This window comes from Pseudoliparis swirei, chromosome 8 (assembly GCF_029220125.1).
Source record: "Pseudoliparis swirei isolate HS2019 ecotype Mariana Trench chromosome 8, NWPU_hadal_v1, whole genome shotgun sequence".
Taxonomy (NCBI): domain Eukaryota; kingdom Metazoa; phylum Chordata; class Actinopteri; order Perciformes; family Liparidae; genus Pseudoliparis; species Pseudoliparis swirei.
This window is the reverse complement of record NC_079395.1, coordinates 7020198-7164376: the sequence shown is the minus strand read 5'-3', so window position 1 is coordinate 7164376 and position 144179 is coordinate 7020198. Positions and strand designations below refer to the sequence as shown.

The 144179-nt window shown below is 41.2% G+C and overlaps 5 protein-coding genes and 1 long non-coding RNA gene across 21 annotated transcripts; 4 read left to right on the top strand and 2 right to left on the bottom strand.

Moving 5' to 3' along the window:
• Window positions 1–11640: 11640 nt before the first annotated feature.
• myo9b (myosin IXb) lies at window positions 11641–42938 on the top strand. Of its 5 annotated transcripts, none has more exons than XM_056420316.1 (41): window positions 11641–11762; window positions 12471–13306; window positions 22996–23090; window positions 23257–23319; window positions 23582–23681; window positions 24311–24411; window positions 26186–26309; window positions 26609–26698; window positions 26859–26975; window positions 27270–27404; window positions 27650–27771; window positions 28750–28891; window positions 29209–29398; window positions 29674–29749; window positions 30292–30384; window positions 30480–30519; window positions 30966–31088; window positions 31785–31865; window positions 31974–32084; window positions 32639–32761; window positions 33187–33336; window positions 33698–33843; window positions 34276–34605; window positions 34820–34901; window positions 35138–35335; window positions 36311–36411; window positions 36532–36611; window positions 37003–37187; window positions 37332–37439; window positions 37560–37733; window positions 37838–37882; window positions 37975–38086; window positions 38195–38268; window positions 38359–38551; window positions 39022–39150; window positions 39412–39517; window positions 39728–39859; window positions 40266–40389; window positions 40687–40787; window positions 40898–41022; window positions 41575–41662. In XM_056420316.1, exons 2-40 carry the CDS (start codon window positions 12530–12532, stop codon window positions 41016–41018), a joined length of 5394 nt encoding a protein of 1797 aa, XP_056276291.1. In that variant the 5' UTR covers window positions 11641–11762; window positions 12471–12529; the 3' UTR covers window positions 41019–41022; window positions 41575–41662. The 5 variants fall into 5 exon arrangements, with proteins under 5 accessions (XP_056276291.1, XP_056276289.1, XP_056276287.1 ...); XM_056420314.1 differs by having other exon boundaries at window positions 11644–11762; window positions 36547–36611; window positions 40898–41010; window positions 41575–42938; XM_056420312.1 differs by having other exon boundaries at window positions 11644–11762; window positions 40898–41010; window positions 41575–42938.
• Window positions 42939–43750: 812 nt separating this feature from the next.
• On the top strand, window positions 43751–57706 carry mfsd14a2 (major facilitator superfamily domain containing 14A2). Its single transcript, XM_056420340.1, has 12 exons — window positions 43751–43968; window positions 46378–46473; window positions 47600–47662; window positions 49146–49273; window positions 49404–49518; window positions 49657–49875; window positions 50424–50537; window positions 51511–51582; window positions 52135–52247; window positions 53744–53841; window positions 54103–54260; window positions 54338–57706. The coding sequence occupies exons 1-12, from the start codon at window positions 43885–43887 to the stop codon at window positions 54548–54550; spliced, it is 1473 nt and encodes a 490-aa protein (XP_056276315.1). The 5' UTR covers window positions 43751–43884; the 3' UTR covers window positions 54551–57706.
• Window positions 57707–66862: 9156 nt separating this feature from the next.
• On the top strand, window positions 66863–112750 carry insra (insulin receptor a). The gene is made up of 21 exons (XM_056420317.1): window positions 66863–68050; window positions 76683–77231; window positions 90435–90771; window positions 94511–94650; window positions 95172–95316; window positions 95672–95886; window positions 97023–97149; window positions 97833–98086; window positions 101474–101641; window positions 102698–102896; window positions 103132–103412; window positions 104385–104524; window positions 104769–104928; window positions 106461–106560; window positions 106665–106732; window positions 107322–107551; window positions 107803–107913; window positions 108474–108633; window positions 108938–109067; window positions 109599–109733; window positions 110541–112750. The coding sequence occupies exons 1-21, from the start codon at window positions 67975–67977 to the stop codon at window positions 110896–110898; spliced, it is 4083 nt and encodes a 1360-aa protein (XP_056276292.1). The 5' UTR covers window positions 66863–67974; the 3' UTR covers window positions 110899–112750.
• Window positions 68205–76673, bottom strand: LOC130197597 (uncharacterized). Its single transcript, XR_008832505.1, has 2 exons — window positions 73522–76673; window positions 68205–68835 (listed from the first exon to the last, which is right to left on the bottom strand). It is a non-coding gene; the product is annotated as an uncharacterized LOC130197597 (long non-coding RNA).
• Window positions 112751–114635: 1885 nt separating the features above from the next.
• On the top strand, window positions 114636–133417 carry arhgef18a (rho/rac guanine nucleotide exchange factor (GEF) 18a). Of its 6 annotated transcripts, none has more exons than XM_056420320.1 (21): window positions 114636–114793; window positions 118693–118785; window positions 120223–120354; window positions 120648–120748; window positions 122525–122665; window positions 123058–123308; window positions 124181–124306; window positions 124621–124738; window positions 124936–125187; window positions 127477–127553; window positions 127767–127948; window positions 128490–128545; window positions 128845–129024; window positions 129243–129374; window positions 129661–129752; window positions 129837–129899; window positions 130011–130058; window positions 130246–130719; window positions 130928–131225; window positions 131530–131631; window positions 132545–133417. In XM_056420320.1, the coding sequence occupies exons 3-21, from the start codon at window positions 120287–120289 to the stop codon at window positions 132691–132693; spliced, it is 2910 nt and encodes a 969-aa protein (XP_056276295.1). In that variant the 5' UTR covers window positions 114636–114793; window positions 118693–118785; window positions 120223–120286; the 3' UTR covers window positions 132694–133417. The 6 variants fall into 6 exon arrangements, with proteins under 6 accessions (XP_056276295.1, XP_056276296.1, XP_056276293.1 ...); XM_056420321.1 differs by having other exon boundaries at window positions 120642–120748; window positions 129661–129737; XM_056420318.1 differs by having other exon boundaries at window positions 120642–120748.
• Window positions 133418–133978: 561 nt separating this feature from the next.
• On the bottom strand, window positions 133979–143362 carry sppl2 (signal peptide peptidase-like 2). Of its 7 annotated transcripts, none has more exons than XM_056420328.1 (15): window positions 143242–143339; window positions 141941–142057; window positions 141268–141450; window positions 141086–141175; window positions 140838–140977; window positions 139817–139959; window positions 139051–139147; window positions 138195–138311; window positions 137570–137651; window positions 137378–137452; window positions 137234–137296; window positions 137050–137149; window positions 136595–136672; window positions 136211–136371; window positions 133979–135493 (listed from the first exon to the last, which is right to left on the bottom strand). In XM_056420328.1, exons 1-15 carry the CDS (start codon window positions 143287–143289, stop codon window positions 135326–135328), a joined length of 1662 nt encoding a protein of 553 aa, XP_056276303.1. In that variant the 5' UTR covers window positions 143290–143339; the 3' UTR covers window positions 133979–135325. The 7 variants fall into 7 exon arrangements, 5 of the variants coding, with proteins under 5 accessions (XP_056276303.1, XP_056276301.1, XP_056276302.1 ...); XM_056420326.1 differs by adding an exon at window positions 142138–142245 and having other exon boundaries at window positions 137050–137296; window positions 143242–143316; XM_056420327.1 differs by adding an exon at window positions 142138–142165 and having other exon boundaries at window positions 137050–137296; window positions 143242–143290.
• Window positions 143363–144179: the final 817 nt, after the last annotated feature.

The window sequence follows — 144179 nt, the reverse complement described above, 5'->3', positions numbered from 1 at the left end:
GTTCTTCAGAGATGTCCTGCAAACTCACAGGAAACTTACTTAAGTATTAGTTTAACAAAAACTTTAATTCAAGAGTGATTTTTTTTAAATTTCATCCGAACAGATCATTTCTGGGTGATTAAAACTCTTCAAACATAACATAATTAGCTCTTTGCATTTCCTATGTGATACTTGTACCACAGCGGCACAGGGTGCAGCCAGCCTGACAGCTTGGTATGCACCAGTGTCCCTGATTCCCATTCACCACTGTGAGGGTCAAAGGTCGCCCAGCCCTTTTCACAGATGCTGTTTTCCTTTTTGGTAAGCAATGTATAGCTACTGAACCCACAGAGAGCCCAGGATATCGGGGTAAATGTGTTACATATCCTGCAGCTGCTCACGAGCAACAATAAAAAAAGATATTGCACGTAGAACATTGTTAAACTCTCTTTTCTTTACTTTTTAACCAAGCAGCCATGACATTGATTTAAATAATCTGTTGCACCTATTAAATAGACTACAATTCTCATTATGATCAACAGGTGGCACTCGTGATCCTGGACACTTTTGAAAGGTCACATGTTCTGAATGACATCCATGAAAAAGCTGAGCAATTATAGATTTGATAAAAGTTAAATTTAATTATTTAAAATACACCATATTGCAACATTTACAAACATATAATTTGCACTGAAGCATGCAAATCCAAAATCCAAAAAACAAGTAAATGAGTTCATTATTGCAGCAATTATTAATTTAATTAAATGAACTCGTTTTTTTAATGGATGTTATTCAGAATGATTTTAAAAAAACACAAACAAAGACATTTGAAAACGTTGGAGCAAAATGGTGCAAGTTTTTGACATTTACACCAAGTTGAAGTAGATTGTGCTCTTTTCCTTTATTGATTTCAGGCATAGTAAAGAAAGGGAATGACCTGCATATCTTTGCATCTGCAAAAATCGGTATGTTTATGAGCTATACCTTGCTATTCTTGGCAAATTACATTTGGGGCAGGGGGTTGTCAATAAAAATCATTAAACCTTTGGTATCTGACCTTTAGTAGTGTTACTGTGCTATGATTGCCGGACTATCTGGCATTAGCGATTTGTTTTCACTGCCTACACTGTGACAAGAGTCGTGGATGAAACATGTAGTTGTTTAACTTTACTTATTTAGCCGGTTTGCTAATTCCCCTTTCATGTGACAATGGTTTTACAATTAAGCTCACATGGGAGAAGTTTTCATCTGCCAGAAATCTCCTTTGGTTATCTTTTCTCATCTAATCTTATCTTATCTTATCTAATCTTATCTTATCTTAAGTGGAGGACAAGATAAGTCTGTGTTAAAATAGCTCAAAAGGCAAAATGAAGTAAACAGTCGAGAAATGTTCACAGCACAGTAAGGATGTTTTTCTTTTTTAAAGATCCAGATATTTAAAACTGATCACGTAACATTTCGAGAGCGAGAGGCTGTGTGTATTGAGGCGAGATATAATAACTGCAAACTTCTTTGCTGTCTTACATATTCAGCAGAAAACTTCATTCAATTCTTGTTTTTTTTCCAAGCCTCCTGGAATTTTAAAGTGTGGTTTCATTAGTACAGAGCAAGCGATGGTCCAAACCGTCAATTTTTGCAATTCCCCTGACCTTCAAGTTCACGGCCGTCCATTTGTTCAGAGAAATCTCTCCTACTCACAAACAACAGCTGAATCATTCCTTCTCGGCCCCTGCCGTGCAACACGACCACTGAAGCCTCCAGCCTTCACATTGTTGCATCTGAGATGAATAGCGGTGCAGTTAAATCAGTGCACCGAGGGAGAACTCAAAGCCGTGCTCGACCTGACAGACACTTATTACACAGTACTGTGTTTAATATCACATCTGTTATGATACAATTCTCCAAGGTACGAAATTAACGTCAAAATCATCATGTTCTTCCCACTGCTTCACATTTGCTTCAAATAATGACTTAAAATCAGCCTCAAACAAAAAGAAGCTCTCAGTGTCTTTTATTGTGGAGATTTGGAAACGTACAGCAGATGGCAAAGGAAACCATCCCCTGATGTTCTCTGGAGATGCTGTTGAGACCATCACGTGGTTCACATCTGATCCCCGATCAGATAGACGGAGGATCATTAAAAAGCGCCTTGTGGTCGTATTTACAGATGCTTTGCAAACTTGTCCTGATGTTGACTTGCCGTGAGAAGAGCCACCGAGGGTCAGTGGAGGTGTTTCTATGCTTTGTGGACATTAATTAAAGAAAGATGGGCATTCATGCAAAACCTTGGTTGAACCACCTCCAGAAACAGCCACATCTGTTGGTGTGGTTTAACACACTGTGCTGACACAATGTTCAATTTTGGCTCAAGCTATGCGACCTCTCTTATTTCCCTAAGAGGCAGTGTCTTGTTTAGTGCCGCAGCTCTTACAGAGACCGTCTGAGGCAACGTCCAGTCTGAGACAGTTATTTATCAAACTTGAGTTGACCCCTGAGTGCATTCTCATGACTAAAAGAACTCTTTGTTCAAAGTAAAGGATAAGACATTTATCTTAGCTTACAGTGAAGTGTAGTTCTCATATAATCACATTATTATGCATGTATGAAGAGGCAGAAATAGCCAGTCAGACAAGAATCTACACACAACTGCCCCATTATTTAAAATAATACCTACATTTCCCTATTGATTTTGTATGTTATTCTGCAACTACCTGGAGGATTTAATTAATAAAAATTAAAAAACTGTGTTGCATCTTACTTGAGTAAATCTTAATTGTAAAAACTGTATACTAAAAAGATTAGTTTATACAATACATTGCAAACAATAATAAGGTGTACAATACATAGTAATTAATTAATTAGTTGATAGACACTAAATTAAATGGGAGCTATTTTGATAATTAATTATTCATCTGAGTATATTTTTAAGCACGAGAGGTTCAAGCTTCAGAAAATAAACGGCCTTTTCTTGTCTTCTACAAACTGAATATCTTTTGAGTTTTGGACCAACAAAACAAGACATTGTCTGACATCACTAGGAAATGATCTTTTTTCACTGTTGTTCTATAAAAACAATCAGCTAATCACTTATTAGATGATTGTTAGTTGCAACCTTAATGGAGTTCGAACACAGCTGTGTAACACAGTATGTATAAGGATATTATTGTTCTTCAGAGATGTCCTGCAAACTCACAGGAAACTTACTTAAGTATTAGTTTAACAAAAACTTTAATTCAAGAGTGATTTTATTTTTATTTCATCCGAACAGATCATTTCTGGGTGATTACAACTCTTAAAACATAACATAATTAGCTCTTTGCATTTCCTATGTGATACTTGTACCACAGCGGCACAGAGTGCAGCCAGCCTGACAGCTTGGTATGCACCAGTGTCCCTGATTCCCATTCACCACTGTGAGGGTCAACGGTCGCCCAGCCCTTTTCACAGATGCTGTTTTCCTTTTTGGTAAGCAATGTATAGCTACTGAACCCACAGAGAGCCCAGGATATCGGGGTAAATGTGTTACATATCCTGCAGCTGCTCACGAGCAACAATAAAAAAAGATATTGCACGTAGAACATTGATAAACTCTCTTTTCTTTACTTTTTAACCAAGCAGCCATGACATTGATTTAAATAATCTGTTGCACCTATTAAATAGACTACAATTCTCATTATGATCAACAGGTGGCACTCGTGATCCTGGACACTTTTGAAAGGTCACATGTTCTGAATGACATCCATGAAAAAGCTGAGCAATTATATATTTGATAAAAGTTACATTTAATTATTTAAAATACACCATATTGCAACATTTACAAACATATAATTTGCACTGAAGCATGCAAATCCAAAAAACAATTAAATGAGTTCATTATTGCAGCAATTATTAATTTAATTAAATGAACTCGTTTTTTTAATGGATGTTATTCAGAATGATTCTGCTGAGTGAAAGAAGCTTTACCACCACAGAAACGCTGCCCATCTCTGTCCTTCATTCTCATTCTTGGCTGATAAAACTCTTATTCAGGCATTTATCGTCTCCACATTTGATTAAAGCAACAGCACCCTCTACTGCACCCTCTCTCTCGCTCTCTTTCTCTCTCTCCCTCTCTCTCTCTCTCTCTCTCTTTCCCTTTCTCTCCAAAAAATGCCTTTGGGCTTTGCATGCAGGAAGGGATGCAGATTAATCAATTTCCTCGACATAAAGAGCTGTTCATCATGTCCTTGTGGCCTTTTTAACTATCTTACACTCTCCCTCTAGAGCTGATGCTAAATGACCTGGAACTCACTGTAAGGACAGAAAACATTCCCCCATTATCCACTTCCATTCAAACCATTAACAGTCACCTTTTCAGTGAAGCACGGATCATTTCGCTCTCACAGGCCATGTTGAGTACGTATTGACTCAAAAGAAATGTATGTGACGGTACTGATACTGTAACTGTATATTGAATAGCTGTAAATAATTCCACACTATAGCTGGAGGCCTGTGTGGTTATAATTTCCTATGAGGTGGATAGACGGATAAATAGATAGGTGGAGAGATGAAAGAAAGAACAAGTGTTTCTAAGTTCAGATGAGGCTGATGGGAATATCATTAGTTTAGCAGGTATTTTGTCATAAAACAAAGTATTGGAAAAACGAAAATGTTGGCACAGGTAAAAGTTCAGGTATCACCAAAGATATTACAATTCATCCCGATGTGATATGAATGTGTCGGAAATTTCATGGTAATCCATCCAATATTTAACTCAAATCCATAAATGTGAACCTCATGGAAGCACAAGTGTATGGATGTCTCTGTGTGTGTGTGTGTGTGTGTGTGTGTGTGTGTGTGTGTGTGTGTGTGTGTGTGTGTGTGTGTGTGTGTGTGTGTGTGTGTGTGTGTGTGTGTGTGTGTGTGTTTTCTTCAAACATTATCCATCAGTATTACATAATAATAATTTGAGAGTTAAGGGGCTTGTTGGACACCAGAGCGGTCGAAAGCAGTTTACCTTCAACTCGTCCAGCCGTAGCCGCACATAAAGGACAGTCAGGCCTCTCGGAGCCAGCTAGCCCATTAGCCTTGGCTAATGCGTCCATCACTCCAGACTGGGTCTGGTTTCACACAGAAGCTTCCTCATCCCTTTGTGCTCGCGGCAACTCTCGCTGCAAAACAACCACGCCTGAGAAACTGTTGCTGAGAAAATCTGTGTTTTCACTCTAAAACTAATCACTAATGTTTGTGTATTCAGGAGCAAATGAAGGTCTAGGAGAGGATATATGTCTCTGGCAAAAATAATAAACATGTCTGATGTTTTTAGAGGCCGATACATTGTGGCTGGTTACAAGTGGGACAGAGATGTCGTATGTGTACAGATTGTAAAGCCCTCTGAGGCAAATTTGTCATTTGTGATAATGGGCTATACAAAATAAACTGAATTGAATTGACAGTGTAGGGGTTACTCTGAAATGAACAGATTCCAAAATGTGTGTGCGGTAACACATATCAGATTGCTGTTGCTCCTCAAAATGTAAAGTGGATATTCGCTCAATCAGAGGGTGAAATTGTTTTTGACCATGCCTGTGATCTTGGGTTTCACAGCTCTGCCTTGCTAAATGGACCGGGCGCATTAGGGGCCAGAGGAGCACGCTGCAGAGTGCTCTTAAAAGGCGAGAGGAGAAAAACAACTGGAGACGGCCTCCCTGTGTTTCTCAGCTCCGCTGCCCTGCTGTAGAGGGACAGGGACATAAACCAACCGTGTATGTAAGCTCCCGTATCGGGTTGCAGCCACCAAATCAAAACAAGCATCCTGATGGAGAGAGGGCACAACGTGCATGGAGGGTATGGTGAATGACATGAGGGCCCTCATGGGATGGAGGGGGGACGTTTGACATGTTATTCTCTGCTTTGTTACAACCGTACAGAGTTTGTAAAAATCTGTACTTTTGGGGATTGGTAACTATTTTCTGAATCACTGAATCGTTCGACAAATACATATCAGGTCTGGTGACACAATGTGGAAGAAACGAGGAATTATATACATTTTATATGTTCTGCCTTTTGAGGAAAAACATGGAACTCACATTTTCAAAAGATATATAAGTTGTGGAACTTTTTCTGTCATTTGGATAAAAAGGCAAAGTCCATGTTTTTCTTTATTTTACTTATTGTCAACGTCGACGCTGCACATGTTTACACTGTGAACATTAATGTTGAGAATTCAAACAAAAACACTTTTTGTTGTTTTGGTTAAAATAAGGACCTAAACTAAGTCAAAAACAATGAACTAAATATCTATAAAAAAACACATAACTTGAAAATAACTCTTCTTTGGGTCACACCGGCTCCCGGTTGAAAGCCCTGTGTTTGTTTGACCTACCCACCTAACGGGGATGACATTACATTGAAAGCCTTGTGTGTCTATCAGATGACGAGGGGTGTTATAAAGTTTTGGTATTTGACTCTCAGGAAATTAGATTTATCAAAATGGTATCTCCTCCAGGATTGGGTGGCAGATTGGTTGGATAACCAGATTACTTCTTGTTTACTTTTATTTGTTTGTTCGGTATATTATGTGCTGATGGCAGAGTGCATGTCAATTCCACAAAGAGTTGTCATCTTAAGCTCTAATCAAATGACAATCAATACAACGATATGTCCTGCAGACAATTAGTTAATGTAAAGTATATTTCAGAAACCCACCATTCCCTCTTACTTCCACCACGAGCCGGGTGACTCATCACGCTGGGGAAAATATGCCAAGTGTGTGCGCCACCAGCAAGGTGTGTAAATTCCACACCTGTCCCATCATCTCTCCCTCCACCCCTCCCTCTGTCTCCCCTCCCTGTTTGTGCCTTCTCTCTTTCCACATATGCTCCCCCTCTCTGCTCACCAACACCTCGCACTGAGCAGCTTGAGGAGCAGAAAGCTGCGCCGTCTTGCTGAGAACATGCAACCGAAAACAGAGAGACCAGCAGAAAGTGATCGTGTTTGACACCACTGAGGGCCTCTCTCCTCTCTCCTCTCCTTACGAACAGGTACGTTGAGATTCCCACTTTATTACAGGCACTCTTATGACCAGATGCATGAAGGCTGGTTTCTCAGCTCTTTGGACGACAGAAGACGCATCCCAGATTGTGTTGGAATTATTCTCTTATGCATTTAAATGCATCTTATCTTATTTGGGAATATTTTGTGCGGCGCTTCTCGAATAGACTAAGCTGTGCTGCTCTTTACTCCTGGTCCCCTATTTATCTTAGTTCTCCTATTACACACACTTTTTCTCATCACAGCTTCTAGAAGAGTCTGTTAACATGAGCAGAAGAGCCGTGGAGAAGTTGAATAAAGTCACGTACGAAGGTGAAGGTGGAGGCTTGTTATCCGGCTTATTTAACATTCGAGATGGATCTTTTCCACAGGAAATAACGAGGTAGCGGGATGACAAAGGCTGCAGCTGCCTTTTCTTCTCCTGAAGCAGGGTGCAAAGTGACATTATGGCATTCGAGCTCAGGTAACTTCACTTTGACACTGATAGCCTTGAAACTATAATCCAACTCTGGGGTTGTGTTTACAAGATGTGTGCCTCTGCGAGAGTGTGAAATCCAAGTCCTTTTGTGAACACAGACAATGCTGGTGACTGATTTGAGGAAATGACATGATGATCTAATTGTGAATATGTTTCATCCTCCCATGTAGAAGTTCTTGTTCTTGTTATAAAGATATAACGAGTGCAAGTCGGTGGAGAGAAGAGTCTAAATATGATCATGTGACGCTTGAAGATTTATCGTAAGTTATTAAATCAAGATCACAATTGATGCCTGCGTGTGCAATATTTTCACACGCAAGGCTCCAGATGGAGCCGGCGTGAACGTGAGAGAGAGTGTTGTTTTCCACCGAGCGGTGATGTCATGACACCGCTGTTTGGTCGGACTAACAGTTTATTCTGAAAACTGAGCCTGCGTCCTGAGGCTCAGACAAACTATCCGAGGACAAACGATGGAGGTAGACTCCTCACAGCCAGGGAGAGAAGGTATATACCCACTGTGTGAAAAGAGAAAGCCGATAGCTGCGTCTAAAGTTTAGCAAACGCCTTGCAGTCATCTACATGAAGTGTACTGAACCTTCTGGCCTTGGTGTGCAGAAAGCTGAGGCCTGCATCGCCTTCTTTGGTAATTATAGGTGGGGAAAGTAGCCAAATACAAATACTGTGCTTAAGTACAACATAGAGATACTTTACATGACTATTTACTCTATTACGTTCATATAAAAGCTATAGTTACAAATTTCTGAACAAATTTAGATTTTAGAAACATTTCTGCAACATTTCAAATGCAGCGTGCATGCATCTTACGAGTTAAAATAATTATATCTTATATAATTATAAGATTCTACCATTCTGTTATATTACTTGAAATTACTTAAATAGTCTAAATAATTCCTCCACAACTGGATATGATGATTGATGTGAGGCAATTCACTTTTTACAAGGTTTATTAGCATGCAGGTTACTGGAGGTAAGAGCTTTGCAGATTGCATTTGGAATGAATAAAACTGAGGTCCAACTCCATCACCTTATGTCTCCTCACCGTTTACTCTTATAATAGTGGTCAGTGTAATATATTAAACTAATACAGTTTGATGTTATAAGCTCATTACTTTTTTTATTTGTATTTAATGGCGTCTTTGCCTGCAGTGGACATGGATTTGTCATTTGGATAAATTACAGCACGAAAGCAGCTGGTGGATTATGCAACATATAATATTAATTTTAGAGGTCTGAGTATGAGTGCAACATGAATGAAATCCATGTTCTCCATTTAAAATCTGTATAATTTTATAAGTTGTTTGAATATATATTTTTTTCTTGCAGAATGAGAGTCACAAAGTTCAGATTTCCTGCTACGAATATTACTATGGGATGACTTTTCTGAAGATGCAGAACTTAGCTCATTAGTGAGCATTGAACCAAACAGGGATTGTTCACAGTGGCTAAGTTCAGTGTCTGACATGAAATAATGAGCTCTCACATGTTGTTCCCGAACAGAAAGGAGAGGGGAGAAGGATGCACTTGAATGGCCACCTGTACTGTAAAAGAGGAATGCTTTAAAAGTCTTGCGTGTCCAGACACACGGTACTCAACAGAGTGAGGAGATGTTCATTTTCAACACTATATTTCTGGAAAATATTTTTCCCAGAAAGCTGCAGATTTTTCCAGATAAAGATGATTTTAGTCAATGAAAGTATCATTAACAACTCAACTATGAGCTTATGTTTCCTTTAAATTAGAACCACTGCTGGTTAAACTCTGTTTTAAATCATTTTGGGATTGTGATAACTTTTCCCCCCCTGAGTTGTGCACTCCTGTGCCTACTGAACTGGATACAGTGTGTCTTTGCAGAACTGGCTCAGTCCAGCAGGAACAAGAGTGGCATCTAATGTGACCCAATCAGAGTGAACCAGGCTGTTACCATGGTCCCGGTTAAATGAGAAGGAGCACATCGCAAATGACAATGTTTCTGAATTTGCGTTTCTGTGTGTGTGTGTGTGTGTGTGTCTGTGTCCTAGTGTGTCTCTGTGTGAATCTGGCTGCCTCTGCAGGTAGTCCTTATGAACAGCAGCTGATTTGTGCTGAGTAATACTTCACGTTGCCTCTCCTCATTGCTCATCCCATAATAAGCTGTCAGTGCGTCAGCGAGCTGCTTCACTAAAGTGGGACACAGCGGCTCAACACCTCTGCAGTCTGAATGGAAAGGTGACGCTGCATTAGCAAAACTGGTGCTATTAATTTTGCACATCTTCCATGGATAAACAATTTTTCATCTTCCTGTGGACTGGTTGATTTACACATATGCACACATGCCAAATGTCATATAGCCAATAAAAAGACGTTTTTCTCACTCTACAATAACATACTGTATCTGTGGCACTATAAATCAGTCCAAAATACAGACTGGACTTTTTATTTCGTCATTATGTGTGTTCATTATTCCTGTCTGACACTTGCATTATCTCACCTGAAGGTGTAGAGTGCCTCTTATTAAATCTGTATGGGTTCTTGAAGATGTCAAAGACTGAGTAAGGATTAAAACACTTCTCTCAATGTGACGTAATCCTGCAGTAAAATATCAACAGCTATCTCTCATTCGGTTTAGTTGTATTTACAATAGCTGTCTTAGTTTTGGTATTCACTTTAAACTTACTTTTTGAACAATATTGTATTTGTTTCAAATGTTATTGTTCCTATCCCTTACATTTGCATGTAAATGGTTTATGCTGCAATTCCTCTTTAACGATTATTTAAAGTGCTTTAAATTATCTTTTTGTTTGAAATGTGATATGAGTAAGTAAATAAAGTTTATTTATATTGCAGTTATCACAGACAAAGTGTCACAAAGTGCAATACGGTAGTCAATTTTAAAAAATTGTCTATAAAAGTGGCCAAAAACCATCGACAGTGTATAGAGCAAAGTACAATACACAGTAAAAGATTAAATAAATAAACAAACAGAGAAGATAGAAAGCAGGCCATATAGAAAAGACTTGCGTTGCCTTTGTGTGTGTGTGTGTGTGTGTGTGTGTGTGTGTGTGTGTGTGTGTGTGTGTGTGTGTGTGTGTGTGTGTGTGTGTGTTTTAAATGACAGAGGGTAGTTTATAAGAACATTGCGGTCACCAGCAAGAAGAGGAGAAAAAAAATGTGTCTGTCCACTTAGATAAAAAAATCAACGCAGCTGCAGTCGGAACAACATTATCTGCTCAAGATTTACTGCACATTTGCATTATATGAATGGGTTTTGATTGGATCCTGCATACATTAAATATAATAGTGTCCTCTGTGAATAAAAGGCCAAAACTCACAGGTTCAACAAGTCTCAGTCCCTGTGGAGTTGTAGCTGCTACTTTCACAAAACAATTTGAGGCCAGAATGTTTATTTACATTGTCAAAAGGATTTGGAGCCTCTGGACCAGTTTTAAGAGGTTAGACCGGGATGCAGGATCCTGCCATTAAAACCAGAATCACCACACCAAACACTTTGTCTATTGTTTGTGCCGCTGACCATCCTCTCCCCTCTGAATGTGCTTTCTGGAGTCTGGACAATATTATATGAAACACGAAAGAAAAATAAGGGGACCGTAACTTGCAACCAAAATAATGAACAAATAGCACCAATATATATATATATATATATATATATATATATATATATTCATATGAATATCTTAATCTGTAAAGTAACAACTTCTGTCAATTAGCTGTTAATTTAACATCGAATCACATTTACTTGTCATATACACAATGATACCACGTATTGTGATATTATTTAGTGCCTAACAAACCGAAACATACAACAGAATATTCTATAATTTAAAAAAAGAACAAGTTAAATAATTTTCATAGAACCAGTACAAAACAATATAACAACCCGTTTGAAAGACTAACATAGTGAGATAAAATATAGTGTAATACAAAGTACAATAGTGAAGCGCAAGTCCGGATAACAATGAGTAAATGTAGGCCTACTGCCTTTAGCTGGTAAAGTGTACTCTTGGTGTGCCATAAACTGGATGTGATGCCTCCGACCGCCACCAGGGGGCGCTCAACCCCCACAACTCACCCGTCATGAGGTTAATTCAATCGCTCCGTGGTGTCGCTCTCTGTCAACTTCTTCTCCTCGGTAATGTGAAAGTGTCACCTCTCTCTCTTTCTCTCTCTCTCTCTGTCTCTCTGTCTGATACAAAGTTCCGTGGTGTTTTTTTCCAGCAGTTTTATCTCCTGTTGGCTAAGGTGTGACATCGCTCAGGTCAGTGAAGGGAGAGACATTTATGTCCACCTCGTCGTCGACGGGTGTGTTCGTGTGTGTTCGTTTGTGGACCAAAATCTAGGAAGTAACGTTCGCCCAACTTTTCGATTCCCGGGGACGACGCGGAGACGTTAATCTCGATTTGCTTAAAGAAACTCTAGTTTGTGAAAGCGTTAAATTTAATCTACCTTTTAGTCATTTAAAAACGAGTAACAACAAGCAGCTTCTCGGCGCACCTTCGTAGGGGAAGCTCAGGTGAATAAACGGTTTACATTTCCTTAAGTTGTGTGGTGGGAGTTCGCTAACGCCAGAGATCTTCCTCTTCTCGTCGCTTCCAGGAGTAGTTCGGCTTTTAAATATGAAACAAGTGTTTATTATTCAAAAGGTAAGACTTATTTTGACATTTTGGTTTAGTTTGACGGATAAAAAAGTGGGAATTTTCATGGGAGAACGGGAAATGCTGGCTATCGTTTATAAAGTAAGTAGCCATATTTACATGTTGATACAGTGGAGGGAAACGAGGCAATTTAATAGACATTTGCTTCTATATGCCTGTTGCACTAGTTTTTGTACCATAAATACATCAATTATACTGTAAAGAATATGAAATGCAAATGAAATCAACCTGTGCTTTTACAGTCATTCCTGCTTGTATTCCCCTTCATGTTGAAACTGCCCTTTGGTCACATGATGTGTTTGTTTCTCCAGAGGAGGCTGGCAGAGGGCACGGGGCAGTGAGTGATGCTGGAGCCCATCTGTAAATCAGGATGAGCGCTACGGAAAGAGCCGGGCCCCCTGAACATGATGGCGAGGCGCGTGTGGTGCAGATCTACACCAGGCTTCCCCAGGACGCCACCTACTGTCCCCTGCAGGTCAGCGCTGGGGACACGGCGAGGTCGGTCATCCACAACACCGTGGTCACTCTGGGCCTGAATGCCGGCCAGACGTACAGCCTGCTGGAGGTCAGGAGACCTGGGAGAGAGGAGAGGTTGCTGGAGGCCGGGGACTGCCCTCTGGAGAGAGTCCTGCTGTGGCCGCCAATAGCACAGAGGTGGCACCCTCAGACCCATGGGTACTACTTCATCCTGCAGGACCAGCAAGCCAACAATGGAGGCAACCGGGTAGAAAACAGCAGTAAGGACTACGATGATCTCTGTGACCTCCAAACTGTGACTGAGGAGGGTATTCTGGAGGTGTTACGCCAGCGCTTCTACAGGCTCAAAATCTACACCTACGCCAGCAACATCCTCATCGCCATCAATCCCAATAAATTCTTACCTCTGTACTACAATCCCAAGTATGTCAAGATGTACGAGAACCAGCCACTGGGCAAACTAAGCCCTCATATATTTGCCATCGCGGACGTGGCGCTCCGTGCAATGCTGAACCGGCAGGTCAACCAGTGTATTGTGTTGTCTGGCGAGAGTGGCTCAGGGAAGACTGAGAGCAGCAGTTATCTCATCCACTGCCTGACTGCCATCAGCAAGAAGACGTACTCCAGCGGACTGGAGCGGACCGTCCTCGGGGCCGGCCCGGTGCTAGAGGTAGGTCACTTTGTGTGAATCTGGCCACCTGTTGAAAAAAAACTAACACCCATCTGTTGCAGCAGGACACTTTTGTGTTGTCTCGATATCAAATGTTCTAAAGGTTCCAGCGGCGCTTTAGTTGCGTTTTGCTTTTTTTTTTCTTTTTTTTTTTTTTCTTTTTTTTTTTCTTTTTTTTTTTTCTTTTTCTTTTGCACTTTTCCCTTTTTTTTACTTCTTTTCTACTTTTTTGTCTAAATTCTTTTCTACTTTTGTTCACTTTGTCGTTTTACGCGTGAGCTACAGCACTTTTGTGAATGACCTCGGCGTGCTCAGCGCTGGGTGGCTCAGCTGATCGCGCTCTGCACTCGCAGCTTCGCTGCCTGCACAAGACAGACCTGTGATCTCGCGGCTAGCGGGCGTGGAGCTCAGGCGCCGCGGAGAGCACGGAGAAGGTGGAAGCGCTGTAGAGATACAAACCCTACGAGGGATCGGAACGAGGAGGGTGAAACAGACGGATGAGCGATTTGCACGGGAATAGGTCGAGATGGCTTGGTGGCGAGGAGGATCTCGGAGCTTCACTGCTTGTGTGCCGCGGGACTATCCGGATCACGAGCGCCCCGGCGGCAGCGGCCAGGACCCGGCGCTGACAGAGACGCTACACAGAGTTGCCCAGAAGAGGGGGGGCGGCTTGGCGAGAAGAAGAGGCGGGGGTGTAAGAATGTCCGGGATGCGGTGTTTATGTGAATGAACTGAGCTGTTGAAGTAACCTGGCCGCGGGATGCGCCCGTACTATTTGCCGAGAGAGTTGACGATTTGCCGTGTGGTGCCCGCGCGCAGCTGCCGCTCAGGAAGCGCGCACACCATCCACGTGCTGTGAACACCTGCCCATGTGTCTGCTTCTGCTGTCATCACCATCACACCTGACACCGCTCACACCACATCACCTAAAGCTCTGCCACCACACACATTATCGCCAACGCACCACACCACAAACCCAAAACTCAACCAACAACTGTATCACTGCTATACTATGACTAATACTACTATGACTATATCACGCAGGCCCCATCTCCTGGTAGGGCAGGTGACCTGTCCGCTGCCTTCCTGTGGTGAAGAGGCTGGTGGCTGCTGCGACTGACTGTGAGGGTGTGTTCTGGGGACTGTGACAGGTCCACAGGAGCTGGTTGGAGGAGGTGGACTGCTCTGGGTGGACGGGGGAGGACATCAACAGTAGTCAACGACTGGACATCACTGATCGATACATGGAGGACATCAAACACCACCATTTCAGGAACCGGAATACACTGCCCTAACACTGACAGCTAACCAACCAACAGACCCTGAAGGCTTCACCAACAGAAAGAAAGCTGCTTCAGGTCTGGAGACAGTTTCAGGTCTGGAGCCCAGCATGAGACTGAGAGGTGAAGCTCAGGGAGGAGAGGTTTTACAGGAGGAAGCTGGAGGCCAACCCAGCTGAAGAGGCCAAACACTGGCTGAACAACACAAGTGGGAGGGACTGGGAGGTGGGAGGGACTGGCTGGGGGCTGGTGGAGACAGCCAGGAGCTGGAGGAGTTTTTTTTCAGCCAAGTTGTTTTTTTCAATAGCCAGCCTCACCTCTCCCACACACTCCTCCACCCTCCACACCTCCCCCTCTCCCCCTGCTCCCCTGCCCTGAGCTGGGCTCCACGAGCCCTCCATCCCTCCCTCTCTCTGTGCTCTCTCCCTCTCGAGAAGAAGACAGCTAGAGACCACGCAAAGAGCGCTGAGCTGAGAACTGATGGAAGGGGCTAATGGCCCCCCAGCCCACCCCAAGACCTGCGCACCCAGCTGTCTGCCTGTGTCCTTCTCAACCCTTGCCCTGGGAGGGGGAGGGTGAGGTGCTGTGTCCCGTGCCGTGTCCCTGCCGCAGTCCCTGTCCCAACACCATCTGGCCGCCTCATCGACCTACCGCGACCACCTCCACTCCCATGTGATGCTGGTGCTGGGGTGGTGGTCTTACGGCCCTCTATCGCCGAAATCATCGTGTCGTTGGACCCTCTTGCTTTGCACTACCAGCCTCATGGGTGGACGACGCCATCATCTACCTGCTGCAACGAGAGCCTTCTCGATGGGATGGAACCGGTGTCTCTGTAGTCACTTTTTTGGACTTCCAGTGCATTTAACTGCTGGAGTGATGGTGGTGCGGGCGGCTGTGTCTCCTGCTCCTGACTGATGACTACTACCTCACAGGCAGGCCACAGTTTGTTGTGTGCTGGGGCCGTGGGTGGTCAGTGATGTGGTGTCTGAACGAAACAGCCCCTGTTGTTTCTGTCTCTTCCTCTTCTCCTGTACACCCTTCACACTGCACAGCACGGAGCATCTGCAGTCTGCTCTGTGATGATTCTGGAGTGGTGCAGTGTAGGGTGGTGAGGGGGGGGAGGGGGGAGGAGGAGCAGGAGTAAGTTTGTTGTGTGAGTGTAAAGTAACCACCACCGGCTGAACGTTGAAGCAAAGGCCAAGACCAGAGATGTGGTGGGGAAGAGCAGAGAAGGGCTCCTACCTGGTGTCCTGTCCTGGGGCGGGGACATGGGTGGAGGAGGAGTATACCTGGCGTCTCCATCGACAGCCGATGGAACAGGTGGTGGAGAGAGAGCGTTGAAGAAACTTGTGTTGTGTCCATGGACGGAACCCCACCACCTCCCACACCACAGGAGAGGGAGGAGTACTTTCTCTCCTCTCCTCACGCGCCCACAAGGAGAGAGAGAGGAGACAGGACAACATTCTGCCTGAGGCTGGCTACAACAAGTTCACTCTTGCCCAGATCACCTAACCCTTCTTATATTTTGTGTTTTTATTTTATTTTTATTTTTTATTCTTGTGTTGCTGCTACTGGCTCGACAAATTTCCCCTTGGGGATTAATAAAGTATATTTCTATTCTATTCTATTCATGCGGCTCGAGCCAAGGGCCAAATGATCAGTCAGTCAACAGAAGGTTAATATGAATTAATATAATATTATTAACCGGGTCATTTGTCAATCAAAACTGACAAACATTGTCTAGTTCCAGATTCTCAACTGATTGACTTATTAAAGGGACAGAATCCAGACGATCTTACCTGTCGTCGTGCTATTCGTCAACATAGATCATATTAATGGGAGTTTCTAGAGAACTCGCACGGCCTGACACTGTCTACACATTTCCAGAGAAGGCAGAATCCGATGGCCCCCGATTTCATATTAGATTAGGGGGAGAGGGCCCGCAAACGTGAATTTCAAGTATGTCTTCTGGTCCTGTGGGCGCCGCGGATTGAGCCCAAGGGAACTCGCACCAAAGCAATTTTCATTACATTACATTACATGTCATTTAGCAGACGCTTCTATCCAAAGCGACTTACAATAAGTGCAAGAGTACAAACTCAGAATAACAATAATCCAGAAAGTAACATTTCTTTCATTTAGATAGATAAATAGAATCACAGGTGAGAGAAATATTGTTAATCCGATTTTTTGATTTTGGGGTGAACTAGAAATACCGCTTTGGGCTATTTTATGGGCATGTTTCACTATTTTATGACACAGGCCAAACAATGAATACAAAACAAACAAACGTATTCAACAAAAACGTATGCTATGTATTTTGAGCACCTGAGAGCGTATTGTTCTGGTCCTCCCTTTTTTTATTGACGTAATTTGTGTCATTTCCAGTGTAACCTCGCCCATCCAAATCTTTTACCACACCAGTCATCAACTTGCATGCACAAGTGATTCAAGAAAGGTCAAATGTTGCTTCACGAGACTCTGACACCTACGGATTTGGTTTTGCTGATCACCAGATTAATGTGCTCAGGCTTCAGCTCACTGAAACTAGTTTAGCATCCTATAAATAACTTACTCTTTTTTAAAGTCCTTCTCTTTAGACCTGTGCCATAAAGAAACCACCTCCCTCAGAGGGGAGATATGTCATATTAGTAACATGGTGTTTTTAATTTTCTGCAATGAAAAAGCGAGAATGGGTGTCATCAACAGTAACCACAAAGAGGCTGTCGGATCTATGATTTATAAAGGGCCACAAACATTTACCAGTTTTAAAATAATCTAGAAAATCCATAAATGTCATGCTGAATTTTGGTGATCAGTAATACAGTATATTTATATATCACTGTTTTTCAATATTTGTATCGTGAAATTTCAGTTAAGACATTTCTTCAAATAAAAAGGCCCCAAAAAGCTAAACTCGGAATTCACACTTTAAAAGAAGTAAAATCTTTCAGTTTCACTCTCACTCATTTAGGTTAAATTATGTGTTTACTTTAGAGCCGTGTGCGACGGTCACTTTTTGTCAATGAGTTACAAAACGGCATATTTCCCCGTGATTGTGATCGAATTACACGATGTAAATGACAACTGCGTGAAAATAGGCCGAATGCTTTTCTTTTCAGGAAGTACTCGCCTCCTTGCTACTTACCAAACCTTTTAGAGACTCAAAGGAACTGAGAACAAATCTCCAAGTGGGAGCAAATGCATTCGTTAGTTTCTGTTCTTTTATGAAACAAAACCTTCTTTTTTTTCATGCTGTTCTCGAAAGTGCTGCTTGTGTCTCTTTGTTTTGCACCAGTTAAATATGTTCCAGTGAACATCAATCGAGCAACTAACCTTTTCACCAAGGATCCTGGCCCGCTTTGTTACTGATCACACACACACACACACACACACACACACACACAATCCCATAATCCCATGGGGGCAGCCTTTGGTTAGAGAGTATATGTATTATATGGATTCTCTCTGAACGAGTCCAACGAGTTTCTAAAGCAACAGCGTAGGTCTTTTTCCTGGTAACTGATCCGACGGTGTGTTCCTTTGGGCTCTTTTCCTGATCGGCGTTCAAAAGAGCCAGAGCGTTGGCTCAAGGAGACGAGGAGAAAACGTAAAGAACGTGCACTTGTGTTGACACCAAAACAGAATATCAATATAGGCCAAGCCAGATTGGCAAAATGCCTCCTGTAGTAATGAGGATCAATTTGTCTGTTAATCCTCTTTCTTTTCTTTTTGTTCTATAGTTTGGCTGCTTTGCAAAACCTCTTCTGCCATCTTGGGATTTCTTTTCTAGGCACGAGTCACACCCGAACATGCTTGTTCCTTTTTTTTATTTATTTGAATATACAAAACCGTGACATTTTTTTCTTTTTTCTAACTTTGAATTCATTATCATCTCACTCGACAGAAACTGCAGGAGATTGTGAAACTGCAGCCTGTCGAGGTTTTAGAAGTATTTGAAATATGGAATAAATCTAAAGTCGGTAGCCAGCAGGTGATTGCACCTGCCTTTATTAAGTACAGGGGGGGGGGGGTTGTTGGTTGTTTGTGTTAGTGGTTGTTTGTATCGGTTGTTGGTGTTCAGTAAGGTGAGCGCCGAGCTCCAGAGAGGGGATCTGAAGGGCGTTGTCTTTGAGTGATAACCAGCGAGAGAAGAGAAGCAGGAACGTGTCAGAACAGGCTCAGTCAGGGCTGTGTGCAAACCTACACTACAACGTATCAACATCTTTTCCTTCAATTTCTCTCTTAATTTTTTCTTTCTTTCTTTCTTTTGCTTTCACGTCATTCTCACAAGTGCACCCTTCCACTCGTTCTTTCTCCTTTTTTGTTCTTCTAAATTTTAAGACGCACCTGATGTATATCCCTTTCAGTATCCTGCAGCTAACGTAGCACCGGTTGCAACAGTTTTCTAATTCAATGTTCAGGTGGAAACTCACAGATTAAGGACCTGTCCCATAATCACGAGGTCGTCACTGATCAGCGGGACTTTTAAAATATGGACTAGACCAGTCTTTCCCAGCCTGGGGATTGTGAGCCATGCAAGGGGTTGCAAGACAAAAAATAAGACTGTCCTCTAATTGCTGCTTTTTATCTTGGGATTTATAGGGTTAAAAATGATGGACTCTTTGGGTTACCTGCGTAAATCCTAAGCGACTAGTGATGATTGCTCAAGTATGAATCTATAGATCATTTGTGTGATTAATGCCAGAATATAGTAAACATTTACATCTTAATTACCAAAACAAGGTGGCATTTTCAAACTGATGTAGTTTTATTAATGTATCAGACTTTTTATTTCTTGTAGTCATTATATCTACATTACTGATTTATCAAAAGATCCAATCATATAAACATGTCAACCCTACAATATTGTCGTAATATTGATATTGTTGTATTTGGTTAAAAAACATTGTGGTATTAGCTTTTCTCCATATCGCCCAGCCCTAATATAAGCAGAATATCCCCACATTTGAGAGGCTAGAACCAGAGATAGTTTGGCCCTTTTGCTCAATAAATCAGCATCAGTTTGTCAATTTTCTAAATAAATAGTGTCCAGCAGCTTTGTTTATTTGTTTATTTATTGGATCCCCATTAGCTGACGCCTTAGCGACCGCTAATCATCCTGGGGTCCACAGAAAGGACAAAATACAATACATACAAAAACATACAAAACATATCGTGAAACCAACAGTTAAAAATAGTACAACAAAGTAAAAAATAGTGCAGTCAGATGCACAGTACAGTCGAAGGATAAGATATCAGAGTATAAGAAAATCAGATGACTAAAAAGCAATAGAATACGTCAAGTGGTGAATGTTCTTAGGTGCACCTTTAATTGTTTTTTGAATGATAAGATTATTACTCATGTGAGTTAAACGAGGAGGTAGTATAGTAAGTTCCAAGCGGTAATTGCACGATAGATAACAGTACGTTTGAGGAGGTTAGTTCTTGGGGTTGGCGGTATCAATTGACCTAAACTAGCATTCCTTGTGTTGTGGTTATGTCTGTTAAATGTGTATTGTAACTGATTGAAGAAATATACCGGTGTCTGATTAAATACGACTTTCCTGAAAAACATGAGAAGACAAAAGTGAAGTTGAGTTTCAACTGAGAACCATGACAGGCGAGAGTGCATATATGCAGTCTTAGTTCTAATTGAACACTGGAGTGCTAATCTGGCAGCTCTGTTTTGAACCATTTGTAGTTTATGTATGTCCTTCTTAGCAGCCACTGCCCATATGAATGGACAGTACATCAGATGACAAAAAGCTTTGGAAGTGAAAGTCAAATCCAATGTCATTGAACCTTTCACAGTGTTCCACTGGTATTCCCCACCTTGCTGGCAGTTTTTCGAGGCCAAATTCCTGGTGATAAACTTGGAATTTGTTTTGCTTTACAAGCGAACCAGATCTACCTGAAAGCAGCTTTTAGTGTTCGAGCCCAAACTAGGACGTGGCAAACATCTGTTGCTCGCCCTCCTCTCGATACCATCTTCTCACCGCGTGTAGTTTTTCGAATTATTTCTATATGTTTGATTGAGCCGGTTGAAAATGAAAACCATGCACTGTATTTACAGAGGTGCACAGAGAAGGAACATTCCAGTCATTCTGGGTTGAGTGCAGTCTGCAGGTCTAACTCACTGTTGGCATAAGCATTGCTCTGCCTGTTGAGACACGACCGTCAGCATATCTCAAACTGGAAAGAGGGAGTACTTCTGACATGGGCTCAGTTTGGATTTAGATTTTCCTTTGAGAACGGTTCAAAGTTGGGAAGTAGAAGCTGATCCAGAATCAGCTGCAGCTCATAATCCTGTGTGTCAGTCGGCGGTGAGTTTTCGCAGGTGGAGTCCGTTTATTTGTTGATGGTGAACCTTAGAGACCGTCTCCAGTCACACAGAATGACGAATGCTCGTCACGATTTTCAGATCCCAAAGTGACTTTTAAATTACTTGCGTTGTTGAAAGGTAGAAATATTTAATTTAGATATGAAACTAAAAAGCGTTTCATTACTGGATAAATTCAGCAATTGTGAGAATTGCTGTCAATGTTGTGGTAATTGATTAATACATTTAAAATAACTAAATGTCATTGAAGTGTAAAAAGAAATACAGAGAATTGGTGTTGCATAAAACACCATCAACTGAAGAAGGAAGTGTGTCTTACTGTAAGTGAGAGTGAAACACCACTCTGTTTATTCAGAAGCTTTATTGAGAAGTGGACAATAACGCTGCTTAATGGAGCTTTTATTTATTTATTTATACTTTTTCTTTTGCATTTTCAACCAAAAGGAGCAATCTGTGACATTTAAATAAATAAACACAACAAAACAAACAGTGAAAACAGTAGTATCAGTATCCATAGTCCCGCCCACAGCGAGTACGAATGCCAATCTCACATACACGAACATCTACATCAACAAATGCCCACACTCACACACAACGTCCATATCCACATACACACCCGCAGATCATTCCCACCCGACCCTTGCCACATGTATATACTTGTACACACACACTCCACGAGGAGGGTTCAATGAGGAGGGAGAGAAGGACTGAATAGTTCAATTGAGTACAATTAAATGAAATAAGCAGTAAATATAAAATGAAATAAAAAATATAACTAAAGTAAGATAAAAAATCATTAAAATGAGAAGAAGAATAAAACTGACATGCATATCAGATATTTACACATTTGTTTACTAGTGGTATTCTAGTGGTCCAGTTTGGTTTTGTTACCTCTACCCCTCTCAGTTGTAGAGTAGTGTATATATAGGTTAAATATTGACACAAGGTATAATGTAACACAAGTCCTTCGTCTTGTTAAGATATCGTTGGTCATTTGTAACTTTGCAGTCATTTTATTCCATTGATTTAATCTCTGTCTCCACTGAGTTATGGTTGCTGGTTATGCATCCTTCCAATTCAGAGTTATCATTTTCCTGGCAATCAGTAAAAGTATCTGCAAAATATACCTCAGATTAGTGTCCACTGGATAGAGAGAGCTTTTATTTGTAATGTTTGTGGCCACTTAATCCTGTGCTTGAGTAGTGTGAGTCTCTTGGTTTAATGGCATTAGTGGCCAACAAACAGTGAGAATGCATTGCAGTCAATGAGTTCAGGCAGTGTACTGAAATATTACACAGAGATGAGTGAATTATTAATGATAATGTTGTGGTACTGAACCTCTTCGCAGCGTTCATTTGAAATCAAATAGCAAATAACACATCAGTTATATTTTCAGTAAAGTTTAATTGTATATAATGCGTTTTATGTTCAATGTTCTTTCTCATATGGAAGATCTGTTGATCCATTTGATCTACATTTTTTTCCCCCCCTGTTTGTGATTTAAGAACATATGGAAAAAGTTTGTATGTAAGATAATTTTTCGAGGTTCATCAAAAAAAATTGTTCAGTGAAAAAAAGAGTTGTTGTTGTAATGCTAATTTCAGCCACAAGAGGCTTTCATTGCAAATTATATAAGATTAAAACCATTAAAATGTTTTAGGTGAGTTTTTAATTTGCATGACTTTTTGGAGTGAATGGAAAAATTAAAACAAACATTTTTAATTTTCGCAGAAATATTGTACTGGCAAAACCTGTTCTTAAATCCAGAAAACAATTTAGATCAGATTTAGAAAATGGATCACGAGATTAATTCATCAAGAATGAATGAAAATATCGTCAAATTGCAGCTCTAGTTCAGTGGTCGACCAACTAGATCTTCACTGTTTCATAATGTTGAAACAGAAACGGCCTCCTGCCACCCAAACACCAAGCTGATTTATTGGATCGCTGCTCTGCGCTGTAAACATTTCCAGTGTTTAGCACTGAGGTGCCAGTGTCCATGATAACATGCCTACAAATGTGTCTGCTTATTTAGTGAAAACTTATGTTCCCTATGTTTTCAACAGGCCTTCGGCAACGCTAAAACGGCAGAGAACAACAACTCCAGTCGCTTTGGGAAGTTCATCCAGCTCCACTATCTGCAGAGCGGCGTCATCAGAGGGTAAGGCTTCGTGGTTTAATGTTCTACCCAACCTTCTCTTCTTATTTAGTAAATAATCAAGGCTTCTGCGGCAGACTGAACAGTTGTCATGGTTGTTTTGTTTAACAGTTTCTTCCTATGTCATAAAGCTTCATAGGTTTTGTTGACGTTCTCTTGTCTCTCGCAGGGCAGTTATTGAGAAGTACCTCCTGGAAAAGTCCCGCCTTGCGTCCAGAGATCCAGGGGAACGGTATGTTGAAGACACTCCTCATTCACATTTCTTTTTTTAACTGTACATTCATAACCCGGGCAATGAAATGTATATTTAACTGGTATCAACCTTGCTCACGTTGTCATCAAATTGTACGTGAACTCTGACCTCTAATCTAAGCCAGTAAAAACATACGGCACTGCTGTGTGCAGTTAAATGTCGAGTAATTTACAGAGTTTAAAATGAAATTTACATGAGCCTGGATTGACTGTATCGGCGCTGTGTGACCTCTGACCTGCAGGAACTACCACGTGTTTTACTATCTGCTGGTGGGCGCGTCCAAAGACGAGCAGGAGGAGTTTCATCTGTTGAAGCCGCAAGATTATCTCTACCTCAAGCAGGTACCTTTGATCCACACACCTCACAACAGCAGAGACGGGAAAGGACCGGCTCCAGACATGGGGTGTCAAACAGGGACCCCACCTGACAAGTTTGGCTTCTGTCTGGTTTCAAGGTATCTGGGGAATTCTGTATCTATTGACAATGCAACATGGACCAACCACCAGCAACTTCCCATATTCTATCTTTTTTAATGTTTTTATCAGCTCATACTAGCTGCAGTTTCTACTAATTATCATAACTAACTTATGTAAAGCTCTTGTTATTGCTTTGCTCAGACATTAGAATATTAATTGGTAAAGCCTTTTTAGCTCAGTCAGGTGCGGCATAATTTGCAGTAACTCACTGAATTTACCTGGCAAATGTTTACAGCCAAGAGGGAACTTACATATAACAAATGTTGACCAAAGTACATTATAAAGAATCAGATGAAAGCTCAAATATTTGCAAGAAAATCAATGAATTGGTAAAAGTGAGAGGGTCGATCATTTTGGATTTAATTATAAAAACACAATAAGAAAAGAGACACTGAGGTTGTGTGTGAACCTCATATTGTTGTGGTCTGTTCCATGCATACACCTCTGTGGCTAAGCACATCTTTCTCTCCGTATCGCGTCCGATTGTTCTGCAGGAAGACCTCCATCTGGATGATGAGGAGAAACTGGTGCACGAGTACAAGAGGCTCCATCAAGCTATGGAGATGGTTGGCTTCCTGGCTTCCACCAAGAAACAGTATGTATGAATTTGATAATATACAATGCAACTGGAAAGCCGGAGACAGGGGTCAAACTAACACCTGTAGCGTTACTGACCATTTTAGGACAAGTCAAAAGAAGAGGTAATTGTCCAAAGTAAATTGTGCCCATAAAATACTTTGTTTAAAAAGAATAAGTAGGTTATTTTGCTGTTAGACATGTGAGATTTGTCATCGAGAAAACAACAGCACATGCCAGAAGACCAGAAATGTGTATATTAGCATTATCAAGACCACTCACTTGGAGAATGAAGAAATTTAGGATTAACAGAAATATTTCAAGGACAAATATTAGCTGTACACAGCCCGACATCACTCCCTATTAGACAATGTTTACAACGCTTATACACAGCTCATAGTTGGCTGTACCATTAGAAAAAATTGTCAGGAGGCAAAGTCGTTTTTTCCTCCTTCCTACACCGGCGTCTGTAGCAGGTCAGAGCTTGTCAAGTCAAACAGGGAAAAAGCAGCAAGCAGGTCGTCCAGCGCCCGACAGCCTCGGGACACCTGGTTCACTTTAAAGGGTTCGCAGCATAGTTTGTAACCTGCTCAGGTCGATCCTCCTGCTGGATAACCACTCTGAACACATGCAAACTGTTTGAATGAATAAATCAACAGAGCAACAATGTATGGACAAAGTCAAATTATATGTTTTTCTTAAATAACAGTCTTCATACATTCTTTAGCAACACCTCCAGTAGAGACCCAGAGATCCAGTGATAACGTTGCTATATTCTTTGTTACATTTACAGGATGTTCAACTAACTCTGAGTCTGTTGACCTGCGTGTACAGATGGTTGTTTAGCATCCAGCTGATGAGACATAAATATAAAATAAGACTAGGTGGACTCCTCTTAGGCTGCACCGTGTGAACCACATTGTGACAGAAAAAGAAAAGGGGAATTCCTCGATATGAATTGTTCTTCCTGAAAAATCATAAGACACGGTTATGAAACTATGTTTGAGTCAAATGCATGAAGACTGCTTACATTTCATAAATTCATCTAATCAGGCTAAAAAAAAATTTCCTTTTGGATTACTCATCTAAAGTGTCATTGTTATGTCACTTTGTTAAAACAGATCAGATGTTGGTTACATCGCATGGCAAAAATAATAATCCCCAGAGCCTCAGATGTTGGTAGGATCAAAATATTTTTCCCGCTTCAGCTTCCAGGCCGTAGCGGTAATAACAAACGTGTGTTTTGAGAAAGTGGATCAGATGATTTATGGCATGGACAAAGGCGTCATCAGCGGTAACTCTGTCCAGCCGCTTCATTTTGAAAGAACAATGGCCGGTGGTGTAACTTCATGACGTCACCTATATAAATCTATCCACTACTCTTATCTTCTACAGTACTAGGTGTGCTTGGAAGAAAACACTGTTATGTCATATCAACAGAGCAATGTTAATCTGCTACACATGCACACCAGTTTTAGGTTATTAGTGACATACTGACGAACTAGCAGCGAGGTTGAAATGAATAGAAAATATACATATGTCAGTCCAGAGTGTGAAAAATAAATAAAGTCAGACAAAGTGTGTCTGTGTTGCACTGAAGTGGTTTTAAGGTTGAACTGAATATGAAGCTGTGTTGTTTAAATAGCTACTGAGACTCAAACCTTTCACGGAATATAAAGTAACACACTCGGTTCGCAGTGCAACTGAAAATACACAGCGAGTAGAAATTAAGTTTATGCTTTTCAGCCATAAATAAGCCATCTGCTTGTGTGTCTCTTATTTCTACCGTGCAGTATATGTTGCATCCTCTCTGCCATCCTGCACCTGGGCAATGTGACGTACACACAGTCCGAGGACACACACGTCCTGGATGTTGGACCTGCGGAAGTCTTGTCCACACTGTCTGACCTGCTCAAAGTACGTTCCTGAAGAGAAACGGTTGATTATGGATGCTAACTGCTAAAGTTACTCTTCTGGAGTTATTATCTACAGACTCCATTGTATTTCTGTTGATCAATAAAAAGCTTGTACTTGGGGGGAAATTACAGAGATTTCTGATGATGAATTGTGTCACCGCTACACCTGAAATAGGTCTGTTGTGTTAAGAACAAACCTGTTTCAACCTGTTCTGTTTGTTAACTACAGTCACTCTTGAGTTTTCTCATGATAAATCATGTGTTCCAGTATTGTGAAACTCTCTGTAACTGTTTTTCTAGGTGAAAAAGGAGCTACTGGTTAAGACTTTGACCAACAGGAGAGTGGTGACCGCCGACGCCACCGTAGTTTCACAGTACACGCTACAAGAGGTATAAAGTCACATTTAGTATTACAGCTTCCTCTTTTTGAAGTTGAATTATTAAATCATTAAATGTGAAATACATTTGTTAAATATGTGTTGAGGTCTGCAAAAGCTTTATATTTCACTAGATTTTTAATTTGCTTTGTTTGATGTTTCTGTGTGTTTAGGCCCCTGCAGTGCGAGACTCCATGGCCAAGTGTTTATACAGCGCTCTGTTTGACTGGATCGTCCTTCACATCAACCATGCAATGTTCAACAGGCGGGACATGGAGGACTCGGTCCCCGTGAGTCTCACCGCCATAAACGGCCACATTGACTGCAGGAGGTCTACATTTTTAGGGACAAATATTTCCAATGGTTCCCCTCAAAATAAACTACTTGCATGATTTTCACTTTAAAGTTGATTTGCCCACTTGAAAATAAAAAAATGTGTTCCAAGATAATACAGTATCATCAAATGCAATACTGAAAAGGGAATTATATGACACTTAATGTCACTAATTCGTAACATTACCATGTTTCCAGTGTGCTGCTGTTCTTGTATGTTGGTTCTAAATTGTACTGTTTTCCGTCGTCAGTATTTGTCCATCGGTGTTCTGGATATGTTTGGGTTCGAGAACCTCCAGACGAACAGCTTTGAGCAGCTGTGCATCAACTACACAAATGAGAAACTGCAGTATTACATCAACCAGCACGTCTTCAAGCTTGAGCAAGTCAGTGTTTTTTTGTTTTTGTTTTAGACATTCAGCGGTGGTTAGTATTCATTCTATATTTGTACTCTGCATAGCCGGCACTTATTGTGAATTGTCCAACTGTCTTTGTAGCCTGTGCCGTGAGACATTGTGCTGGCAAAAATCGTTTAATATCTGAAATTATAATAAATTTCTTTGCGGGTGCCACAGACGTATTAATTTACCTCGGAGTAGCCTATTCATATATTTATTTAAATCTATCACAGGAAGATTATGTGGCAGAGGGCATCACCTGGCAAACCATCGGCTACACTGACAACAGCGGCTGCATTGAGCTGGTCAGCCAGAAGTCGACTGGACTCTTGGCCCTGCTGGACGAGGAGAGCAAGTAGGTGAACACGTTTGCCCCCGCTGGGATTTCCCTCACTCGACACATGATGGGATGAGCAGAGGAAATTAGCACGAGAAAAACTCTGATACACTGCTATGGATAATTGCTTTGCAATTCTTGATGTATTCATTACGTTCTTTATGCATTTGTCCCTACCAAATGAACATGAAAGCACATGGCATGATGGTGATGTCATATGGGGCAAAGAAATCAAAATGCATGCAACCACTTTCTTCAGAAAATTAGCTAAAAGTAAACGGTCTGTCCTGTTTTTCCTCAACACCTCATGACACAAAATACTGATTTAATTATTTAATTAACGGGAACTGTAGGATGCAGATTAATTGCAATAATTATGCACATAACACGTCGGTGCTAGGCTATCAGAACAGCATCATAAAGAAAAAGGACACTGCTCCATCCCAAAATATATTTTAAACTGCCAGTTCAAAATGATACGGATGGTATGAAAGTAATTTTTTTACATTATCAATATGACTTAGTAAGTAAAACTGCCTGCATTCTACATTTTATTTTTTTATTTTCATATTATATAGTTTTTTCAGTAAAATGTTCTCGAAGCCAAACAGTATTGTGTTTCAGGAAATCATTATCTCAGCAAGTCCATCAGTTGACCAAAATAATGTATGTTGCTGTTGATATGCAGATTTTTTTTATTTGCTCTAATTTTCTTTACCATTTGTACACTGGACATCTCGTTGCTGTGTCCGCTATTTTCGTAGATACCTCTTTGGTGCGTGCTCACGATCCGGCACCTGATCCTGAAGTTTTTATGCAGATCGATGCACAGAAAAATTCAGAATTACACAAAATAAGAAAAGTCTCTGCAGATACTGACGCAGCTGCACAAATCTAGTGGATCATAACTGATGATTCAGAGGGATCACGTTTGTATGAGTCTAAACATTGTTTTTAAACTAATAATATTGATATCCTTTCCTTCTGTATCTTCAGCATCCCTGAGGCCACAGATGAAACCCTGTTGGACAAGTTGAAGAAGCAACATGGGGACAACCATCTCGTTGTTCCCTCCTCACATGCAGAGCCTACTTTTGTCATTCAACACTTTTCTGGAAGGGTTGAATATCACATCAAGGTGGGATATATTTCCCACACTGCAAACATCTTTATTCTGCAAAGGAAATACTAAACATTTGAAACTCGGTAAACGTACACTGTAACACAGTGATGGGTCTGCAGTAGTCTTGTTAGATAAGCCAGTGTGGGAAAAACACGGAAAATCTTTGAGCTAAGTGAATGATTAACGCTGCTCCCTCCCTCAAGAAGACTGTTGTTGCACTGTGAAGTTGAAGGTTGCGAATATACGAGTAGTGCATGTGGAGCTCCCTTGTGCAACTGTAACAAGAAGAAACGGAACGCACCATGATAATCGTGATTCTTCTTGTTCTTCAGGATTTCCGTCAGAAAAACACGGAGTACATGCGTCCTGAAGTCGTATCACTTCTCCGGAGCAGTGAGCGGGCGTTTGTTCATCACTTGGTTGCATCCAGTCCAGAAGCCCTGTTCAGATGGGGAGTTCTCCGAGCCACCATCCGCATCCTCACAGTGTTCAAGAGACTGGGACGCCAACGGGCCGAATCCAGTAAGTCGCTCGAGTTGCTAATCGAGCTCATTTTCAGCAGCTAAAAGAATTCACTTTGTTTACATTTTTTTGAATTACTTTAGATGTGTCTTTGCAGGAATGACATGTGAAGTAACATGTCATTACTCTGTCTCTAACAGGCATTTTCTAACTAAATGTCTCTAACTGGCATTTTCTAAATGACTCAGTCATCCTCCACATTATCGACTTTTTGTATTCTTACGAGAAATGTTTTGATCATTACATAGGATTGATTTGTGGTTTTGTCATCACAGTATCTGCTCGACAAAGCTCCCGCAAAACCTTCAAAGAGATGAAACAGAGCACCAGTGCTGTGGAGAGCCTGTCCAGGTACGTTTACTACCCTAATGCAATTATCAGGGAATTTACTGCCACCGACATGTCTCTGTTCCAAATCAATATTCATTATGATACAACTAAATGTTTTCAAAATGACGGGGTTTTGATTTAGGCAGGCATTTTCTGTTTTAGAGAATTAACAATTGATTGATATCTGTAGCCATCGACTATCCAGATTTCATCCCAGACATCGGCACAAATACTATATTAATTACTTTTTCATTCATTTTCTTATTTATTTATTCTTAGTTAATTAGTTAAGCTTTATTTATGAAGGACATCTCATTGAGATCTCTTATGAAAGAGAAGCCTGAGACTATATTCCTTTAACACAAGATCACAACAAGAAAATGTATCCTCACAAGACGGACATCACTCTCATGCAAACATTTGACAAAATAGTTACCCAGAGGGATCCATGCATGTGCCTTAACATTAATGAACAGCTGTTACGGTATGCTTGTGCAAATTAAAATATACCTTAGTTTTACAATAAATAATAAATATTAAAGTACCTCCCTTGACATTTACAGCAACAGCCTGACTCTGGATTTCTCCTTTGATCGCTCTGATGAACAACCTCTTGATGTGTTTGAAGACATCTTTGTGAATTATGAAAAGAGAAAGTAAGTGGGCCTCATGGCTTTAGTTTAAACAATCATTTTAAATCTTTTCGAGCTATATGTTGAATGCAGCTTCATCGTGTCTGTTTTCTCTGCAGGAAAAATCGAGGCAGTCGACAAAAGCAGCTCATTCCAAAGGTAAATGATTAATGACTAAATAAAGTGTTTGGTTATTTAGTAGTAAAGATGTTGAAATGCTCCATTAGTTAAGCTACTGATTACGCCATAGTCAATAGCTCTGTTAAGGTTAAGTAAGTCTGCGTCTTTTTGTTGAATAAACTATAACCCATAAAAACAGAGTTACCGTACTTCCTCTGAGGATTCAATTAGCGAGAAAGTTATTGACAATACACAGACGACAACAGTAACCGTGGTGATGTGGGTTACCCGACAGAGAGGAGACTCGTGCTACAGATGGTTGCGGTGTCTGTGAAGCTCAGAGCTTTTTACATCATTTCAAAACCAGCACTTCTTTCTGTTTGTTGGTTCTTCAGGTCATCCATTCATCCATGTGTCCATCCAAATATCTTATTGTTGTGTGGTAGTCTATAAGCTCACTGACTTTATTATGTCTTCTCAAACAGAACCTCATGGATTTGCAGTCGCTCAGGCATATTGTTGGTCTCGCCGCGCATGACCGAACCAGCAAATTCATCTTCCACCCTCATCGGAGGACAAAGCCCCCGACGGTTGCCACTCAGTTCCAGGTTTGTTCTCTCTGCACCTCTGCTGACCATTATTGCTCTGTTTTCATAAAGGACAACTTCAATCATGACTATATGTGGTTGGGAAAAGTTTAATTCAAGTCTCAAAATGAGATTTATTCATTTGAAGGTGATACTCCATTTTATTACTTCGATTTAAAGTAAGGCACTATTCTACACAACAGTACATTGTATCTGAACTATAGACTTCACATATTTCTGTTTTTCCCCCCAATACATAATAAAGAGTATAACAATTCAAAATGACACCTTTCTGAAGTTTCTCAGTGACTTATTGGGAGATTGTTTAGGATTTTTGAAGCCTGCCCTCATCTAAACACTCACTGCCCATTTCAGACTCCAAGACTTTGACCTGTTTGATTCAGAAATTCACGATTATTTTACAATGAATCAAAACATATGAGCGATAGCTATAGTCTCCACGTTTTTGTTCAGTAAATTACAAAATGTGTGAAGTTTTTAATTATGAGACAATAATGCAAAACATCAGTGCATGGTTGTCTCTCACTGTTAACCCTTTAACGGGGTTCTATCAAAGTTAACTGAGCTCACACCGTCTCGTGTACTGTCCTACAAGAGTAGGAAATGTATAGCTTTCAAAAAACTCCAAACTCCTTCATATACTGTCATAATAACAAGACACTTAACCATCTCTCACTGCACTTCTGTGTCTCACAGACGTCTCTAGGAAAGCTGATGGAGGCCATTGAAAAAGCCGAGCCATTCTTTATTTTCTGTGTTCGCTCCAACGCTGAAAAGGTAACGTCATCTGTAATTCTGTTGCATCATCCTTATTATGAATGTAATCCTACATGTTTGACCGTGATACACAGCTCATCACTTGGGGAAAATGTTTTGTTTTTGCAGAAGGAGATGCTCTTTGATGATGAACTTGTGCTTCAGCAAATCAAGTACCATGGCATAAAGCAGATGGTTCACATCCAGAAGTCCGGCTACAGCGCCAAATACACATTCAAGGTGGGCATTCATGAACTACGTGGTGTGTGTACATATTTATTTGTTTTTTTACACATGGTTTAGGTGAAAAAGTTATATCGTTAAAAGCCAAAGGCAACTCAGTTTAATGGAAACAGACTTTGCAAATATATGATGAAGTACATGAAGCTTGACTTCAACTTCCACTGAAGCTTCTGGTCTGCCGAAGAGATGAAAGATGGCAGCAGATTAAGAGTTCTTCACCCCCCCGATCTGATCTGACCTTCCTCACATTATTACATGCAACTAACGGATATGTCATTTTTGTTTCAAGTATTTCTTCGTTTGTGGTCAACTGGCACTCTTTTAAGTACATCATATTGCTGCTTAATGGGTTTTCGACTGTAGAATTGGTGCCACCTACTGCTTATCTGGATGAACTAACTCCTAATAATTGCATAACTATAGTGGACGAAATCAAGCATTGATTCATGTGTAGTTTGGCTCAAAATTGTATGAAAGTTTGCGATAAAGTTTGCAATACATTTAGAAGAAATTTAATGTTCACTTCTGATAACGTTTTCTTTTGATGACAGGAATTTGTTGAAAAGTTCAGAATGTTGCTTCCAAAAGGAGCGACTGGAACGTCGGAGCACATAACTGACCTGTTTGACAAGATGGAGCTGGATAAGAACAATTATCAAATAGGAAAAACCAAGGTAAATATTCTTGATCATATCAGTAATTTGTTCTGAACTGAACTCACCTGTGGTCCTGTGTATCACCAGAGGAGGAAAGCAATGTTGCCATGCCTGGGAAATGACGTCATACTTAGTTCACCCATGGGTACTGCACGTATCCCTGTTTCTGTTGATTTGAATTCAAAGCATCCAACAAATGACGAGACAAGCAGGAATGTTACAAACATTAAGATGTCCCCATTAAGTTAATTGTCATGAATCACTTCCTGAAAAGACATTTAATTTGTAATAATAATACATTTTTATTTCATCCTTGAATTAAAGTCATAAAAACACATAAAAATCCACATAATGTAAGTAATGCATGTATGAAAGTGTCGCACAGATTTCACAGTATAAACGTTCCCAGTGGTTTCATCACTGCGCCTCTTTCATCTGCTCAGGTGTTCCTCAAGGAGAAGGAGAGGCAACTGCTCCGAGACACTCGCAACAAAGAAGTCATGCGTCGGATCGTCGTGCTGCAGCGCTGGTTCCGAGCCTGTCTATTAAGGTTGCACTTCCGGCAAAAAAAAGATGCCACACTGATTATACAGGTAACATTCACAGTTTACAATACTGTAAAAAAAAAAGGGGGGCATGTAAATGTCATCATGGAGACTACCAGACGATAAAAACATCTCATCACAGGTTTTCTAGAATGTCGTAGATAAAATACGATAGAGCTTTATTTATGCAAAGGAAATTATTTAAAATATTTTCTATTTTAGATTTATAATTTCTTTTAATTATATTTAGGTCGCGAGGATCTTATTGAAACTGTCATATTTCTTATTATTACCTTATTGTCATCGCTATACTATTTTTGTATAAGTTGTAGTACAACGGAGCCAAAACTAAAATAGAAAAGTATGACAACAGATTAAAGACAGAGGATTTCTGCTGTTTCTTTTTTAGAGAAACTGGCGTGAGTTTTATGAGAACCAAAACCAAGCTGCTACGGTGATCCAGACAGCGTGGAGGAGTTCGCTGAAGAAGTCAAAGCAGCAACAAGAGACGGAGGTCGAAAAGAACATGTCCGACACCCGGCCTGGACGGAACAGGTACGAACCAAACCTACACAACGCGCATGAGTTTTTGAAAAGAAAAAACACATGTATTTCAGCAGGTTCCCCAAGATACGTGAAAATGAAAAGTGTCAATATTGGGTCCATTTTGTTGACATAACATGACGGGTGTACTGGGAAAATGTGCTGCATGCCATCAACCCAACCTTGACTGAAATACAGAACTTAGAAAAGCAGCATCAATCAACCCACAATTTACTCGTGCACAATTTATGGTGCACTTTCCTTTTCTTTCAAGCAATGTAAACCAAATCAAAAAGCTTGAACAAATATATATTTTCTCTTGTGTTCATTTTACTGTGCAGTAAGTGCATTTTAGGTGGAATTTGATTCAAAACAGAAAATAAAGCATAAGCATTCGTATTGTTTGTGTGATGGCAGTCTGACGTGGTGGTTCTTGCATAACAGCTTGACAAAAAAGGAGTTAACGAGGCAGCACAAAGTGGAGCTGAGCCCGGGCCGGACCCAGCAGAGGTCTGGGAGCAGAGAGAAGCGAGAGGGCAGAGGATCCCCTCCCCCCCTCAACAGGCCCCTCTCCCTCCCACTGGACCCTAAAGGTTGCAGTGAGGACCTCTGCCCCAGCACCTCTAGAATCAGCGTGCTACAGCGCTACACGGATATCGAGGGCTTCAAGGAGAAGGCGGAGAGGTGGAAGGAAAGAAAGAGCGAGGGCGAGCGGACGGATGAATCGAGTCCAGAAATAGGGGGGCGACAAGGCGTTCGGAAGAAAGAGTTTTCGTAAGTCGTCAAATTCTTTCTCCATAAAGGTTGGACATCTGTTAGTATGGCATCATAAACTTCCTTTGTTTCACCAATCAAATCACTTGTGGAGTTTACAGCATATCAAGATGTTTACATGTCAATAATTTTTTTAATGTATATCTTGATGCCGTTGCCAATAATTGCAAAGTCCCACATTAGTCCACGGCTCTGCTCTTACTCCCTTGCGCAGGCTCAAAGGGAAGTCCATGTCTGTTGATGAACTATCAAAGATCAGCTCATCAGGCTCTGACAGCTCACCCTCTGCCAACGAGGTAATCTTTGTCAATAAGTTGATGCATAATACAGAACACTAAAACATTCAATCTATTAAACTTGTTGCTCCTCATACAGTTGTAAGTGTCTTATCCAACAATACATGTTGGCAGTGGCTTTTCAAAGTACTGTAGTTCTGTGTGCCGTAAACTGACAACCACACAAATGGTGGGGGGGGGGGGGATCTAAGAAAGACTTCCAGTCTGTGCCTCTTCACGTTTCCTGGCCCAATCAGGTCAGGGTGCGTTTCCGCAAGCAGCCCAAACGCAAGCGGCGCTTAGCCTACGCCCGCAGCGGTCTAATGATGAACCTCGGGGGCTCCAAAGAGAGCGAGTACTGGAGCTTTCCGCTGCCGCCCATCAGCCCCCATGTGGCCAGCCTGAAGAGCTCGGCCAGTAGCGTGGATGTCCGGGCCGTTAAATCCCAGGTCAAGGTACTGACCAGAGGGAAATGTTGACCGACTGCGACTCTCCTCTGCATGCAAGCCTTGCATGTGTATGTCACAAAAGGTTTGGAGGTTGCATTGCTCTGGCGGGGGAACAAAGCTCTTCTTTCCGAAACGCAAAAGGGAAATCTCCGAGAGAATTTCCAAAGCTCATTTATGAACTTTTTTGTCTTTTTTTTAATTTATTTTTTATCTCAAATGAGCTTTAGGTCAGCAGATACTGTTCAGAGTTACCAGAGTGTAGTATTTCTTCATCACTTTAAAACAAAGACAGTGATCATAACTTTAGTCATTTTAGCTTGTTGCTTAATTTCTGTTAATTTTTTTCATGTTTACAATAAATCCCCAAATACCATACAACAAAATGAATTATGAATCTGATGAAGGCAATTATATGTGAGACTATTTGATTTATTTTCAGTCTAAGTCATGAACACACCTTAATCTACTGTATATAGCATCATAACATACAAACCAATCATTGAATTAACTCATTTTCATGGTAAAAATAGTTATACTTTTATTGACGTAAACATCACTGGAATGGTTTTACTCACAAAAATCATAATTCATGACATATCATACAATTGTTGTTTGGAGCAAATAACATTCAATAATGAACCTACAAACGGGAATAAATTTTTTAAAATCATTGTAAATAACACATTTTTTAACACTAACACAATGTTATTGGTATATGTACTAACTTTGCTCATACTGATTAAATCCAAAAAGTTCAACGTTCATCTGGTGGCAGGAGGCTTTGCATGAGTTACAAATGGTGAAGGACTACCGTACAGTGCTAATATTGTATCAGGTTTGGGGCTGGTACTGATGTGGTGCAGCTGCTGCAGGGTGACATGGTGGGGGCGAGGTGGTTTTCCTACAATAGTTTGTTTTGTTTTTGGCGAGAAAGTTTTATATTTTGGCTTCGGGCGTGTTCATGTTTTGATACTGTTGCAGATGCGAACAGAAACTGATGGGTCAAGGTTCAGTTTTCTAGCCAGGAGCAACAATGAGGACTCGGGACAACAAGGATCTAACCAACTCACAACTCCTGAGAAGTAAAACTCTCTCTTAGTTCAAAGCAAATTGTTCATTGTTTTGAGCTTTATGTTTTTACAATAAGTAATGTAATTGATGTGTTTCTGCATGGAGTTAATACATACTGTCTTTTTGGACAGGATTTGGTTTCTCAGTAAATTCCTGAAAAAGCGGCCGCCTAAAAATGCCGCAGTCAACGAGACTCCATCAAATACAGCAGGTGACCAAAAGCAGCAAACCAGCAATCTTAATATTTTTCTTTGTACAATGCAGAGTGTTAGAAATATCCTCATACACTTTAAATAGGCAGCAACAATGAGCAGCATGTATGTAGCACGAGGTCGAAAAGGAAAGAGGAAACCATCACATTATATGCAGTTGTTCTTATGATGGTGTTTACTGGATCTAACAAGTCAAGGTCACCTTTACCTTCATACATCATTGATTACTTATTCTCTTTACTCCCATCTGTAGGTTATTTGCTCATCATCAAAACATGTAAACAAGGTTATCTTGAAGAAGAATCCTATTCATCAGCAGTAGATGTCTTGTTTACATTTTGAATTGTCATGTCAGACTAATAATGCCACACCTCCCCCGTCTGACTGCAGTCACCTTGGCCAACTACACGCCACAGTCCTACTACAGCCCAAACCAGAGCAATGAGAGGGTCCAGCGAAACCCGACCATTCGAATCAGCCGGGCCACGCGGGCGCTGCAGTGCAACGCGTCTCTGGAGCGTGAGATCACCGACACCAACGAGCTGCGACACCTGGACGAATTCCTCGGCAATCAGGTGAGATCTACGCCTGGGGGGGGGGGGCGAAAGCTTCAGGTACATGCAACTTCACTGTCCTTTGTTGCATGTTATACATACCCCCCATAAAATGTGAAAGACTCTGTGTTCCACCTGTTCATAATTCATCTCTTCTGCCCTCAGGTGAATGATCTGCAAAGTCGAATTAAAGATCTGTCACCAACAGAGAGCATCTTCCTCACTGCCACCATGCAGTTCAGAGATACCATCAAAGGCATGTACTCTATTCAGGTGAGTTCAGCGTCTTCCTCTGCACAACATTGGGTTTGAACGAGTAGGAAGAAAGTATTTTACACCTTTTACCAGCATGTCTCCATCATTTGATGACATGAACACTCTGCGACCAAACAGAAGCCCAGAATCGGCTACAAGGATCTGATGAAGAGCTACCACAACAAAGTGAACACACTAGCAGGGTCCAAGAAGAAGAAGATGGAGGTCACGTTGGTGGTCAACTTGTTCCAGTCTGTGCTGGACGGCTTCATAAGAGGCGAGCTAAAACGAGCGGAGTCTGAACCAGCCAAGGTGAATGGGAGATGTTCAGTCAATCATCAGTTTCCAAACCTCTTGATAAATATAAACTAATCCTGAGACTCGTTCATAAATCTCACGTCTGGCTTCTCTTTAAGGACACCAAGACGAATAAGAAGAAGAGGAGAAAAAAGGACACATGTGTACGTTGAATATCATTGTCTGCCTTGTGAACCGTTTGCATTGAACATCCAGGTAAATCATCTCAGTGCCTATACATCCTCTCTCTCTACAGCCTAATAGTCCTCTGGATCACCTGTTCAGCACCTACCAGGTGAACATTATGCAGTCGTGCGACTTGTGTGGCTCCTACATCTGGGGAATGGAGAAAGCCTACATGTGCAGTGGTGAGTTCAAAGAGCTGCATGAACACAACATGTGACAGCTTTTTATTAATTTCTTTCAGGTTAAAAAGAGAGAAACAATGTTTTGACCTCCCATTATTTTATTTTAAGCTTGCAAGTTGATATGTCACAAGAAATGCCTAAGCAAAATCATCACGGACTGCTCGACACGGTGTGACAGACAGGTAGATTCACATTTTGAAATACTCCTACAAATACCGTAGTATGATTGATTTGAGTTTCTTTTAACCTCCCGTTGTCTTCACTTGTGATAGGATGACAGGTTACCCGGCTCCCTTCACTTTGGGGTGCCGGTGTGCGTCCTCGCCAGTAAAGCCATCCCAGTGCCTAAAGTGGTAGAGTTGCTGCTGATGCACGTGGAGCTGAACGGCCTCTACACGGAGGGTATTTACCGCAAGTCGGGCTCAACCTGCCGAGCGAGGGAGCTCCACCAGATTCTGCAGACGGGTAAGAAATACTCTGCACACCAGCTGAAACTTGTTAATACACAAAATGTTGTTTTAGAGAACCAACAAATCTATTGAGATTAGTCAGTTCATGTAAGACGTCAACGTAACACAAGGTGACTTTTACTGTCAATGTGCACGACTGGTGTGCAGCAAGGACAGCCATATTCTCTCTAGATTCTTTCTTTTTAATCTTTCTTAGACTAAACTCCACTGCTATTGCATACGTTTACTAATTTGTTGTTGAAATTAAGGGAAATAATAACTTCAGAACATATGATAACGTGTTTGCTGTGTTCTCAAAACTATTTTAAGGAACTACAAAACTCTATACTTACTATATTACTATATTATGAGGAAATTCCATTATCGCATCCTTTGCCCCCTGGTTATGAAAAATGTCATATACGAATATAGTTATTAGCTTTGTTTTGGTGTGTTTCATCCATGTGTTCTGTTTTGTGGCATTAGATCCTGAAAGGCCATGTTTAGACAACTACCCCATCCACACCATCACAGGGCTGGTTAAACGTTGGCTCAGAGAGCTGCCGGACCCCCTCTTGACCTTTGCCCTCTACAGTGACTTTCTGCACGCTGTGGGTAAGTAAAAGTAGATGGAATGTAAAACTGAAAACTCAGAAAATCCTCACATTGGAGAAGCTGCAACTAGTAATTTATTTTGTCTTATTTGCTTCACGATGAATCCAATTTCAAAATATTTGCATATCAATAAATCGGAATAATCCTTTCAGCTCTACTTGTTATAAAGTTGTTAAAGTTTATTGATCTCTAGGACTGCTCCCTCTTAGTTGATTAGTCAACTAATCTGCCCTGTTGATCTCCATCTTTGTTTGCCCCCAGAGCTGCCAGAGAAAGCTGAGAGGATACGGGCGGTATACCAAAAGGTTGATGAACTTCCGCAAGCTAATTACAACACTTTAGAGCGACTCATCTTTCACCTCGTGAGGTAGGACGATCTCTTATACCCTTCGTCTGCGTCTACTCAGTAACTCTTCTGCTTCTGTCTTGTGTGTTGCCCAAACAAAAAGATTCACACAATATTCTCAAATGTGTGACCCAAAGAATCCTCCACTCCTCACAGTGATTATTTGACTCTGTTGTTGACTTGTGTGAGATGAAAGCGCCTCGAGATCTTCATGCGAGTGTCTTTGTTCAGGGTTGCAAAGGAGGAAGAGCACAATAAGATGTCACCAAGCTCTCTTGCCATCGTGTTTGCCCCCTGCATCCTGCGTTCACCTGATGTGCATGACCCCTTCCTGGGTATGAAGGATGTGGGCAAGACTACAAGGTGAGTGATTCTGCACACTGCATTAACTCTTTAGGAAGTTTTTACTTAATTTTTTTATTCAAGTATTTCTTTGCCGTTTTTGTAAAAGACAAGATAAAAATAGAATAGGAGTAGAACAGATAGCCATTCAAATCAACATCGAAGGATGGTCAAACATAGTAGACAATGGCAAACAATGTCATGTTCTACTCCTCTTCGATTTAAAATTTAAAAAGATAACAATAAGGTGCAAACCCAAATATATATATATATATGTATATATATATATATGTAAAAAAGAGGAGGGTTCATAAAGATATAGCTTAAAAATACGGTATGTGCTATTATTGTATAGACGGTATGTATTTCTAGAGACGGACATTGTTTTTATGGGGGTTACATTCATCCTTGACCGTTTTGCCTGCAGGTGTGTCGAGGTCCTGATCTCTGAGCAGTTCAGACGCTTCAATGAGAAGATGCAGAATATCCAGGAGCTGGAATTCGCAGAGGCCCTGGCTGTCAATCAACTCAAACTGAGGAGACAAAATACGGTGAGAGAACACTTCAAGACCAAAGAATGACACCAGGATCAAGCAGCCTCTGTCATTGTCATTTAAATGTGAGTGTTTACGTCTGTCAATCTGGCTGGAATAAGATGCATCATACTGAGGAAGGTAGCATTCAAGAAAATCTGGGAAATGGCCACTGTCACCTGATATTTAATGCATATAATGTTTACAACATTCTAAAGAGTAGATTAAAGTCGTAGCAATTTTGGGGGGTAATAATTAATCTGATTTGAAGCCAGTGTCTGAGTTGATCAGCTGAAACACAACCACTCTGTGCAGCTTATTGAAAAGGCTTCACAGCTGGAGGTTCCATACCAAGCACATTCTGATGAAACGGAGAGGACCCTCATTGACAGGATCAAATCCATCAAGGAAGAAAAGTGAGCCGAGATTTCTTTTTTTTTCTTTTTTATTGAAGTTAAATGCGCAGTGGATAATGCATATGAATGACATTAGTTTGAAAAATAATATCTTGTTTTATTATTGTCAGGGTGGAATTGGCCTGCAGGTTACCTGAACTGGAGCAGGAGCAATCTGACAATGACAACCTGGACTCGTCGTCGATGAGCTCAGACAGTCTCGAGGAAAGCCTGGACTCGGAAGGTCAGTAGAGAGGTACATTATGTTCACATTCCTCTGGATTAAAGAAACGACTCACTCGGGGAAGAATTACTTTTTTTCCAGTAGGGGTTTTGCGCTCTAGTCCAATAAAAGTTTTGCCAGGTTTATGTCTTTTGCAGGTCAATCCGTTGTTGTTGTTGGTGGTGGTTTTTGCTGGGGCCCTCTATTTTGTCAACTTCTCTGCGTCGCTGGACTGGCCTCATCCAAATGCATGAGAGGGCACAGGGATAAAGTCTAAACATGGCGAGAGGCGGGACAAAAAACAATTAAAGCTCCCTTTGTGTGACACCACTGCACACTACATATATACTCTTTAACTATATGCCGTTTGTATAGTTAAAAGCCTTGCCCTCAATAGAATAACTGAGTCTGAATCAAATGTTTTGTGGTCATTGTTTCCATTATTAAGCTATAGACCAGCACAAGTACTTGGGATATTTTGTGTGAGTGTGTGTGTGTGTGTGTGTGTGTGTGTTCGTATATGTGTATATATATATATATATATATATACTACAAGCTCATACCAGAAATGTCTGATGTTTCTAGTACCAGAAAAGGTGACCATGCGATTGAAAACCCAGAAACCCAACTGCCCACCTAAACCTGCTGACCTGGCGCAGAGAGTCAGAAGTCTGATGGCTCAGAAACATGATGATGCGCAGACGGAGTTTGCACCAGGACGAAAGACAGATGTTACCAAGTCCATGTGCTCTCTGCCACGCCCAGCCAAGCCCTCCCCCGACAACAAGCCCCAGATCACCAACAACACTTCCAAATGGAACTTTGATGACCTTGATATCCCGTACATCGATGAAGATTTAACCTGCACATAACACCACACGTTGTAATAATTGGAATAATCTCAAGTATGTGTTCAAAGAAGATTTGTGAATGTCAAAAAAATAACTGCACTTTGTTTGATAGAATTTTCCATTTTTTTCAATGCTGCTAGAAACAAAGTGCTTTGAGGTAGTTGATGGTACGGACTGTCCCGTCACGGTTTTTATAACTTATCGAGAAGAACAAATAGCAATTACTACTATGCCTCTTAATATTCTATGCTCTGGATGTGATTTTAAACCAATTTCAGAATTGTACAGTTGACATTTTATGAAAGGTAGGTACTTATGTGAAGCTGTGTGACCAGCTGTGTTTCATCTATAGACAAAAACATGGTGAGCAATTAAGGATACAAGTCCCTCCTTTCCGAGTAAACATTATGTTGAGCTCCACCACTGTGGTAGTAATGGTATTTGATGTTGTTTGTGGGGGGAAATGTTGTGTAAGTGTACCAAAAAGGGCCGTAGGAGAATCAGAGTGCTTCTCCATTATACAGATCAAAGTTGTGTTTTGGGGATCTCACTGATTGCATCGTTGTTCATCTTTTGTGACTGACCACCGATCCAATACATCTGTAAGGGGAAAGGTCATAGTGCTGTCTTTTAGACTGACTGAACATACTCTTGGTACTGTGCAGTTTCACAAAGTAAATGTTTTGAATATTCATATATATTTTTTAAATATGCATACCTGTACATTTTATAAGGAATAATGCATTTTGGGATGAACATCCTTAGGGTTGGAATCTTGTATAATAAACTGACTATTTTCAAATCTCTCATGCTGTATTACAGATGTCTATAACCAAGAATTCATCTTTGACAATGACAAGTCTCTTAACAGTTTATTGCATATTATGTTTAAACGTTAGATAAATAAAATACTGTACATGAAATTGAAATAACATGAAATGTTGTCTAAACAGATGCCTATCAAATAGAAAATAAAGACCAGATTTTATATTATTTTGTTATGCTCGTTGATTGGTTACATTGGTTCCTATGGAGCTTTTTCCTCTGTTTTATTTTTTTGAAAGACCACACTCATGAATAAAGATAGGAAAAAAGCTTGATAGATCCCATGATTTCTTACTACAATGTTATAATTTGCTGGACAACACTAATACAAGAAATGTTATGTACAAAATAATTGTATGATTTATTTGGAATAAGTAAATAGATTAAATACCAAGTTCAAACTCTAATGTAAAGATAGACAACCTAATTATTTTGATATGTTGAATCAATTGTAACAGTAACAATATATATTCTTTCCTGTCTCTAATTTCAAATGGATTTCTAACACTATTTAAGTCAATAAAATGAAGCTGTCATTTTTTGCTTTCAATCAATCAAACTTTTATTCAGACTCAAGGTCCAGATAGTACAACACATTAAATAGATTGCTTTGATGGTGTTTGTTCTTGTATCTACTTTTGAAAAGATTTGCCAACCTCTATTAGTATTTCTTATTTTTTCGATGGTGAATTTTTGTGTTTGTGGAAGTTGCTGACCATCATGTATACTTTCTTCATAAAACTCAGCAACTCACCGTATAGATTACTTATGTTATACCGAACCCGCGGTGTAATGTTTTGTTATTTCATTCGTGGAAGTAGTTGAACATCGTGTACACTTTCTTCATAAACTCAACCAATCACCATATAAGGGATTTCCTATTGTACATCGAACCCGCGATTTGATGTTCACAAATCGCCATTTGAGGATCAGTAGCGCCAACGGTTTTTTTAACCAATCAGAACCGCGGATTGGATCCACTCGCACACCAGGCAACCAATCGTTGAGCGGTGTTTCACTTGAAGGGCGGGTCTACATTTAGAACAGGAAGACGGGTTTGAAGTGAGGTGGAGAAATCATCATTTAGGTAGCTCGCTGCTAGCTGCCCATAGCCGACTTCCGCGGTGTTATGAGCTCAGTAGCCGACATCAGTAGATTGTTTTAGTTTTGATAGTTGCAACGATGACCCTCTAACACCAAGAATGGACATAAGTTAACAATGACGGGGGAGAAAAAGAAGAAAAAGCGGATCAACCGCAGCATTCTCCTTGCAAAGAAAATTATAATAAAAGATGGAGGAAGTGTGAGTTAAATATTTATTTATCTTCGTTAAGTAAGCTTGCGACTGAGCTAAACTAGCTCTTGACTGTCGGAGTTAGTTAGTATCCTTGTTTATTTTACTAAAAACGTATCGGTCGCAGAGCCATGTGTTTATATCTTTCTGTCTGGCGGATAACGTTACCCGTTAGCCTCGTCCGTCTCGCTCACGCAGCGCGCGGTGAACGTTAGCGGCCTACGTTTTCACACACGTCAGCCCTGGTGATGCTAGCTGGCTAACGTCAACGGTGTGTCATTTATTTATCTTCCGGCGGTATTTCAGTTCACCCGAATATTATTGTATCTAACTTTAAATCTGCAAGTACGGTTTCTCGGTGTCTCGCGTTTTGTTAAAATCCTCAAAACGTCGCATGACGATGCTTCACTCGGAGACTGGGGGCTTGGGTCACTCTCGTTAGCTCACGAGCATATGTGTCTAATTGGGGTCATTTTTTAAACCGCTACGACAAACCAATCATTATTTTTATTTGACGACGTAAAGTACGCGTAGTCGACAATGTGTTTCGTAAATGGGAGAAGGCAGTACTTTAAAAAGCAGGGTTTGTTAACGTTGGTTGTTGGGGGGGGGAAGAAAAGCACGACGGTTAACGTTAAGTCAACATTCAAGTAGAAAAGCTAAATATATTGACTGCCATTGTTGATCAACTGCGACGTAACGAACTCTTATAACTATATGGTTAAATACCAGCTTGTTGTTTTGCATGTGCACTTCGCTGGGTCATTCGCACCTGTGGTCCAGGTGCGCTTCAACCACAATGAGAGACTATTCCCTCATCAGGCAGCGTCATCCTTCTTAATACACAGACCAAAGGGACTGCGAACATGGGAGAGGTTCTAGTTATGTCCATACTTTGTATATGATGGTGGTGATTGTCCTAAATTAGGCTTTTGGTCAAAGAGTGAGTATGGTAGGATTCTTATAAATACAGTGAGGCATCATCGAGGGTTATGTAATCTGAGGGTCAGCTATGCCAAACATTCTGGGTATCCATATAAACACATATTTATAATCCTAATGAAGAAAACCTAAGACTGTTTTATCTCAGTATTATTCTGTTAATGGCCTCCTGTCTACATTTGTTAAACACCTGACATTATTTTTGACGTTTGACGAGGCCTTAGTTCGGACTATTGTTATTGCCTCTGACTACTCCGCCATTAAGATTTCACTTGCAACATCCAATCTTTAATCCAGTCAATAACTAGATGTGTCATAACGCATGTAGCTCGTTGTCATTTCCCTGGTAGGGAAGTTGCAACATCCCGAGAATAAAACGTTGACAGAATGTTCCTGTTTTTTCAAGTTCAGCAGGTGGTGTGATCATAAACGTATAACATGGATGGCAGTTTCCTCTCATTTGCCTGTGACCACAACTTTAAATGAACCGGTAGAATTATACAATCCTCCCCAGTCAAGCGAACATTTCCGCTTGTGGCCCACTCAGTCATACTCAGACCTGGCAACAAATCTTTTGTGATTCTTTTTGCCCTCCTCATGAGGAAGTGACAAACTACATGAATGAGTAAACTAGCAGCTAATGTCTGTGTTAAGGAGGCCCCGGCCTACTTTCCAGTCTCCACACTCGATCACACTTTCTCTTCACCATACCGACTTGACCGTCCTTCAAAAAAGTGACTTCCTCTCAGGAGTGGGTTTTACACGTTTAAATGATGCCAATAGGTGTTTTACTCATAGATATAGGTCTATATTTATTGTGACTCTGTAAACTGTAGCACATAACATAGCACATAGCATAACTATTTGGTTATGTTTAACTGTTGGATTAAATACTTCGGCTCGCAGCTGTGAAATTTAAATGATTAAACACTTTACTTCAATTTTTAAGAATTGTCGGTAATTAATTTATATTATTTTTTACAAATTATCGTGCTTTTAAATAAACACAGTTACCGAGAACACTTGGATTAATTTTAAATTAGATTTATCGTATTTGCTCAATTGCATTTACTTGTACTCGATACAATTAATTTGGAATAAGAGTATGGCAATATAGCTGGGATTGCATGTAAACGGCTAAACCTCGTCTCAATCACGTTATTGTTGTAATTAGACTAATTATGAAATGATTAAAAGAGCCACAATACTGCTTTTAAATTAGTCTTGGCATGTATGCACTTTTATGTTCTTGGATCTTCAATGTTGATGGTGTGTGCAGGCACCACAAAGCTCATGTCAAATAGAGAGAAAAATGCAGTAATCACATTATTTGTATCCCACAGGATCGGGTGATGCAACATCTGTTCGATCTGTTATTGTGTTACCGTTTACAGGCACTGTGACAAAAAAAAATTAGTAAATTGCTTCTTTGTTGATCACCTTTGTTTGTATGCGTCTCTCTCTGTCTCCATCCAGCCTCAGGGAATCGGTGAGCCCAGTGTTTACCATGCGGTCGTGGTCATCTTCCTGGAGTTTTTTGCGTGGGGACTTCTCACCACCCCAATGCTCACGGTAAGCCCGGAGACACACGCAATCTCACGGAGACACACTGTTATGCAACAGTTGGTAATATATTTATACGCCTACACCTCTCTCTCATATCGCAGCCAGAGTGTGGCCATTTTCATTGACTGGAATCGTACAAGGCCCATCAGTCTATAAATGATTTAATTCCTAATCAAATCACTCAAGGGGGGGGGGGGCCTGTATGACGCAGTTTTTTTTTTAGTGCGTATGCGATGGCAGATGTTTCGCCAAGCGCTAATAGACTGGCAAATATGAAAAGGACATCAAACTGTTGCGTCGTCTAAGCACCAGGTCTTTATTGAAAAGGCTCATCAGTGGGTCACTGGCTCGTGTTGTCAGGCAGCAGCACAGTTTCCGTTGAGGCAAACCACACGACACATTCACCTCAGTGCACTGCAGAGTCGTGTGGTTTACATGTTTGCTACATGCAACTCGTACAGTGTTCATTTCCAAAATGTTACCAGTGTTTTTGAAAAGTGTTGGCAACAGAAGAACATTAAGCCAAATTAAATAAAAGAAACAGATGGATCAATTCCTCAAAAAACGGGTGTAATTTGTAAGAAAATTATGAGGGAAATCTCTGTGCGCCACAGGATGTGAACCAGACTGGTTTATGCAATGCAGGCTTTCCAGCAGTCTCTTGTTTAAAGAGGTGGTTGTATGTAACTGCATTAATTAATAAATGAATAATGAAGACTGTTTTATGCAACTGCCGTGTTTACATGCTGCAAATATGGGTGCTGATTTTAATATTAATATTTATTTAATATGAATGTTTTGGTGGGTTTAATTTTTTTATTTTATTTATTTTCCTAGTTTTTATTATTATTGTTGTATAGCTAAAATGGCTAGGAGAGATTTTCAACATGTCGGTCATATGCCTTTGGAAGGTCTCCGAAGACGCATATAAAATAATCTGCTTTTCAGTAATTGACGAATATAAAAATCCTGTCATCAGCCTTAATGATTTAATTAATGTTTTATTTTCTGGATTTCACCCCCCCCACCATTTGGTAGATTTTCTTTCCAGTTGTTTTGTTCCCTAGTTATAGTTTAACTCTAGGGAAAAAACCCTGTAGGTCATTGTTTGGAATCTGTGTTTGTTTTTCAGGTTTTACACCAGACATTCCCTCAACACACATTCCTGATGAATGGACTTATCCATGGTGTCAAGGTAAGCTCAGGACACACAAACACAATATTCTGTCTCTTATGATGGCATTTGAGCAGTGACGCGATGCTAGCAAGCTATGTCTTGTTGTTTTATCGTCAATACCGCAATAGCAACCAATGTTTTTTGTGTCATTTATATTATAATGATTTTAAAGGAATGGAAGGAAAACATTTGTTCTATGGACTTGATCAGTTATCAATAAATATGCTGTAATTTAATAGCAACATTTTTTTTCCCAATTTAATACTTGTATATATAATATATATAATCTCTCTGATAAAACAAAGTCCGACAGGAAGGCATGCCAGCAGTCATATACTTTTTGTTTTTTTAGCACTACAACTGCTCCTAACAAACATTGTTCTTCTTCAGCAAGATTGTCTTGCTTTTATTTTCCCATGGAAGATTTGCTGAGCATGTGCACTCTTGTTCAGTGACGCCCAGCTTAACAACAATGCAGTTCCCCAGCTGGCTACAGAATATTTCATAGATGCACGTTGAAGTGCAGCTTCAAGGAGAGTGTCTAAAGATAGTTGGAGCGTACATGCTTCTAATTATTTTAGATTTTCTAAAAAAAAAATCTTGTGTTGAAAAAAACAACAACCTTTGGCCTCATTTAGTAATATGTGGGTAGAAATGTTATTAATTTGCACACACGTGCATCATGATTGATTACTATGCATAAGTGAATATTTTGAAGCTTCATTAATAATGACGTCTGAATTCTAAATCAACATTTGAATGCCTCAACGGTCGTTTTGTTGCTGTAACTTTTTTTCTTGCATGCTGTTAATTATGTTACACTCTATTTCTGCCAAGTGGCAGATAAAGATTAGGCTACAATAATATTGTTCGTAAATTATACTATTTGTGGAATTAGATTCCAGTGGAGGCTGCAAAGAGTGGTTTGACTCGAGTGAGCAGATGTTTGAAGCTTCATTTACAAACCTCTAGCTTTGAAACATAATATATGTTGATTATGACGATAATTAAAGAGGATTAAAGTGTCAATTTCATAGTCATTTAATACATTTGAATAATGCAGTTTTAATATAAGATGCATTTAGTTAAACATGGTTCTTAAATATTTAGCAGTGTTGGAACACATGAAATCGCTCATACGAATGGTTCAAGCTTGTCTGTTCATAAAGCTAATTGTTGTTTGGACCAAGAAATAATTACTAACAAGTGATCACCGACGAACACAGTAGTTTGCTGTCTATATGTCAACGCCAAGGAATGTAAAACAAATATTTTGCGGTCGCACAAAAATAAAACGTCATACCAAATAATTTGCCAGATGAGAATATTTCAAAACTCCTCTGTATTATCTGTCTGTAACCATGTGTCAGTCATAATGTCCCCCCTGGTTTCACTTCAAAACACCTCAAACCTAAACCTGCAGGTTTCTGTGCACCTGAATCACAGTGGCTGTCTACTTGTTGTCGCTTGTGTCCCATCTTGGTCTCTGCATCCCCTCCAGGGCCTGTTATCATTTCTGAGTGCTCCGCTGATTGGAGCGTTGTCGGACGTATGGGGACGCAAATCCTTCTTGCTGCTAACCGTCTTCTTCACGTGTGCACCCATTCCACTGATGAAGATCAGCCCATGGTGAGTACAAAACACCAACAGCTCCATCCGTCTTGTTGTTTTAGGTTGCGTTACACCTTCTTCCTAAAAACAACAGAATAAACTACCCAAAATGACTAATTAACAATATTATGCATTCATATTCTTTCAGGTGGTACTTTGCCGTTATCTCCATGTCCGGCGTCTTTGCCGTCACCTTCTCTGTGGTCTTTGCGTATGTGGCAGATATCACGCAGGAGCATGAGAGGAGCACAGCATACGGTTTGGTAAGGAGTGCTGTTACATTATGTGTCTTTTTAAATGCCTCCAGAATTATTTATGCAGCAATTCTCAGTGAAAAATGATGCCTATATCGCTTTCTGTTTAGTCACTTCCTGTTTTGCTCTGCGTCTCGCTCCCTTCAGGTATCCGCTACCTTTGCAGCCAGCCTGGTTACCAGCCCGGCCATCGGCGCCTACTTATCTGTGACCTACGGCGACACCTTGGTGGTGATCCTGGCCACAGCCATTGCCCTGCTGGACATCTGCTTCATCCTGGTGGCCGTACCAGAATCGCTGCCAGAGAAGATGAGGCCAGCATCATGGGGAGCACCCATCTCCTGGGAACAGGCCGACCCCTTCTCTGTGAGTAACAACATAACACATCTTGTTGTTGACAGTATTATGCACAGCTTTCTTCACAAACGGCAGTTGATTGCAGTGTGCTTCATCACCTCTGTTGTTGTTTGCAAACCTGCCAAACGTACGCATTTAGTGTAGCCTGCTCGCTTTTTAACATCCAATTAGGCTGGTACAGGTTTTGTTTTTACCTCCTTGAACACCTGGGTGTAAATGGATAAAAGATTTCAAAAGCTAAACAAGAGACCTGAGAGAAAAGTCGGTCACTCTGCCTCCATTGCAGCTCGCCAAGAAAAACACTGTCCAGAGAAACTAAACAAAACGAAGGACATTTTGTTCTAAAATAACTATAATTTTAAGATCCTCGCATGACAGTCATAATATCATGGTGATTACGGCAGGGCATTGGGCAGCAGGTGTGTTTTAAAAATGTTCTGTTTGTAAATGAAGGCGTATTTATGTACGAGGCCGTGGTAAATGGTCTCCACTAACATTGCTCATGTCGATGCGGCGCTCAATTAAAAGTGAAATTGTTCTCGCTGTTCTTCTTTCAGTCTCTGCGTCGGGTGGGCCAGGACTCCACGGTGCTCCTCATCTGTATCACAGTGTTTCTCTCCTACCTCCCCGAGGCTGGCCAGTACTCCAGCTTCTTCCTCTATCTCAGACAGGTGACACGCTGCTCTTTTACACTTCAGGAAGAGCATGACGGGATAAAACACGCAATTTATCCAAACATTGTTTGTACACGTCATGTAATGGCACCTACTCATCCAAATGTGACATGGAATTGTTATTTTAAGAATTCAACCCTAAACGGTATTCACGGGAGACACAAACGGCCATTTCGCTGTCGCATTAAATTCATTTTTGTGGCGTGTAAAATGGATAAAGTATTATTGTGGTATTTGGAATCGAAGACACCGGTTTCTTACATGAAGCTGTTGAAGTTATATTTGGTATTAATATAGCAGCGTCATACTTAAGCCATTTGTTTTGCTCACAAAAAGCTGGAATTGCTATAGAAAACTAGGCATAATCTCCTCCACAACAACAAAACAACAGGTGCATTTTAAAAGCCCCACTAGCCTGATTTAGACTCCGTCAGTCGTGTACCAAAGGTACAGGAGCATCGACAGCTCCTGCCAGCCTTGGTGATGTGAACTTTACTTTTCAAACTGCTTGAAGTGAGCTTTGTTCAGTTTGTGTAAACGTTGACGGATGAACCGGTCGGGCAAGTCTGAAAAGCATACCATCTTGAAAAGAGTAGTTTCCCTTCACACCTTCTAGTTCCCTTCATGCAGAAGTTTCTTTATCTCATATATATGTTTATATATATCGCTTCACATTCATTGGCATAAATTAAATGCACCTCGCACCAGCTGCCCGACACCTGAGGCTGCCTGTATGGAAGGAGATGAAGGTCAGCATATTTGACCTACAAAAATACAATGGGAGAAAAGAGCTGCACCCTTGTTCCTAAATGCAGTTGTACACAGCACGTGTTTACAAAAGGCCACAGACAATCCCTTCTTCCTTTTGTGTTTGGTGAAAATTGGGAGGCTGCTTTGAGCATCTTGTTTGTCTGACTGTGCTCGTCTTCGCATGTTCTAACTTGTCATGTGACCGCCATCTGCCCCTCAGATCATAGGCTTCTCCTCAGAGACCGTGGCTGCCTTTATCGCTGTCGTGGGGCTCCTCTCAATAATAGCCCAGGTACTGAAAAACATGTCTTTTTCTTATGTTTGATTATTTATGTTCTCAATTGTTAATTAACAGGGCAGAAGATTGTGAAACTCATCTCATTTTCCAGAGGCCATTTGACGAAATTTTATTTGTCTTGACTCATTTGCATCACAGCGCTTTAGATCCTGTACAACGAACCACACCCTCTCTGTTTGGATTAGGACAAACTCCACAAACATCTTCCAACGGGGATAAAGAACAACAGGACAGACGGACATGTTAGATGTGTGAACATTGAGGACATGAATGATAATGTTGTCTTCAACTTGCGATTCAGTTTACTATTACAGAAGACAAAGAAAAGAAAAGGAGCACATTTTAACATTGGCGTGTGTAGTTTATTGTTGCAGATGACCTTTCTGTCCGTAGATTAATCAAGTGTTTGTTTTAGCGCTACGTAAGAGTCAAGACTCCAGTGAATTGAAAATGATTACAACTTTTTGCTGCGTTACTGTATGCTCCCTGAGAGGTGACTTGTGTGACCTGTGTCACCTTTGTGACCTGTGTGCGGTGCCTCTGCAGACGGTGGTGTTGGGGATCCTGATGCGGTCCATCGGGAATAAGAACACGATCCTGCTCGGCCTCGGCTTCCAGATCCTTCAGCTGGCGTGGTACGGCTTCGGGTCTCAGCCCTGGTCAGTAACATCATACACACATTCATCTTTCCACTGCATTCATTCAAAAAGGAGAGACACACCACGCATTAAGAACCAGAAATTATATGAGAAATATGTTTTTTGATTCCACTTTCTGATTCCTGGAAGCAAAGTCAGATTTTCCCATGCCTCCATCTGCAGCTCAGGTTCATAAGTATGTGATCACACGGAAGTATAATTCAAGCAGGGAAGGAAGGAAGTGTGTCTCGTATGAACAGGCATTTCCTGCAGCATTGTGCAAAACCAGTTATTGGCTTAATGCTTCTGATCAGAATAATCACATAATGGTGGCCCTTTCAACCCCAGTGTATTCAACTTGTGCATGGCAAGATGGAGAGTATTTATTTCATTTTTTTTATTCATACATCCAAGTAAAAAAATCTCAAACTACTTTTACGACGAATGCTTTTGAAAGATCAGATCTGCTGAAATGTTTTAATTTTGCTCTCAATGTTACTAAAATAATATTCCATGAACCTAAAGATACGGTCAGATACCAACCAGAATCAATCAAATCTAAATGATACCCAACTGTCTCAGGCTTTAATCCTCGAATTAATTCTAGTACAGACACTATTGCAATTTGTTTGCATTATCATTTCTTATTCTTTGCTGTTGTAATGCCCTGACACTCCACCAGAGGGCAGCATAGCCTTTCTCAATGGCTCCTGGGACTGTAATCTAATAACTGAGACTATAAAGACTCAATATAGTGTTGGAACTCAAAAGCTTGTGTTTGATAAGTAACATTTTATTTAGCACAGGAATTCACTGTCAAGGAAGTTACAATTTGAGATTCAGTGCCTTTTTATAAGAAATAAATCTAAAAAGCAGTGGTTCAACGATTGTTTCACTTCACATGTGTAAATATGAAGAAACGGTGCTTTTACTCAAAACCACCGTGACACAGGTCACGGATCATAGCACCTGCGTCAGTTTGTTTAGTTGTTTCTGCCTGGAGGGGAGGGCACAGTGACCCATAATATCCATTGATTCTGAATGAAAGCATTCGCAACATGTCGTCTTGTTGCTGCGCTCTGCTTTGGTCAATACCCAGGAAATTGAGTTAAATAAAGGTCAGCTTGTTCCATGTTCCCAAAAAAAGAAAAAAAGTGTCATTACTTCTTGAGTCTCAACATTGGAACTCCAAAGCAGCCACATGATTAAAAACCAAAACAAATCTTTGTCGTGCTTATTTTCATAAATTGAATAGGAAGTACAACTGTATCTCAAATTAGTTTTGACACTTCTGGCTTTGAGGCTCTGCCTCTGATTTAATTGTGGAAAATGTGCTTCTGTAACCAAACTGTCTCTATATACACAAATAAGCAAAGTTCAGTTTAAAGAATGTATATAGTTTAAGCCCTACTCTTTTAACCATAGTCGGATTAACACCTTTCAAGAGATGTATTAATCCTTTTCTTGAAAGTGTTTTGTTGTTGTCCCCTTAACGAAGGCTGTGTTGTTGGTTGTAGGATGATGTGGGCGGCTGGAGCGCTTGCAGCAATGTCCAGCATCACTTTCCCCGCCATCAGCGCCATCGTGTCCCGGAATGCAGAACCCGACCAACAAGGTCAGCCACTCAACTGTTAACATCTCACTTCTTTCTGTTTGATAGAATCAGCATACATCAGTGTTTTGATTTTGCCTTCACACAAACCGCTACATATGAACTTAATGCCCAAATAAAGCACAGTCTTAAATAAGCTCCGCTATTTTTATGTTATTGATTATCTATTCACGAGATCCATTCCCTGCATTCGATGCAACTTTTAGTTAGTTTTATTTGACAGATGTTCCTGACAGTATTGTGTTTGTATCCGTCTGCCTGCAGGTGTTGTCCAGGGGATGATTACTGGAATCCGGGGCCTCTGTAATGGTTTGGGCCCCGCTCTGTATGGTTTTGTCTTCTACTTGTTCCACGTGGAGCTAACCGACACGGACGGCTCGGAGAAAGGAGGCAAACCCAACATGGCCAACCCCACTAATGAGGTAGAACACTGTTGCGCGTACAAATGAGATGCCCATGTGGGAGCTGTGCTTCAACAGAAATGTTTCTCTCTCCTCAGAGTGCCATCATCCCAGGTCCTCCCTTCCTGTTTGGTGCGTGCTCAGTGCTGCTGTCTCTGCTGGTGGCGTTGTTCATCCCGGAGCACACGGGGCCCGGCGCGAGGCCCGGGGCCTATAAGAAGCACAGCAACGGGGCGCAGAGTCACTCCCACAGCCCTCAGGGCAGCGGGGCCGAGGGCAAGGAGCCGCTGCTGGACGACAGCAGTGTATAACCACAGCTAAGGGGGGGGCAGACGGCGCTCTAACCCAACACCCCTGCACACACAGGACAGAAATACACATTTTAACCACATGGACACACTCTCACCTCAGGCACACATCAGACTCTAGTGCCATGAAGAGGTGTTTGTGTTCACGGCACAAAAGTGGGCACTCCTTCCTTAGGCGGCGCCCCTCCCCCCCCACCTTTTCTTTTAAGCAGGGTATTGTGAGGACTCTCTAAAGACCCGGTATGGAGAGAGTGTGTTGAGTATTCTTTTGGCCTGCCGTGGAAATGTGTGTGTGTGTGTGTGTGTGTGTCTTGCTGAGCTGGACTCTAATCTTTGGTTTCTATAAAGCGAAAACAGAACCGGATTGATTTGGTTTAGCTTGTCAGTGGGGTGGATATCAAATGTTACTAAATACCTGTGTGATTCTTCATATTATTCTGTAGCCAGTGGAGTGGCAACTTTGTCCGTTTGTCCAACGGGAGTAACAAACAGTCCGGTCAGCACTTGTCTGCGGGTCTTTCCCCGAGCTCAATTCTGCTCCGATGCTCGTCTTTGCAAATAGCGCCGTGTCAAAGCGCCCGAGAAGGGAACACAGTTGTTCCTCTGAATGCACAGCAGCAACTCTACACCAATCTCTGACAACCGGTGTAGCGAGAGGCGCCTGCCTAATCTAGGTCAGGATGGGTCAACCAGTTCAGATATAAGAAGCTTCGTAAGACCACACTTTGTTTTAAACATCACACTTCCGACAGAGTTGTGTGTGTAAGAGAGACCACTTTATTAGACAATTTCCAATGTTTACTTGACATTATCTAGATTAGTACTACAGTTTTGGTTGTATATTTTTCTCTTAGTCAAACAAATGTTGCCTCGAAGTGACTTAAAATATATATATATCCACGTATATATATATATATATCCACCCCTAACCTGTATGAAGACCGAGATCTGAAAAGGCCCTTATCGTTACACACTTTTTATTCCTTTTTGGTTACATGCCCTTTCTGTCTGTCTGTGTGTTTCCTGACATTTATCACCATCAGGGTTAAGGCTTCCAGAACCACGGTTTTATTTGACACGCCTCTGGACCGTTTTGAGCGAGAGGGTCGCTATCGGCACGTCAGTGTTGGCACTGACGGTTAATACGGAGTCTTTGAGTGAATATCATTAGGTTGAACGGAATACCGCTCGTGCTGCTGCGGTAGATAATTCAAAGGTGAAGTGCGATGTGGCGGAGATACATTTCTACAGTGGCAATACGTCAAATGAAACGGTTTCACAGAACCCCCCCCCGACATTAACGCTTCCGTACAAAGCGGTGATTATCCGGCACTGCACATTTCTCAAACTGTAACAAAGAAATGGCAGAGATGTAGTTGTGAGGCACCTCAAGGAACTGGCTTCAAACTATCAGCCTTCAGATTCTCTTCAAACGGAAGCCATGTGTTCTGTCCACACTATCCTGCGCCACCTAGAGCAAACGCAGCGTGTTGCAACAATACTTTAGACTTGTAGAGGGCGATGTTTGGCGCCCCCTAGAGGCAAGGAAGTAACACGCTCCAATTTTGGCCAACGTTGCAGCGCATTTGTCATAAAGAATGATGTGTGATGAGTGCATTTAGGGTTTTACATTTTTCTACAAACAGCTGGTCCCTGAAATAGAATAACACTATAGCATTAAGTTATAGGCGTTCAAGATTCAGTTAGTTCATAAAAACAACATCCTAAATTCACAATACCATTGACCAAAAGAAACACCTATTAGATAAAACCAACACAAAAATACACTTATTTTGAAAGCTTCCACACAAAAAGCATAAAAACAAACCTACAAAGTGTCCAGGAGGACAGAAGTTACACCGTGACTTTGATGGAATCATGAATGTCCCAACATTTATTAGGAAGTTTGTTCCAACACATTCAATCTAAGGTAGCAACATGTAAAGCCTCAAACCCTTGGTGTCCACTGCACCACGCGTTGCGCTTCTTGGCTGTGGATGGTGTGCGTCCGCATATCTGTGTACAGGTCTGAATGGCTGCTGTTCTCTCTGTTGCCTATAGTTGGCGCTGGTTGAACATTAACTGTCTGGTCTTCAGTGACACTGTGTTCCCTTTGTTCACATACTGTGCTCGCAACTAGTAAATTATCCTAATCCCAGTTTTCAAAAGTTGGAAGGAAAAAAAAAATCCCTCAAGTGCATTTAATTAGCCAAAAACAACTCTGGATTAGTAGCTTCCAGAAGAGAACCTCTATCTGAAGAGAAATGTACGTCATATATTTTGTGCCAATTTTTTTTTCTCGGTTTCATACTGTGTGCGCGTGTGTGTGTGTGTGCTTATTCACTTGAGTGATTTGAGGAAAAAAATGCTTTTTTTGTTTTCTCTTGTCTTAATTTACTTGGCTGAATTGTATTTTTTTATTTAATTTTGTATAGCTTTTTAAAACTTCACCCAGTAATTTTTAGGCTTTTTTTCAACATTATGTCGAGATAGTAAATTATTGACTGTCCACCTATCTTTCAATCTCAGTCGTCATTTAATAACAAGCATTTCACTGTGTTTAGTTCTATTTGATATTTTTCCCAGATTTATGGTATAACAGAAGTCACTGAATGTCCAAAGCCAAGCTGTACATGTTGACCCCGCTATACCCTCAGCATCTTGACGTTTCACAGTTTTTATTATTTCAGAAGGGGCCATCGTTGTCCATTTAATCTCTGAATATCATACTTTTTCTTATTTTATTTCAAATGTATTGGACCAACAACACATTGGTAAATCCATGAGTTCAGATCCTACTAAATTTGGTACGGTTCTGCAACAGCCCCATGTGCACTCGTACAGCTTTCAAGTAAAGTCAAATGTTCTAAATTTGCTCGTACGTACAGCAAGTGTATATATTTATTGCTCAAGGAGACGGTCTTGGTCTATTTGGTTGTATGATGCAACTATTATATATTTCTTAAGATTTACCTGCTGGCCACTCCTGTTTTTAGTACAATGTGGTTTGTGGCCTGAATTCCCTCCCCCCCCTCTATCTCTCTGTGTGCCTAAAATTAGCCAAGAAATGAGTGTGGCAACATAAATAAATGGTGGTTATTATGTAAATATGGGAAACTAATGACAAACTATTTATTAAAGGTTTATTGTACAATGAAATGTTTGAGTTTGCCTCTGTGGGCTCTGGGGTGTTTGCCATACATGTTGCATCATCAGGCGGTTCCTCTGCGAGTAATCAATTCATAAATCCTTTCGGTGTTGTGTTTAAACTGCGGATCCTGAATGTTGTGTTCGCTAAATCCCATTAGAGCCTGTTACAAAACATTTACTTACAATTCAAAGTAGCAGACTTTTTTCCCTCTTTTTTTTTAATGCTCCAACATGTTTTTTTAGTAATCCTTCCCTTCAGAGTAATATTGAGGCTCTAATGCTTTCCTCCACTTAGACAGGGTGTATACTCAACTGTTATTAATGCAGACCTGAGCTTATTGACGCTCTGTGGTCGGAGCATTTCTTCAAGGCCTCGCGGTGGAGTCGGGCAGCAACCCTCAACAAGGCCTCCCGCTGTGGACGAGGGGAGAGCGCTTCAATCCAATGGAGTCACTTCAGGGCCAGTCTAATCTCACTTTTATTAAGAACGGCTACGCTGAGGGGAGAGAAATGCCATGTTATAATTCTTTTTTTCTATCGTTCTCTGTAGTAAATAGATTATTAGAAGCATGCTACAAAATGTAATCAAACATGATTTGTTTATTCAGGTTGTTGATAATATTGAGACTTTGGGCCGGTACCACATTACAACACGGACCACGAATATACATTATAACTACTGTTTCTATAAAGACTAAAATAATCTCGTTAAAAGTTTTGGCTTTATTTAGAAATAGTTGTCTGGTGTATGAAAAGGAGTGTAAATAGATTCATCAAAGGTTCCCTACAGAAAACCAGCAGCATAATAAGAATGTAAAACTAAAGGTGTCAACATGATCCTCTGCCAGACTGATGGTGCTTTCACGTCACTTTCACTCTTGCTTTTGAAAAGGCGAAGAGCGAGATCTCTGCGTGCCTGAGCAGTCTGCCGACCTCATCGCATCCCAGCCGAGAGAAGGAAAACGTCAGCGAGGAAAAGTAGAGCAGCAGGTGCAGCGCGGTCTTATCCTGGGATGGAGAAGATGCGTTTAAGACTCTTAACTGTAATCCGTGCTCCTTGTTTCACGAGAAGCCGTCTTTCAGCACCGAGGGAGGCGGTGGTTTAGTCCCATGGACTCCTCAGCACAGCGGGGGTTCTTATGTTCATATTGGGGCCTTCGTAGATCTAGCAGCTGGTGAAAGAAGGATGACCACCATGCGACAATTTTAGAATCACACTTAGATTTTTTAGATCCCTGGCAGACCCATGTTATTTTCCCCATTTAAAGCCCTCGAGGCACTAAAAGGAAGAGGGTGGGGGCGATGTTGTAATTTGCAGCCTCCAGTGCTTGTAGCTACACAAAACATCAACAAACGGCGGACTCCATCTCTACGGGGATTACCGGCTCTCTGGCGGGGAAAGGATTGGGCATGTTTTAACAAGAGCTGTGTGTGTATGTGCGCGCCCGTGTGTGCGCGCCCGTGCCCGCGCCCCTCTCCAGTCCCCCGTCGTTTCGCTGTGCTCGGGGTTGGGGATGAAAAGAGGCCATGTGACTATTTGGGGGAGCTGATGGAATGTATTGTGATGCAGAGTCGCTGTCGTAGCACATTTACTTTCCCGGCTTCAATCGGGTGCGTGAGAGTGGAAGAGTGCTTGGCTTGCGTGTTTGAAAACTGGCCTCCTGGGCTTGGCCACAGGCCATGCTCGGTCCATTGCACCGTTGCGATAAATGTGAGTGTCCATTAACCTCCGAGAGGCCGAGCATCCATCACGCTCGGCCCTCAAAATTTAAAGTATTGTCTCTGCGAATACTTTGAACGTCAGCAGGAAGAACTCTTTCTTTAGACCCGTGGACGCGTGGGAAGGTGAAGTGGACCCAGTAGTGGATGTCCCATCTCTGCGGTGGAGGAGGAGCCCCGGAATGAATCATGTGTGAACCTCATTGTTCTTCCAGTCCCACAGGTCTGTGTGAACCTGCGTGTGTCACTAACCTCTGCCACGATGTCTGCGTTCCCATGTTCTATATGCAGACCGCCAATGTCTCCTCACATGACTTCCCAGCACACGGAGTTGACGATTAACTCGGGGATAAGCGTGGCTGCCCTCGGGGCAATGGCTGTTAAGACAAAAAGGCCACTCTTTAAAAAAAATTAAAAAAAGTTATCAATTTGAAACTCCTTGTCTGTACCTCCCGGATATCTCCTTCAACTCTTCTAGATACTGTGGCCTTAAAGAAAGGTCACCTGTGCGTCACAGTGTGTTCAGTGAGTCAGCCTTATCGCTCTGAACCCTGGCCCTGGTGGTTCTTTCTGTCACATTCAAACCGACACCGCTCCCTGTTGGAGCTATGGCTACGGTGTGGTCGTCATTCACGTGGCCGCATGCAGCAGACACCGACAGAGTGGCAGACGGTGCCGCTTTAGGCTCTCTTATTTTAGTAGGAGCGTTTTAATCGCTCCCATAGTGAGATGATCACTTTACAGGATGTCATTACTGAGAGAAACAACGTAAACTAATGCACCTGTTGCTGTGAGTGGCAGCTCGAGGTAAACGTTTTAGGCTATTTACCACAAATCTTGTCTACTTTACATTTTAAAGTCAACTATCAGTGGCGGAAGAAGTACTCGGATAATTTACTTGCGTAAAAGTAGCAAAACTCCAATAAAGAAATACTGTAACGTAAAAGTTCTGCATTCAAATTTGACTGAAGACTTAAAACTACAGCTGATTCTAGTTTCTTTATGGGTAGATTGACCTTTGTGTTACTTTTCACCATGGGTTACCATACCTGTGTTACACGGGCCACAAGGTCATTTAAACGACTTCAATTTTTCTTCACATATTTAATTTGTTACCTAATATATATTTAACCATATGTGATGAAATATTTTATACCCAGAATTATTTACTGACTTTTTCTGGAGTTTTAAATGGTTTCCCTCAGCCTCACTTCAGTTAAAAGATATAACTCTGGTTGAAGGACCCAATGGGGGAAATTAAAATGTTTATTGTTTTTATTAGTTAAATTCCTATTTACTATTTAACACATTTAGTTATTGTTTCATTGTCCTACTGTTATCATGTCGGGTTCATTCACATTGTTTTGGCCCTGAAACCACTTAAGAGACCACTGCCAAGGCGCTTTATGATGTTTGTGCCAAATTCAGAGTCCTTTCCAGGAAGTCTGTTTGCTTATTGTTTGTCTTCCGAATATGACTTCCTTACAACATAGCTTGTGAAATCAATGCTTTTTGACAGCCAACATGTAAATATCGGATGTTGAAGCTTCCTTGATGGCACCGCAGAGGAAGAGTTCTTTCTCCAAGCAGCATCACCACATAACTTGGCTGCACGGCAATTTGACAGGAAACCAAATGGCGGGAAATTGTAAAGTTTCAGCTCTCACAAAAATGACTTTCATACTGTAAATTGACCGGAAGTCGATATATTTTGGAATACATTTGTCTAAATACTTGATGTGCTTTGGAAAATGGCAACCAATGAATTAAAGTACTCATTATTTCCTGATGGGTTGATGGTTGTAAGAACATACAGGTGTTATGGTGCCTTCCCTGCAAATCATGTGTACTTTACAGATTTTCTGACCATTCTGTAATGCAAATATGTTGTTTTTGTTTTTGTTTTGTTGTTGTTGTTGTTGTGTTTCCCTATTGGCCATGACAGCCACTGGCGTTCCATTGGGATTTTGTGCTGTATAGAATAGAATAGAATAGAAATATACTTTATTAATCCCCAAGGGGAAATTTGTCGAGTCACGGCAGGAATGTTATTCTTCTCCTTGTGGCAGGCGGAGGTGAGGAGACTCTGGAGAAAGTACTCCTCTGTCCCTGTAGGAGGTGGTGGAGGGGTGTCCGGGTTGTCCAATATGGACACCAGTTCACTGGCAAAGCAGCACACTGGCCACAACCGACTGGTAGAATAACTCCAGCATCTTGCTGCACACGTTGAAGGATCGGCTTTCAGGAAAAGAAGTCGCTCATCCCCTTCTTGTACACAGCGTTGATGTTGGCCTTCCAGTTCAGTCGGCTGTCGATGGAGATATGAAAATGTAATATAAGATTGTTGACACTAGCTCCAGCTTTTTAACCAAGTCTGGACTAAAATGTATAAAATAAATAAAACTAGATAAAAACAACACAAAACTACATTGCACAACTTCTCAATTCAAACAAAAGTATAACTGAATTAAAATTCGATCCCATTTACAGTATAGGTACTGTTTACTTTGTGAGAACCTTAAATCAACGTGTGAAATGTTTCCTACTGAAGGAGAAAGCAACAAGCAGCAGGCTGGTCACATCATTCTCATCATGAATATATGAGTCACTTGTTTTTGGTTTATCTCAGTCTCAATAACACATCAATAGTTCTGAGGCATAATGACCCTAATCTGGTCAAATTAGCAAAGTAGGGCACGTACTTTGCTTTGGCCATGCTGGTTTAAAGAGGACATGTTGTGCTCATTATCACGCTCTTTCCAGAACATGTTTACCTCTTAAAAACAACTTTATTGTTCTCACATTGTCTAAATATACCTGTCCTTTGTCTGAGCGGACGCTTTTTAGTATGATTCAATGGAATTGCGTTCCTAGGCAACAACTTGGGTCCATGTTTACTTCCTGTCAGCTGGTGTCGTTCGCATACAGTGCAACTGGAAATAACCTGCGACACATTGACGGGTGCTATGTAGACCGGGCAGGGGCCTGCGAGCCGCGCGGCGGCGACATAGAGCTAGCTTTTGGGACGCGGAACGCACCGCGCGCGGGAAGGGAGCAGAGCTGGTGCGGGAGGTGGAGCAGTACCTTAAAAATTCTTGGTGGCAGGCGCCGGGGTGGATGATGAGATGCTGGGCGCTGGACATTGTTGGGCTGTCTACCGGGTGGTTCCCATTTTCAAAAAGGGGACCGGAGAGTGTGCTTGAACAAAGTTTACAGGGTACTGGGAGGGAGGCTCCGACCGCTGGTGACCAGCAGTGGATTTCCCCCCGGTCGTGGAACTGCCCTCAAAGGGGGTCGAGGGGGGTCCTGGTTTGCCCAAGAAAGCTTTCCTCGTCCTTGGGGTGGTCCTCGGGGGTGCTGCGGGGTGGGGGTTCGGACCTGACCCGGACGCTATCCGGTATCTCTCTACTTGCAGCAGGGGGCTGTGTGTTCATCCTCGGGCAGTCAGTCAACACGTTCGGTGGGTGTTGGTCTCCGCCAGGGCTGCCCTTCATCTCCGCACTACTCACTGGCGTGTTTTGCTGCTGTGAAGCGGCAGGATGAGAGTCAGCACCGCCAAACCATGGTGCTGCGGAAACGGGTGGATTGCTCCTCCAGTCACGAGAGAGTAAAATGGGCGGGAGATCGACACACAGGCTCGGTGCAGGCGCTGCTGGTCTGTCTCTGGAAGAAGAGAGCTGAGCGAAGGCAAAGCTCTCAATTTGGCTAATTCAGTCGGTCCAATCCTCACTATAGTCCTCATTTGGGTAGTTTGAGACCAAAAGAAACAGAGCCCAACAAGCGAATGAGTTGAGTCTCCGCCGGGGTGGCTCAGCCTTAGAGATATAGGAGGATGGCTCGGACAGGAGGGGGGAACTTGAGAGCCGCTACTTTCTTCGCATCGAAGGAGTCAATGCCTCCTGGGAGGTTTCCCAGGCACGAGGCCGTTGGGAGGACGGAGAGGAGAGGGGAGACACGCTGGAGAGATTACATCTCCCGGCTGGCCTGGGAACGCTGGGATCCCCAGAATGAGCTGGGGAAAGTGTGTTGCGAGAGGAAGTCTGGGTCAACCTGCTGGGTCTGCTGCCCCCGCGACCCGACCCCGGAATAAGCGGATGAGAATGGATGGACATTGACAATGTTTCCGTTTCAAATGGTCTATATATTATAAAGTTGGAACATCAAAACCAGACGGACATGAATATTTCAAGATTAAAGAGATGTCTGACATTGTAAAATGGTTCACAGTTAGTTAATGGATGTCCACTACCACACAACATATACATTTAGAGCTGAACAAGTGGATGTTATAATGAAGCCATGGCCCTGTTGGATGTACCACACATGTAACATATTGAAAATAGTTCTGATGTGTTTATTACCTTCGCATTGAAAATGCGGAAGGTTATGTTTTGATCGCCGTGTATTTATTTATTTATTTGTATGCGTGTTATTCGCATAACACAAAAAGTATTAAACCGAATCGCATGAAATTCGGTGGGATGATTGGTTATTATCCGGGGACTATTTGATTAGATTTTGGGATCAATCTGGTCAAAGGTCAAGGTCATGAAAAGGTCAAAATCTTCTTTTTACCATAGCACGGCAAATTTTTATCCAATTGGCATTCAACTAATGCCAACATGTTCATAATTCAATGCCCAATCTTGTGATATGCGAAGGTATGCGCTCTACCGAGTGCCCATTCTAGTTTTATAGATGTAATCTTCTCTTATTGGATTTTAAAAAGTGTTGAATTGATTTGCTGAGATGTTTCATATTTTCTCCTGTTAAAGCATTTTGTTTAACACTATTATGCAAAACCCAATAACAAACCCCTTTTCTTCTCTAATACAGAATTCCCATCACAAGCGGACAAAACCTGAACTTCGAACTAATATTTAGTTGTGCGAAGCCGGACGCTCCCTGCATTGCATGATGGTCCAATCGGCTCAGTAGCTAATCCCTTCTGGTGATCTTTTTCTGCCCCGTGTTGCTACAAGTTGTTTTGAAGGCGTTGGCGAGCGTCACCTCTTGACCCGCCGGTTGCTTCGGTTTTCCTCCCACCATCTCTGACGCGCTGTTGTGAACGTACGAGAGCCTCTGAGCTTCTCCTTTCTGGGTAAATAACTCTGATTCCTACGAAGTGCTGAGTTACTAATGAGCCGCTCTCCTGTTTTACTTCCCACTGAATCGAAGCCCGCGTCAGCAGCAGAACGTGGTTGGTGTTCACTCACTGCTGCTTCAGAGAAAAATATGTATTTCTTCAACAAAAAAGCGATGATTGACGACAACAACTGACGCAGAAATAAAAAGTGCAGCTTTTTTTCTGTAATCCAGTAAAATGTATTCCAGAACAATAAACAACAGGATATGAATATCTTCCTTTGGTGGCCGTTGTAAACAGGTAGTGAGTCAGCAGTGGGGATGGAGATGGCTTTGTGGCATTATTATTGCAGCTCCCACAGACAAGCCAGTGGGAACAATCTCAGATGTTTTTAACTTCTGAGAGCTCATGTTCAAAATACGTAATCTTGATGTGTTTCCATTAGTCCGTCTGAGAACATCACGGGATCAAAAGGAGAATCAGGTTCGGTTTTTAAACAATGGTTGAATCACGGGAGGATTTCCTTCCTCGACGTTTCCCGTCGGCTTCCTAAAATATCAGAGGATCTTCTTCATTTCTGAACATGTACAGTTGTATGACGTTCGGACTGGAATCCGTCACTCTTAGTTCTTTCCAAGGATTAATTAAGGATGGAAATTGTTTTGGGTCCTTGCAAAAACATTCGTCAAAAGCATGTGATCTTGAATTGAGTTGGAAGAAATAGCCAAATTAATTCATGTATACGTGACAAATGTGACGGGGAAATTTGACGTTTTTTCCATGATGGCCTGGACTGTTTTTTTGTTGCGTTAAAATTAATCAATGCAAACAGGGAAACTTCTTAGTTATATTGTTACCTTCAAATCCAAATCACTGCGCTTATGTGAAGAAGTGCAAAAACTTAAAGTTTTAAAGTTTTTGTATAACTTTTATAATACAGCCAGTTCATAGTGGCACATTAAGTGCTTGTTATTTACTCAGAACATGTTTGCAGACTTGTCTTGATATTGGTCCAAATAGTTGAGGAGCACTTGAACATTATTATTAACCACTTCACTACCACATTAAAGGCCTTTAAACATTTTTAAAAAATGGTTTATGTTTACATATCCTTGCTTTGTATGGTTTGTGTTGAAGAATAATGTTAATTTGTAATCATCACCACAAACAGCCTTTTGGACATTTAACTAGATAAACTGTTGTATTTTAAACACTTGTACTACTTTGCATGTTTCTCGATACTGCATATCGAGTATTCATTAAACCACACTGGATACTAGTACTATAATATTTGTACTTCTTAGAAATCCTGCTTAATGTCTGTGCAACTTGCCATGAAAACCAAACTGGTATTTTCAGGCGAACGTGTTTCCGAGTGAGTCTGAGAAAACATTAAATTTCACAATTCTTTTATAATAAGATAGTTGAATAAGCCACTTAGATCTACTCTTCTTTGTGATGTCGCAATGTGAACAAATCTAACTGGATCTAACAGCTATCTCCATGACAACAATGCAAACTAGCCTCTGAGAAAGACAAGGAGAGGTGGGTGAAAGGTTTGTAAAAAGTCAGCAAGAGGTACTTGAGTTAAGTTTCATGTCCAGAGTGGACAAATTCTGACTAATCTTTTTCTCTGCTACACATGGTTACGTGTCCTGGTGGGAGGGGCCAGGCCAGCCATGCTGTAAACCAATCCCTGTGGTTGTGTATGAATAATCATACTGTTTATAATCAAACCCTTGTCGTCCATCCACTGGGACTAAAGTGGAGAACATTGTATTTGTAGTTGTAGAACATTGTAATTGGTAAAAAAAGTAAAAAAAAGTTTAAAAGGGAGGAAAATATACCTTATTATTATTTTTATTTTTATTTTTAAAAGATTATTATTATTTTCATCATATACTATGGCTGTAGTTAAATGCTGTGTTGTATTTACGGACTAAAACCAAGTTAATTGTCACTATCCATTAGTTTCTTAATTAATCAATTAAACGGTAATAATACTAGTGCCACTGATGACTGTTAAAGAAGAAAATCAGAAAATCCTAAAGTCCAAAATGGTTGCCGAACATATTTCTCCCAATGAAATTGACGATCAATTGTCTCACTTCTGGTGTATTAATATTTATAGTAGGTACTACGGTAATTTAAATGTATATCTCAATAAATCCACAGCAGCCTTTTCTACTTCATATGTCAAGTCCCCGGCACTACAAAGTCCCGGTAGAAGTAAACTAATGGCTTGTTAACGCGTAACCACCTGACAGTGGGATCAGTTTGTTGTGTAATCCAATAAGCTCCAGTCCGTATTTCCCCTGAAGCCCATCTGGCACAGTTTGTTTACTGGCGGAGAGGCTGGGAAGAAGGATCCTGCAGGACCGGGGAGACTGTACAAGCTCCCTCTATCTGCGGGGCGAAATAACGAGAAAACTTTATTTCACCTACTTTGCTCTCCTTCGGACACGCGCGCGAGCCTCAACTGTGACGACGGGAGCGTGACCACAACTTCGGAGCATACAAACATCGTATTTATGACCTGTTCACCAAGCAAAAAAGAAGAAGAAAGAAAGAGAGACAGAGGAGCCGAACGAACGAAGTCCGCCTGTCACCTTTTCAGAGACGGAGAAGAGCTGAAATCTCTGCGCTGGCTGAAGAGGAGTTTGTCTCGGTGGAGTTAACAAATTCAAGCGCCCCGTATTTCACAAGCGAAATAAAAACGACTGTGATGTTTTTGAGCTCGCCGTAGAGTCCGAGTATTGTTGTTTATTTAGTATTTTTTTTTAATCTATTTTTTTTTTAAGACTCGCAAACGTGACGCCACGCAGCCACGACCATCGAGTCAGCAGCCAAGGACTCTTCAACAAAATCCCTCTAAATTAATGTAACGGTCGCTTTTACTGCGGTATTCCCGCATGAGACTTATCTTCTGTTATCAACGAACACGCGCGACAGCTGCGCGTGCGCGCGGCGTTCATGCGAGTTAGAATAAGTGAGATAGTCAAACTTCACTTGTGGCCTTAAATCGGAGAGGTGGAGCGAGGCTGCGCAGCTAGCTTTAGCTTAGCTGTTAGCTTCCGCTGGGAACAACACGTTCTGGGTTTCGCTCTTTGTTTTCTCTCCCGGACTGAAGACGAACCCGACCGGACCAGTTCACCCATTAATGACACAAAAGAGGGCACGTGGTGCGTGTATGTGGGGGGGCGGGGGGTGTTGTTAAAGCTGCTGTTTCCGCATGAGGTGGCTAACTTTAGCCGCAGCAGCGTTAGCTTGTGTTTGACTGAACACGTTGGACTTGTTCCTCCGCCCATCTTCCGGGATGTCTTTTATTTATTGTTGTTTACCTGTTGGCCCACGTCGCAAAACAAAACCGATTTCCTGAAGGTATTTCTCCTCGAGTCCTGCACTGTGCTCGCCCAGGATTATTCTGCATTTGACCCGGAATAGTGGTGGATGGTTTTATTCCGACTCAGTTATGTGGCTCCGGACTTTGTGTTTTGTTTTGACCGCTATCTGCTTTGTGATGAGCTGTCACCGAGCGAGTGGAGAGGGTAAGTAACACTTATTACCACTTTGGATCAAATCTACTGTCAAGCATTTGTGTTGTGTTTAGCTAAATAAACGGCTGATTGATCTGTACAGATGTTTGTGTACATACAGAAGATAATATTAATTATTCCATGTTCAAATAATCCACACATGATAAACTGCAAAAAAACCTGCCCTTTTTAATTAGAAAAATGTGTCCAAATCTGTCAAATGTCAAGCAATTTTCAATCTATTGAGTGTGAGGAGATTAATACCAAATCATCATTACACATTCTTTAATTGTGCCACGATACATGGAACATTGATCAAATTGAATAATTCAATAAGTGTGATATATTATCTATACACTGAATACACATTAAATATTATAAACAGTAGTCGGTGCCAATACATATTGTAGGGGTTAGAAATACTCTAAACAAACTCGTGACACGCTGTAGTCCCCACTGCAATATTGGCATCCAGATTTTATTTTGTTTTGCTTGTGATTGCCACTTGATAAAGGGACGTAGCCGGCAAACAAGCCCTGTTGTAGACAGTCACTGCAATGCAGGGACAAAGGTTAACACTTATCGGCTATTTGCAGGAACTGTGAACAAAACGTTTTGTCCCTAAAAAGTAAAGTAAGTCTGATAATTTATAATTAATTGACTGTTATTTCAAACAAAATATGGGCTGTGTGAAAGGGAGAGCATTGGTTTGTTGCTGTGGTCAGTTCAGGAATGTAACAATAAGCCCTCCTTTACAGCTCCTGACGACCCCTTTATATTCACCAGCCGACAAGCACCTGGGGATAAGAATGAATGCACAACATTTAGGATCACACAGAGACTTTCTCACATTTCTCAAACACCACAGTAATTACACACACTCTGTGTTTCCCACTGTGGGAATCTAGGAAATGAATGTACAGCAAACCTGTGAGACCGCATGCTTGTTTAAACGACTGTACATAAAGTGTGCATTTTAAATGGACCAACAGCTGAGAGCAGTCTGGTAAATGTGACATTACACAGCCCGCTCGTTGTTTCATATACTTGGAAGTGTTATTGTTTTTAGTAAGCAGAGGCTTCAATGGACGTTACTGGTGATTTATTTGTGCAAGGCTTGCTTATCAAACTTTGTCTAAAAACATTTCTTCATACTATTACTCTAATGTCAGACCTGTTGAAGTCGGAAAATAAAGTGTTTTCTTTGACTCTTGACTTTGCATAGTTGGCAGAAACAATGGCTTGTGTTCAGTCCATGTGTTATTACTTTGAGTTGTGAAGTTGACTCAAACTATTGCTAAAATAGATGGCAGCCATGGAAATACAAGGAAAATGTATAACAAATCTAAATACTGCAATTAATACTGATTAAGTTTCCAATTAATGATCTGTTGTGCGTCATGAATACAGAAGACTGATTTTGTCAGGCTCAATATCTTTCCAGAGAATGCATGTCAAAGTACTTTGCACTATTAAAACATATAAGCTTTTTATAGATGCTTCTATTGAGATTGTATTATCCAGTAAATACAACTAAATTCCTCATTTATGTTAAGCCATTTTTTCCCCCTTCTATTTGAGCAAACATTGCTACATGGTTTGTGTTGTCTTACAATAATCTTGACGCAACACACGGTAACGCGTAAATAATCCTCCTTTTGTACAGTGTAAAGTGTCTTTTGATTTGTTTTTTGAAAAGCTGTGAAAGAAAAACACAGCATCTCTCACCTTTCATCAGATTTCAGCAAGGGGCGAATCAAACCAGTTTGAGCAAGAATTTTGAGACGTAAATCAAAAGCAAGTTGTGTTATTGCACTTCGATTCCCCCCTCTCGTGCTCCTCTCAGACTTGAGAGTGAACCACAGAAGAGAAGAGTGAAACCTGGGCTTCACACTGGCTGATTTCATAAGCTGGACTGACCAGTGTCGAAGTCAGGAAACCATCTGAGCTACTTGTTGGTCACAGTCCAACTCAGCTTGATGGAAAAATGCACTTAATAATGGAAGCTTATATTTAGTGGCTGCCTGAATTTATCTAATTTATTTAGCATCAGCTGGCTGTTGACCAGTTTTATGTTAATTTGTCTCTATAACTTCAGATGCATCTTTTATGTTTAGTTACATTTGCATCTTTCATACTTGAAGTTAGTCCCAGTTTGAGTATTTATTTTTCAGAAGAACGGATGCGCAGCTGCGTGACTCAAGAGTTCATGTTACTACATAAGAGGCCCAGTGATCTTTGAAAAACCCAGGAGATTGTTCAATATCGCTTACTGCTTTTTTGAGAGCTCCAAAATCACTGTCCTAACAATATATGGATGAACAAATATTCCATCAGCTGCACAAAGAAAATATGTTTACCCATTTCTGAAGTTGTGCCACTGTTTTCTCATAAAGATTTTAGCTGTAGATAATAACTGCCTGTATCCCCTCAGGCTGTTTGACTATTGAATAGTAATTCATTGGTACTTTAAGGTACATGTCAGTTTATGGTTGTCTTTTTAATGATATTTTGGGTGCCTTAAAATATGTTTAGGGTTATTTGAGTTCTGGTTTTAAAACCTCATAACTCTTAAAAGTATATTGTTTTTAGCATATCCTTTGTACGATGGCACTTTGTGTAGTTTAGTATGTCTTCATGCGTATGACACCTTTATAATGTCTGAATCTTGTCTTGTATGTTGCACTGTGAGCGCACCAAGGTGAAGTCAACTCGATTAGTTTTATTTTCAGTTTAGTTTCTTCTTATTGACGCTATATTGTATTTGAATACAAACGATTTAAGCCTCCCGAATAAGGAGAGCCATTTCAAGGTCATGAAACTGTCACCCCTCCCACCACTTCTCCAAAAACACTCACGAAAACACTCCAAGCTGCTGTCTGAAGAACCTACGTCATGGGTACATTTCACATGCATACAAAGGAATGATCTTTACATTAGTCTGCCTCAACAATGTTGGTTTAATTCTGGTCAACAAGTTCATGTCTGGAACGATATAGCACTTGAAGATGAAGTAAACTAACCGGCACAACTGCACTGTCTCACTCCGACCACACGGGCGTCTGACGAGGAAGCCTTGTAGTGTCACATCTTTACCCGTAACACTGAAGACGAAATGTGCTTGTTATTGTGCTTTTGCACTTCAGAGGTAATAATTACCTTACTGATTGGCAAAGAGAATTATGTGTTTCCGAGTGTAGCTTTTGGCCAACTGAATCACCGAATGATCTTTGGTCCCGAGCCACCCAAACAGGATCCACTTCAAACAACCCCAAGAGGGAACTTTGTGGTTTTATAGGCTTTCCCTCTCACTCTATTTAAAGACCAGGGCCCTGGATTACTTTGGTTAAATTGTATTCCCTGGAGTGTTGTGTTGTGTTTTCAATGTGCTGCACTTGCCGTGTCACCCTTACCTAAGAGCTGGCACATTTGATAACCTGCTCTTCCGTAGGCCCTGCTTCTCAGACTCTATGAGAACCTGTACTCTTGAGAAAGAAGATTGTGGTAATGTCACAGTCAGTCTTAACTGCTGTTCAGTTGAGGAGATGACACAATTAATCTTAAGTAACTTGAATTGAAATAGTCAGAAATGAAGTTTGCTTTTTGATTCTGCTTTAAAGACAGGAGTTTTGTTTTATGTCATGACTGCCCCCGTCTTATTACTTTCGTAATTTGGTCCTTTTGTTCTTCGAAGACCAAGATTTCGTTACTGGGTTAGCCGTGTTTCATTATTATTTCATGCGGAATGACACAATATTTGAAATGTTACATTTTTGTGTTTCTTTGAGGAAAAACTTAGATTTTGATTACATCAACACATTGATTTAGTAGTTTAAATAGTTTGAGTGTTAGTTGACAAAGAATGTTTTTGTGATTGGATTTTTACAACCCTTCTTAAAGTGGATTACGTCACATGTCAGTTTAGAAATAGTGAACATTTATCTCGGTGACCTCTGCGTTTTGTGGATCTGCGGTTAGTTTGAGCCGGGGTTGGAAAACAACAGGGCAGCGAAACCTTGAAACGGGAAGTGTTGCAATCAGTGAGCGCTTGTGTTCATGCCTGCTCATTGAGGCCACGGTTCTCTCTGAGGCCGAACAATTAATTACGCCATCGGTCTAGTTTACTATCGGTAATCCACCTCCTTCTCAAGAACAGAAGCGCCTGTTGATGCTTGCAGCTGTAGGGAAAGGAGTGTGGGTTTTCACTCTGAGTCACAGACTGTGAAGCTCAGACGGCATAGGACTGGCTCCCTTTACTATAGCAATGAACAGTATTTGTGTTCATGCGTCAGTTATAGTTGACATACATTGATGGCCATCTTGTGACCTAGACGCTATTTACATCAGACACTCACGATTGTATTTATCTAGATGTATTACGAGGACGGCATATCATCATTACCACTGTTTGTTAAACTTGGTTTTAATTATCCGATCTTATCTGCAACATCTTGTCTGCATTATTGTGCCGAATTTTCACATGAATTTGCAAAAGCACAGTCACAGAAGTAAGCTCCAAGATTATCAATTAAGACTATGAAAAGTAGCAAATCATTTCATTTAGGAAGTTAAAAAGTTTCATTGAAAAAGCATCCAAACCTTCAAAATTGCTCAAATTAAATGGTTGACGCACATTTTTCAGTCCACAACATTTCAGTTTATTAACTTAACGTTTCAGCTCTAATATATGAATATAAAATATTTTATGGTTCATGTAAATGCAGCCTAAAAGTTAAAGGATAATGTGCGTTATTTCATCTTTTCATGTTTATCAACAAATCACCTGAAGAGTGTAACGTTTGCAAGAGACCAAAAACTAAAAATGAAACTGTATTGGTAATAGCCTGTATTCCTCATAATTAGGGAATCTGTGAGCCAATGGAATGAAAAGACTCCTCCCACAGAGGCGATAATTAACTTTCTTTGCTTCTTTTTTATTTGCTTACTTTTTTAGGCCAATGGAAAAACCCTACAGGCTATTTAAACTGTATCGCTGAGCTGAAACAGTATTGTTTGTCTCCATTTATTTGGTTTAAAAAGCAATTTAATGCAGTTTAAATTGGCATTGGCTAAACAATTCCAACTCGAGGTTTAATTAAATAGCTGTTTCTCAAGCTTTTTTACTTACTCACTATTCACCATATATTAGCAGATTCATTTAGCTGAGATGGATCTGGTGACATGACAGTAGTTGTTTTGATTTAATCCGTAGCACTTGATGAAGGCTGTGTGATGCAGTCAAAAGCAAGTGGACTTTACGTGGGGATTGTTTTGTCAAACTTTTATTCCCAAGATTAAGAATGAACTTTGGTTCTTTGCTTCAATTTACTTTATATTATGGTCTTCATCGTCTTGTTCACGTTACTACAAGGAACTTTTAAGTGGTTATGAAACGGACTCTTAAAGTGTAAAACTGATGCCACGATACCATCTACAAAGACCATAGGTGAGAAGATTGTTGTGATGGTGGATATTTTAAATACCTGTCATCCGGTTGCATTCCCGGCAACGGCAAACAAAACCAGAAATCAGAAACTCCTTCAGCTCAGACTTCGCGTTGGTAGGATGCGTAGAGCTCCGTGCCGGCTACGGGCTGGGTCTGCTGGGGAGGCACTGGAAAACCAGGACTAAGTGTGGAGGACTGTCTGACCTGCAGTAAAAAGAGGTTTTCTAAAGGGAGTCTGGCAGCTGTAGGTCTTTATGATGGAGCTCAGCGATGGTGTCCACTGGGGTCCGCCACAATCAACAATTAAATAATCATCTTTTGTTTCGTAGAGATCCCCACCATAATTATTTTAACGCTTTTATTTTATATTAAAAAAACTGATATCACAGTTCATATTGCGATTGCAATATCAGTCAAAATAATGACAACTCGATGCACCAAAAGCGTCGCGAATATTCGCAAACCTTTTAGTGTGAATGCAGGGAAGGCACTTTGATTATCAAGTGTTTAAAAAGTGTTCTACAAATAGGCTTTGTCTTGTTAGCAGGATGGTTTAATTGTTGCTCTTGATGTTTTATTTGGGTTCATGGGAAACCATCACACGGCTCCTTTTATAATGATCCTTAAACGTTCATCTGTCTTAGAGGTGCAGGCTGCGAAAGACTTGGGTCAATAAAAATCTGGCCCTCTAATGACGCTTAATTGTTGACTCGGAGCACCATGGCTGTGTTTTCAGTCTTGTCTGGCTCAGATTAGGTGATGTGTGGAGTGCAGGCCTCGTCACCATAGTAACCTTTGTGATATCTCCCAGTTCAGCTTTCTCAACGAAACGGGTCACATTTAAATTCTAGGATGGACCCTGTTTGTTTTGCTTGAGTTGTGTTATGTTGTCATGAACCGAAGAACTAAAAAGTACCGTATTTCTTTTTTTAAAAGTTTGTATTTTGGTCAAAGTTTTGTTTGCCTAACTAAGCTTTCACACATAGAGAAGTTCTCTCTCAGCTACCGCTCTAAAATTCCTCACTCGCTCACCAGGGCTGCCATTTTCTTGTTTCCAATGTGAGCCACTATCGGTACGGCTGGAGTGTATTAGATTCTCTATTGGGAATGTGGTGCTAAAAATACTGGCCCGGCTGAAAGTGTACACTGATAGGAGCCTGGCCGTGCCGCCCTGTGATGATTCTCCTTCTCCACAGGGTCACTCGGTACTCTGCTGGTTGACTCTACTGCAGAACCACTGTCCCCTCGTATTGTCCCGTTAATCACTTTAGTTTGAGTGTGTGTGGGTTCTTTTATGAGCCAGATGGAGGCTCTTTGTATTCATACATGTTGTATGTTGATTGTTCTACACTAGGCTACATTTGCTGCAGACTCCTCTGGTAGTTACTGTCAGTTTGCCCTGAAATGTTTCATTTGGAGGTCGATGTGTTGAAATTATAGGCTTGTGGGATGCCATACATGCTTACAATTTGGCTGTACTCCCAAGATCACGAGGAGAGCTGCAGATGTATAAATGCAGCCGCGAAAGGAGAAATATACTATTGAACAGCCACGTTGTTTTTAATATGCAGTTCAAACACATGTTGGGACACTTTGTGTGTATTTCAAACAAGCCCCATGTTTGTTGGCTGAACCTTCGGTAAATGCGGCAGAGTGAACATGCTGGTTAAGGTCACGAGTGAAGAGCTTGTTGTTTGGACTGTGTGTGTGTGTGTGTGTGTGTGTGCCGGTTGTCTTGTACTGTTACGCAACAGAAGATGTAAAATGAGCTGCTGCCATAAAGATGTGCACGCCTAGCTGTTATACCTCTTCCACACGTGGCTGACCAGTTGTCCGGATGCGCCCAACTCAGTGGTGGGTCGGTCAGTAAAATAAATACAGTCCTCTCACCGACCAGCACACCACCGCCAGTTGCAGCCATGATTTGTGAACTGTAAAAATTGTGCCTGGAATGTACCACATTGCACCCACGAAGGAAAACATCTTCATGGCCATCATTACTTGTGTTATGTCACACAAAGCCCGTTAAAGACAGAGGCTGACTTTCAGAACAGTGAAGATATTCTCATTACCGCCTGCTCTCGACATACAGAAGCCGCTTGAATCGTGTTTATTGTATTTTACTGGAGGTCAAAGTTGTTTCAGTTGATATTCATCTAGAGCTAAAACAATAGGTTTGTGAATCAACGAGTTGATTGAAAGAAAAGTATTTTGATTATTGATCAAATCATTTCTTCAAGCAAACAGGCTCTGAGCGTGCTGCATCTGGATGTGCTGTTCTTTCTTTCAAATAATTAAGTTTGATGATTTTAAGTTTTTAGCTGTTAATTAGAAGACAAAGTGGCCTCTATTATCTGATATGCAATAGACTACATGAATTTTTGAAAACAATATTGACGGATCAATAATAGTTATCCGCAACCCGTCATTAATCTCTTGTATCATTGTGATGCAGGATATTTTAAAATGTTTCAGACAGTGGAAATGTAACTTATCTTCGAAAAAGTATAATAAATGAATTTCTCATCAAATAGGATCCTGTGTCTGGGTGCGAACTGACAAAGCCACACATCTACTACTTGTGCAATACGCGACTTTTAGTGCTTTAGTTCCTCTCCCAGACAAATATTTGTAACGCATTAGCTGGTGTTTTTTATGGTCTTGAGTTACAGAAGCAACTCCACAAATCAACTCTGCGTAACCAAGGATGAGCACAGCCTCACTCTGATGACAGCACTCCATATTTGACGGTGGCTCACAGCCAGATATGCGGTTGCTAAACAAAATGTCAGCGGACATCGTCTGGTCTTCGTCACATTTGGAGACATAACCACACATTTTTCACTAAAATATCCACTTTAATTATCAAGAGATCTATTTTCTCTCTCTTTGAGACCATGTCTGACTTCCTCAACCTTGTTTTTCCAGTTTACAGAGCAGACAAGTTGCCTCATGCACCACGTTCAGCAGTTGGAATCTGCCAACAGCACAAGATAAATTGTCATTGGGAAATCTTTTTATTGTTTGTCTGGGAATCGAAAGATTTTATATTGCAATACTCTTAACCCGTAATATTTTACTGTAGGTCTCAGCCTTTCCTCATAATATTGTTTTAGCCTCGTTTTTGTACTTGTTTTGTGTGTCATACGTGTAGGTATTTAAGTTTCTAAAGAACCTGTTTGTTTTATGTCTTTTCAGTCTGTCCAAGCAAGGACATCCGCAACAATGTGACCAACCTACGTACGCTGGAGAACTGCACAGTTATCGAAGGCCACCTGAAGATCTTACTCATGTTCAGGACCAAGCCCGAGGATTTCCGAGGCATCAGTTTCCCCAAACTCACAGTGGTCACCGACTACCTGTTGCTCTTCAGAGTTTACGGCATGGAGACCCTCAGTGATCTCTTCCCCAACCTAACGGTCATCAGAGGCAACAACCTGTTCTTCAACTACGCCCTGGTGATGTTCGAGATGCTCCAGCTGCGAGAGATCGGCCTCCACAGCTTGATGAACATCACCCGAGGAGCCGTGAGAATTGAGAAGAACCCAGATCTCTGCTATCTCGCCACTCTGGACTGGTCCAAGATCCTTGACACGGTGGAGGACAACTACATCATGGCGAACAAGAACGACCGAGAGTGTGGAGACGTGTGTCCGGGGGTGGCCATCGGAAAGACCACCTGCCAGACCACCACCATCAACGGACACTTCAGTGAACGCTGCTGGACTCAGAGCCATTGTCAAAAAAGTAAGCAGTCTTTTGTTATAACTTCTAATAGTTGATCTCTGTGATTTATTTATAGTCATGCAAACAAACAGCACTTCTACTCATCTCTGATCCAGGACCATCAGACCCACATTTAAACATTCGTAACATTCAGGAAGAATGGTGAAAGTAATTACTGGCTGGATGGAAGGCATTCTCCTCAGACATGTATAATGCTATATGAATGAGACTCCTGTTTCATGGTTTGTTTCGACTTTAATCAGTCACCAATGACTACAGTTACTTCCAACTGCTACAACAGTAAAACTACCAGTTTTGATCATTTATTTAAAGTCAAAACCTTTGCAGGTTCAGTGTCGGATGTAAAAAATGTTATGTTGTATATTATTCTATGCTCTGCTGTGTCACCCCGTCACGTCTCTACCGCTGAGCCACCTCTTTGCTCATTTTTGGATTAGTGGGAGTTTATGTGTGTCGTCAGTGCCAGGATGACCTTAATCAATAGATGGAGCGTGCTCAGATTTGTCCCAGTTTAGTATTTACAATATGTGTAGTTGTAATGTCAAAGAAATTACTCCATTTAAAACATTTCCAAAACACTATCTAACGTTTAGGATTAGACAATTTTTTTCTTTTTATTACTTTATTGTCATGCACAAGCAGCAGCTCCAGTTCTTCTCGGCAGCTTTCAGTCAACACATCATTATTTCCACTCCCCATTGCTTTTGCCGCACGTCGAACCGGTCTAACATTTACCGAATTCAACTCTCCACTTGGACCAAATAAAAGAGCATGAGGGTCAGTGTTTGAAACAAAAGGAGTCCTTTTTTTCCATCAGAACGAATTATGACTTGCAGCCTAAAAGTTGTTTTGCCATCAGTGAGTCGTGTCCCTTTTTGAAGTGTCGAAATGTCAGGGCTGTGTCATGTGTTTAAGTTAAGTTCAGTAGGCCAAGTCCTGTGTAAATTCAGCTTGAACTGTACTCTAATATTGCAACACCTCACCAGTTAGTCTTTGCATGTTTACTCTCAGTAGACTGCAGAGTTGTTATCGTTCATGATGTGTGGAGGAGGTGAAGAAGATGTTAGATATCGTGGCACATTTCTCATTGTCCCCAGTAAGCACATCTCCTGTGACATGGGCCGTTCCTTCTCTGCTCTGACTTTTACTGTAAAATGACAAGCCCAACCACTTCACACTGCCAAAGAGTTCGAGTGCTGAGAAGAATTTTGCGCATGGGTGCTGTCTGAACACCTTGGCTCGCACCATTACGCAACACGGCATGCATTAGTTTAACATCTCTTTTGAAGGAGTTTTCCTGTACATGTCTGCATTTTTCAAGCTCTTAGTAATGTTTGTTTGGTGTGGCGGCTACAGTGCCAGTTTCTGTCGAGCTGAGCGAGCTCCATTATTCTGCTATTCAGGCCCTTTACCCCTGAAGAGTTTTTATTTTTTTGTTTGTTAGTTTTTCGACTAATGACTGGGCTTGAGGTGATTGCGCGTCGTCATCACAAATCCTTAAAGACATTTGCAGAACATTGTGGTGAATGTTCAGAGGAAGTGTTTTCTAAAAAAAAAAACTTACAGTGGAGTTGATTTCCTAATTATGGGCCATTATCTGATGATGAATCAAGAAGACTAAACGTTGACTGGTAAGCCCTGATCTCCAGTAATGGGTCTGTCTTCTGCACGGGTAGTGCCTCTGGCCTTGTGGTCTGAGACCTGTGGTTTTTTGCCTACTTTCACTAAAGCATGAAAAGATCTGTTACGCTCTAGCTAGAACCACAGCGGCATTCAGTGTCCTCTTCAGATGTAGTCTGTGACTGCTTTTTATAGACCAACAGTAGTTTAAGCTTCTTTTCCCAAACCTGTTGCAATCGATAGATCTGTCTTCTGGTCTCGCGTCTGCTGATTGTGACTCCGGACAACATGCATGTATGAACTAACATAGATGCTGGTTCTTATTGCAAAGTAGAGAGACAATTACTTACTTTTTTAAATGCAAAATAGATCTCACACAAGTTGAGAATTGTGACTGTCACATCATGTTTGACTTTAAAAAAAAGCCACTTGTCAACATTGGACAACATGTTCTAACTAGTTGGAGCGCGATGTAATTTTGGCCAATAGCCCATATCCTAGGGGACATATCCTTGAAGGTCTTTGCGGACCTTATGAGTAGACTGCTGACTGCACAAGTGGAAGCATGTTCATGAATGTGAAAATATAATGGAGTATAAACGGAAACATGTGCTCAACACGGTCCATCTTCTTGTTCAGGGCCTTATAATGTTAATCCAAAACACATCAATGACTATTGTTGTTATTGGCATCGATAAATAGTTGTGAATCTATCAAGTCTGTTTATGAGATATATTTATTAGGTTTATTATGTTTCAAAACAACACAGGCCTTAATATCCTTATACAAATTGAGTTTTAACTTGAAGGGAATTATTACACGTCTATTTACTTGTAATGAAGTACTATTTGTTGGCAAAATTCATTTGAAGAAAATGGGATATTGATCATGTTTTGGTACTGTGTGTCATGTGGCGCAGCTTGTTTGGCTGAAAGGAGCTGGCAGCTAAAAATATTGGCTGTGACTCAATAAGAAATCAGGGGCTTCCCGTTGGGATATTATCTTTTTCCACTGCTGAGCTGTGCTGACAGACTTTCCATCTGTCCATCAAATTTATCCTTGATTTAGCATAATTTCTCTTCTAATTTGTTGGGCATTTTATGTATTCATTAGAGAGTCTCCAGTAGAGAGATGGCAGTACATGAGGTGAGAAAGAGAGATGGGGATTGAAAATGGTGAACTGGTGGGGTTCATGGTCAGCACAATAAGGCCAGAGGCCTTCGAGGGGGCCCCTAATCTTGCATATCTAACACTTCTTCTTATTCAAATGTGGGGGTAAATGCCATTTGAAGTTTAAAGTAGTTTCTTTTTCGGATTGTACACATAATTTGGATTAGTGAAATTAAATCCAATGCCGTTTTCATATTTACATTCACACAACAACAACACAACATTTCATAGGAGATGTGGTTTTACACACATTTTTCAACTTTGCTGTAAAAGTGTCTAAATTTAATTATTTAGCATGTTTGTGGCCGCTTTTTTGCAGTGCTTTCACTAAGCCCAGAGAGATATAAATGAGCCTGCATTTCCCAGGTGGTCAGTATTTTACACTCGGGATTAAAATTGATCCTAGTTATCAACCCTCTCTCAGAGATCAGACACCCAGGGGGGTGGCGTCCGCCTCCTTGGCCACCGCAGCAGCTTTCGCCAGTGTTTGCAAGATCCCATAAGATGGAGAACAGCAGGAGGAGCCTCCGCTTCTGATTGGTTTGGCACTGTCCACACTTGTAGCATGCTTGTCTCTGCAGCCCGTTGGCAGAGGGAGACCACTGTTGGTTTCATGCATGCTGTCACAAATGGAGTATTCCTATGAATCACATTTCAGGTCAGGTGAGGACTGACTGCCGGACCTTTCTTGATATGGATATTCCAAATTTACTCTCGTCTGTCCACCAATCACAAGATGGACTTGGATATTTGTCAGGGTCAGTGTGTTCGTGTGTGTGTATTTGTAGTGTCAACACAGACATGGTTTATAAATCACACGGGAATAACCCTGCTTGCGCGTGCACGTGCGCGTGCATGTGTGGAGAGAGTAGACGGCTATTATTTAGTCTTGTTGCCAGGAAACGGGAGCGTAACACTGTGGTGTAATCGCAGATAAGAACACATCAGTCATTCACCCAGGCTGTATCGCAAGGAAAAGCGAGGTCACCAGTCTCAATGGGGGTGAGGGAGGTGTGGAGGGGGGGGATGAGTCCCGCCTCACCGGTGACCCTCGGCTCTCCTCTCTGCCGACCTTGTCGCAGCTCCCGCACGAAACGGTCGGCGCTGGCGCCACAAACCTTTTCCATCCTGAACAATGGTGGCCGGAGAAGTTCATGGAGAGTTCTTTCCAATTGTTTCCGGTCTTTGTTGGTCCGCTTCCCCTCCGGGGTTATGAATGGACACAGGGGGCAGAGGGTGTCGCCTCGGTAGCGGCAGACACTTTTATGAGACCAAAATACTGCTGGGTGACCCGTGTGGGTCAGCAAGGCAGGAAAGGGGACAAATTTAGCTGCTCGTAAAACTGTCTCTGGGGAAATAGGAGGATATTGTTACTGAGCTTTATTATTTTGAGATGGAAGTGACCTCTGTTGAGACAAAACATGAAGAAACCATCATTTTATTATATCGTCCTGACTCTTGACTTGCTGTATATCTGCCAACGACGGCAGGCCTCTTCGTTGCCTCTGTGACGTGTTGAGGGTTGGTGGGTTTTCTGTATTCGTAGCCTGCGGCACATCCTTCAAAACATGAACTGTGTTTGAAAGCCAAGCCAGCCTGGTCCCTCTCCCATCACATTAATCATTCCTTCTGTTTCTATTTTTGCCATGGCTCCTCATTCATTCAGTGTCCTCTTATACATCATATTATACCGTAAAGCTTAAATCTGCAGCTTTCTGCACGGTGTTGCTTTTTACCGCAGCAGAAAGTAAATTACATTTTTTTTTTAAACCAAAACAAAGATGATAGAACATCTAGACTCATGTTCTGTCCGTGGTGAGCCGTAACGGCTATCCCACGTAATGAAAGTGTCCTCAAACCACCAGCCAAGACTAACTTACTTTACCTTTCCTCACAATGTGCTAAATATATTTTCACCTCGATACGGACTGCTGTGATTTTATTACAGGACTGCAACCTCCGTTCAGAGATCTCACGTAGAGTTAGTATGAACATCTTCCAAATAGTAATATAATATACTGTACGTGTGCGTATGGCCACTGTGTTCACAAGGTAAAGGCCATAGATTTTCTTATTGGCAAGTGAATTATCTGTCCAAAAGGAGCTATTTGTCTTCCATCTTTTGTTTGCTTGCATCAGATAAATGCTTCTGCCTTAAAAAAAAGAAATTTGCAGAGTTTTAACTACTAGTTATAGCGCAGTGCCACTTTGGAGCCGGCCGATTGGCTCTTGGAAGTGCAGCTGGCAGCGTAAAACATTGGAAGGAAAATGTGACACAAAGACGAGCTAAAATTGTTAAAGAATAATAACACATCATGGCTGAAAAGGTTGAATTACAAAGGTCTTGAGATGACATTTTAAAACGCCCAACGGAGCAAGAAAAGAAAACTGCTCTGCTGATATTTTAATTTGCAAAGTGGCGTAGCTTGAAATACACACCATCTACCCCACTACTCGTGTTATTGTGTGGATTACAATGTGATTGCAAATATATAATATAGAAGTGTATTGAAAATAACAAAACGAATCTTGACAGATCCAGCCTTGATAGTCTGCTCTCTTCATGGTTCAGTATGCAGAGTGCTATTCTTCGACAAGCCTGAATCCAGAACACACACACTCCATGAGTCCTTTCCTTTGAGCTGACTTAACTGCTCTGGCACTCAGTCTTGTGGAGCTGTACCCTGCGAACCCTCTGCGTTCAGCTCCTGGAGCCATTCCCATGGAATCCCAGACATTTCAGGCATTTGTTAAAGCTGGGCCGACAAGCGTTTCTTTGCCGCTGTACGCACTCATCAAACCCACAGGAAAATGTATATTTGTTTAATCTTCTCTCAAAAGTTTTTAAAAGCCTGTAATCCAGATCTTTTATTTATTTGTGTATCTCTCTATTAAATAAGGTGTTTGTTATTTGTGAAAGTAATCTTGTGTTGTCAGGAAAATCTGTTGTACCCAGGCCAAGCCTTTTGTTTTGTATGCTGTGCCTCAAAATATCACCATTGTTTAATATCATAACACCTCACGGCATAACATTTTGGAGAGAAATGAAAACCATTTAATGGTGCTCTTGGAAATGATGTTTTGTAAACGGGACTTAATTCAGGCACTCTTTGATCTCGGCACCTTTAATCCTCAAGGGGTTGTGGGTTAATGAGAAAAAGAAAAAACTGAGTAGATCCAGAATTGAGTTTATTTAGTATATTTTTCAATTTGCATAACTTCTACCGTTCTGCTGCTTTTTAGTTTTTTCCCCCCCCATTTTTTATATTAATCTGCATTATAATTTTTTTTACTTTCCATCCTGAGTCCCACAATGTTATAAGTCGGTGGAGTACTATTTGCTGAGTTCTCCAAGAGGATTAATCTAAGTCTGTATCACTGGTCATGTTTGCTTCAGTTTTCCTTCACAGATCCACATAATCTAATGTCGGCACTGCTGAATACAAAAGAAAGCACAAGCGTCATTAGTAAAACCAAAACTAGAATGTTTTGTATTATCCGCAGAGCAGCAGTACCTGTGCTGTAGTCTCTTGGATTCGATCTAATTCGTCTGTCGCTCTAGACGTGCGTCTGTCAAATAAATGAAAAAAAGACTTCAATAGTTCGACAGCCTAAATTATTTTCTTATAATTTGAATATGGTGTCGTTATTATTTCTTCTTTAATATTTCATATTTAATTATTTTGCTTCCCTCTTGGTAAGGAAATCAATTGTGTTAACATTTTGTTTTGGTAAAAGACAGAGTGTTGTGATGTTACATATATGACGTAAAGGTCACATAGATGCTTTTGATGTTATGACATGTAGTCAAAGTCAACAACGGAGCTCGTGATTATTTCAGCCCGACACTGAGCCCCGGAAGGAAATGAAGTTTCTAGGCTGTAGACGTGCGTCATTTGCCTGTAAAGCAGGTCGTGTAATTGCCCATCAATGAGTGCTCAGTCTTTATCATTTCTATTCCAGTCACGGGCAAACTGGATATCCAGCCCTCAGATGACAGGCAGGGCCCCATTAAAAACAAAAAGTGTTTTTCCATGTTGTTTTTGTGTTTTTGTTCCATTAACGGAGGCCGGGGCCAGTTAATGAAATTGTTTACCTTTCCTGTTGTTACCAGAGTTATCTCTGAACCTGCTGCTGAGTCAGACCGGCTGACAAGTGGTTAGTGCGGGGCTTTTATTTTTTTAACCTTTTCTATGACGTACAACATTTTTGCTTTAATTTAAATAAGTTTGAACAGTTTGTCTTTGATTTTCTGTCAGAGAAGACAAAATCAATTAAAATATTTTTAAAGTATCACTTCTTGTGATCACTATGTTTTATTGTTGTGATTACAAAGAAAAAAGAAGCGAGAATGGCTCAATCTGTGAATCTCAGATCAATTCATCATTAATGCATTTCTACATGATAAATGACAGACAAATTATCAAAATACTTGCCGATTTAATTTTCTGTCAATCACTTATCCATTATTATCCAGCCCAATGATCTAAAACGAGGAGGAGCCCACCTTCACATTTGAGATGCTGGAAACTGTTGATAAATTAATTCATAAAATCATCACTCGAATTTTGTAAGTTTTTTTTTCAGCGAATTGTTTTTATCGCTATTTAACCTTTTTTTAAGAAATGCTTTTTACTGATGAATATTTAACGAAGTAATTACACTCAACTTGTCTAACGCCCAAAAATGAGAAACCTGCGAGACGTTGATCTGGATTGCCTTCAGTCAACAAAGCCGGAGGCTGTTTGAGTCGTTAGTAATTAAAGTATTTAAGTGGCTAATTACTTGCCATTGTGTCAGTGACTTTAATTCATTGATAATTTGTTATCATTGAAGCATTTTCCCAATGACCTTATAGGACTCTTCAAAGTCAACATCGCTACTCAAACCTCATGAGCCCGATAATTGATTAATTGTTGATTGTTCAGAGACATGTTTGAAAGTGGGGACGATATAACATCTGTGCCTCACTCGTCGAGCAGAAACCAGCAGATAGCCCTGTATTAATGATGATATCAGTTTAGAGACCAGTAATCAGACTAAAGCTGAGTGTAAACCCGCAGCAGTGAAGCCAAAGGTGGTCCCGGGCACTTTGTCGCACAGCTCTAGAATTGTGTAACTTTGTGCAATCGGAGCTTTTCAGACATGACTTCCACCATTCGTTCACTGGTCAAAGCACGACTAACATGTCTGAGGATATGACGATGGCAGTGAATAGATTTGTAGGTGCTTAAGAAACGGGCGGTCTTCAAAATCTACATTTGTGTAAATATCTTGCAGCCAAATCCGATTGTTTACAGGATATTTAACCTTTTTTTCTTTATAATGCATGTAATAGTTAACTTGCCAAGCACAAGTACAACCAAAGCTTTGAAGATTTTGATTCTGTTATAGAACGAAAAATGTTAACGATGTGAAATTATGGTATTCATTATATTTAAATTGAACAAAGGCAACGAGGCTCAGATGTCTGATTCATATGAGCATCCTTTGATGTTTAGGACATTTTCTGTTCTGGCACTTTACAGTCATAACTGCTAAGATAACACTATAAACATCCACTGTAAGATGTTTGTACCGTTACCATGGTTATTCACAAACATATACACTTCAAATGTACGTAAACCATCGCTTTTAATGTATCTTCATGGTGCACACATTCAGTTGGTGAACAATTGGTCTACTTTATGCTTCCAAAATCATCAAAAGACGACTTTGGAGTAAAAGTTTGCTTTTGTATTGCAAATTTGAGATGAGCATTTATTTCCCTCTTGTTTGACATTGTATATATATATATATATATATAGTCAGTTACACCCCTATATGCATTTACTATCCTAGTAAATTGGTTAGCTTTTCGTCCATATTTAACGCATGACCTCATCATCACTACGCATCGAGTCAGCTGTTGTGCTGTACCAGCAGTGAGTGCCAAGCAGTGGATATCAAGTTTGAAACATGAAGCAACCAGTCGCTGCTCTTCTATTCTGTTAATTTGCTTTGAGTTATGGACAGTGTGGAAAGTAAGAACGGTCGCTGTTTTCAAGAGCACTCTGTTTGTTCTTGCTCGGATTGTTCCCTTATAGGCGTTCAGCAAAAACCTTCTTTCATAAGAAACTAAATACTACACTCATCATAGCCGTGGAATTTTAATTACCAACCAGCGCACCACCGCATTCTCGTTTGGCATTTTCTGGGGTCTAATATGATCTCAATGCAAAATGCCCGATTATGCTGCTGTTTCATCACTGCCAAAAAAGGAACTTGGAAAAACTCACCACAAAATGATTTTATGGAGGCTCTTGAATTTAGGCATAAATCGGTTTGGATATCCTTGCCTGTATAAATACAATTTCTCTCTCTCTCTCTCATATATATATATAGATACTACATTACAATACTAATCTTGTTGTGCATTTGGTTGTTTGGAGAAAAAAAGAAACTTAGAAATAGATAACACTTCGTACAGTGTGATTGCAGACAAGGAGCTGTCTATGTATTGTATGAGTCATTCATTGCAAGCAATGTGGATTCTTTCTGCCTTTTCCACACCCCACGTTGTTGAAGCTCGCCCGTTGGCCGGCAGTCTGCGAAAAAGCTGTTTCTTCAAATCCAATTTCCAAGTTGGCATCACCCTGACGGGGTGTATTATTCTCTGTCGCACAGGGGCCTTGAGTTGTGTTGGCGTGTGGTTGACGTTTGTTTCAGGCTTGGACGATTGAGCATCTCATTGTGTGGCTGTGCCCTGCCCAGTGAAACCTCTGCTGATGAGATAAAGAGCATTTCTGCAACATTATTTCCCAGCCTTCATGTGATCCTGCTGCACTTTGCACAAAAAAACGCATGACAAGAGATCAGACTGGTCCTGACCAGTGTGCCAGAGGAACCAGAGCAATACGGATAAGGAGTTCAAACAGGTGATGCACGCATTCTGCCACAAGACCTTTTAAGAGGAATATGTAGCTTCGATGTAAACAGACATAAGTCCAACTGCCGACCAAGCACTTGTCTCCCAAAAATCCCATTGATTTATTGTTGTCAGGTGATTTTACGCTGTCCACATGGAAGATAAGTAGCGGAGATGCTGACAAGAGCAAACTTAAGCTGAGCATAACTAATTGACACACTGAGAAAAGACCTCTGCTCTTCGTGAACGGCGCTCGCTGAAGGGTCTAAAATGAACATAAAGAAACTGGGCCTTTATTTAGAGATTTCCATGTTTCCAGGAAAGAACGACCAACTCCACCAAGCTGTCTCCGAAGTGTCTCCTCACTCTGGAGAGATCAAAGGTGGCTTGGGGGGGCCCCACTCTCAAAGGTCCTCTGGGTGTCGACCTTGAAAACATTTTTGACAAGCACACAAGAAGCAAGTCTATCTCCTTCAGTGTGGTCATTGTTGTTGATAGTATAAAGGCCTCTTATGATGTCTGATTTTGAGTAATACCGCTTATTTAGGATCAACTACAAGCATTGATTTCAACTCTGCAGACACGGCCAAGTGAACTGTACACATTATTTGGGCAGCGAGTGATTTGTTTTGGTGCTTTTTGTTCTCGGGTGGAACTTTTTGAAGTCGCTGGAATTAATCGACCCACATTAACCATTTTTTTCTTAATTGCTTGCATCCTCTGGAGCCTGTTTTGAAAACAAATTGATAAATCAGACATGGAACATTTCTATTGTTGCAACTGACAATATATTATTATCTACTCGGATTGAAAAGTACAAAATAAATAATATTGTTGGGAGAGTTATTCTTGTTTGGTCCAGCCACAACCCAAATATATTTCATTTAAAATTATGGAGAAAAAAAGCACTCCTTCAAATTGGGCAAGATCATATTTGAACTATCAACTAATTGTTTCAGCTTTATTGCAACGTGTTATATCTTAACAGCACTGTGTGGTTTCTCGACATTAGAAGTTGACCAAAATATAATCAACACCATTAAAGATTCTTAATGAATGCCCCTTGCAACATTTAATGGATTTTTGCTCAAAGAAATGCACACCATTGGGCAACAAAAAACATAAATCAACTAAGTGTCTGCACTACGTACATTTTATTATAATGACATAGTGTCTATAAGCAGGCATTACTTGTTTACATGTTCAGATCATGCCGTTTAACAGTCTGTAAAAGCTGCTAATGAGTCGTGGACGTGAGGCTTCATGGGGCACCGAGTTGTTGAGAAGTTGTTGCTCAGCTTTCCCTCAACAAGTACCTTTGAATAAAGAGATTTTCCTATGAGCGCCGTCAAGATTTAAGTGTACGAGCAAAACATAAATTACATTTAATCGGAACTACTTGTGATTCGTAGAAGTCTATTCGGAGCGGCTCGCGCATGCGCTGTGCTGCTTGAGGGAAGCGCGCGGGACACAAAGGGTTAATGCGTGCGCCCGTCTTCCTTTGAATGGCTAGCTTCTCCAGCTAGCCAACACATTGGCTCAGGCCGAGGGTGGATCTGAGGCTGGGCCTGTGCTCCGGCACGGAGTCCTGCTGCGGGATCGGGAGTCTGTGTGTGAGCGGGCGGAGCAGCTTTTGTTGGTGCGAGTGCGTACGTGTGCGTATGTGCCTGCATTTGAGGGAGAGAGAAAAAAGAAAAAGAAGGGCAGCTTTTGATATGCACTTTGGAGGGGGAAGAAAAACATCAACAGAATATTTTAGTTTTTCAGTGTGGAAACCACCTAAAGTGGTCTGTGTGTGAGGCCCATCGCCAAAGAGGTGATTTAGACTAGCAGGCTGACGTAGATAAAACAAGGTTGTTATATCATTTGTTTTTTTAGCACAATGCCCCCTTTCGCTAACCCCCTTCCAACCGCCGTTCTCATGTCGCTGCTCTCCGCCTCAAACACACACTCACAGAGCTAAGTTCACGGGGAGCGAGAGGACAGGGGGTGCATGTTGTTTGTTTCGTTTAACGGCTGACCTCATGACACTAATGAAACCAAGCAGCTCAACAATAGGAGAACAGCCTAATGAGAGTAAGTGTCTGCTGTAAAAGGAAGCACGGCACTCAATTATCCCATCTTGTTTTTTGTTTATGTGGCTGGATATTAGCTGAGACCCGTAAAGGACACGCATACTGGCAACTTTACGGTGTGACCAGTGACCTGCCCCTAACGTCAGCGGCGATTATCTCCCCTGCTGTCAACCCGTCTTAATGTGGCTCTCGTGGTTGACCAGCTTATCTCAACAGGCAGGTCACTCTCTGTTTGAGGAGCTCCATCTATCCTTGCAGACTTGTCCTCACAGCTACACAGAGACCACAGCACACCCACAAACTGGGTTCCGTCTACACACGTGCACACGCACACCAATCATAAGAGTTCAATGTTATGTAACAGGTGGATTTACAGGCTGTGTGTGTTACACGGTGTGTGTTTGCGTGAATGTCAGGACACAGTCTTTCTGCCAGGGTTTACATCGGCCTGTTCACAAAGAGCTGGCGGAGGTCGTGTTTCCAGACAGAGTCCCAACAACTGCAGGGCTCCAACTAAGGATCATTTATCAGTTTAGGTCTTTTTTTCATGAAACCATTAATGATTAAATCTATAAATGTCAGAATATAATGAGACCATCCATCACAATTTCCCACAACCCTAAGTGGCAACTTCATCTCCCATGTTTTATTTAACTAAAAGTTTAGTATAACATTTTCAATTCGATAAAACGACAAATATCAATCCATGAGATGACTATTTTCTATTTTTGCTTAATAAAAGATGAATCAATGGCACGGTTATTAATTAATTTTCTCTATCAATTAATCAAATCATAGTTTCAGCTCTAATCTAAAAGACACTTTTCATGTGTGATTGTACATGTTGTGATATATCTATATCTGTCACAGTGGCTCCCAGCGTTGAAACCTGAAGGACGAGCCAAGTGTCCCGCAAGATTTTTCTCTTCTCTTTTTTTGCTTTAAAAAAAAGAAATGACTACATTTTATACTAGTTCAGTCACTCATGAAATAAAGAAGCCAAGCAAAGACGACATGACGGGTGTCACTCGAATGTCATATTTCCCCCTCTGTCTCACTTTCACCGAGCCCTCTGGGTTCGTGTCTGTCCTATTTTAACTATTGGAGGCTCCCCACTGATTGTATTCAGCCAGCTTGTTGGCCAAAGACAGATGGCCCTCTGGGCTGCTGGCTCGTGCCGTGAGGAGTGATCTGACCATATGAGATTTCTGTGGAGGTGGAAATATAAAGATATATATTGTCATTGGAGATTAACATCAGCTGCCTATTTGGGAACTGCAATCCTATGTAGGTGTTTGAAGGCTGATAAGCCTGAGTTTCCAGTCTCTCTTCCTGCAGCTCAAATAATCCTGCATACATGTTTAAATTGTCTACATAACCTTTACTATAACCGTTGCTTCACTGACTCTGGTATCCCTCTCTCACGTGCAGTGTGTCGCGTTCAGTGTAAACATCGCGCCTGCACCAAAGACAACCAGTGCTGCCACGACCAGTGCCTGGGCGGCTGCCTGAAGCCCCACTCGGCCGGTCACTGCGTGGCCTGCCGCGGCCTCCAGCACGGGAACGACTGCGTGGAGCGCTGCCCCGAAAACCACTTCACCTTCAAGGGCTGGCGGTGCGTCTCCTTCGCCTTCTGCCAGGATCTCCACAACAAATGCAAGCGAGAGAAGGAGCTCAGCAAGAACTCCGACTGCCACGAGTACGTCTTCCACAACGGTGCCTGCATCCCCGAGTGTCCCTCCGGCTACACGACCGTCAACTCCTCCTCGTAAGTGAACACTCACGCCGGTCCGATGGGATGGGCTCTGGATGGTCGACTGGAACAATGTGTTAATATTCTGCACGCATACCCACACATTCACTCCTACATATGTTTTAGTTCCCTAGAATCCCGTCTAATTCGGCGACACTCCTAGAAATACCTACACGGGCGTAATTTACTCGTTTGAATAGTTTCATTATCAAAAAGACTCTCGCAGCAATCATTTGATTTGATCAGTAGCACAAAAGGTAAGAAGGGTAAACCGTAATGCAAGAAATATAAAGTAGTCCATCGATAATAGTTTATCTTCGAACGGACCATTATGCACAAATGATGTGATTTAGCAGGCCAGTAAGAACAAATGATACATGTGAACAGTGAATATATCAACTTTAACAACAACAATAACACAAAGAAAGAAGAAATGGGAGAAAGAAAGAATGAATTTAGCTCGTGCCACTGTGTTTGTAGCCCACAGTGCATGAACTGAAGGGCAGCTGATCTCAGAAAACACTCCGATTTGGTGCAAATACAAACGTGGAGAGAAAGAAAAGAGTCGTGTGTGTAAGACCGCAGACAGAAAGGTCAAAGTGCTGCAGCGCATTAGGAGACCGGTCACATCCATGTTTCTGACTTTGACTCCGTGTCCATCAGCTGCATTGTTTTCCGGCTCACGCGCTGCACACATCGTCGGTTGTAAACCAGCCGCTGCTGTCTGCATGGCAGTGGGCAAGCTTTAGGAAGTATTTGTTCCCTTTTCTTTGAATCTATAATTCGTCGTGTGTGTATCTCCGTCGCTGCATCAGAGCAGACTTCTGATTGACTTGCCGGTGACCTTTATCGCATCCCTCTTTGGCGCCGTCATTGACCGTGACAGCGTTGTTGATCAGTGTGGGTGTGCCTCCGCGGCGCTCCAGACAGCCCCAGTCACTCTGCTCGCAGCTGGAGTTTTCAAGCCTTTTCGTCTCTTCGTTTCAGCGATACTGGCTAGTTGACTAGGTGGCATTTAAACACCAGCAGCAGCATAGTCCAGACAGTCCCTGACAACGGGGACGACAAGGAAAAGTAGTGTGTGCTTAACCTTTTCATTTATCAACAGGGGATTGGCCACGGTCGTCATCTCTGTTCGAACAACACGCAGCTTCACATTCACAGAGTTACATCCTGTACATTCACACCGGAGAGCTCTCCAGTGGGACTCTCTGAACAGATCCAGCTCCACTGGAGCAGATGAGGGTGAAGTGCTCAAGTGCAACCCAGCCGTTGTTGGGAAACAAAAGAGTGCTATCGCTTTTCATTCACCGTTTTGAATCCGGAAAATAATTCATACACATCCGAATCATGAATCTCTTAAACTAACAATAATCTGTGCAGCTCTTCATCAGACATCGAAAACACACGGTACACAACATAATTACTAGGTCTGTGATGTTTTTGTTTCATGTTTTTAAGAAACTCCTTATTAATACAAACCGCAGGAGGTTTTGAGATGTGTTTTGTTTTGACCTGGGATCACCTGATCAGTTGGGTGGCCGGACATCTAGTTTATAAAAAGTCTGATTAATATTGTGACATTGCAAACTTTACACACACACAGATAACAATTGTGCCGTACAATTGCATTTAATGATACTCTGTCATAGATAAGTTAGCAGGCATAAGTTGCAACAATATTTGTGGTAGTCATCTTTAGAGTAAAGCTTGAACACATTTCATTGAAGGATCCTCTCCAGGTGCAGATTTGCAGACTTCTTTCCAGGTGATCAACAATCTCACTTGAAGCTTCGGGCTACTGTTGACCTTTGGTGAACCCTGCTTCACTCCTATCTGTGATTCTACTTTGACTCCATTTCTGTTCCCTTTATGGCACATCTCTTCTCTTTGGCACCCCCTGCCCCCTACCCCACCCCCATATCGCTGGTTTTAAGCCGTGGAAATGAAAGTACTTTGTGGATAAGCGGTATACTCTAAGGCGCTACGAGTGTCGAGGCTGAAAGTGCAGATGTGGCACTAAAGCAGTAAAAAGGTCAAGATGCATCGTGAGCGTTGTGAGCCAGATAAAGAAACAATGCCCAACCTCCTTTTATTTGCAAAATGAAGACTCACTTTTTTGTCATTCATCTCGCTAAGTGCCTCTGTATTTATACACGGTAGATTAGATGAACTGTTCCATTGGCACATTAGCTGCCACTAGCGATCATTATTTGGTATTAACAAAAGGAATGCCACATTATTCTATAATTGTCCTGCTGGCTAACTTGACTGTCACTAAACAGGCATTCAGACCTCATAAACCAGGCGGAGGCAAAGAATACTTCAACACAATCGGGATGATGGTCACTGAGCAAATGGCCGATTGTCGTCTAAATCCTCGTCTTCCAAACCTTAAAAAGAAGAAGTTAGAACATGTGGTCTAAGCAGACTCGTGGTATTGATGTCATTCCTGATACGTTTTCAGTTTATTTTTCCCCACAAATATTCTCTCTAAACCACAAAACAACTTATTGGCCTTTTTTTTTTTTTTTATACAAATTTTTATGTGAAAAATTAAATCAGACATTAAATCACACTTCAGGATTTTCTCTTACTAATAATTCAATTCAGTGTCAATAAACAGCTTTGTTAACGGTGTGCCTAAGAAGCCGACAGAAGTAAATCACATCACAAACTCCAGCTCATGTCGCAGTGGGAAATATTTCACTTCCACTTCTCCCTTTCAGAAAATACAAAGGTTCTCACCTATTTTATGGTGTGTTTGACATTCAGCTCGAGATTTATATGGGTACTTATTAAGGTAGGCCTATTCAGTGCTTTGAGTTTAATGTTCAGATTTATTTATTCAGGTATTATTACGTTGACTTATATGTTCAGTTATTCAGTTTGTACAGTCTTTAATAGTCAAAGATTGTTCATTGAGATTGTTTTTTGTATCCACTCTGGGGGCGGGGCCTGTACTCCAAACTATCTCCTTGGCTCACAAACAACTTGGCCTTAAATCGGCTGACCTCCACTGCAGAGGTTGCTGTGTACTTTGGATTTTACCTCATCAAAGGTTACACTCGCCGCATTATGAGTGTGGGGACGGTGCAGACGGCTTTCAGGAAATGGGTTGATATGGTTGACACACAAAGCTACGGCCATATATCTGTAATGAAAGCGTTATGTAAGCCAGTTGTTCAGGTGAAGGGTCAGTCCATTCATCAGTTCATTAAACTTCATTCTCACTGTTTTTGTTATGCGTAAAGTCAAGCCAAGAAATTTAAAGCAGCAATAAATGTTTTGGGAGTAGATCACACCACTACTTGTTTACTAAAGGAGTTGCTCCAAGACTTGGCATCCGACACCAGAGTTCTCCTCAGCTCTACGGAGAGTTTCACGTCTTTCAGTTTATTGTTTAGCTCTCTGGCCACAACTTCACTCTTTTGGTTTAATCTCACCTCTTGCATCGGCACATTCAGCAGCCGTTTCAGCAAAAGAACCTCTAAATTCAGTCTGTACACTTTCTTCCCAGCATTACACGCCAAAAGGAAAGTTATTGTCTAGCGGCTGAACATAATGAAGCATTTAAAAGCTCATGAGACTGATATTTAAGGCTCTTGTATTTCTGGGTTGAGGAGAAATGTAAAAACTATAAAAAAGGAAGTGGAAAATTACGTCAAAATACATCCACAAGTTGTAGTACCGACACACATTGTTATTATTCAAACATTTTCTTGAAAAATTTGATTTTCCTTTTGTTCTATAGGCTCAACTGCAATCCCTGTGCCGGGCTTTGTCCCAAGGTATGTATGGGTCTGAAGACGGTGGACTCGGTCACGGCTGCCCAGGCTTTGAGAGGCTGCACGGTTCTTAACGGGAGCCTGGTCATCAACCTGCGTGGAGGATGTGAGTATCTGCCGTTTGTTGGGTGGAATGAGATTACAGTATACAACAGAACAACTAACGGGCTGGCATTACACAAAACAAGTAATACGCCTACAACATGAATTAAAAAGTTTAAAATGCTAAAACTGTGGGATCCCATAGAAAGTAGATAGTCTCAAGTAGTTTGTGTTTTACAATACATTTAAATAATGTAAACCCCAAAACATCAATATTTATCAAATAAATGCAACACAAACAATTATTAAAGGTTTTCATGATTTACATATTTAGTAAATTTTTAACACACATAACCAATCATTCTGCCTAAAGGAAAATAGAATAGCTGTGCATGATTTTCAGAAAATAAAAGTCTATAATTAACTGTGGAACTGTAAACTCATATTTTTGCTTTTTAATCACTGAAATGTGTAACGGATGAAACTAAAATAAAAACACAGCAGACGAGAGCAGGCAGTTTTTGCACCGATTATTCTGTACAATCTGAAGCCACTTCATGGCTCGTGTCTTTTGGTTTTCTGCAGACAACATAGCAGCTGAACTGGAGGCCAGCCTGGGCCAGCTGGAGGAGATCACTGGCTACCTGTCAGTGCGACGTTCCTACGCCCTTGTATCCCTCTCTTTTTTCCGCAAACTCCGTGTTATTCGTGGAGAGGAACAGGAAATCGGGTGAGACTCTGTCTTTTGAGCCTCATTTCACCCTCGCCATGTCAGAGCCTCCTCCTGTAATTATGAGTTAAAAGCGGAAGGACTGACCTTTTCAAAATGTCTTTCTGCGGTAACTGTTTTTGGTGAGACAAATCATATGTGAGGCTTCATTCGGACGAGGTGGAAGGCGCTTGTAGCACAATGGCCTACTCTTAGACACAGTAGAAATGGCAGAGGATTGGCATATGATGCAAATTGTAGGCTAACCATGCTGAAATACTTTTCTATTGATGTTGTTTTTCAATAATGTCCGTAGCCAAATATCATATGTATCATGAAAAATCAGTTTCATGCAATCTTGTGTGTTCTTTTCCAGAAATTACTCTTTCTATGCCCTGGATAACCAGAACCTGCGGCAGCTCTGGGATTGGTCCAAACACAAGCTCACCATCCTGCAGGGTCGCATGTTTTTCCACTACAACTCCAAACTCTGCATGTCTGAGATCCGCAAGATGGAGGTGGTGACGGGGACCAAGGAGTGGCAAGTCAAGAACGACATTGCCTCCAAGACCAACGGAGACCAGGCCTCATGTAAGAACCTCTGCTCTGACGACATGTCCGCGGCTGCAGGAGTTACGATGACACAAAAAACACAAAAGTATGCCCTGGTACAGACGCAAATATAGGAAATAGTCATTGTTACGGTGGTCATTTATTGTCCCTTTTTATGTTTTCAAGAAGCGTCTTTTGACAAATCTTTTACTGACTCGCTAACTAAGAGCAACTAATGGAGCACAGCGCCGATAAATGTTCGCATGGTAACACACTACGCGATAATATCTCTTTCCAATGTCTTGGACACATTTCCTTGATTAGTTTGAGCACAAAGCAAGTTTATTTGTATAGCACATTTCAACAAGGCAATTCAAAGTGATTCACATAAAACCATGAGAAGAAAACAAGATTTAAGAACAATTAATATTAAAACATTAAAAACAGTCAAAAAGCAAAACCTAGAATACAAGTTGCAGTTAAAGAAATATAATGCAGTCGTGAGATGTAGACATTGATTGATATACTGACAGAAAATTCTTCAAAAGGAGTTGAAGGTCTCAGGAAACCTGCAGCTTTCAGGGACCTTGATCCAGAAATGTGAAGCAGAAAGCTGAACGCTGCTTCTCCATGCAAGGCAGTAAATAGAAGAAGATGGAGGGGGGGAAATACTTCAGTTTGTTGTAACCAAAATCAGGACCAGGGGACCAAGATCTGACGCTGTTATCTTAAATGTGTTTAAACGAGGCAGAGTCAGACTTTATCGTCTTCTCATGATTGAGTAGGTGTAGGTTGGCGGTGCTCCAGGACTTGGGTATGTTTCATACTAAGCGTCAGTTGGCTCCGGGGCTTGGAGCATCAGATGAAACTGCTGAAAACCCTGGCAGCAGACGTTTGTTTTCGAAACAACTAAAACGTACACGGACTACGGGTGTATTATTGACTTTCTTGTATTATTGACTTTCTTGTATTACACGACGGGACGGACGGGTCTCCTCGGTTGACATGCCGTGCTCATTTTAATAGATACTTCTGCCACTCAATATACGTATTTGAAATAATGTCAACACTGTAATTGTTGATGAAATTAGTTTAATTTTTTTATGTTTTTAAAATACAATTATGACCATATATTACACATTGCACCGTTTTAACTAATGTTTGTCTTTTCTCAGGTGAAAACCATGTTCTGAAGTTTACCCAGATTCGAACCATGAGCGATAAAATAATGGTCAAGTGGGAACCCTTCTGGCCTCCAGACTTCAGAGACCTGCTGGGCTTCATGGTGCTCTACAAAGAAGCGTAAGTATATCTTCAGCCATCAGTCACAATCAGACTTGGATCTCTTCCAGAAGAAATATTGCTTTCAGCTGCTTAAGGATTAATAAAGTATATATCTATCTATCTCTATCTATCTTAAGTACTTTATAGATAAGAAAATGATGAATAGAGACATTAGTAAGATGAAGTGTATAGTGGTAATGTAATGGTCTGCATCACTGACACATTTCAAAAACTTCGAGATAAAAATCATATAACATATAATATCATAGATTTACTATTAACAGGTAACATTTACACATCTGAAAATGACATCTTAAAATCATGACCGCTAAATGACGAGAAATAAAATGAGGAATAATTTTGGATTCAACACTATAGCAGCAAATGTATCGAGTCACATGTTGAAATAAACACACATTGTGTTTGAATTAATTTGAAGAGATTATTCGTTAGTTCTTATTTGTTTGAACGTTTTTCTTTTTTGGTGGCAGCTTTATGTTCTAAACATGTAATGTTCTAAACTCGTGAACATGCCCTCCCTTTGAACCAGTCTGTCTGGCCTCAGTGATGTTTTGCAAACTCTTTTCCTTTTCTAAAACATTAAACCTAAAGTCAATATTCACCCTCAACTGAAATACAATTTAGGCCAGCATATAACCATTTTTCTCCCCATGTACTGTTATTGTTCTTCCGCACAATAGACATTTTCAGAACGTAACCGAGTTTGACGGGCAGGACGCCTGCGGCTCCAACAGCTGGGTGATTGCTGACGTGGATCCTCCACGACGGGCCACAGATGGGGACAAAGAGCAGATTGAACCGGGTCATCTCATCCTGCCACTGAAGCCCTGGACGCAGTACGCAATAATGGTGAAAACCCAGCTGTCAGCCTCTGACGAGCACCAGGTCCACGGAGCCAAGAGCGAGATCATCTACGTTCGCACCAACGCCACCAGTAAGACTGACTTGAGATTTGTGTTCCATCTTCTGATTCAGGAGAGACTCGAGCTTCGATTAAGTTTTTTGCTGTAGAGATTTTAAAAGGCATTATATGGAAACACAAAAGAATTCATATTAGCTGCACTCATTCCATTACTATCTGTCCCACAACTGCAGTCTCCTTCCAAATGACGATTTGTCTTTTCAATGGCATATACCAAAAATATTCTTGCTTGTGAAACGCGGTGGAAAGAAAAAGTAGGAACCTCTAAGCAAAGTCTTCCAGGTTATAAAATGTTCAGTGATGGGAAGCTCCAGATTACGAGTTGTTACATCCCTTTGGCGGGAAAGGACTATTTATTCTCCTGTGTTAGAACTATTTTAAGGGTTGTTTTGAATCCCCGTTTCTTGTGGCGTTACTATCATTGATTAGTGGACTCGGTGTTGTGTGTGTCAGTCTGGCACCTGGCAAAATGTCCTTGGCACAAGATCGGGGAAGAGAGAAGACAGATGGCAGGATCCGCCTGGGGTGCCATCGACCAACAGGGTGCTGCTTCGTGCAAGGTGTCTACATCGGTCACGCATCGATCATAACTCTTCCCTCCAGTAGATAATTTGTAAACCTCCACCCACGGGGCGTGCGTCGTTAGATTTCGGCGTCGTCATGATGGCCTGTCGAACCGGCTTCCTTTTACACAACGCGCTCTTCCTTCCTGATAATCTGCATCAAACATGACATCTCTCGCTCGCACGAAGCAGTCGGTCGTGTTAAGGGAGGGGTGTTTTCCATCCGTCTGGATACCTCGTTGTAGTTCCTGGGGTGGGGGCGGCTTCCGTGTCACGTCTAGCTGACATACCTCGTCACAAGGGCAAAGCTGTCATTACAAATAAGCTGCTGCTGTTGAAACTTCGTCTGACAATGCAGTCGGACCAGTGTGTTGCACCGTCAGGGTTCAGTCTGACATCCACACGCACAACTCCATCCTCCCACACTTTACTTATGAATGTCCATATTTCGTTACTTAGCTCAGTGATACCTTTTCTCTTCCCGGTATTCGGCTCCAGGCCATGATACTTTTAAGCTGCGTCTGTCTCTCGGGTTAACCTTCCACTGGTAAACACGGCTTACCAGACAATCAGATAAACGCTGATGCCAGTCATTGTTCTCGCTACATGCAGCTGATGACCTCTTGTTGTACTTTCAGCGTGGAACAACACATTTTTTCAGCTGAACACATTTGATGCAGAGATTAAAAAGATTAGAACAAACATTTAGATGTATAATAGGAAAACAAGAACAATCTGTCTCTCCAGCAAGAATAATATGACTTCTGCATTTAATTCTCACCAACAACACGTACTTAAATCACACACCAAATTGTGTTATTATGCCTCCTGCTAATCTGTGTTCACTAAGTAGAATTTAATTAAGAATATAAAAATATCTGTCACATTGCAGTTTATTATGCAATTTAAAGGTACTTGGTATTCATGTTTTGTCGTCCATGAAATACTGACATTTCACTGATGCTCCACATACCATGAAGGATGCATATCATATGAAATGTGATAACCAAATGTATTACAGTAAACAAGTGTACAAACAAAACAAAAACTGGATGTTAAGTTAACTTCTAATTTAAGAAATATCTGGTGATTTTTAAAGCATGAGTGGATGCAGCTTTACTATTTATAGTTACATTATTTTCTGTAAAACAATGAATCCATTAAAAAAAAAAGTAAGCATTTCAAATACCACACCTGCGAGAATACTGAAAACTAGAACTGAAACTAAACATGTTAACCACAGCTTAACACTAAAGGAATAACTTAAATAAAATGACACACTGGAAACCACAATTACATTGAAATAAAGAAATACACCAATACAATGCAAAAGATAAAGATATCTAAAGTATTTACAAATAATCACAAATAAAGCCTACATTTTTGTTAACTTGGTCCTCATTATTAACTTGTCATAAACAATGCAGTGGGTGTTCTTTTATTCAACACAAGAGTAAGAACATTTTAACAGCTAAATAGTTTGCAACACCCATCAATTAAGTAAAACTCAAGCTTACGAGCAAAGTGTCGTGCCAAAGTTTGGAGATTTGAAAAATCAATATCTAACCGGCCGTATCTGTCGAGCAAGCTCAAAACGAACCTTGGTTGGCAACACCTGCTCATTTACAGTGACCTCTCAATACACATTAATACAATACTTGGTGATAAAGCATGTACAAAAGGCATGACATTGTATGACAGAGTATACTGATTACATACACCACACATAGGTTATATTGTAGAATAAACTCACTATATAGGTCCTTTACTACAAAGTTATTATCTGCTCCTGTTTATACAGTCTGCAGCGTTAAAACACCTTCGTCCTAGGTAGGTTTGATATGAGAAATAGAACGTACATTTTAAAGAGGGATACTGGATAACACAGATAGCTGCTTAAGCCCTGCGGGGTCCTGGGGCGTGTGAGATGCATGTGTGTTTGAGGTCATCGTGAGGACAAAGTCGTAAAACACACAACCAACAAGTTCTTCTTCCTTTGGTCACAATGTACCGAATCCCCCTTTACCTTGAGGCTGAAAGGTTCCCGATTGCATTGATTTGTTTTATCGCCGTGCAGGTCCTGCGGCACTGTTAATACACAACGACGTGTGCTTGTTTATGGTCTATTCATCCCGAGCTTTGCGTCTCATGATCTACACCTAGGAGAAGTGTTAATGCTGGCCTTTTGTCTTAGGATAAATTCACATTAAATTGCAAACCGTCTAACAATATATTTGATAAATCTCAATCATTAATTTCAAGAAATTAGCTAACTGTGACAACAAATACCTTCTTTTTACTGAATGTCATTAAGACTGATTTTCTGTACAGAAATAATGATGAGAATCCTTTTATTGGATGAGAGAACAGAGTCCCTAAAGTGCAGTATCATGATCAGGCAAATCACGTGTATGTATATATATATTAATAAATAATCTTCTGAATTGCTTTGCTATAAAATGATCTCGTGGTTTGATATGCTGGCAGTATTTTGTAACGACATGGCTGAGGCATTTTATGACGAAAACAATCTGCTTGTCAACATTTTCCGGCTGCAGTTTGGACCCATGACCAGTCAATCTTACTTTTGGTCATTTAAATGCCTTCGCTGACCTTTGACATCACAGTGGCTTCATGTGAAATGAATACAAGTATATCTAAAGTCTAAATGGTTCATATTTGTATTCATTATATAGTTTTATTGTGTGGACCCCGTTTCTCACAAATTTTGACCTTGTATTTATACAATGTGTTTTTATGTTTTTGTTGTCACTCACAACATGTAGCTAAAGGATTGTTTACTCATCAAACCTGTATTTCCTTGATGTCTCTGCAGAGCCGTCTGTCCCACTGGACCCCATTTCCTCATCCAACTCGTCCTCCCAGATCATCCTCAAGTGGAAACCTCCCAACGACCCCAACGGCAACATCACTCACTACCTGGTCTTCTGCCAGCGCCAGCCGGAAGCCAGCGAGCTCTACAAGTTTGACTACTGTCAGAAGGGTGAGCCATATTGTTTGTGGTTGTCCGGTTGTGTGTCTGCTTCTGTGTTTGGGGTTTGATGTGTTTGACTGTCAGAGAGCGGGGGAGAGAAAGAATATATGTTGCCATATTTTTACATTGGTAGAAGAGGAAGGAAAGCTCAAGGAAAGCTCTCTACATCTTCTGATTCTCCTTGATGGGTAATTCACGTCAAGATTTCGTCATCGATTTTCCCCAAAAAATATATATACCCACATTCTATACAAAAGCAGACAAGCTAAACAACGACCACACCATAATAATCCTATATAAGAATATACAACACCCCAAACTAACAAGTTCAACGTCATTATCTTGATCCATTTTAAGCTTACTTCATAAAAACTTCTTAGGTCTGACATAACTCTTAAAACTCACACATTCCAAAAAGGTTGCATTAGCTGTAGAGTGGCATGTATTTCTTTTATTAAATGCAAACATTAAAATCATCAGAACTGGAGTTAAAGAATGACCAAACGACAACAGCAATATATCTAAGTTTTGACAAAAAGGTGCAACAGAAAAACGTTTGTCGATCTCTGAGCACATGTGAAGCATAGCGACCCCTTTGTGAAGTGAACCGAGTACTACTCTGACCCACTGAGCAAGAAAAACAAATGTGGTGAAGGTGAACGTTTGTTTGAGTAGTATTATGTAGCTTAAACGACATGAAACCTGGCATTGTGACCATCAGGATGTTCCTCTCACTCCAGCTCGAGTTCAGACGAAGTTCAGACATATATCTTGGTTGAGTTATTCTTGTCACAGCCTCACTTGACGTGGATGCCATCAGTGCCACAACCAAGGCCAACCTTTCCTCTTTTGATCTCCCATAACTCCCACACATTCGGAGTGATGGGAGTCTGCGGTTGAGCTGCCGCACTGGTAATTTATCTCAGCCAGAGAGGGTGAGAACCCGGAGGTGACGATGGCCGTCGTCAGACATGTATGTGTGTGGGGGGAGTGTGTCCATGGATATGTGCGCATCAAACTTATTGCACCAGTTCTGTCTGACTTAAATGTTTTTAATTTGACCAGGAATGAAGTTGCCGTCGCGAGTGCCCACTCAGGTGGACAGTGACGAGGAGCAGAAGTGGAACCAGACGGAGGAGCAGGGCCAGGGGACCCGATGCTGCGGCTGCCCCAAAACCGACAAGGAGCTCAAGAAGGAGAAAGAGGACTCGGAGTACCGCAAAACCTTCGAGAATTACCTCCACAATGAAGTCTTTGAGATCAAGTAAGACGACTGACAACAGAGTTGTCTTTTGAAGAATTTAAAGTATAATATGTAGCAAAATGTCCAACTAGCTCAAACTCCTGCTCCCTGCAATCCCTCATGCAAGTCTGGGATTTCATCGTCTCAATTTCTGTTACATTTTCTCTCTCATCTAAATGTCTGAGACCTTTTCATCTCATTTGTACATGTTTTGTGCATTATGTAAGTAACTTAGAATTTGCGTTGCCTTTATTAGACGCTCGAGACAGCGGCGCTCTGTGATGGGCATTGCCAACTGGACCCAACCCTTCCTCACCACCGCCCCCAGCCCGCCCCACGGCACAGAAGTCCCAGAGGACGAGGAAAACTTTGAAAGCACAAAGATTGTGGTCTACGTCCATGCCAAGGGGTCCACTGTCATCTCCACCCTGCGCCACTTCACCAGCTACCAGATCGAGGTCCACGCCTGCAACCACCCGACCGACCCGGTCCGCTGCAGCATGGCCGCATATGTCAGCGCCCGCACAATGCCTGAAGGTAAGGAGGCGCCGCTCTCTGTTGTCCCGGTTTCTAAGGAAACGGAGAATGTCGGTCTGTAATAACATCACACCTCCATCAAGAGGGTCCCAGCTGCCTCGGCATGGTGGAGATGGAGATTTAAATCGGCTGTAGCTCCGACAATTCGAGGCTTCTCTGGGCTCGATCTTGGTAAAGACATGAAACAACTCTGTGGTTATCCAAGAGTCCCATCTGTTTGTTTGGCAACAAACTATTTGTTTATTTTGTTCATTGCTGAGATGGTTTTGTACTGTGGACCACAATTCCTCAAATTTTGTGTTGAAAACCCAGTGAAGTTGGACACTTGTGCAAAACCAAAAAGTCTACCCAATCGCAGATCAACATTTTTTAACAATCGTCTTGCAGAGTTAAGAAGTGGGCCACAGAGTTCTGGTAACCTCACTTCTTTCTCCCTCAACACCTCCAGATCTATTTGTTCTCCCTTGCGGTCTTCAGCCCTCTGTGTCAAGCCTGTATCAGACTTCACACAGCTCCCTCTGGTGCCACAGAGGACTTTACACAACTTTGTTTTCACATCCGCAGTAGTAAAGGGAAACCTTAGACAGTTCCAGGTCTCCACACCCTCGTAGAGACCTGTAACTGTCTGAAGTTGGTGGTTTCCCTTTCACTGGTTTAAACATGAAGTTCATCCCTGATTGTCTTCTGAATTACATGTCCTTGTTCCACCCAAACATCCTGTTTTAAAGAAGAATAGTGTCAAATTATGGAAGTAATAAAGCAATAATGATTGTTTGAGTACTATCATTGGACTTTTTGTAAATAACGTCTGACATTTTTGCATTTGTTTGTTAGAGGACATATTGAAGAGAGAGGGATAAAGAGAGAGAGAGAGAGCATTAAGGCAAATGGACGCCCCAACGTCTAATCTTCTATTTACTCCCAAAAAGTTCTAATAGAAATACAATTCATGAAACCATTTGTTCTCCACAGACAAAGCTGACGACGTCATCGGTCTCATCAGTTACGAGGTGACAGAACATTTAGTGCACATCACATGGCAAGAACCGGCGTCCCCGAATGGTATGATCATCCTGTATGAGGTCAACTACAAGAGACTGGGAGACACGGAGGTGAAGACACACACACACACACGCACACACACATCTGTCATGCCTTAATTTCTTTCGTCTTTGTAGTGATTTAAGTTCACATAACTCAGAAAGCACTTCCTATATTTCTCATTAAACACAATATCTCAAACTACGCATGAAAGACGATATAAATGCAAGTTAGGTATTTTAGACTTGGCAATGATGAAGCAGCCGTTTCCTGTTTGTTGTCCACTGGTTGAACCTCAGCATTGTTCTTCTGCAGGAGCTTAACTACTGCGTGTCGAGGAACACGTACAAAGTGACGCGCGGCTGCAAACTGAAAGTGATGCATCCTGGAAACTATACAGTGAGGATCCGGGCCACCTCGCTGGCCGGGAATGGATCCTGGACCGAGCCCACATACTTCTACGTCCAGGACGCAAGTAAGTCTCCGTCTGCCACGAAGGGGAACTAAGACAAGGCTTGAGCTGTCCCACCTACGAGTGATAGTTTAGTAGGTCCTACACAAAAGTACCAACACACTTCACCATTTGATACAAACAGGGAATGAAACTGTTCGCGTCACGTCGGACGTCAATCAAACTGCAACTTTGGAAAGCCACCGGCAATTAAACTTCACAAAGAGACACCAACGTGTTTTTCCTAAAGGTCTGTTCAGACCAAACACAAAGCAGATTATCACGTCGCTTTAATAAGAAAGAGATCTTAGTGGTAACCATAGACATCCGGGAGCATGAATCAAGTCACAAATACATATTTTTAGACATTTTGTCTATTCGCATCATATCATTGTCTTTGTATGTAATCACTCAGTGTAAAAACTCTGCTTTGTGTTCTTTCCTTGACACCGGGAAATGTAGTTATTAAGAGCTGTTGCACAACCATTTATAATTTATTAAGATACATCCAGTTCTTAACAGCTACTCTATTTCCTTTGTGCAATACAAATGAGCTAGATTAGTTTCAACTCACACACAAATTGACCTGGAAGAGTTCAAACATACTCAAAACCTGCCGAGAGTCTGGACGCAGCTTTAGTTTAGAATGACATTAATTTGTTAGTTTCACATGTCTGTAAGATGCTAAATGTTCTTGTTAGACATTAAAGATATACATTATTGTCCTGCAGGGAAATTTGTCTCGAGCTCCAAACAGCTGCGTCACAAATCAACACAATGTCACAATGCACATACACATAGAGCATACATAGAGACAAGCTTACATAAACATGCCTCACAAGCCTGAGACGGTACATTTTTGTTTCAATATAAAGAACTAAAAGACAATTGTTTAACCCTTGTGTTGCCTTCGGGTCAATTTGACCCGATTCAATGTTTCACCCTCCTGTTACCTTTATATTTACTAACATATTTTACCCTCGAGGTCAATATGACCCCAGCTATTAAAATCTCCAGAAAATTATTAGAATTAATATTGTTTTCCAAGTTTAAGTGTGAGGTACTTTATGTTTGTTTGTTGACTCCCGAAAGAACACCGACATTAAACATTGAATCGGGTCAAAATGACCCGAAGGCGACACGAGGGTTAAATATTGAATCGGGTCAAAATGACCCGAAGGCAACACAAGGGTTAAGAAAAAATAATAATAATAATTATATAAGATTAAATAATATATCAGATATAATGAAGTTGCAATATATTAGTCCCCAATTAAATAATACGATATTATGCCACTACTATTACTACTACTACTACTACTTGTTATTCAATATTTGTCCCAGTTAGTCCGTGAACAGTGGCAGGAATATAAAATTGTTGCAAATACGCTATTATTTATCCACATCATTTCTGATGTCTTATCTAAATTGGGATTAGCTGCTCTTAAACACATTTATACCAGTTGTATTTGAAGCCGATTATCTTCACATGTTGATAATTACTACAGTTTAATGTGTGAAATGTGACTCACTGTCTGGCCGGATGTGTTGAACAGGTGATCCTCTCTATGTCCTGAAGATCATCATCGGGCCCGTCATCTGCTTCATCTTGCTGCTGTTTGTGGCTGCCGCAGGATTCTTCATGTTCAAGAAGAAGTACGCAATTATCACATCTTGTTCAATGCTGGAATTTATGTTCCTTAATTATGTCATATTGTGTCAGTGTTGCAACTAAATACATTTCTCTTTTCCCCCTATAGTCAAACTCAAGGGCCTAGTGGTCCCATCTATGCCTCTTCTAACCCAGAGTATCTCAGTGCTAATGATGGTAAGCAAACAGTTTAAACCATTTCATCAATAATATTGAAGTTGACTATTGAATACTTGAGCAGTGTACAGTTGCAAAGGGATTTCCCTTGCATTTGATTGACCCGCTAAAAAGTGCGTGGATTTAGGGAGCCACAGAGTTATTAGACTGTTGGTTACACGCACGCATGTACGGACACACACACACACACACACACACACATCTGCCTGGACCACTCGCGCTGCAGTGACACAGAGGCGGTTGAGAATCTGCAAACCTTTTTCCCCAGTTATATTCAAACACACATTTCTTCCCACTGAAGAATCTGGTTATTCCCAGATTGCAGCAATGATCCTTTTTCTGAAACTTTGTGAATGAAGAAAAAGATCCTGTTATATCCTATTATTGTCATATCTAATATTATTTGGCATGGAAATTCTGCAACTGCACATGACAAAGTCTGATTGGATTTATTAAAATACACATTTGGCACAGTAAAGACAAAAATGTTGCTCTTCTCTGTGCTTTCTGAGTTAAAAAAGTGCAAGTGAGCTCAGTTCTTTTTCCTTATAAACCGCATGTGTAATGTTTCTGTAAAATGTGCCTGCAGTGTACGAGGAAGACGAGTGGGAGGTGGCCAGAGACAAGATCAACATTTTGAGGGAACTGGGTCAGGGTTCTTTCGGCATGGTCTACGAGGGCATCGCCAAGGGCATCATCAAGGGCGAGGGGGATTCACACGTAGCAGTGAAGACTGTGACTGAGGCGGCCAGCCTGAGAGAGCGAATTGAGTTCCTGAACGAGGCCTCGGTGATGAAGGCCTTCAACTGCCACCATGTGGTAAGAAGAGACAGCTTCTGAAACTCCTTGAACATACAATCATTAGGATTTTGTTTTGTTCACTGACAAAAGTGCTGAGTAGGGATGTTTGAGCTGTCGGTAATACACGGTACCGATCTAAATGTCCTGTCAGGTGCAAATCCCTTGCCTGTCCGACATCAGGAGGCAGAGCAGCCTCATGTCGCTGTCCGTCAGATGATGCATAATGTGATTCAACCAGAGCATTTTTAAATGAAACTTGTGTCTCCCAGGTGCGTCTGCTGGGTGTCGTGTCTAAAGGCCAGCCCACCCTGGTTGTGATGGAGCTGATGACCCACGGAGATCTGAAGAGCTTCCTGCGCTCTCTGCGACCGGACGCTGAGGTAAACAAGATAACAGAGTTAACAAAATGAAGAGTGAAAATGACGCTCCTATTTGATTTTAGGTTTGGTGAACTTGCACCGGTAAACATGCAGAAGTCTCTTATCTTCTGTCACTGTTCTTCTTTTCACTTCTGCTTTTTATGTAGATAGAAACATGTTATGCTTAACTTACTCTACATGACAAAACGCTCGATTATAATTATTTTAAAACAATAAGTAGATGGCACATTTCACTCCATCATTTGTTTTACTCCTAGAAATCACATTTACAAAATCGTCGTTTCCTGAAGTGTGCAAATATACAGATGGCACCTGGATTAGACGAGAAGGAGGACTGATCTCTTGTATATTGACAGAGAACTTTAGCAGTCAGCACTTAAGTCGGCTGAAAACCTCAAACAGGCTTGTGTGGAGATGAACAGCAGGCTGCAGTGCGATCAAACAAATGTAAACAATTGACAATAAAATGCCTGATTATTAAATGCTGCCTTAGAAGTCATATTTTTTAAGTATCAAACTCTGTATAAACTGTGTTTTTGTTTTTGTCTTGTGTCCCCCAGAACAACCCCGGGCGTCCACCTCCCACTCTGAAGGAGATCATCCAAATGGCCGCTGAGATTGCAGACGGCATGGCTTACCTTAACGCCAAGAAGTTTGTCCACAGAGACCTGGCAGCCAGAAACTGCATGGTCGCTACCGACCTCACCGTCAAAATAGGAGGTGAGTTTGAGCACGGCGGCAGACAAAAATGCTGCTGTGGTTTAATTTAAAATTGTTTTTAACAATCTGTGACCCAATTTGAAGACAGACGTTGATGTATTACTGTTACTGTAGGTTGTCTTCTTGTCCTGTGTAGAGGAAACTGTAAAAGAAAAGGCTTTGGGTTTTTTTTAGGAGAAATTTGTGGACGGCCATAATCAATTCCTGCCTCAATAATTGAGAACGCTAGCCAGGCGAGCCACGTCGAGCTAGTTAATCATCTGTGTAGGTTTGACCGCAACTAATGAAAATCTTTTCCTCCCAGACTTCGGTATGACCAGAGACATTTACGAGACCGACTACTACAGGAAGGGAGGGAAGGGCCTGCTGCCCGTACGGTGGATGGCACCCGAGTCCCTGAAGGACGGAGTCTTCACTGCACATTCAGACTGCTGGTCAGTGACACCACCGATTCATTTAGTCTGCGTTGACGTAGATGCTCTAGATGGCAAAACATGTTGTTGAGTGACTGCTGGTGTCACGCTGTATCGTAAACAGGAGAATTAAATGTTCAGAAATCTGGGCTTGTGGAGGACATTCACAAAAGATTCTACAAGTTCACCAGTCGTACTTTCCTCTTTATAAAATACTTTTTTCCTACTTCCTAATAAAACCATAATTTTACAGAATTGCATCACCCTTTCTAGTTTTCTTCTCAACAAACGACATACTTATTTTCCAAGATGATTCATTTCCTGTCGATTTCATGATTAGATTTTTCCCGTAGACCAGAATAACAAATGGTAAACACATTACTATATTAAAACACAAGTGTTGTTTACCAGCATTGCAGCCGTGGCCGCTGCCCTCAGCGTACCTGCTCACTGCCTCAAGTGTTTACAGACACATTGACTGTGTCAGTTGTCTAATTGGCGTGTCCTCATTTCCCCCGTGTCTCTGTCGTCTCTCGTCCTCTTGTTTTCCAGGTCGTTTGGGGTCGTGCTGTGGGAAGTCAGCACGCTGGCCGAGCAGCCGTACCAGGGCCTGTCCAACGAGCAGGTGCTCAAGTTCGTCATGGACGGCGGCTACCTGGACCGGCCAGAGAACTGCGCCGACAGAATGTGAGTGCAAGAGTCTGGCTGAGGTGGGATAGGGAGGAAGACAGGAGTTGTATTGTAGTAATTACATGATTTCAGGCTACTTGATGCAAGTGAGTTTTTTGATGTTGCTTAAAATCCCAAACTTTCATCAGACAAGCCGTAATAGAGCTGTATTCGTTCTATAATATTTATCAATAGAAAACTAATCTGCAATTATTTAGATAATTTATCTAACAGTTAGTTATCTTAAACAAATACCAAAGATTTTGTGGTTCAAGCTTAAAAAATGTGTGAGGATGTGTTGCTTCTATCTATCTATCTCTTTGTATCATATTATATCATTTATATTACATATTTTCAAACTGAATATCTTTTGGTTTAACCCTCCTGTTGCCTTCGGGTCATTTTGACCCGATTCAATATTTAACCCTCCTGCCGCCTTCGGGTCTATTTGACCCGATTCAATGTTTTATGTCCGTGTTCTTTCGGTAGTCAACAAACAAACATAAAGTACCTCACACTTAAACTTGGAAAACAATTTTAATTCTAATAATTTTCTGGAGATTTTAATAGCTGGGGTCATATTGACCCAAAGGGTAAAATATGTCAGGAAATATAAAGGTAACAGGAGGGTTAAACATTGAATCGGGTCAAAATGACCCGAAGGCAACAGGAGGGTTAACACATTTGTGTCGTTTTAAACAAAAGACAACAATGTCAACAAGAATAAGTATGTTGCGAAAGGAACCAATAACGATGGTGATCACGCTAAAAGGCAGACGTCGGCATCCTCTCACGGTGATCTCGCTCTCGCTGTGTCCTCCCCAGACATAACCTGATGCAGATGTGTTGGCAGTACAACCCCAAGATGCGTCCGGCATTCCAGGAGATCATCGAGATGCTCCGCGAGGACCTGCATCCTTGCTTCCGGGACGTCTCCTTCTTCTACAGTGAGGAGAACAAGCCGCCCGAGACCGAAGACTTTGACCTGGACATGGAAAACATGGAGAGCATCCCGCTGGACCCGTCATCCTACTCCCAGAGGGAACAGTGTTCAGACAGGGACGAGGCCTCGTCGATGGGCCTGAGGGGCAGCTACGAGGAGCACCACATCCCGTTCACACAGATGAACGGGGGAAAGACCAACGGGCGAATACTGGCCCTGCCGCGGTCCAGCCCCTCCTAACACACTGCACCACATCCCGCGCAAACATGTCATCGCTATAGATTTGAATATATTTTAGTTTTTTGTTGTCATTTTATATAGATCTCACTTTTAGCACTCTCTCTACAGAAGCACCTCGGTGCATATCTCAGGACTTATTTTTCTTCTCAGATGCCACAAACACACACTACAGCGAGTCCACACAAGGACACCAGAAGACACTTTTTGTATTTAAGGACGAAACCTCCCACATCTCTCTTGTTCATGATTTTAGTTTATATACTGTGTATATATATATTGCCACGTTTGTGCGAGACTGGGTGGATAAATGGATTCAACTGTGAAACAAACTCTTGACAAACATGAAGGCTGCTAAACCCAATCGCCCTCCCTGTGTCCAGACGTTGTCCCTCTCCCCCAAGTCAACAAGAGGCTTCATCCTCGGGTTGCTAAGTTTTAAAAACAAGTGCCCTTCTATTATGTTTGTGGTCTACTTTAATTGTCATGGAACTGTGTCGGAATCTACACACACGCGGATGACGAACTGAAAATGTTAGACTTTGGAAAAAGTTGGACGGTCAAAGACGGTCCATCCTCGAACAAACTCTGATCCACTGGAGAAGCTGATTGAAGTGGCTTACCTCCTCACACTCTGCAGTATTCCGAAATGGCACACAGGATAAACACAGAACTTATGTCGGGTTGTATTTTTTGTAATTTATTTACGCGTCTTTCTTTCTTTTCTTCTTCTTCTTTTTGTTTTTTTTTGTTGAGTTTTCACACTTTCAGCTGAAGGATATTTAAACTGTTTTCAAAAAACATGTTGGTGAATGAACTCCTCAGATTGACCAATAGCTGCTTCTTTGGTATATTTTAGTGGGTATAGAAGATTATAAAGAGAGAGATATATATATATATTTATATATATATATGAATATATTGTTGATGTTTTTGTACATAGTTGATATGTTGTCATTCTTGAGGTATTTACAGTCATAGAAAATGTTTTTACATGTTAGTCTCTTATGTTTATTTTTTCTAATACAGAAAATCATACTAAATAGCTTTTTTTGGACTCATGATCAACCAACAGCACTTGGTCTTTTTTGCTACGTGACGCCCGGTAGAAAGGAGTGTTTGGCGTCTTGAGCTTAAGATGTCTGCCCGTCATATCAAGATCAAATAAAAAAGGCTGTAAATAATTCAGCAATGTGCATTGATGAAGAGGCTCCCGCAGTGCTTTTGTTATTTTCCATTCTCTCAAAATGTTGTTCTTAAGTTGAAATTGTTGTTAGTGAAGGTAAGTTGTGCTTTTATCTCAGTCAGTATGAAGAGGTTTCCACCTGAGCCAGAAAATAGGATGCACACACACATACACACACACACACACACACACAACTCAATTTACAAACTAAAGCCTGGTTGAGTTTTGATTTTTCTGGCTAATAAAACTCATACAACAACAATATATAAGAAGAATTAGTGTCTAAATCAAAATGCCAAATTTAAAATGTTTATGTACAGCAATTTCCTGCCAAAATATATGTTGATGGCAGTGACTCATCATATCTGTCAGACATGTATCAAATTGCATTAAATGCTATGTGAGCGTAGCATCTGTAATTGGTTATAATGCAAAATGGCTGTGCAACAGGCTTTAATGTATTAGGTTTAGTGCAATAATGCCACCTTCTGGACAACAATGATATTATTATACTGTATATACTATCCAAGGCTACGGGGTTTTTCTGACATACGTTTTGTTTCTGTACAATATTGCATATTTACATGTTTTAATGACAATGATGTAAAAAAAGAAGCTTTCAAGCTAAATTGTTTTAACACTTTCATGCAGTAAAACTATGTATAATAATTGTGACACTCTCAGTATCTCTCAAAACACAAAGGAGCTTGTTTATATGGTATTACAGAATAGGTTTACATTCCAATACAACACTCAAAAGACTTAATGTTCTTTGAAAGAGTCATCGGTCGCTGTTATACATCAATGCAAGTCATGGGGGACAAAAATCCAAAGTCCTCATTCCGTTTGTTCATCTTAAGTTAATGTGGCGCTTCAGCAGTCTGAATGTAATCGGGGGGGGGGACAGCTGGACATGTTTCCGGATGAGATGTAGTGAGGAAATGGAAACAAAAACAGGGTATTTTTATATGATTAACTTCAACTGTTCGAAACAAATAAATGCATTTTTTCCACTATCTCTAACATTAGAGACCAATAACTCTTTAAATGTACATAGGGACATGTGGGTATGGTTTAAAACATATATATATTAATTTTCCCTATCACTGAACATGAAAAACTCACTTATTTAAATATACATTTGTGACCTTTGGGTTTCTGGTCAAAGTGCCAATGGGCGTGTTCTCGGGGGATTACTAACCTCTGTTTATAAAGATACAAGTAAAGTCAGGGCCCCATTTCCCACCTGCCAGTCTGGGGATCACTAAATGCAACCTAAAGGAAAGTGTGTACCTGATATGACCAACTGAATGGCCAAAATACTCTTTTAACAAAGTGGAGGAGATACAAGTTTAGGAATCGTGTTTGACAAAACCTTCCCAACACATGGTCCACTCAGTGACTGTTCGGGAGCTTTGGGTTGTAGTACACAATCTCCCCCAGCAGGTGGAGTCACCCGAATCATAGACATGTACTTTTCTGGGCAATTAAAATACCTTTTTTGGTGCAATTTTGTAAATGTTATTTAAGCTGTAAATAGTGAAAAAATAGTTTCATCCCGATGTTAATTTATCCGGGTGACTTTATTCTCCTAATATTGATACACGTGCACAGATAGACCGCTAGTGGTGCTCAAGCACCAGCCCTTTTGCCCTTGGATGAGAAAAGTGCCTTTTCCGCTGGAGCCACATTTTTCAATATCAGAATTTAAGTATATCAGTATTTACGAATACAAGTTACTCTCTCTGTCATCTATTCCCCCCAAATGTGTTTTGATATCTGACGGGGCATTTATTTGAGTTCTTGTGAGAATTTCGCCCCGACATGCTCCGCGGCGTTCACGAGCCCCCGCCGCGCGCCCGGTCGAGGATAGTAAGTTGTTTATTATATGGCATTTTTTTCACTCCTATCATTTTATAAATTAAAATAAATTGTAATTGTTAATAGAAAACATGTCATTTTGTTGAGCTCTCATGTCTTCTCACGACATATTGTGTTTCAGGTGTTGCGTAACAACCAATTACTTAACTTCAAGTTACAGTGAGCAATAGAAAAATCATTTTGACGATGGGTGCCCTTTTTTTTTGGTTTGAGCACCTGCCCCCCAAAATGTCTGTGCACGTGCCTGCCTGTTGCAGACTATATAAGAAGGGGTGCTCTCGATCTCAATATGTCTGGATCACAGCATGCATGAAAAGGGAGAGAGGTCAAAGCAGTTTTAAATACTATTTGGATTCCTAACTATCCCGAAAAGCCATTTAATAATGCAAAAATACAAAAAGGCATTTCAGTTTTCACATCAACTGATTTCCACCCTGCTGGATGTGATTTGGATGAATTTATTTTTTACAGGAAAAGTCATTCAAAAGAAGTAATAGATATTAATGCTGCAGGGTCACACTGTCGCGTGTCTGCACTAGAAGACGGAGTGAGTTTTAAAGAGCTGTCTGTGTCGCGCTGAACCGAAACGATTTCCCACAATGCCTAGCGAGAGAAGGAGGGTTACTTTTTAAACACCCTCCTCCGGCTCGCCTCCATTAGCGTTACTTCTCACGAGTGCACTTGTTCTTCCCGAGGCATCCTCACTGCCTCTCCTTTTTTAGTGGAACTTGTTGTAAGACATTTATTCCCCTCAATTCCTCTCTTTGCCTTTCGGCCCTGGAAATAAACAAAGTTGTGTTGTGCACTACTGCCGCTTGGTTTCAACACCGGGTAAGAGGAAACTTGTGTGGTTGTTTAATTGTTCTTGTCAGCAGTTGAATCAACAGGGCGGACGTGACAAACAAGTTGATAACCGGCTGTTGGTGACTCACTCTAACACATAGGGATGTTGGTGTTCATAATGTGGACGTCAGGTAGATGACGTGAGCTAACGTCGCTACCTTCGTGTTCCGAAAGCGTGACCTCGGACTGGACCTCGTAAAAAAAAAAAAAAACTAAAATATGGATAATTGACAATCATTTATTGTTATAACCTAGCTACGGCTACGTGTTAATGTTGAGTTCGAACAGTTGAGTCAGTAAATAGACGTTGGTGTCCGTGTCGGTCGGTTATTAACGCTAGCCAAAGTAGCGTCGCTGTGACGTCACCTCTTCATTTGGTTGGGATAACGCTCGGTTACCTGTTTGTTTTTGCACCTTGGCAAATTCCCCGAAACGAGACCGTGATGTGGTTTTCACGATGTGCTGTAAAGGAAACTATTGAAAAGCCCCGTCTGTTTTTCCATTTGGAGTGACGTTAATTTAAATTAAATAATGTTGAACGAGGAATGGTATGAAAAGTAGCCGTCAAAGCGCCTCAAGGATTTACGATCAAGTGTTAGTAGGAGGAGGAGGAGGAAGTAATTAATGAACATCGACAAAGAAAACAACTATGCAAGTTTAATTTTAATAAGACTGTAGTTGGCAGCTGACCGTGAAAATCATTTTATTTCTTGTCCCCACGTTTCTAGATCTGAAATTGACGGCATCGTGGTGTATTCTGTTATCAAAAGTATAACCTCTAAATGATCTAGGAACAATAAATACCAGGGGTTTGCTTCCTCTTGCCCATTTAACTAAAATGCAAATGTATGTCAGAGCTTAGTGAACCATTCTGCAAACCATGCTGTATTTTAGTATTGAAACTGCTCCTTCCAGCCATTGGTTTCCATTATGTTTTGTACAGCAAACATGTTGTTTTATTTATATATATATATAGATTTGTTATCCATCATAGTCAACTTCTTATGGAAATGTTACAGTATTGTTAAGAAAAATTGCAGAGCAGTCTTTTCAAATATATCCATTCAGCTGTAATGCAAGATGCATGAAATAATAATTCAGACTAGATATTCAGTGTGACTCAAGTTTAAAGAGTTTACAATGATGTTCATATTGTAAATGAACGTAACCAGTGGCTGTACAAAACTGTAGGGAAAACCCAACAAATGTTGTATAGCGTTAATTTGAAAAAGCTCCATGAATTATACCCAAAGAGCTCACGTGTGATATTGAGCAGGGTCTTATATTGAGGGTTAAAGCCCCTCATGCTGACCAATCATTAAAAAGACTGCATTTTCTTGGCAGACTAATACAGTCACACTAAGCACGTCCTGCGTTACCCGGGACTCGAGCAGCATTGCATGCGCACATAAATATATCTTGGTAAGAGAAGGATTTACCACCTTCACTGACAAACACATGCCGTGCCTTTACAGATATAAACACAGACGGTATCCAGAAATTAATAATTCAACTGCGCATCAAGGCTGCATGTAAAGGTAACGTGGGCCACAAGCAACACCTGCTGTCTTTCAGAGTAGATTTCACTCCGTCTCTGTTTTTGGGCATTTCTGCCTCTGTGGTGACATGAAACAAATTCAGTCTCGAGGGTTTATTAAGAACAATAGCAACACAGATCACTGGTTTCGGTTTATCGATCCGTTTTTATGGCCTCCTCTGGTTACTGGTATAGTTTCCTGGTTATTAATCGGCGATTGCCTGGTTTCACTTCACTTGTGAACGTCAGCCACTTATTTCTTTTATTGTTGTGGCGTTGAAGTCATTAAGGTCCATGTCTTTCAAAGTGAAATATCTTTCTACAAACTTTTCCTCCTGTGTCTCCGTCCTCCTCAGGATACTTGGCAGACTTGCTGGTCTTGTTTTGTCTCTCGCAGGGAATGACTTGTATTTCATGCTGCTCTGTTTCCTTTCCACTCAGTGTGGGTGAATCACTAAAGGTGTGGTTGTCATTCACAACAAGGGGCTGAGTAATTATACAACCACAATATGGCTAATAACACACCATGGGGCTTTTAAAGAAAGTAATGTAATCCAAGTACCGTGGGGGGAAAGTGCTTCAGCAAGTGGTGCTGTAGAGTATGTTGTTAGTTTGTATGCTGAGGACATTCGTAGAACTTAAATGGTAATATGTTAAGAAATAATGTATATTTGAAATACTTTTAATAGGATCAGTTAAGTCCAAAGCACAGTTGTTGCTTTTTCTATATTTTTCTAAGATGGAAACCGGAAAAGACGAGGAATGGCAAACATCACGTGATTCTTTGGCAGATTATTGTAATAGAAACTGGGCCTTTGTGATTCTCCTCCATCACTTTGTTTTCAGGACACAATAAGAAATGGTTGATCAGCAGGTTGAGTTTTGAGATTCGAGGCGAGACGAGGGCGAGAGGAAGCAAAGCCCCTGGTGTTTATTGTGCCGAAACATTTAGAGGTTATACCGTGCTCTTGAAAATAGAAAATACACCACGATGCCTTCAATTTTAGATCTAGAAACGTGGTGACGAGAAAGAAAATGAACTCCTCTGTCTCACTATAGTCTTTAAACAATTTAAAAAATAAATATATATGATCTATTTATTTAATCCTCACACTTCTCTGACAGGAATGTCTGGCATATGCTAAAATGTCCAGCGTGGCTTTGTGGATGTCAGCGTTGGTCTTTCAGTTGGCGGTCGTTCCACCTTTTTCACAACACTGATATATTTCAACTTATTAGATGAGATGTTGGTTCTGTCATTCATTGGGGTCCCTTGACTTTGCACCGTCTGGTCAGATGATTTATGACCAAATACCTTAAAAACGGATAATAAATATAATGCTTTCTTTTTGTAACGCAAAAAAAGAAAATAGCTGGCAGTGATTTAACAGTCAAAAACACCTTCCTGAATAAAAATGTTTTTAGGCCCGTGCCTGTGTTGCCCTCACGTGGTCGGGGAGACTTTTCCATAAGCGCGGCCGAGGAAGAGGCCCCCGGACGCCCGCAGTGCCGAGCTCGGCGTTGGGGACTCGGAGGAGCGAGCTCTTTCTGGATCTGAGGATGCGGGTGGAGGTGTGGGGAGTAATTGGTGGTTTTAGGTATACAGGTGCATTTCTATTTATGCATTTATGGGTCAGTGGGAGGAACTTGTAGTCGATCTGGAATGAGACAGGGAGCCAGTGGAGATGGGCGTGATGTGCTCATGTCAATGGACTCTCATCGGGATCCTGGCAGCGCTGTCTTGAATGTATTGCAGTTTCTGGATGTTCTTCCCAGTGAAGAGGGAATTTCAGTAGTCCAGTCTAGAGGAGACAAAGGCGTGGATGAGCTTCTCTGCATCTGACGGGGTGAGAGTGGGGTGGAGTTTAGAGATGTTTTTGAGATGATAAAAGGAGGTTTTGAACAGGTATTTTTGTATGGTCATTGCTAGTGCTATTTCTTTTATTAGCATCATCTTTACTTTTTGTTTAGTGCTAATTTTAGCAAGCTGACTTAAGCAGTTTATCAAAAATCACAATTGTAAGGATTTGTTCTATAGTGAAGAGAAACTGGGAATTTTAGTTGAATATTTGAATATAAATGTGCACATCTTCACTCTACTTTCTCCATCTTGTCATGGGGGTTCAACAGAAAAAGATCGATATGAAGTCCGAGACAATCAATCTACTGATGTGACAATGGCATCTACATTAAATCACGTACCATATCACTCCTATCAAATGCAGAAATATAAAGTTTTGAGTCTTTTTTTTAAGGACCTGTAGCAGCATATCAAGCCCTCATGAATATGAACTGCTATCAGCCTCTGTAAGCTGTGTGTCACATTGTCCTCTGTGCTCTTGTTCTGCAGGACGTGTCTTTGTGTCAAACCGGTGAGCCGCGGGCGAGTAAAAGATCTCCTGTGACCGAAACGGACACGACTCCTTTAGTCAAACAGTCATGTGTAAGTTTGAGGCGTGTCTGACTTTGAACAACTGCTGCTCCGATGCATTTGGAGAGCAGTTTCGATTGTAGATGGAGAATTAGTGGACGTATTTTAGCAAGTTTTTTTGTCCAGTATCATTAATTTTAGCACCCACATTACCACCACTATAGAGTCTTCCTTCCGTCTGGTTGGCCACAGGCTTCGCTACTGCTGCCTTTGAATCAGGTGGACTTTAGTAGAAAACATCGGGGCCTTCACGGCCCCATTAACATGTGCACACATTCATATAGACATAGCCAGCAGGATTACTAAGGGCCAATGTACTAAAACCAGGACACGCACTGCTTTCTGCCAGAGTCGCCTCCGAATTCAATCAGACTGTTCAATGCCAGCTCTTTTCCTGCATTGTTCTCTCTGATTTTAGTTGCAGGATTTTTTTCGTGTTCTCCAATGTCACAAGCAAGCTGTGGAACACTGAACATAATAAACAAGAGAACAAGAAGCGTATAGATGTGAACAAAGTGAGTCATTCCTATTCACAGACGTAGAGATGAGTGTCATTTGAAGTCATTCAAGAAACTTCAAAGGTGGATTTGAAAGCATGTCACAGTATTTTTATGGCAATTTCCACAACCCATTTTGCGGGGATGTGTAGCGCATAGACATGCATGCCATAGGGTCATGGGAATGAGAAAGTATTGATCCATGTATTGTGCAAACAACACTGCACCTGTGTCACTGTAATGAATCATGTCACACAGCTCTGTGTTCTCTCTCTCCTCTGGCACCATGTCGTTGTCATGTCTTTGCCTGAAAGCTGCTCTGACGTGATCTGGGTCGTTACAGGTCGCCAAACCAGTTCCCTCTCCACAGCGCGAGATTAGTGACTGTTTGGATTTGGCACCACGAAAGGCTCCCTCTATTTACAGTCCTTTTTCTATGTTATGTAACCTGTCTGTTCTTTTGAGGCAATCGGATGCTTTCAGAAACAAATAATTAAGTTATGTTAATTCGCATTTGTTGTTGAGTAATAACTTCACAATCCTTGAAATGCTCATTGCTTTTAATGTGGCACCGGACAATTATGGGTCCGTTGCCTTTGAGTGTTATCGTATTGTGGTGTATTTAAACATTCAACTTTTTTCAAAATTAATTATTCAAAGAAAATAGTTTTTTAAAGTTAGTCTAGACTGATGTGTTGCATACTTGTAGATCACAGCTTATTTATTTAACAATTCACTGTGTGATTTAACATGCAAACCAGGGGGAAGACGAGATCAGTTTAATGACCTTTGTTGTGTTTTCTAGTTTTAATTAACTGTTACAAGTGGTGTTCTACTTTTAGTCTCACACAGTATTAGTCTTTTGCCCTCTGTTACTCACAGTCTACATTTCTCTGTTTCTACTTATTTTTGTTGCTCTCTCTCTCGCTCTCTCTATCTCTCTATCTCTCAGCTCTTGAGAGAGCGTTTCTCCTCCAGCCTCCCATGGCCTCCCCGCCGGCATCCTCAGTCCAGGCATGACCGTCACCCCTAAAAAACACATAATTCAGCCTGGTTCCTCCTCTTTCAAAAACACAAGTCCCAGGTTGGTGAACATGCATTTTGAGACCTAATTTCTATTGTGTACCCGTTTGCTGATTCTTAACTACAAAATAAACATGTGCATGTTTTTCTGGGTTCCTTAACTCGTTGGAGAGCGTTACACAACCTGATTCAGCGGTGGCCAACATATCAAGTCTGGAGTCGCCAACACAGAATTACATTGAAATGAACACTAACAAGATGAGTTTCACTCACTCATCTTGTTAGTGCAGTTTTGTGTTCTGACATCATTTGTACCCATGGAGCTTTATCTCCTCACATGCTAACTAGATCCAGTCCCATGCAGATGGATGAGGTCGAAGGCCTCCGGGTGAAGCTCATCTCTGAGGACTCTGTGTCGCTGGCTTCCTCTTTGGCTGAGCCCATCAACCTAGAAGGTCAGTGGCTCTCTGTCAGCATGATAAGAAGCTGCTGAAAGCTCCCTGTGCTTTTTGGCACAATAAAACACAGACTTGGACATAATCAGTGTTGGGAGTAACGCGTTACTGTAATTCCACTACTTTTAGCGGTAACGAGCGTGTAACAAAGTATTTTTTTAAATCAACTAACGCAGTTACAGTTACTGAAATTTAAATGAGTTCGTTACTCGCGTTACTCTCTTTTGTGAAAAATGAACACTTGCAGACAAGAAGACAAGCTAGGCTACTTTAGCTGCTTCTGATCCGACATTGCAGGGCCTTGGTGGCGCAATGATATTGTAACGTCTCGGACGTTATGGACTGATGACACGGAGACGGGGCGACGTTATTATTCCTCCCTTTATTGGGCATCCACCAACACAGACAGCGTGCTCCTCTCAGCTCAGCAGCTCCAACGTCAACAACAACGGTTCCCGTCAACCACCCGTAACTTCCGTTTTCCGGGAGGTTAACCCCGCCTCCCCTCTACTCCGCCAATCACAGGCACGCCCCCTCGACCAGCATCACGGTGCCACACTGTGATTGACAGCCACTTCCAGTGTTGCCAGGTCCGCGGTTTTCCCGCGGAATTGGGCTACTTTTGAAGTGTTGCCGCTGGTTGAATTTTTTGTCCGCTGGTTCGGGTAGACCTATTTTGCATGCAAATTACATGAATATCTTTAAATAAAAATCCATATTTAAAATGAAATAATTTATTTATACCCAAATCCTACCAAACTGACTCCAGATCAGCACGTACACGCCGACACATCCGCGCACACAGGTGAGCACCCCCCCCCCTCAATTATATGCAGCACCTCAAGGCACCTTTGTTTTCTCTTTTAATTAGTGTTAATACTGTAGGCCAATCACTTTTATTTCATTGGGCCTAATGTAAAAAAAAAAACTGTTAAATGACAGACAGTTATTTTGTTTTAAGTTAAGTATTAAAAGGGACTTTTGTACGAGTGCTTGATTTGAAGGCCTGTTGCCCTGTTGATTGCAATAAATAGGTCAACAACATATGTTTATTGTGTTTGACTGTTCAGTACTGTTCATTACATTAAAAAAGCAGACATAAAAGTAACTTAAAAGTTACTTTCCCGAGTAACTAATTACTTTTGATATACAGTAACTAGTAAAGTAATTAAATTACTTTTTAAAGAAGTAACTAGTAACTATAACTAATTACTTATTTTCAGTAACTTGCCCAACACTGGACATAATACAAAAAATCATATTCATTCATTTTCCCTAAATGACACGAACGGTTATTTCTAAGAATAAATACCTCCTGTGTATATTTTTGATCTGGGATTCAACAAATGGCATCTTTCCAGGGAACCTTTTCAAATAAGAATGACTATTTTTATACATTATAAAACAGTAACTATTAGATAGAAATGATCAGATTCAGAGCTGATTATTTTACCATGTTTGTCAACAATGGACAGAAGTAAAGATCAGTGCGTTATTTGTAATGACAGAGCGGTCTTTTTGTAAAGCGTGGCCATAAAATCCACAGTTGGAAGCGGCTACAATTGCTTGTTTTTGTTGAATTGAACCTTCTCCTTTTTTGAATGAACATTAAAAATGTTAAATATATTTTTGACACAAATATAAGACATAATTTTTTTTACAAAAGATGACCCGTAAGTGACTACTAATGAATCACTGAGATATATAACTACATGACCACAGAGCACAAGCCTTGTTTTGGTGATAAAAGTCCCAAGTGTGAACTTCCATATCCAGATTCCCATTATGCTCTGCTGCGAGGAGAGCTGGAGTCCGACCACCAGAACCTGGAGGCGGAGTCGTGGGGCGTGGCTGTGGACCAGAACTACCTGAGGGCCCTGACCAAAGAGGAGGTTAAGAGACAGGAAGTCATCTATGGTAAACTCAAGCAGCAAAGTCTGGAAATAGATAATCCCCAAAATATGTTCAGTGTTCGTACATTCCAACCGAAACCTCATCTCCTGTTGAAGGGTAATCTTTGTTCTCTGATTGTAGCGACATAGTTGCACCGTTTAATCTGAGATGACAGTATAATTATGTTGATTTATGCTGTCTTTAACTCGGAGGAACCTTTTGAAGGTTAACATTTCAACTATGACAAAGTATAATGACACCAGTCATAGAGTAACAATTGAAGCTTGAACCTGGCGACCGACTTATTTATTTATTTTACTTTTGTTGTTACGCAAGGTGCTTCACAATCACATTTGACTGTACGTTTCAGGCACTCGCCATATTAATCAAGACATCCCTCTTTATTACTCTTCTAGAGTTGATCCAGACGGAGAAGCACCATGTACGCACCTTAAAAATCCTTCTCCATGTCTACATGCACCAGTTGAAGAAGTCTTCGCTGATAGAGGAGGCCAGGCTTGAGAGGTTCTTCCCTGGGGTGGAAGACATGCTCACGCTCCATCAGCACTTCCTTGACTGCCTCAAAGTGCGCAAACACCAAAGTCAGGAGGAAGAAAACCCAAACAACTACCAGATCACACAGCTGGGAGATATTCTCATCGCTCAGGTAGTTGAGTCATTTTTTACCACAGCTAGCTTTTGTGCAAGTCATTGCAGTCAATGACGGGGGAGAAAGTTTCCACGTCCCCCTCCTAATCATGACACGGATGAAGCATATCCTGCTACCATTTGTATTCTTAGATGCCATTGGAACTATTTACACTCTAAAACTTTCCAACCTAAATACTTCAGACCTATTTTATAATGATAGACAAAAACATGTTTACATTTAATCATGTCAAGATGAAATGAAATAATCCTTTCTTAATCCCAAAGCAGGTATATTTGCAATGGTATTGAACGTTAATACCACTTATACATCTTTAACCAAGAATATTTGATCTTAAACACTTTTGGAAAGTGAACTGTGGCCAGACTGGCATGGTCATCATACATTCAGATATTTAAACAGCAGTCTAAAGCTGACTTTCACTTTCTGCTTCATCTTAAAAATAATAAATGTATTTCTTTGTGTCACAATCAAAGTGTTTTGACTGGCCCAAAGCTGAAATAACGGACAAAACATGCTTATTTTATTGGTTCAAATGCTCCCCGTCTAAGTATGCACTTTTTAATGTATTTACTTACCTTCATTTCAAATTGCCTGCATCTCAACATAAGACGTAGAGTTAGGTTCTTTTCCATTTAAATCTTCTCCATAATAACTGATCATGAATTCACAATACAGATTGCTTAACATTATCCAGATGTTCTTAAGACAAATAATTGTGTCTTTGTGCTCAGCTTCTTTCTTTCCTCCATTTATCCCTCTACCAAAATAGAGGGAATCTTGATATTTAACAGTTGAAACATTGTTACTACTCAATCGTGTCCTGTCTTGAAATACTCATTAAATGTTTTTCCCCCCTCTTGTTTTAGTTTTCAGGTCCACTTGGAGACAGAATGATGGGGTATTACAGTCAGTTCTGCGGTAATCACATTGAAGCCATCAGTCTCTACAAAGAGCAGCTGCAGAGTAACAAGAAATTGCAGCTCCTTATTAGGGTGAGCAATCGTTACTAATTGCTAAATGTATGCATATGGCTGTGATTCTTTTTGTGTTCCAGTAAAAATGCACTGGAATTGTCAAAAGAAGAAGTTGGAGTGTATTTATTGCATGCCTGGAGCATCAGAAGCAGGGGCTACCAGACCCAACGTTTCACGAGCAACAGTGATGACGTTCTGCAAGGAATGATGCAGCGCACAAAAATAGTTGTAGTCTGTAATGTTTAACCGTAGACAGTTTTCTGTTGCGGGGTGGGTGGCAGGAATGATGCAAGTTTTTTTTAAACAATGCCTTTCTTCTTTTTTTAAATCAGAAAATAGGGCAGCTTCCCCTTGTGCGACGGTTGGGAATCCCCGAGTGTTTTCTGTTGGTGACTCAACGCATCACCAAATATCCCGTCCTGGTTGAGCGAATCATCGAGAACACTGAAGGTATCAACCCTTCACTTAACTCTGATCCAAACCAGTAGTTATAGTTGTTATAGTCAATGTTCAGCCTTTGACAAACTGAATGAAACAACTGAACTCCAATTGGATATCTTCATTGGCAATGCAGATGCAGCCATGTATCTAATGTTATCAACTCTATATAAAGACTGGTCTATTGATATGTTTCACGCTCCTTCCAGCGGACACAGACGAGTACAAGTCTCTGGTGCAGGGCTTGGCGCTGATCAAAGACACCATCTCGCAGGTGAACGAACAGGTCAGGGAACACGAGAGAGCCACTCGTCAGAGAGAGATCGCCCTTCGCCTGGAGCCCAAATCTCAGGGCCGGCTGAAGGACGGCCGGCTGCTCCGCAGGGAGGATCTGATCCATGGAAACAGGACCCTGATACATGAAGGCACCTTCACCTGGAAGTCCTCCGGGAGACAAAAAGGTTTGTGGCTCTGTCAATAACCGTTGCTCACAGCTATGTATGGAAAAGATGTTTTTCCAGATATCTTATTGTCAACAACTGTCATTATTGTGTTTGCTGTCCTGGCTTCTAAATGGTGGAATGACATCAGGAGAGCAGAACGTTTTTACATCTGCTGCCACAAACTAAAAACACATCTTTTCCGACTATATTTTGAATAAAGTTTGTTATGCGATTTAACAAAATGTAGCATTTACATGTCACTTGGAGCCCTTTGTAGTTTGGCTTTCTTGAAGAAATTATACTTTCTTGATTCTTGCTGTTCTGAGTTTGAACTCCTGTTTGAATGCACTTATTGTTAATTGCTTTGGATAAAAGTGTCGGCTAAATTAAATGTAATGTAATTAAAGAAAACTGGCAATGTAGTGAGTCTGATCACTGGTTTTCCTGCGCTGCAAGGGAATACATCTTCAAACTAGAATGGGCACTCGGTAGAGCGCATACCTTCGCATATCACAAGATTGGGCATTGAATTATGAACATTTTGGCATTAGTTGCATGCCAATTGGACAAAAATGTATCGTGCTATGGTAAAAAAAGAGTTTGACCTTTCCATGACCTTGACCTTTGACCCGATTGATCCCAAAATCTAATCAAATGGTCCCCGGATAATAACCAATCATCCCACCAAATTTCATGCGATTCAAGAACATTTTGACCTGTTCATGACCTTTGACCTTGACCTTTGACCCGATCGATCCCAAAATCTAGTCAACTGGTCCCCGGATAATAAACAATCATCCCACCAAATTTCATGCGATTCGGTTCAATACTTTTTGAGATTTGCGAATAACACGCATACAAATAAATAAATAAATAAACTAGAATGGGCACTGTGAGCGCATACCTCGCATATCACAAGATTGGGCATTGAATTATGAACATTTTGGCATTAGTTGCATGCCAATTGGACAAAAATGTATCGTGCTATGGTAAAAAAAGAGTTTGACCTTTCCATGACCTTGACCTTGACCTTTGACCCGATTGATCCCAGAATCTAATCAAATGGTCCCCGGATAATAACCAATCATCCCACCAAATTTCAGGCGATTCAAGAACATTTTGACCTGTTCATGACCTTTGACTTTGACCCGATCGATCCCAAAATCTAGTCAACTGGTCCCCGGATAATAAACAATCATCCCACCAAATTTCATGCGATTCGGTTCAATACTTTTTGAGTTCTGCGAAAGATTTTGACCTGTTCATGACCTTTGACCCGATCGATCCCAAAATCTAATCAACTGGTCCCCGGATAATAAACAATCATCCCACCAAATTTCATGCGATTCGGTTCAATACTTTTGAGTTCTGCGACAGATTTTGACCTGTTCATGACCTTTGACCCGATCGATCCCAAAATCTAATCAACTGGTCCCCGGATAATAAACAATGATCCCACCAAATTTCATGCGATTCGGTTCAATAGTTTTTGAGTTCTGCGAAAGATTTTGACCTGTTCATGACCTTTGACCCGATCGATCCCAAAATCTAATCAACTGGTCCCCGGATAATAAACAATCATCCCACCAAATTTCATGCGATTCGGTTCAATACTTTTTGAGATTTGCGAATAACACGCATACAAATAAATAAATAAATAAATACACGGCGATCAAAACATAACCTTCCGGCATTTTCAATGCGAAGGTAATAAATAAATAAATAAATAAATACACGGCGATCAAAACATAACCTTCCGGCATTTTCAATGCGAAGGTAATAAATAAATAAATAAATAAATACACGGCGATCAAAACATAACCTTCCGGCATTTTCAATGCGAAGGTAATAAAGTAACTTTTCATACGCTAATGTAGCAGAACAAGACAAAGTAACTAGCTCTGCATATTAACCTCGACAAGGAACACAAGTGTATCACGCAATACACCTGTATGGAAACGTCTACAGTCTTTATGGATCCGGTTCCTCTTTTTAATGTCACCTTCTTTTGTACATGACAGACAACTTTGACACACTTCAGCGACTCTTTCACGTTGCCTTGTTGTTGCCAAAGCGTGCGTGTGTTCGCACGGATCTGATTTTAAAGACATTTTGAGAGATGATGCATCAAGTGACTGAAGCCTCAGTGGATTACTGCAGTATTATAAGGATGTGTGGTTTGTTTCTGACTCATTTTAAAGATTAGAGAACCGGTAGAGCAGCATATGTTTATGTCATGAAATTACGTTGAAATGCCAAACCCTCAAGCAATTGTTTTAATGCTCAGCGACATTTGTGTGTCTTTAGAAATTCATGCTGTGCTGCTGTCAGACGTGCTCCTCCTCTTACAAGAGAAAGATCAGAAGCTTGTGTTTGCTGCTGTGGTGAGTTTCTTTTGCTGATTCACTACCTACTGTATCATGTATCGGTTCCGATTTCATACTGTTAATCTACACATCTGACGGACTACTGTTCCTCAAATCATTTCATTCAAGATGCATCATATCCTACATTACATGATGTCATAATACAGGACCGATTGTGATGTTATTTGAATACTAATACTAACACCTGCTGTATTGTGGTGGCTCATGCAGGATAACAAACCCCCAGTGATCGCCCTTGAGAACCTAATAGTTCGGGAGGTGGCTCATGATGACAAAGCCATGTACCTTATCTCTGAATGCACCACTAGCACGCCGGAGATGTACGAGATCCACACGCGCTCCAGGGAGGAATGCATCACATGGACGGTGCTGATACGAGAAGCTGTGAACTGGTAAGCTGGTGACCTCCTCCGGTAAAAGAGTTTCATTGGGAAGTGCATCTCCACTATTAATGTTTCATAGAATAGTTGCATCCGCCTGTGTTAATAGCATTGATATCTGATGATGGCTAAAAGACTGAAATGTGACTGAAATGAGAGCATCATAATGAGGTTCTGTATTGGTCAGTGCATTCTAAAAATGGTAATCAATAAATTTCTTGAAGCCTTATCACTATTGCATGTCATGTCTCTCTTCCCATTAGATCATGATATATGGCTTGATTGTGACACAAAAGAAAATCTGTTTCTAAAGTGAGAACTTTGCTGTGCTCAAATGTCACGGAAATGTGTCCATTACATTTACAATATCTTCAAACTTTATAAAAAGTCTGTCATTTTTAAAAATGTATATATAAATATGGACAAAAAATGTCATGATTATCTTATCGGTTTCTCAAGTTATTTTCATCCTTAAATATACCACATCATGAGATAAAAAGAGAGAATATTCTTATGGAAAATATATATAACTGGTCAAATGTCTGTGATTCAGCTACCCAGAAGAGGAGCTGTACCTTAAACTGACCGCTACACTGCAACAATTTCAAGGTACTCTTTCTTACACAAGAATCTAAAATGTTATTCTGGAAAGAGATTTCTCTGAGATCGAGGTACTTGTTTTTATTGTGTTATTGTTTAGGTTGGATTGTGTATTATATTGTTTGATTTTCATAAAGAAGAGGTTATCCGCACACAAAACGTTTGAGGGAGAAATTGCTCCACTATATTGCTATAACAGGCCTGTTTATCCTTCCAGTGCCGATCAGTATCCGATCAGTGTATCTCTCATCCTTTCGACTGCATCTATGAGACAAACATGTTTCTATCTTTATGCTGTTACTCTTTAGATAATCTAAAGATGAGGGATGAGCTGATAATGCAATGTCTGACGGAGAAGCAGCAGCTCTTTGCTGCTCTCTACGAGACTATCACGGAGCAGGAAACGCCCCACAAAGGGCTGCTGCTCCGAGGTGACGCCACTGACCTCCAGCAGGGGACCACTCTGCTCAAAGGAGCCATCAATGAGGGTAGGAGCTCAGTTTTGTTCAAGTTAACCTCAGTTTTGTGAAGCCTTGTTCATCCTGGTTGTAATAATGAGGCGGTAGTCAGTACCGTATTTACTTTTGGCATCGGCTAGCTATGAAAACACGGTCATGCCATAACAGTCTGTACAAGTGAATATACTCTTTTGTTTCCATACAACCGAGGAGGAGATCTAAGGGGTTGTTTTTTCCTTTGTTTGCAGTGGAAAACCTGCAGAACCTGCTCTTCACAAGGATAAGAGACCCAAACCTTCTTATGGAAGTGAATGAGGCGCAGGAGGGGCCGCTCTGGAAGGCCGAGACCTTTGGAGTGGCTGATACTAACCCTGATGAAAGTAAGCTGACAATAAAATAACATGGTGGTGACATTACGCAGGCGTGCACGTGCAAACCTATTTATTTAACTTGTGTGATCTGGCATGAGTTTTAATGGCATTTCTCAAATCTTCTTTTGAACGCATGCATTATACTCGGGTTTACATACCTGTGTGTGTTTTAAACATTCATTGCTTTGGTTTTACTTGCAACAAGCCTAATATTCCAGAAGGAATTGGGTAACTCTCACATATTACATATGAGCGAAGTTTTTTACTTTGGATGTGTACGATTTTATTTTGTCAGACGACGATGATGCAGCTCTCACCACCAGTGACCCTCAGCTCCAGGAAAGTCACAGCTCTGCGAGCCTGGAACAGTCTGTGAGTGAGACGGATGTAAATGATCTAAATAATAATCTATTTTTCTTCCATCCTGTGATAACATATCAGGTATTTACTTTGCTTGTGTTTTGCTTGAAGGATGATGACTACACACAGACACCAAACTGCAAGTTCACCTCCAGTAATTTTTCTGAGGCAGAGGTAACCCTTTCCATACTATTTTTCATTTTTTTTAAATCTCTTTTCATTAATACATAAATGTTTACATGTCACTGCCAGTCTTTTGATGTGCATTGTTATTTTTCTCTGTAGGTGTGTGACAAGGTGATACTGCTCGCACAGAGGCTGTACAGCTTAGAAGTAAGAGTCAATGCTCTTAATATACTTTTTATTCAGCAGGCATCAAGTTTCTACAAGCTTTTTTTTTGTGAAACGAATGATGTGCTTTAAGAAAAGAATGCCAGAAGGTTTCGACCACAACAACTTTTCCTATGTTTGATTCCATAAGTTTCACATTAATGTTTATATTCAATTCTTCAACGTGCAGGCAATAATCGCCCAGCAGGACAGCCAGATTGAGCTGCAGCACGCTTTTCAGACAAAGAGCAAGCAGCCCTCTCGTCACTACAGCAGTGTGCTGCTGGAGCAGGAGAAGCAGCGCAACTCTGAGAAGCAGAAGGAGAAGCTCGCCAACATGCACAAGCTGCAGGCGCAGCATCAAGAGGAGCAGCAGCGCTGGGAGAAGGAGAAGGAGCAGCAGAGGATGCAGATCGAGAGTCTAGAGGCTCGGCTGCAACAGAGGGAGGTGGACTGTCGAGAGTGGGAGGAGAAGCTCAATGAAGAGAAGTTTGAGCTGGAGAGCCTGAAGGAAAGCTATCAGGAGGACCTGGAGAGGCTGAGGGAGTCCACAAGATCAGTGGACAAGGACAAGGAGCGTCTATGTCAGGAGAGGGAACGCCTCGAACAGCTGCAGGAGAAAATAAAGAAGATTTATCCGGGAAACTATGATGATCCTGCACAAGTAAGGGATTGGGCGAGAATCTGATGAATTGTTGTTCATTTGTCTGTTACAAAAAGTATAATCTAGTCAAAAAACATGAAGTCAGGAGACTTTTATATAACACTGCTGTTTTAAATCTTATGAAACAAATTAGTTAATCAAAAATATATCGATCTTTAATAGAGGTTTTCTATTTTTTTTTTTTAATGCATCTCCTCTTTCTCTCTAGTTCTTGAGTCTCTCCAGTCACCAGTCGTTCAGGGGAAGCGTCGTGAACGGAGGTGGGACCTTAACCCGAAAGCTCCAACTGATGGCCAAAAACTCCAACTCCGTGGAAATTCCTCCAAAGGTTCCGCCGCGCAGGGAGAGCATGAGCCCCCTGCAGGTCCACCTGATCAGCTCCACCAACCTGCTGCACAAGTCTGCGTCCATGCAGCAGCAGATCCCCACCAAGCTGGCGGCTCTGTCCAAGGGGAAGGAGAAAGTCTCCAAGAAGAAAGGCTCCCACCAGAGAACGCACAGTGCAGGTCAGGACACAGGCCTGCACACTTAATCGTAGAGCATAAAAGAGATGTTTATTGTCTACACAGAAGCATTTGCAAAAGCTGGACAGTGACTGCTTCATTTGGGTATTGATTGTTTTGAACAAAAATTCTGCCGCTTAATTTTTAGAACACACTGTTGATCAAAAGTGGGCCAGTTGTTGGCGCCACAGCAAGCAAAAGAGAAGCTTTATAATTTATTCAGAATGAAATGCCGTAAAATTTGAGTTGGAGAGCCGACCTGCACGCGGTACCAACTCTGACCCCAGCCCCGCCTCTCTACTTCCAGCCTCTATCGACGTTAACCAGATGCTGCCCATCCGAGTGACCGGGCTAGAAGGAGGCAGTCTGAGAGGCAAAAGTAACAGCAGGCCAGCAACCTACCTGTCAGGTATGGACACTAACATCAATGTTTTCTCCCTCACACATAAAGACATCCCCCCTTATAATTGGAAGTGTTCCCATAAGTGATGCCAACAATTGATTTGAATTGATAGTCTGTTCAAAAGTCTTGAACTCCCACTAACCCCTGTGGTGTTGTTTATATGTAGAACAATTAACTCTGTCGAGGCGACTATTTTTACAGACAACTTGACAGCCTTGTTCATAGATGAAGGCTAACGATCTAGTTTTATTAATTATAGTATTTTAGCTAAGATTACAATTGCAGAAGCTACTACTTTCTTTAGTTTTTTTAGGTGGCGACGTTAGGCCGTCTACCCCTGCAAGTGTATTCTTCCTTTGTGTTCCTGCACCCGGTGCAGTGCCATGTGTACAACTTGGTGACTGACCAGCTCTCTCTTGTGGAGAACCTGCAACATGCCAGATATCAGTGAAAAAGAAAATGAGTTCAAGATAGTTTTATGGCGAGTTTTATTTTCCACAGCGGTAGTTTCCTTTAGGAAGAGGGTGCAAGCGCATCTGTACTATTTGACTGGATTTCCACTATTGGTCAAATATTAGAAAGTTCATGTTCAGTGTCTTTCAAATATCTATCTGATTGCAGTAAGGTGAACAGTGAGTGAAATGCAACATATGACAGCACATTTGATTTTTCTTGGAGATGTATGTTATCTAAGATTTATAGGGATCCACTGCAGCCCATAAACTCTTACACTTAAACACTTTAATGTAATCCTCTGGTACTTTGGTTTATATGCTTGATTTCCATAAATCCCACTTGGATCAGAAGATTATTTATGCAGCAGAGATGGTCGGGGAGATTTGGCTTTTGCTGTAATTCTACCGGCACATACTGAAGCTCCATTATTTCTCTTTTAATATATTCATTTATTCCCTTTCAGGTGCCTTCAACTCACCAGCATCTGGCCACAGTGGGAAGATATCTCAGTCCTTCAGCGCACACAAGAGGACCTACGAGGCTCCACCACGGCCGCCTCCTTTTCCTACTGAGGTTCTCGATGCGGGCAAAGAGAAGGTAACATTCCTTTAATCATGAACTACAGACTGGAGTTTGGATGAGGACCTGTCCATCAAAAATACTTTTACAGTTGGAAAGACTGATCGGTCTGTGGAAAGACATTGGACATGACTTCATGACGTCCATGTGTGTCCAGCATGAAGAGGACAGTCACAGCTGTATTTTATCACTATAAACCAGCTGTTAGCATTCAGATTAGCTGGACAGGAGAAAAAAAAGTAAAGAGATACTGGTGGACATGATTTATAAATATATGTACATTCGTCTTGGAAGTTTAAAAAAATTAAAAGTAAAAAGCTCAAAAGAAATGGACATTGGGGAAGATACTATTATAAATGAAGACCCCTTTTTCCCGACAATTTTTTGTAATCCTTTTTTTAATTTAAATGGAAGTGGGTTGTCTTTTAGCATTATAACTAATGTCTTAACTCTAATGCATAATTTTTTATTTAATGAATTGATAACGACGGAGAATGAGGTGCCAAGCACAAACATTTTATTTCAGACTAAATCATGATCGTGGATTGTGCTGTGGAGCTAGAGACTGAGACAGAAGGTTGTTTCAGTTCACACACAACTGTGGGAAGCGTTTATTTCTGAGTGACATTACCTGTTCAATAATGTTCCGGCTTTATTCAACACGATGTTGATTGACCGCTGTCTCTTTTTGGTTCCATTTCAAATGTCATCCAAGTCCCAACTAATGGGTCAGGGAATAAAAAAATGGTCGACTTGACAGCCTTGAGTTGTTTTTTTTGTGGCTGATGAAAACCTAAACTAGTTTAAAAGATACTGAACTGCAAGTGACTCAAAACATTAAGTGACGTCGAGGTGTGTTCGGGTACCTTTCTCACTTGCTGCAGTCATTTCCTTTAATCCAGTGTAGAATCTCAATTTAACACAGTCACATTCATCAGAATTATTTAATCGTGGCTGACTAGATCCAGAACCTTTTAAAGCATATATTCAATTAATTTCTCTTGTTGAAGGAATGTGTGTTTAAAAGAAAGCCTGGTAGAGGGTCAGGCAGTGATCCAGGATATGACCCGCCTTCCAGGCAACAAGGAGGCTCTTTGTCAGACTGCTGTTCATTTCTGCAGTCTTAACACCAGTGGACCTTTTCCACGGCTGGATGTCAACCATGAAAAGACACATTCACACTCGGACTACCGCGAGGGGAATGGAGATATCTGAAAACTAACAGACAGCATCCAAGTCTTTAAAACTAATCCCATGCCAATCCAAACCTGTAAACTAGAGTTTGTAATTGTGCAACAAAAACCCAACACACTAAATATCTTATACAATGTTTCTTTATATGTATTCCTCAACAGAGGCTTTTAAAACCACTTGGTGACAACAAACCGTACTTGTGAAATGAATATCATGTCCTGGAGAACACGGCTGTTGAAGAAGCACACCAGACGACGACGCTGCTCTCATTTCAACTCTAAACTTTTTCCATTTGACCCCAACTGGTACACAGGGATGTTGAACTGGGTTCATTGGCATCAATGATGGATGAGAATCAGAAGTCTGTCTCTCAGAGCAGTGTGCTTGCTGGCCTCTGGTGATTCAGATGAAACCCTCAAAGTGGACTTTCCTAACAAAAGCAGGATGAATATATGATATAACCATGGTTTCCATTTCTTTGACGTTAAACCCGTTGCGTATACATAAACATATACAGACATGAACCGACAACTTCTGTCAGCCTATGAAATAAAAAATATTGTGCAAATGCTTCATACAAACTAATCTAGGAACATCGGTAACAACCCGTCACTCGCTCCTCAACTCGTACATTAAACAACACCGCATCATTTAGAGTTCAGCACTTTTAAAGCAACTTTTACACGTGACATGTTCTACGTGACCTCCCAACAGAGGCTGAAACCAACTCTTAAGACAACATGAATAACAAAACGGCAATCCCAACATTTTAAAGGTCGCACCAAGTTATACACTGGTTCAATATAAAGGATACAAATCAAAGTTATAGCATGAAAAAGAAAATATATCAAAACGAAGATGAGAAAACTTCAACAAATGCTTCAGTAAAAAAAAAAAATTAGCTTTGCCCAGTCATTAAAAAAAAACTTAGAGTAACAGAGGGAAAACACCGGTATAATGGCACCAAAAAAGGGCAAAGTTTACGTGGTCCAGGAGGCGACCACTGTGCGAGCTAAACACTTTAGCCTGAACACGCTGGTGCTACTCTGTCACTAATGATCCTGAGCTTGTTTCTTTTTGATATATTACACCATTTAATTTGCAGCTGTTCTTAAACACGAGTGTGACTGGTCCTTTAAGGCTCTCAAGAGCCTCAACTCTGTTGTTGGAGTATTTAGTGTTTTTAAAAGCATGTGTATCTTCCACAAGTGTCTTTCCATTCCCTTAAGAGGTGGTACAGACTGCTAGTGGAGGGCGTTGTGGTGTTTGTTAGTTTCAATGTCTCGGATCTCGTGTGTCCAATCCAGAGCCGGCCCTTCAGAAAGCACAGATCTCTTCCCTTCAAACCAAGTGCAAATAAACATCTGTACTTAAAATGCCCGATGAGACACAATGCAGGAAATAAAAAAATAAAAACTCAACGACAAATAATACATGAAGTGAAATTTAAAATGCTCTACTAGACGTCCTTTCAGTTAAATTTGTTTTCCACTTCATCTTTCCTGGCCGGGGCCGTCTCCTGAGGCGCGTAACGGGGCGAGTCTTCTTCTGAGCTGTGTGTGTCCGGTTTAGTCAAGTGATCCTCCGACTGCGGCGCTGCCGTTTGTGTACAGTTGATCGGAGCGAGCACTAGGGGAGGCTGCAGGGGACAAAAACAGGGTCTATATAAGATGGCTGAATTGTGTAGAGCAGAAAACTAAATGATAAAAAAGGAAGACAGAATAGCCTTAGATAGAAACAAAACCAAAGAATACAGTTATGCCTCCGTCTACAGGGTAAATGTTTATCACACGTCCCCATTAAATCCCAATTAAATGTTGTCGGAGGTATTCCTGTACGCAAAGATAAAAAGTCCCATATATGCATAAAGAAAGGGGATCAAAGAAAACCTCACAGATAAGACATTATTTCTCAAAAAGTTAGCATGTGAGCTAATCTAAATCACTATGAGCATTGACATTAGCTGCAGTAGTTTATAACAAGTATATAACACGTGTGTGTATGTAGGCAACAAAAACATAAAAACACATCTACTCTAAAGGGAAAAACACAAAAGGGAGCCTAGGTTATACAAGATGTTTTAATGGTAGAGTGTAAAGAAGCAAGCCCAGATGGAGTACCTGCAGTGCCATTCACAGACAGCTGAGCCCTCAGCAGCAGACTAGAGCACACAGTAAAATAAAGGGCAAGGAGCAGCAATGGGAGGAAGGGAAGGGTGGACAGTAAAACAGAAAGAGGAACGGATGGAATTATTTAAAGGGGTTACTCAACTTAAAATTCTACTTTACTCTGCACGTTATTTAACACTAGATTTTTTTCTTCTGGCAGTAGGCGGTCATATCAAACTGGTATTCACCACAAATCCACTTCCAGTCCAGAACTGGGGCAGCTCCCTGCGCCACAGCGCTACGGCGAGGCTGGTGAGCAGAGTGCAAGGCACCAGGTAGAGCAAGGCCGGCTGACCCATCTGCATCACGGCCAGAGCCACGAAGGTGATCAGCAGGCCGATGCCGTAAGCTGACAGCAGAGAGAGAGAGAGGAAGGGCAAACACATTGTCAGCAAAATGTTTTGTGTCAAAATAGACGCACTACTTTCCTGTAAATGAGCTTTTTACAGACGAGCACAGTGAATACGTTGTTCCCCACATGTAATGTTGATCCCGTACAGATGGGGCTTATCATAACACGACGGCAACATTTCACCAATTTCAACCCTCACAAGACCCGTCCGTGAACATACCGATCGTACAGGCCACGAAGTAGATCCTGGGGGATTGTGTTAGGATGTCAAACCGGTGACAGTACGCCACCAGCAGACCTGACGGAGAAACAACGGGGAAGATGGATCGGATGAACTAGCAAGAGAAACTAGTGCAGTCGGCACACTTAATTACATGCGTGTATCCTGGCACTTTATAATAACAAACTAATAATCCTAATATACCAGATATGGTAAATAAAATATTTCACAAAGACATCGCAGAAAAGACCGTTTGAAGTTTTTCATTTGTGAATAAAACTTGTAATAATGACGTGTGGCTGTTAAATAGTTGTGTTTACACCGCTGGTAACCGATGTTTTCTGCTCCAAGGACAAAACACGGCACCTGTGGTCATTGTTAGGGAACCATGTTCCTGGTTGTGATCACATGATGAGCTTTCATCGGTTTGAGGAACACACAGTTTCATTAATTACCTGGTACTAAGATATCGCCGAAGCCCAGGAGGGAGAAGGGCCGGTCACAAAGAGACAGGGGGGAGAAGTTTAACCGGGGCACTTTGAGCACCATGGGAAGCTGGAGGAAACAAACAGGGTTACGGTCAACTTTGACTTCTTTACTCTTTTTGAGCTGGGAATAGGCAACACCACGGTAGCCCACCTTTTCATGCTTGTAGGAGTCGGAGGGACCAGCCGCTACCTCCATCATTATACTCTCACCGCTCTGTGGGGGAGAAGCCGTGGGTAATGTAAATGTGACACACACACACACCTGAATAGACGAGTCAAAACAGTATCGACATACCTTTGTCAAGAAGGGTGTAATAAATACGAAGAAAACATCATAAAAGAACAGGACTGATAGTAATAAGGTGCAAGCCTGCGGAGAGAGAGAACCATCAGGTGAGTTTACAACTTAAACAAGCCAAACATTTATTCAAAACACGAAACTAAAATATACCTTCCACGTAGTTCATATTTCTGATTGCTGACTCACCTTAAATGTGGGGAGTCTGACTGTTTTGAGCATGTAGAGGCAGAAGGCGATCCCCAGGGCGTCCTGTAACACCCACGCCCACCTAGAGGATGCAGAACAAGATGGTGAGTCAGCCATCATCATCATCATCATCATCTGACCACACACATGCACATCACCTAACAACAATCAATCAACACCCACATGTGCTCTCAAACCAGAAGTCTTGGGAGTTTAGCCAGAGCTGTGGTGGCAAATACAATAGTTTTTATAAAAAATTATCAGATTAATTTGACTGCATTTGCATCTGCCAGGATGGTAAATCATTTTGTGAATGATGGACTAAAGCACCATTTACAAATTAAATTGTTCACATGCTTTTTAGCACATTATTTGTAAATGTCAAAACATGGATCAGTTTAATATTTTGTTCCTTTGCATAATAAGTGATCATATTGACAGACCACCGTTTGGCTTTGAATGAACTTAAACTGTTTCTCAAGGCTAACTTGGAGCTGATGAGCTCAAAACTACACAGGCAACACAGTAACATGTAAACCACTTGTCCAGGAACAATACATATGTGTAGTTGAATACAGTGGCTGGCTGGTTCTCTCTCTCTGTCTCTCTCTCTCTTTGTACGTACTGGTCTTCGTTGCGAAACACCATCCAGGTGACGCTGACGGCGATGCAGAAGGCCGACAGCAGCAGCATGCGGATCTGTGGCCGCTTGTGCAAGTACGGCAAGTTGTTTTCTGGGACCCTGTGGTCACAAAGGGGCCCACACATCAATAAATATAACCAGAATCAAGACGTCTTAAAACAGGAGAGAGGTTTCTCAGGCTAAACCTTCACTTGTAAACAAACTTTAATCACAAGAAGGTACACTACCGTGCCAAAGTTTGGTGTTGCCCAGACAATTTGGTGTTTTCCATGAATTTCAAAATTAATAGAAAATATAGTCAAGACATTGACATGGTTAGAAATAATGATTTTTATTTGAAATATTAATTTTATTCTTCAAACTTGTCGCTCAAAGGAAGGCCAGTTGTGTAGCTTCTCACCAGCAAAACTGTTTTCAGCTGTGCTAACATAACTGCTCAAGGGTTTTATAACCCTCCGTTAGTCTTCTAAGGCGATGAGCAAACACAATGTACCATTAAACACTGGAGATGGGCCTCTATACACTGTGTAGATGTCTTATTAAAAACCAGACTTTTCCACCTAGAATAGTCATTTACCACATTAATGTATAGAGTGTATTTCTGATTAATTTAATGTTATCCTCATTGAAGAAACAGTGATTTTTCTTTGAAAAATAAGATCATTTCGAAGTGACCCCAAACCTTTGAACGGTAGAGTATATACGATAGTTTACGTGAATAAGTACATTTGTAGACACGGCTGATGAAACCTGTGCCACTCGCCGAATGGAGAGATTTAGGAAAACAAAAAAAAAGATGCCAGGCGTAATGAAACCTTATTGATGTGAACAGTCTCACCTGCACTTGCAGAACGGGAGTCTCCTGACGAAAGGCCACAGACAGCTGTGGAGGCCGACGGAGGAGGCCACGCAGAAGATGGCTATGACCCAAATGGCTAGACGGTGAGGAAACAGCGGAGGAAGGCAGATTATTATCATGACAGCCACTTGTATTCGACTGAGGAAATATTATTGGGGCGTTTTGCTCTTTGGCATGGTTGATCCAAAAAGATATAACTAATTGTTCAGTTTCACCACTTTGTCTCCAGTATTTCATGTGTTGGATGGTCAAAGCAGTCAAGTCAACGATGATCTAAACGAAGCATTGCAGTTAGAAAAAAAATAAAGAACACAACTCTGCAACTACCTTAATGTTCCCAGTACTGTTTCCAAACAACCAAATTATCAAGTTCAAATTGTTTCTTCTCTTAAGACGAATGGCAGCCGAGCAAGAGGTTATCTTATATAATCTGGTGTCAGAAGGTGCAGTGATGTCTGAGTCGAGGTCAACAAGGAAGAAGGAAGTGAGATGCAGTCGATCGCTCAAAAAAAAAGTCGAGATCATTGGTCACGCGAGGAAAACAGTCAACCACAATAATGAGTGAGGCCAGACCACAAAGAGGGAGCGCATCTATTAATACTGGGCAGACGGGGATAAAACCAGGAACGTTTCGGTTGCATCAAAGTGGATCTGATGAAAGGGCTTCAACGGGTGAACGAGTATCTTGAGTCAGCATATTGAGATCTACTTTGTGTTGGTGGTCGAGTGAACCGGTCCGTCGTACCCAGACTGTCGTAGAAAAAGTAGAGTAGCACCAGCATGCTGCAGCACATGACCACAAACACGCAGATCATGATGGGGGTGACGTCCACGATCTCCTCGTCCTGCTTCTCCGCCCCGTCGTCCCGCTTGTGCTTCATGTAGCGTCTGCAGGAGGAGGAACGAAGTTCAGAGAGGCATGCGGACCCGAGGGAGGCTCGTTCGGGACGTTCACAACTGGAGATGAATGATCGGTATCTAAGCACACGCATCTGGCTCTGCCCGCTTATTAAGCAAAGAGGGGGCGGGGCCAATGCAGTTAGCCAGAAAAACTAAATAGTATTCACTGAAGGTTGGTGATTTGCCAACACAGCCAGGATGAGCATCCTCGTCCAGAATCAATATTTACCATCGTCTGGTTGCCTAGCTGCGACTCACTTCCTTCCCAAGTGCAGGACACCGATTCAAAAATGTTTTTTTGCCGTGGTCCTGTGCGTCAGAAACCCCGCCTGGCTCTGCCCTCAGTCACCTTGGCAACTCTGTCAGGAAGGACCGATTCGGACTGGCTCAAACCGATGAGTCGCTCAAAAGCCTCAAATCAACAACACTTCCCCTTTATTGGAGTTGCAGCGGTCCGACGCAGACCACACGCGCCTGAGAGAAAAGACGGAGCGATCGTCTACGCCCGTGACTCACTTTCCCTGGAGATAACTCCCGTGATAAATTAACGGGCTTAAATGTAGCCGTCACTACTAAAAGCAGAAGGAAACGGTGTGTAATGTAATGTGATGGAAGGTAAATTGGGTGCTGGATATAACATGCATACAAAACAATACTTTTAACCCAGATACTGATTTGATCCTCAATTCAGGAAGAAGAAGCTAAAAACTTCAATGAACTTATCATCCAGTAAATCACTGCCTGTAAAGACCTGCACATTGCGGGGAGTTATTTCAGTATATATTGTTACCTTCAAACTAAACATGTAAAACCATGGAGTGCCGACCCACATTAAATGTGTGGGTTCCTCGGTTGCGTCCACTTACTTCTTGGTGTCTCTGCTGCCGGCCCAGTGACCTCCAACAGCCACTGTTCCTACTGCCATCAAAAAGATGATCACCATGTTGTAGTCTAACACCGGCTCACTGGGTGCGTACATGGTGACCAGTCTTCCTTTGCCAAAGGTCTGCAGGAGTTAGAGACACTGAGTTAAGGCAAAAAAAGAGAGAAACAGATCCAGTAGAACCCTGACAGGGAGACTGAGGGTTTATTTTATTAGTGGAAGGCCTCTCACCTTGCTTATGTCGAGCATATCAGAGTAGCTGAGCAGTGCGACGGGGATATCAATCTCCTCGTACTGGGTCTTGTTTCCTGCCGGTGGTGTCTTTGATTTAAAAAAACAAAAACACACTTCTGTTTTATGAAGTGCCACAACTCTATTTAATCCCGACGCGTCATATTTAGAAGCGGGGTTACCAGTCGGTCCTTGCTCACGATGAGCAGGCCCTTTGCGCCGTTGATCTGGGCCAGTCGGACCTTTTCATAGAAAGTGCAGTTGCCTCTCATCACCATGGCGATGTGATTTGGGAAGCCTCCGTCCGGGACGTCCGAGGGGGAGCACAGCACCGACGTCGTCAGGTCATAGATCGGAAGGCGTGACTTCAAGACAAAAGGTTTGCAATGTTACCAGAGCTGGACGACAATCTGTTATAGTTAAACATTCAACGCCAATAAACAAAGTGACAGCATTTGATTTATGTTTATTTATTAATGGTCTGGATTGACATGTTCCTGGATCCTGAACATGAGCTGGATCATGCCTGTGGCAACAGAGACTGGAGTCAGAGATGGTCAGGTCCTTGATAACTGATGTTCAGAACCATCTCTGCTTTAAAAAAAAATACTTGTATGCAGGACTGAACCTTGTATTCAAAATGAAATCATTCATGTATCTACTAGTGTATTACTGTAATTCATGATGTTGTGTTATGTTGCAGCAGAGATCAGATTTCAGCATCCTGTCCAGACTTTGTGAGATAGTATTGAATACCTTTGTATAAGTTGATCCCACTGTTCTGTGAAACACTTGTCAGGTATTTCTATTGTAAGTGTCCGTGTTATCACTGTTTCCATCGTGTTGCTCACTTACTGCCTTATTGAGGTCCTGAGGTAGACGTGCCCACTGCGAGTTGAAGAATATGCAGTAATCCTTTCCTGTGCTCTGGCCCGTGTCACTGAAATGGGCCATGCCGTATTCCCCCACGACCTGTCAACGTCACAACAATATCTGTCACTTCACATGTCCAAGACGTTGTTGTAACTTGGATTTTTTTTTTAATCACAGACCTGAACATTATGTTCATCCCCACATGAGCTGCCGTTGATGTGCAGACACGGTCAAAGTCAAAACGTGAGAGTGAAAAGAGTGACGTTTGTAAACCCAGGCTTGCTTCTCTGTAAACACATGTGCAATACAGTAACCTGTTGTAAACAACGGTGCATGAAACTTTTAAATTAATGTTTTGGTCTTCATTACTTTAAATAGTAAATATTAGCCATAACATCACGGCTTATGAGAGAAGAAGGGACCCGACCTGCTCGGAGCAACAACAAGGGAGGTTTTAGTGGTAATGAATACGTTTTATTATTGTATATGATAACTATATATAATATAACTGCAGCTGGTGCACATTTGATGCCACTTAGCTGATTACTGTTGTGGTCATTTGTAGTTGAGTGCTTCCTGCGTTTGTTTTACTCGCATGACAACAGCAGGACAATGCAGTCAGATTGACAGACAAAGCAACCCAAAATAACTGAGCAGAGTAACGGTCATTAGAGAACAGGTGTGTTCCCAGTCGCATTATCAGAGTTAGAGGGAAATGGGCCTGTGTGTCAAAAGGCACTGCAAATTATAAAAATGGGAATGTTCTGTGTTTGCATCAGTGCAGAGTAAAGTGTTGACCATCTGTATACTAGTACAGTCACTGTCGAGAGAGGGACTTACCATGAGGTTTAATCAACACGACATTGTAATGAGGGAATTATTTGTTGTCCAAGTTTACAAGAAAAAAACACTTTGGGATCCTAATGACTCAAACTTGTAATAAATAATCCATTATGTGTAGTTTTAAAGACTAAAGAAGAATTCCACAACTAATGTCAGTTCTAATTCATCTCATTACAATCAACCGAGAGATAGTCAACCCTTCACCCTCATATTCAACCCTCATAGTGGTTTCCGTGACGCAATAATCGTGGTTCGTTAGTGTGGCATCAATTGAGTGAGTTTCCAGGGCCCGCATTGATCTCCGCAAGCTAACGCTCATAGCATCCGAGCTAATCATCCCGAAACACGGCTGTTGGTGTCAGTTATTGTCCGCCACGTGGGACAAAGCGAAGTCAACGGACAGATGAACGTTTTTTGAAGAAATGTAGTCGGTCTCTCACCTTCTGGATGAGAACAGCGGCCCAAATCAGTATTTCTGGGACCCTCATGATGCCTAGCTTGTTGTTGTTTCTAACCGACCGACCAACCGCTTGGCTCGAGCCACTCTCAGGAGCCCCCACCAGCTGTTCTAAGTCACGCCTACTTTACTATTGTGGAGGTTTTAATTGGCTGTTAATGCATAGGGCGAGTGAACGACTCCCTGATTGGTTAAAGTAAAAGTCAGTCAAAAAGAAAAATGAACCTGATATTTATATCAAGCCCCGGTTGGGTTAAATTATTTTAACTATCGTGTTTTAAATCATATTTAAATACATTTATCTTACCACTGATTCGAATTGACTTGAAAGTTTTAGTTTGAGAAAAATGACGGATACTTCATATTGTACTAAATAAAGTACAGATTTGATTTTTTGTTAGTTTGGTAAAAGATCAACTTAATTTATTCAAAACTGCACTACTATCAATAAGCCAACATACTTTATCATATTTGATTCAATATGTTTTGAAATGATACATATAGATAATAAAGTAGCCTGTATACTAATAACTTGAGCAGCACATTAAGTCAAATAATACAATTTAAGAGACTATTGGATGATAGGTTTATCTGAGTCACTTTTTTGTATTATTTCTTTATTATTATTATTTAGCTATTCGTTGAGGATTTTGATCTTTTTAAAGTCAAAAGACTAAAAGTTGGTCCAGACTTATGTTGCACATTGCAGATAAAGAAGTCCTGCAGTTCCCTTGAATTAGACTCTTGAAGTCAGACTTGAACCAATGACTGCTGCTGCTTTCCATCTCAAACCCTGTATTCGCACTGTAATAGACCACTGGTTAAAAGATATTGTTGAATGGTAATACATTTCTGATAGCAATAATACATTTTGTTTGAATCCCTCCTTGGGTTACTCAGTTATTCATCCAAGTTTAGATC

Coding starts and splice junctions, on each gene's coding strand:
- sppl2 (XM_056420325.1), bottom strand. CDS start 143,289: ATGAGGGTCCCAGAAATACTGATTTGGGCCGCTGTTCTCATCCAGAAG. Junction 136,673..137,049: donor CGGCGATATCTTAGTACCAG/GTAATTAATGAA, acceptor TTTCTCCGTCAG/GTCTGCTGGTGGCGTACTGT. Junction 136,372..136,594: donor CTTCGTGGCCTGTACGATCG/GTATGTTCACGG, acceptor CTCTGCTGTCAG/CTTACGGCATCGGCCTGCTG.
- arhgef18a (XM_056420319.1), top strand. CDS start 120,287: ATGACCGTCACCCCTAAAAAACACATAATTCAGCCTGGTTCCTCCTCT. Junction 124,307..124,620: donor AATTGCAGCTCCTTATTAGG/GTGAGCAATCGT, acceptor TTTTTAAATCAG/AAAATAGGGCAGCTTCCCCT. Junction 131,226..131,529: donor CCAGAGAACGCACAGTGCAG/GTCAGGACACAG, acceptor CTCTACTTCCAG/CCTCTATCGACGTTAACCAG.
- mfsd14a2 (XM_056420340.1), top strand. CDS start 43,885: ATGACGGGGGAGAAAAAGAAGAAAAAGCGGATCAACCGCAGCATTCTC. Junction 47,663..49,145: donor GACTTATCCATGGTGTCAAG/GTAAGCTCAGGA, acceptor CATCCCCTCCAG/GGCCTGTTATCATTTCTGAG. Junction 49,876..50,423: donor AACAGGCCGACCCCTTCTCT/GTGAGTAACAAC, acceptor TTCTTCTTTCAG/TCTCTGCGTCGGGTGGGCCA.
- insra (XM_056420317.1), top strand. CDS start 67,975: ATGTGGCTCCGGACTTTGTGTTTTGTTTTGACCGCTATCTGCTTTGTG. Junction 98,087..101,473: donor CGTTCGCACCAACGCCACCA/GTAAGACTGACT, acceptor ATGTCTCTGCAG/AGCCGTCTGTCCCACTGGAC. Junction 108,634..108,937: donor CCTCACCGTCAAAATAGGAG/GTGAGTTTGAGC, acceptor TTTTCCTCCCAG/ACTTCGGTATGACCAGAGAC.
- myo9b (XM_056420312.1), top strand. CDS start 12,530: ATGAGCGCTACGGAAAGAGCCGGGCCCCCTGAACATGATGGCGAGGCG. Junction 29,399..29,673: donor ACGCCAACGGGCCGAATCCA/GTAAGTCGCTCG, acceptor TTGTCATCACAG/TATCTGCTCGACAAAGCTCC. Junction 35,336..36,310: donor CCGTTAAATCCCAGGTCAAG/GTACTGACCAGA, acceptor ATACTGTTGCAG/ATGCGAACAGAAACTGATGG.